Here is a 144,179-nt window from a genome sequence, read left to right as displayed (position 1 = left end):
AAAAATCAATTTCAGCTGTAGACCAGCTGAACAAAAGACAATAGTATAATTATTCAGCTCAATTTTGTTCAGTGTTGATTCAATTCAGTTCAATAACACTGTCAATATTGCAAAATTAACGTAATTATCCTGCTCAGTTCAGTTAAACCGATAATATTACTAAATATTCAGATCATAATGTGTGAAATGTGGTAGGCAGTTATGTATAGTGAAGGAAAATCATTCAAAAAGTGTCAAACAGACATTTGAACTCTTTCAACATCCCAAGATTCATCTCATGAAGTTGGTTTAATGACCAGGTAAGCAGTGGTGGAATCTGCACAAAAATAATCTCAAATATGACAGCTTTGATTTGAAAAAAATGGGGTATTTTGTGAGTCAAGGAAAGATATTAAATATATATATATTTTTAAATGTCAAACAATTCTCTGTCATTATTCTTACTGAACCATCTGTTACTCCGAGAGATTGGCAGATGTGGAAAATACAAGCTCACTTTTATGTTCAGTATGTGTTTATTATAATCCTTCAGTTTTTGTGTTGTTCTATTCTCGAAGTCAGCAAGATATAAGAAAATAAACTGATTTTGCCTTTTTTTGACTGGCTCAGATTGTGAGCAAACCGTTAAAAGCTTGGCATTTGCCACGTCATCACAGATCAGTTAGAAGATGCCAAGCTCTGCCCTCTTTGCCATCTCATACAGTGAACTCACGATGACCTATTCGCCTGGGCGTTAATTTTTCACCAAAGGGACCTGACATTTCTCTGACATTTGATCAGCCTTTCCTGTGTCACTAGCAAACTAGTGCTCATCCAATCACAGCAGCTCTAATAGTGACTGATCCAGCTGAATGACTGTGCATACATAACTGTGTGGTGCAGACCGTCATCCAAACAGTATAAAAATGGAAACAAACTTTCCCACTACTTCTGACCCTCAGCTCACTGAACATTCTGTGCAAATAATGAGGTCTTGTGCATTACTCTGTGAATATCTTACACAAAATCTGTACACTATATTTACAAACTTCACATGCCACATTATTATGAACCCTGAATGCATTAAATATAATACTATATTTGTATATTATAGATGCTGTTCTGTTATTGTTTACAAGTCACGGATTATCTGTCCTGTAATGGCACTTAATACATTTCTTAAAATACTGTCCATAAGAAAATGAGTCCTTAATAGTTTTACTATTAAACTGCCATTTTATAAATGCTTGAACATTTAAAGAGTGAGAGATTAATAGTCTGTTTAATATTTTCATGAGCTGGGCCAAATAAATAAAAAAAAAAGTTCTGAAAGTGATTCCAGAGATTCATGTGAATTTCCTTATTCTCATTCGAATTAGAATGATTACAGTGTATATATTTAGGCTAGTTATTTATATTCCTTGGTGTGAAGGACTATATTAAGACTCACTGAATTATTAAGTGATGTTAGTCTTGGTTGTATTCTTACCCGTCAAACACAAACAAGCTGGGCACGTTGAAACTCTCAGCTCCCTCCAGTGACAAAAATCTTCACCAATGCTTGGTCCCGTCACATTTCCTCTCTTTCCTCGAGACGTTTGACCGTTCAGTTGAACTCGCTTCAAGTTTATCTATCACGCGCGTGCTCAGCTTCCGTTTTTCGATATTTGGACTCCTCGCGTGAATGCGCAAAATAATTCATTTCTCAGGCTCAAAGTGCCTAAAATGCATATTTGGTTAAACAAAGTATATGAACCTCAATGTTACTGTTATTTTATTGTTTAATAAAGGCTGTCACAAAGATGTGATATCTTTCAGGATGTTCGTATTTTTGGGTACCATTAAATAAAATAACCCTTACAATTGTCACGGGTTATTGGAGTCAGGGAAGCGAGGAGACGAGGAATACTTTAAACAACACAGACTTTACTGAAACACAAACGTAGGGCTCACAGGAACACAGGATTGACGTATAACAGCTAACGTGGAGACAGGGAAACACAGGGCTTATAAACAGAAGGAAATCAAACCAGGAGAACAGAAACAGCGGGGAACAATCAAACACGGATCGGGACTAATCAACTAATAATGACAGGAACAGGAAAAAGCCAAATATGGGCACGAGAGGAGGGGAAACACAAGACACAGCCTGTCACACAGGAAGACAGGACTGACAACAATGAAGAAGAAAATGTAATAATGTTCACTAAGAAAGTGCAAGTGCATTTCACAAATAATTATAAAGACACATCAAGTAAATTGTAGAACATACTACAATAATCTAAACAATGAAATTCAAGACTCAAGCTTTGGGTACTTTCTTAACCCATTTGTGCCCAAAAATGGTTTCATGCATATAGTCATGTTAATAGTGTCCTATGTGAACATGTTCTGCATTTATTTTCCCCAGGTTTCAATGTCAAATTTGAACAGGAGGAGAACATTTGGCATAACTCAAAATAACTGCTTTCAACAGATCAATCTTTATTCATGAACAAATTTATTATATATAAAAGTCGAAGAACATTCGATGCAAACCCAAAAAAGCTGCATCTAGCTGATAATCTGTTGAATATGAATACACAACAAACAACACATCCATGTTTTAAAGTGGTGGGAACATAGTGCAGAACAAAGTGCAGCCATAAAGTTGCCCCAACAGGGCATTGTGTATCAAAAAGTTAAATGAAAATAAGTAAATGAAAATAAATAGATATGTACAGTGCCCTCCAATAATATTGGCACCCTTGGTAAATATAAGCAAAGGCGGCTGTGAAAATAAATCTGCATTGTTTACCCTTTTGATCTTTCATTAAAAAAAAATCACAAAATTGTAACCTATCACTGGAGTAAAACAGCTGAAAGTGGGGGGGGGGTGGGGGGGGGGGGTCTCATTGTGAAATAAATGCTTTCTCTAGTTCATGTTGGCCACAATTATTGGCACCCAATTATTGCAACGTCCTTTTCCAAAGATAACAGCTCTGTGTTTTCTCCTATAATGCCTGAAGAGTTTGGAGAACACCTGATAAGAGATCAGACACCATTCAATCATACAGAATCTCTCCAGATCCTTCAGATTCACAGCTCCATGTTGGTGCTTCTTCTCTTCAGTTCACCCCTCTCATTTTCTATAGGGTTAAGGTCAGGGAACTGAGACAGCCATGGAAGAAGCTTCATTTTGTGCCCAGTGACACATTTTTGTGTTGATTTTGATGTTTGTTTCAGATTATTGTCCTGATGGAAGATCCAACCACAGCCCATTATAAGATTTCTAACAGAGGCAGTTAGGTTTAGATTTTTTTATCAGTTGGCATTTATAATCATGTGGAACAGGAAGTCATGGCTGGACAATTTCATGCTCATAGTCACCCTGGTGTGCTAAAAAATTTAAATATGAATGGGAATATACTTCAGAGATATTTTACTCATAAGAATTTCTAGGGGTGCCAATAATTTTGGCCAACATGCATTGGAGAAAAAAAACATTTATTTAATCATTAGATTTTCTCCCCACTTTCAACTGTTTATGTGAATTTTTTTAATCAACGATTAAAAGCATAAACAATGCAGATTTATTTTCACAGCCGCTTTTCCTCATATTTATCAAGGGTACCAATATTAGTGGAGGGCACTGTACATTTTCTGAAGAAAATGTGAGTGGTGCTTGCCGTGGGAAAACTCGGCACTAAACACTAATAGTAACTCTAATCGTGTTAGCATCAACAACATGTTAATTGTGTTAGCATTATGCTAACAATATGTTAACACAAGTAAAATGTTAAAACAAAATTAGCATGTTGCTATAGCACAATGTTAACATTTAAACAAACTGTTAGTGTTATTAGCACGATGCTAGCAACATACTAACATGATTAACATGTTAGCATGAAGTTAGCATGATTAGCATGTTGCTAGCATGATGCTAACAAGCTGTTTTTAACAAGAGGGTAACATGAGTAGCATGATGCTAGCAACAGTATACCCCCATTTCCTCATGACATATGTTATATGTACTTACAAGTCATTTGCCCACTTTTGACTAAGTATACAAAAAACTATAGATCTCTTAGAACTATAGACGTAGGCTGCGTCCGAAATCGCATTCTACTTGTGTAGGTACTACATTTGAATTCGAATGTACTACTCGACCGTTAAAAAAGTACGTTCTATATAGTATGAATGAGGGTAGTATGAATGGAATTCGGAACGTACTACATCCGCCATGTTGATGTTGTCACGTGTCATGCGTCTTCACAACAGAGCCCACTTCACTGCGCGAACATTGTTAATGATTTAAATTCTTAACGCTTAACGAACCGTCTATTTAAAGAAAGCAGCATTAACAAGCTGATGTACTAAATTGAGGTTAACGTAGTTTCATCTGTTTGTTAAACCCTCAACAAGTCAGTCGTTTACTTGGATGATGTTAAACAAGTACAAGTTAACCACAATGAACATCAACAATGTTTTTCCCTGAGGTACTTTACACTTGAAGACAGCCGCATCGCGGCTTTCCGCCATTTTTCGAATATGATGCCGCCTCTCCCGCGGCCTCATGGGATAGTAAAGTGTCCATCGTATGCCTACTACAGAATTCGGAAGGAAGTAGTAGGTCATCCGGGTACTTCTCGCCTACTATTTTTCAAATACTATGAATTCGGACATACTACTCGCCTCGCATACTGTTTTTCGCATACTATATAGTAGAGAAGTATGCGATTTCGGACGCACCAGTAGTATACAAAAAACTATAAGATTTGTTTTGTTTGGATGATTCTAGACACCTTCATGATTATGTAGATATATATATATATATATATATATATATGTCAACAAAAAAATACTTATTAGTAACATGAAAATGACCTTTCTTTGGGAGGGTTTGCCTTTGCCATGCTTTCTGGAAATAGGAGTAGGAAGTTGTCAGCCTCATGTGACAGGAAGGAAGTGAATACCTTTTTTTACCCCTTGAAATCCTTTATTTGGTTGTTAGCTTGCATGTCATTGAGACATAAAACATGGATAGCATCTAGAAAAATACTTAAAAAAGGAAAATAACAGCTATAAACTGCGGCAACTATAGTTGTATTATAGTTGCCGGTGGGCTTAAATGAGTTAATCACTACTTCCAAGTTTGGGTGAGCTGGTGATCTTCACATGTAGTCACAATGTTTGATCAGGGGTGTGTTTAGTTTAACAACCATGGTACAAGGAATAGTTTCACAAAATCGTAGTAACTTTGTCATATGTTTTGTCAATCGAACCGTATTGGTTCAACAATAGGCCAGTTGTTGTTGACATTGTGCACGAGTGGAGTAACAACTTTTGCTAATTAATCAATTGGAGATCACAATTAATGTCAGATTATTATAGTTCATTCACACAAACAATAGAAAGCCATTTATTTATTTATTTTAAATCATGCATCATGTAATTGGTGTACTCTAATAGGCTATACTCCAGAAGGGTTAAAACAGCACCATGCTGCCAGTGCAAAAATGTGATTGTCCAAACTTATTGTAAGAATGTGTGTTAGAGAGTTTGCATAATGAAAAAACCCATAAGTCCCAAAAATATATTGTGATTCATGGGACAAATACATTAAAAACTCAACAGCATGAGGGATATTCACAACCTGAGCTTGTCAAATGTATACTCATACAAATAACCCTCTTTTTCAGACAGCAGAACCATATGGCAATGAAACAGGCTTATGACATGATAAATGAGTCAGAGAATTTACACATGCACCCACTCCACAGCAAACAGCAGCATGATAGTGTCCTGCCAAGACCCTCTCTGCTTGCAGCCACCTTTTAGTAAAGATCATCACTGACAGCCAATCTGCTAAATGGATCCTGCTCCTGCAGATGCAACTCAATAAAATGCCCACTGACCTCTGACTGATGCTGCGAAGCCAACAGAGGCTGAGAAAGCAGAAAGATCGCACAGAGATGGAGAGAGACCTTTATCTGTGTAGATGATCTATTACCTTTTTATGGTGTAAAACACCCAGAAAACATTGTACAGATGCTTCATGTATCACAGGGATGAATTTAGAAAATTAATGAACTTTGTTTCTTAAAGGAATATGTCACCCCAAAATGAAAAGTTTATGAAAATGTACTCACCCTTAGGCCATTCAAGAAGCAGATGAGTTTGTTTCTTCATCAGAACAGATTTGGAGATATTTAGTATTACACCACTTGCTCACCAATGGATCATCTGCAGTGAATGGGTGCCGTCAGAATGAGAGTCCAAACAGCTGATAAAAACATCACAATAATCCACAAATAATCCACACCACTCCAGTTAATCAATTAACGTCTTGTGAGGCAAAAAGCTGCATGTTTGGTAAAAACAAATCCAATTTTAACTGTCACTTCTGGCCAAAATATGAGTCCATGATCTATAATAACCCTTCATTTAGTGAAAAAGTTCTGAACTACTAAATTATGGAACAACCCGTACTTACAGTTTGTAATTATGTAGATGTAATAACCTAATTGTAGGTCCCCTATGCCCTGCCTCTCTCAAACACGTCGTTTTCTACAAAGTCCCTCCTTCCGATGAGCGCAGTCTGGTCTAATTAGTGCACAACTGGCACAGTGCATTGTGATTGGCCGAAATCCGCAAGCACTCGTCGGAAATGTAACGCCCCTTTCCCTAATTGCAAGCTTCACCTTTTAAAATAAATGTAAAGACAGTTAATTGTCACGAATCTGGTCTGTACTTCCATTCACTCACCACCAGAGGTCACTCACTCACCATCATCCATCGCACAGATCACACAGCTGTCACATATTACAATTGCACACACTCTATTTCAACCCTGGACTTTCCTTCTGTCACGGCTGAGTATTGTATGCATTATCGCTGCCCTACAGAGCCCGTTAGTTTTCCTAGTCTTGCCTTGCCTAGCCTAGCCTTGCCTTTGTTGGATTGTGTTTTCCCCTGCCTGGACTATCGCTGACGTTTTGGATTACCTCTCCTGTCTCGCCCCTTTGGATACTGTTCGCCGATCGTCGACCCACGCTTGTCTCTGTTTACTCTTTGTCTCGCCCATGTTATACCTGTTTGCCACTGTTCGACCCTGCCTGTTATGACCACGTCTCTGCTCAATAAAAGTCTGCATATGGATCCGCACGTCTCTCGTCTCGTCAGCCTCTTAACATTAATAATATCCTTAGTTTTACCATCAGTTCAAGCCCGAAAAGGGAACAGAGTCGCGTGACAGACAAAGTGAAGCTCGTATGTGTTTCTACACAAGCAGCAGTTAAGAAAGCTGACTCCACTGTGATGTGACCGTCTCTCTCTCTCACACACACGCACGCGCGTGCGTGCACGACGCCCAAAACTCTGCATTTGAACAGTTAATAGCAAATACTTAAACTAATAACAAAACATACTTACAGTCGCTGATTCAGAAGCGCCAGATTGTCATAGCAAAGCCAGAATTGCCTCCTCTCCTAGGTTCACAAAATGGTCGTCCATAAAATGCGTTGCTGTTGTGTTGTAAATAATCTTAATGATTCCTAAATGCATCTACTTTCGGAAGGCCACATAAAGTGCATTTGCTTTCGCCTTGAAACACACAGTGTCTTCCTGACATGGCTGCATCAATACTACTGCGGTTACTGAAACCACGCCTTCTTTCTTTGCGTGAACATTTGGGCGGCATTACGTAAATATTTCCACATCATGACATAGACATGTGGGGGTGTGTTTAAATGAGCCGTTTTAGGGGGGCGTGGCAGAGTCTTAACTTTGATAAAGAATGTCTCTTTGGGTTTGAGACTTTAGTCTTTGCAACTTCAGGAATCTTATATATGCACAATCAGCTTGTAACACTCCAAAGAGAAAGGAAAACTTGAAATCGCATCATATGACCCTTTTAATTAGCTTGTTTGTGTAATATTATGTAATTGTAATGTAATTAGAAATGTATTACATGTATTTTAGCTGTGTACTGGTGGGTTAAATCAAACTAAGGTGCAGTTGGATAAGGTGTACAGTATAGATACACATGAAGTACACTTAAGTACAATCTTGATACACTTTATTTTAAGTAGCTTATTTCTGTGTACTTACATTTATAATTACAATGTTTAAGTCTGCAACACCATATGTAACAATCTTTCGGTTACATAAGTAGCTGTGTAACACACTCGGTCTGTTACATATGTGTAACAGTAGCTGCCTATTACATCTACATAATTACAAACTGTAAGTACAGGCTGTTCCATAACTTAGTTACATGGTAAGTACATTTTGTTTCATGTAAGTACAACGGCTACTACTAAGTACTTAATTAGATAATTACTCTGTATTGTGGATACCTTAAAATAAAGTATTACCGTGATGTTTTTTTTATCAGCTGTTTGGACTCTCATTCTGACGGCACCCATTCAATGCAGAGGATCCATTGGTTAGCAAGTGATCCTTTTGGGTGGCCTAATAGTGCGTAAATAGTGAGTACATTTTCAGAAATGTGCATTTTTTAGTGAAAAAATGCACCCCATCCAACCACCTATTCATTCCAGTGGTTCTGAAATTAAATGTTTAATCACATAGCACATATTGAGTATCCACATTGGCCATGTTGTGTATATTAGCATATTGGCACTGTATTATGAAAGATGAAGTTTGCCAGAATCAAATATTTGATATAATATTTCTTTGTGTTTTGAACAGAGAGAAAAAGATATCTGAAAATAATGGAGTGCCACAAAATTAGTGGAACAAATTAGACATGTAAAATTAAGTGTTTAAATATTTACTTTGAATAAATGGCCAGTCTGTTGAGTTAATGGAGGCACAGTCAGAATATAGTGTTTTTATAATCACACTAGAATCCCCACTGCAGCATCAAAGCGGATCATTTTTTAGAAGAAAAACAACTAATTGCTCTTGTGCCTTCAACCTGAGATTAATTATATTTTTCTGTTATTAAGAAAGTTATTTATCAATATGAAAAGTCAATGTCAAAAAGTAAACTAAAACTCAGCATAATAAATAACAAAATATTAATGCAGTGGTATGTGATTTGGTGTCATAGTCTAGTTATTTTTCATCTGCCGACGCTGCTGAGGTGTCTGTTTGGAGAACTTATTTTGCATTCTCATTTTTCATTTGTCACAAATGCTCTCACATTCTCCAGAGTCAGGACAGAAACAAGGATAAGTATAAAAGAAAAAGAACTTGAAAATGAAATAGAAATGAAATACTAGGGTACTGCATACTGTACAGTGTACACTGTATATTTCCAACTATTTTTAGAAATAGTACATATGTGATGCATGTTTAAATGAGAGAATCACAGCCATTTATCATCTCAGAAACAGAAACTTTTTATTTATTTTTTTAAGTTGGCAGAAAACTGACAGTCTTATTAAATAATTATTTCTGACTTATATTACTTCCAGTTTGTTCATCACACTGGCATTGAAAGGTCAAAATGAACACATTGCATTGTGGGATACATGTATTTCAGGCAATGTGCTCAGATATTGGTCTTTCACCTATTTTAATGTCTACTAAGTGAAAGCTGTAAATGTCCACACGTCTCAACATCAAGCCACATGATTTGAGGTAGCAAAACATTTGACAGGCTTGTTTTCTGAATTACTTGTACCTTCGTTATATTATTAATGAATTATGGCAAATGGATCATGGTCTTTTTCATATCGTAGTCACCTTCCTAGCTTTACGGGCGATGGTTTATCTAACACATTTAATGGAAAATCTGTCTCTAATGCTTAAAAAACTGTCACCAGGAACACCAAAGTGTACTGGATTTAATATTTGAGGATTTTTTTTTTTTTACATTTATTTCAGGGTCTAAGCACCGAATCTGATCCATCACAGAATTCTGAGAGACTGTCTGCTGTGTCTTATCATTTCATCCTCCTTTCTGCTGTCTCTGCATGCTTGAAAACACCACAGCCTTTCTGTCACCCCGCTGTTCCTGACCACTAGTCCGAAAACTCTCTTTACAGTTCATTTCAGAAATGAATATCCGTGATTGATGAGAGATGACAGTGGAGTTATAATTTCCGAAACAAGTGCTACCAAGAAGACAGATCATTTATGTGACAAACCTTAAAGAATTTTAAAGAATATACTGTATCTGTCCAGGCTTGCATTTGTAATAAAAAGATACAACAAGGATAAAAGCCACCCTGAAGGAAAATCTTTATTATTATTATTATTATTTCTGGTCCTAAAATGTATTTGATCGAACAACATACATATACATTATTTATAAAATGATAAAATAAGTACATACATACATAAATACAGAGTTATTCTTTGGTCATTTTCGGCTTTAAAAAAAAATATAAATACAATTTATAATATAATTTAAAAAATGTACAAATTTTAAAGAATTATTATACAATAGGGGAAGACTTTTTTTATCCTTAAAGATCTTTAGCTCTTTTTTTAATACACCTTACAGACATATGCCAGTTAATATATCATTCACAACAAATCCTAATGAAAAAACAAAAACAAAAAAACAATTCGGTGTTGAGACATTTTGCATTTTTTCCCTCTGCCAACCCAACATTATATAGAAAGGGCTTTTACCCTAGGGCCTTTTGCCTCATTGAATCTCTTTCTCACTGAATGAAAGTGCAGACTTTGTAATGTAGTACTAGAAATGCAATCTGGCCAGTGCCATTGGTGTGATGGGTAGTTGGCGGTTGGGCTGCTTCAGATGTGTGTAATTGCTGATAACAATGCATGTAGTCAAGAATACTTCTCCCCAGCGTGCAGTGCTTATTGACTGGCTGAAGCAGTGTTTGTCTGCCCATGTTCTTTACATGTCCTGTGGTGAAACGCGCAGTATGCTCATGCTCATGTCCTCAACCTCGTCTATGCCCACAGTGGGTTCAATTATAATTGTTAAATAACATTGCCTCTGAGTATTTCAAACAGACGCTTTATCCCTGTACTACTCTGAAAGTCTAATTTTCTTATGCAAATTGGAAAAAGGATTCACATATTCATGATCAAATTATTATCAGAGTAATCTCTGCAAACCACATCCTGTGTTTGTCTGTTTTGGTCAGCATGACTCCCAGATGTAAATAGAGAGGTTTGACTGCAGTGATGGTAATGAACTGGTCATGTGACAACGTTTTATTCTGTATTACTCAGCAAGCAGTTGTCTGCAAGAACTGAGTTCGAAAATTGCATATTGGCTTAACACAGGGCCCAAATTATTGGGGACACTTTTTTTTTTCTTTTTTTGCCACACTTGCCAAAAACAGATGAATTGTGAAATTTTAATGGCCATACATTGATCTTATTGGCCATTAAGCTGCATTTTATAAAAATTTTAAAGACATTTGTTCCTATGACGGTGGTGTTATTCATTGTGTCAGTCTCTTTTTGGAACTGCATCTCGTTTTAAAAAAAATACTTTTACACTGTTGATCAGTAGAGTGCAACAGTTTTGGAAGTATAAATCCCATTTTTTAATCATTAGGGAAATTAATTTTAAACAATAATTTACAAAGCATTAAAAAGACACATCTACTGCAATATGAGTTTGTTAATCAATGGTATATGATTTTGATGAAGCCATCGGCCTGCATTGTTTAATTTTATTCACTAAATTATGTTTAATAATGGGAATTCTGGTGAAAAAGTACATTACCCATGATTCTGCAAAGAAATTCCCACCAATCAGACAACTGAAACTTTTTGGTGCCCACCCACTCCTATGAAGCACTGTGAATGATGTAAGTGAGTTTAATCAAACTGTTTAACTGTTTTATAAAATAAAATAAAAAATAAAAAAAATGATTGCATAATTTATTAACGTTATTTTTCATGCAAAATAACCTTTTGCCACCTAGGCTGGGATTGCTTATTTGTTTAAATAATAATAATAATAATAATAATTTAAAAAAACTAAACAAAAAAAAAATAGAATGATATTTTTCACAATTGTAAAGTCTCTTCCATACCAAAATTTTAATTAATAAGTCTCAGGCTAAAGGAAGTGCCTCTGCAACTCACTACCGATTTCTCTCAACACAGGGACAGGACAGGTGTCAGTTAATAAATGGGATCAAAAAGTATCTTGCATTACTTATTTTAAAAAGTAACTAAGATATTTGGTTGTAAATTTAAAAGTAATGTGGTAATTTTTACTAGTTACTTGAAAAAATTCATCTGATTACATAACTCGCATTACTTGTAATATATTACCCCCAACACTGTTTGCAGTGCTTCACAGGATTGTAGTTCTTACCGTCACTAACTTTAAGCACACAGTCTTACCTTTGTCTGATTTTCAAAGACTTTCTTGCTTTAAATGAAGTTTATAATATTGTGATTCAGCTCATAGCTGTTTAATTCATATGGGAAAAATACTTTTGGAACCAAAGCCGCAAAAAAAAGTGGACAGGCACTGCTGCACTGTATAATATGCATGTCTAAATTAAGTTATTCTGGAGCTGTGAAATGTCAAGCAGCCAAACACGCATTTTGCAGGGAGACATGAAAATACATTAGCATAAATCATCATACAAATGGATCACTATAAAGACATGGACATGTATTATAATGTCATGGTTGTTGTTGTCATGTTAAACGTGTTAACTACTGCTAAAACATGCTAACAACACCACATAGTGCTGACTGACCTTCTAGCCTGCACAGTTGGTTCTTTTTGTAAGCAGGCGGGACAAATGATTGGGCATGTGTCTAAAGCTTGGATCTCTGCGTTAAGCCCTGCAGTGTTAAATCAACTTTTTCCCCCCATTTTGGTGGCTTAATGCGAGAACAACGTGTTACTCCATGAGTTTTGAAGAAAAAAAATCCTAGATAAAAATCTGATGGAAATTCCACCGTGGTACAAATTGTTACATGATGTGCAAAGTCACGGCAAATGTTTTCTTTAGTAATTGCTTTTATATGTATTGCACACAACACTTACATCAGCAAGGGTCAGGCTATCATTCTTAAAAGCTAAATTCAATTTAAACCATGTATTATGTCGCAGCTCCTTATGAAGCTGCCGGCCACCTGGTGAGTAAATCTGATTTATTTACAGGCCAAAGCCAATTTTTGCTCGCATTTGATGCTTGGCGAGTGTTAATATTGGACCCTGATAGACTGCAGGAACCATAACATGTTTTGACATTACAGAAATACATTTTCCATTAGGAGAGGACAGATAGAGAGACCGAGCCCAGCCATGATCATGATTCAATACAATTCTCAAAGTTAAAGTTGTTGTGAGCAATTTTTTTTTTTTTTTTTTTTTGAATAGCACACATAAAATTTCACTATATTGAACAGAAATCATGGAAATTTGTCTTGAGAAGTCTATACTCAAACCCTGTCACAATATGCACACTTATGGCCATTTGAGAAAGTAAGTGTGCAAGACTGGGTCTGAAAAATGTGAACACTCTAAATATATAATACTGCTTCACAGTGGCATTTGAGAATAAGTGTGTCTTAAAATTCATCATGATTAGGAACTTGTGAGATGTTGAGGAAAACTTTACAGTGCAAGGTAAAATTAATTAGATATTACATAATATACAATACTATTGATATCAAAATATTACACAGGTTTAAATAACTGGTGTAGTGTATTGAGAGTCAAGATAAACATTTAAAAATGTCTATTTCAGATCACAACACAATAATTAAAACTGCTAAACATATTTTAAAGGGGTCATATAATGCTACATGCACTTTTACAAGTTGTTTGAACTGAAATGTGTGTTGGCAGTGTGTGTACACAACCACCCTATAAAGATAAAAATCGACCCAGTGTTTTTTTTGTTTTTTTGTAATCTCGTTAAATCTTCTTAAATTCTTAAATCTTAAATTTTCTCAAATCGAGTCGTCTGTCCGTGTGACGTCACACGGACGGAGGCCCCTCCCACGATTGTTGATTGACAGCAGCGTTTCAGCACAGACTGCACTGGTGTCTTACCTCAGACCCGCCCTGAGTGAGCTGTCATCAGTTGTTTCACCGCTGGAGCAGATGTAGACAAGAATGACTCCTAAGGATTGAGGTGTTTTGTTGTTGGATGTAATAATGAACATGGCAGTAGTCATTTACTCCCGTCATCTGAGCGGCTGAAGAGGATTAGGTTTGGTTCTGAAGGGAATGCGCCCTCCATCTACCTAAATGCATCTATGTTCGCACGAATCATTCGTGATCCAGCTTCACCTCCAGAAAAAGTGAGTACAAGGTTTTTTAATTAATCTTTGCAAATGGCCTTTCTATAATGTGCTAATTAACAAGTTTCACGATGAATGTGACTAAAGTAAACAGTCCCTCAGAGAGCGGCTAGGAAGAGAGGGGCGGAGTCAACAGAGCTCATTAACATTTAAAGGAGAATGACACAATACCGCTTGCTCTGAGAAGAGCTGTTTTTTATGGAAGGATTTTCCGGACTATTTTCAAAAGCAATTGCAAATTGTATTTTCAATTGCGTTTTCCACATGTGGGCACATAAACTGGGACATAATCGCGAACGCACAGTGACTGCCACATTTCAAATGAAAAAGCAAAGTCCATTTGCAACTGTATTTCCCATGTCTTACGAGTTATGAGCCTGTCATATTTAAATAGCAATATTAATTACCACATTTGCCTTTTCACTTTCTCTGCGTCGCGCATGTAACCTGCCAAAACTCAAATGAAATCGCAATTCCTTTTGCATTTGAATTTCCAATGTCTACACGGAAGGATGTCAATCATTGTGAGGAGGCGGGACTATAGTAGGGGGCATGTTTTTATTGGGAGGTGACGTCACTCACATACGACCGTGCCGAATGCTTTGATTAATGGAGGTAATCAGTGAAGGCTCTGCTAAAGGCTGCTGCCAATCAGTTTGTGCCTGTGCGAACGAACAGACAACCTTCTTGGCACAATACATAATTCTGTTTTTTTACCCCAAATGCAGCGATTATACCCTGTTAACAGCGGGAGCAACAACTGTACGCACAATAGGTCAATATTCACTATTAACGAAACGCTTTTCACCTGTCTCAACATCTCTCACTGCTTTTCTCACTCCAATTGACACAAATGAGTAAACAGACAGTGCAATTCTAGACTTATCACAGTACATTTTATTCCTTTCATTTGAAATGTGGCAGTCACTGTGCGAAAATGCAAACGGAAATGCAAGATTTGCAATTGCATTTGGATTATGTCCCGATTTATGCGCCCACATGTGGAAAATGCAATTGAAAATACAATTTGCAATTGCTTTTGAAAATAGTCCGGAAAATCCTTCCATAGTTTTTGACAGGGTGAAAAAGGTGTTTTTTACACTACCATTGAGAAATTTTAACCAAACTATGTTACAGACTTTTCATTAAGACCCTAAAGAATAATATCAACTATGTGGAAAATGGACATTATATGACCCCTTTAAAGTGCAAAGTACTAATAAAGTGACTAAATAAAGCTCTTTAAAAATGTTACGTCCATTTTTAAAACAAAATAAGTATGTCCCCTAGGGGTGTGCCCGAAGCCGAATACCTTATTCGGAAAGGTATGGATAATGGCTTCAAAAACGAATAACAGATAACGAATAATTCTGCCTGAATATTCGGCTGAGGCTAGCCCAGTCTGGTGTTTGCTAGATAACAGGTGAGCCAGGGGATCAGCGCGATAGTTTACACAAACCTCTAAAATCACTCAATAATGAGTATGTGAAGTGAATGAATTTAAACTTTATGAATGAAAAGAGTGCAAATCAAACACCGCTTGCTGCCTCTCCGTGCATCTCTCAGAAATCAGAGCTTGGCAAGAGTTAGGGCTGGGTATCGTTTAAAAATTTTCGATTTCGATATCGATACCAATACCAATACCGATACCTTGAGTTCGATACCGGTTCCTGAACGATACTTTTTTCGATACCAATTTTATGAAATAATTTTTAACAAGATCTCAAAAAAACTTTGGTTTTATTTTTTCAGCTTGTTGACATTTATACAGCCTCATCTCCTGAGCCACTGCACAAAGGAACAAAATATATCCAACACAATAAATCAGTACAAATAATTGTAATAAAGTTCAAATAGTTTTCAGTTTACACATCTTTTAGACTACATTTACACTAGTGTGTGTTCGTTTTAAAACACATAGCTCAGACAGACTCATCATTTCTATTCATTTATTCTAGGTTGTTAAAGACTTCAGTGGATGTTTTAGTTTCTTTCACCATATGTTTTATTGTTATTAAATTCTGGTGTAGTATGTCTAATTATTTGAATGCATAAAAACTTAGTTTATTTAAATTTATTCCTAAAATAGCCTTATGAAATGCTTTATTTTCCCTCAGAAATTCTGTGTTCTGGTTTTCAAATGAAGGCGTACATTCATTTCATTTATCTTTAAATTATTGAAAATCAAAGTTTATTTATTTATTTTGGCAAACAAAGGGGGTTTACTATTAAAATTAAAACATTGAAGAAATGTGTGATCATTACTTAAAAAAATAAAGTTTTAATAATTTGAATAGTAGTCTAGTAGTAGCAGCAGTATGTACATTCTGCTGAACAATAGTAATGTATTTCTGCTGCAGTGTCTTCTAAGTTAAACCGAACTTTTATTTTGACGGGTTGCCGTAAATACCTTTACAGTTCTGTGTGTATATGACATGAGGCTAGTTTTACTCAAATCAAACAGTAAAATGCTCATGAAGTGACTCTCAGAGCAGTTCTGGAGATGTTGTTCATAGGTTTATGTCCTCATTTAGTGAGACGGCAGACCGCGAGTGTCACGCGCGCTTCAGTCTGTGTGTAGAAAACCGCGCGATAGAGAGCAGACTGCTCCGTACGCTTTCGAATCACTCTCACGGATATCAAACATTGATCAATCTGCGCTGCATCGCTGGCTTCTAGTCGAACAAACCTAGTGCGGCGGTCTTATTGCTTCACTGACCTTGATGAGATGAACCCCTTAGGTATCAAAATTTGGTACCGAACGACAAGACGTTTTTCGATACTCGATGGTATCGAGGCAATTCGGTCAGTGCCTAAAAAGTATCGAACTCGATACCCAGCCCTAGGCAAGAGTAATATCAACTAAAAATATAGCTGCAAGCAGCAATGACGGGACCAAGCACATCAGCGGCAAAATGAGGAGCTAAGCATAGCATGTAGCGTCAGACCAACTTCAGCAATGATAAATTGAAGGCATTTTAAGATTATTGTAGCCCAAATGCCTGAAAAATAATTTAAAACTACTAGTAATCCGACTGAATGACTTTTCACTTCTGACCAACAGGTGGCACCGTTATCAAATCGATGTGGTGTGTTCTGTGTGAGGTGACTATGGCACACACAACCTTTGGTGTCAAAATGCCAAAGCATTGCAGAGATACAGCCTCAAGTGTCATTTTGGCATCATAACTCAAATTTGTTGTTGTGGTATGTAAAAACGGTTTTATCTATCAACACAAAATCTATAACTTTTTGTCAGCGTGGTCTGAAGATGATATGATTCAATTTTGGTGAAAATCGGAACTACAGTTGAGGAGGAGTTTGAAAAAATAGGTTTTCAACATAAATCAAAATTGTAGACAAAAAGTTTGGCTGACTATGGCACCATTGCTATCACTGTTCTCAGCATGACCCAGGGAATCTATTAATACCAGTCTCATTACAATAGGTAAAATGCAAAGAAAGCTATTAGCATTTATTTGAAATTTCATTATAACTTTTGATCACAAGGTGGCACTGTCTCAAACCTTTTTGAGTACCTTCAGATCATGGTCTCGATGGTACATACAAAGTTTCGTAATGGTGCACCAATGCATTCGTAAAATATAGCATTTTACATCATAATATTGTATTGTAGTCAATGGAAATGTCATGTTTTGTTCAATTATAGCGCCACCAAGAGGCACAATCCCACCAAATTTTTTCATGTCAAGTCAAGTCGTCACCTTTATTTATATAGCGCTTTTAACAATACATATTGTGTCAAAGCACTTAACAGTATCAAATTGGAGGATAGCGTGTCAGTAATGTATAATGATAAGATTAAACACTCAATTTTCAGTTAAAGGCATTTCATTATTGAATTCAGAGATGTCATTGTCTAGCTCAGTTTAGTTTAAATAGTATCTGTGCAATCAAATCGGCGATAATCGCTAGAAATTAAGTGTCCCCAACTGAGCAAGCCAGAGGCGACAGCGGCAAGGAACCAAAACTCCCTCTGTGACAGAATGGAGAAAAAAAAACCTTGGGAGAAACCAGGCTCAGTCGAAACCCGCAGTTCAAAAGTTTATATTTCTATTTTAATTTTGTTGCAGTTTCTAACAATAGTAGTGTTATGTAGTTAGGTATTTCATGTGTCCTTAGAGTGTGCCCATACATATGTGTGTCAAATTTGGTGAAAATATCTCATTTTGTTTTGGAGTTATTGACATTTTTATATACGAGATGAGAAAAAACAACTGACTGTCGACTTTGTTTGCATTTTTGTACCACTTACTATCAAAATTTTGGCCATTGGGTATTAACATTTTGTCAACATGCTATGATTCCGAATTTCCTACGGGGTTTCGAGTCGATCGGAGTAACGGTTTCTAAGATATTGCCAGCTGTTTTTTAAGCGCTAAAGTGCAACTCTGCACAAACCATAAGGCGAAACCTGGCAAGTTTGGTACCGCTGGACTCGGCAAGGATTCAGGAGTTCTATGGGCTGCAGCCTGCCATAGACTCGAGCGGAAGAAACGGAAGAAGAAGAAGAATAAGAACGCTAACGGATATAATAGGTGCCTACGCACCTTCGGTGCTTGGCCCCTAATAATACATCATACACGTTCTGTTATTTGTGTATATTTAAAAGGCAATGATTTAAACCTTATAGGCTACGATATGATACACGAATGAATGGACTAAGCACAGCGTGATCACCAATCAACAGTGTCAAGAGTAGGCTAATAATCAGATTAGATAGAGATACATTTTCTATTAGGCCTACATATTTGCTGCTTTATCTTTTGCTGGTTTGCATGGTACACACACATTTGTTTAGTGAAGCTCAAAAAAAGACTGCTTAAAGAGTTCCGCGTAATGAACAAGTGCTCCTTGAATTAATTAAGTCATGTTCAGATGATTACTAAACGTTTTTCATGAAAGCTCTCTACTTGTATGATCAATATATTTTTAGAAATTCATTTTATATTTTAGAACACTGAATAGGGCAAATAGTCGAAACACAAATATTTTTCCATAGGCTATAGATACTGTTCTCCTAAACAGATACAGGCTGTAAAACATTTTTACATAGACATTTTTTTAATGCTTTATTAATTCAATGTGTAAAACCTACATTTACTTGTGTTTAAATTCAAACAACACAGACTAAACCTGACTGGTTCCAGAGCCATTGAACGTCTCTGATTGGTTCATGTGATAATGAGCTCGCACCAGAGAGCTTCATAAATCAAATATGATGTGCGCAAATGTCCGTTGAATGTGAATATAAGTCTAAATTTAAACAGTAATATATGGAGCGATCGTGTCATTTTAGGGCGCTTGGAGGAAACCAAGCAATTCATATGGCTTACTTTGGCAATGTTTTTTTGCGATTAACTTTTTGAAACGTGAACATCTTTGATGAATCTTTTCATCGGAGGAACATAAATCTCTCAGATTTCATTAAAATATCTCCGCTTTTCTTTCGAAGATGAACGAAAGTCTTAAATGGTTTGGAGCATCTTAAGGGTGAGTGATTTTATTGTTTTGGGGGAACTATGAAATTAATTAGAAAATATAGTGGTATGTTCTTATTTTTACCAGCTTCTGCAAGCGTGTATGGCGTCTGGCTTTGGTACCTCACTGTTACTTCAGGTAAGATTTGTATTTAATTAATGTTATTGTCTGTGCCAGTCGTGTTTTTGACACATGCATTGGCTGAAAAAAAAAATAATAATAATTAATTAAATTAGTCATTATAACATGTACAACATTAACATTCTTTAATTTGCAGCATGAAGTGTATTTCTTGTTACAGATAAGAACAAAGATTAAATTGCAAGAAGGGTTGCTTATAAAAGAGCATACAGTACATCTGAAACTGCTGAGGCTGGGAAGGTTTTTGACTATATTACCGACCAGGTACATTGTACTCAGTGTAATGTCATTCTTAAATAGAAAACAAATCATCAATTGCCTTTTTTTATGTGTGTGAGAAATATTAACATTTGTTGTTTTTCAGATCAGCTGCTATAGAAGGCAAACTGAAATCTGAGTGCAGAGACAAGTATCACCTCTGTTATAGAGATTTTTGAATCAGGCCTAATGGAGGGTGATTCGGTCAATCTTGGAAGAAAAATGTTTAGCAATGTGTCCATTCCAGGTGGCTAATTTGTGTTTCCTTTCAGTCATTCATGTAAAAATCTGTTTTCTAATTTTGTTTCTGTTTTTTTTTTTCTTTTTCTAAAGCTGCAAGGCACTTGTGCAAAATATTGTATGCCAGGACGACTAGGCTGTGCCCAGGTCTCCGGAGCCTGCGACGACGCTCAGCTCCATCGGCCCTCCGTCTGCGCCTTCAGATCCACCAGCTCTGTCTCCATCAGTTGGCCCCCAGATGTCGGCAGCCACACCATCTACATCTTGGCTTCTCCCTCCCTCAACTCTGCCATGTTATCAGCACTGGGATGCTGTAGGTCTGTATCATGTGCCAAATACCATCTAAGCCACCAGGGCATCATCGTCATCCTCCCATCACCATCCCTTCACCACATCCTGCCATCATCCCGCACTTTTGCCACTCACCATCCCTACGCCTTCTCCTCGTCCACCTCCAAAACTCCCTCCATCCCTCCCTATTCTGTTGCTTGAACTTTATCATCTTCATCTTCAGTCTTTGCACACACATCTATTCACTTCTGCACTTTGTTTTTCAGTAAATTTTTATGTATTTTTTTTCTTCAGAAAATTGCATTGTAATTTTTATTTATTCATTGATGTAAAATTCTTTACTTTTCAGTAATACAGGTATAACTGAAATGTTCTACAAATGGATAAGATAGCTCTTCCATAGCATTTCAGTCTTTTTTCATTTATTATAATGTTATTTTGTATAATGTTTAAAAATGTACTTGAGTATGTTTGTAGTAATACAAATGTACTATAAACATACTTGTATTTCAAGTGCATTTTTAATATATTTAATAGTGTTTTTCACCAAAGTATATATGCTGCTGTATTTTTTTTATGCACTTTATGAATATTTGTAATGTACACAACAATATATAATACATTAAAGTTTTCTACATATCAAAGCGTGTACGTGTGTGTATATACTGAAAAATATAATACATATAATATAACATACTAGTAGTGTAATGCTAATGCATTTCTAATGAGCTGAAATACAATTTAAATGTACTTGAAGAACATTGAAACGATGCTTCAAATATACTCTACCTGTAGTTCATGAAGTATTAAAAGTACATTTTAAATGTATTTTAAGAAATACACTTAAATTGTACTAAATATACTTGAAGTGATTCCAATTTAACACAATTTCAATATATTAAATATATTACAAATAGATTAAAATCGAACAAACATTTCTTGAAATACACTTAATATACTTAATGTTGTTTCAAAATAATACATTTAATATGCACTTAGTATAGTATAATATAAATATATTAAGTGTGTCTGAATAAGCACAATTTAAATATATTTCTTTTTCACCTGGGTACCACTTACAAGAATGAAAAAATAGTAATTATTGTTGTACAGTGGGACAAACATTACGCTGTGTTGATGTGTGCATGCCCAGTAGCGCCATACGTATCCCTTCTAGCCTTTACCATACAGTTACAGATACAAATACAGATACAAACACTGGCTTCGCTGCACATCCCTCCCCCAGCTGACACAAATATTTTTAAAAACATTTTGCTAGCATTTCATTAAGTTTTTTTTTGTAATGTTTTAATAATGTTTAATGTTCTCTGTTTTATAAATGTTTTAAAAGCGTTTTTATTTTTGGTTCCAAATAAAATGTTCCATGAACGATGTATAGATATATTTTGTGCAAATGTTCTGAGAACGGTCTATTAACATTACTGGAAGAACTTTATTCATAACTTTGAGAGAACCTTGCCAGAACATTAGCGGAAGATCTGAGAATGGTCCTTGGAAATACATCACATAAGTGGACAAAAGTGGTCAAAGTGTTGGTTGCAGAACAGGCATCTTTTAGCTTTTATCAGAAAACTGGCCAATCAGAAATATTCTTTGCCTGTTAGTCATTTTGTGCATTCAAGATTGGTGACATCAGATTGGCTGGCATGTCTTTGGAGGGCGTGGTTTTTGGAGAGAGGGCGTGTGGTTGAAGTTATCAAAATGGCGGGAGTATTTTATGGCCACCTTGAATGTTTCTGAAATCAATTAAACACTCTTTTCAGAACTTTGCCGCATCTGATGTTACGACTGTTCATTGTTTACCATGTTTAACCACTGTGTGCTCACTTCAAAGCCAAGAGAGGCCAGCAAGCTAATTGATTAGCATATTAGCAAAACATTAGAGGAGGGAAATCAAACCAATTAGATACGTCCTTGCATGAATCACACGTGCTCGGAGCACTTAGGTTTTCATGGCTTCCGAGTCAACGACAAGCCAAATGAGTCCTCAGACCCAGAGCTAAGAGGAGGCTACGCTAATGAGACAGCAGCTTTTCTTTTGATACGGCTCCAGCAGCTCTCCTCATTCTACAGAGTGGGAGGTATGGAGTAAGAATTCATTATTAAACAGATCTAATGTGTGAGTTATTTACTGAGGTGGCTCTCCCTCAGGTGGGTGCTGTGTTTGAAGTCGTTTTACATGCGAGAGGGAAGCGACACACTGAATGCTAATGTCACTCTTCTTGTTTCCTGGAAGCGGCTTACAGTGCTTTGAAGCTTACACAATATCATTTGGGTCTGTCGCAAGGCTGCGGGAACAAAGCCGCCATCGGGCGTCATCTCTGCAGTCAGATATCTATGACAACGCTGGCCGTGTTTAAAGCCTTTGGAACAACATGTGAACATCACTGTGATGCTTCAAAAAGGAAATTACAAGATTACATTTCTGAAGGAAATATGAGCAAAACAAGAGTAGTGTTAAAGTTTTAGGTGAAATGGCAATTTGAGAAGTTGCAGGGAGGGGGTAAACAGAGAGGCTGGGTCTTTTTTCACTAAAAATGGTGTGTTTATTTACAAGTGTGCTCTCGCATAGATTTATTTTCACTTTCAATCTAATGTTGATGAATCCAAAATATTCTAGATGGGGGAGCATGTGCTCACAGTTAGTAATTAGCATAAAACACGTCAAAAATCATCTCCATAAAAGGGTTTTCCATTCAACATCTGTGTGCAAATGTATCTAATGTTTCTCTGTAAAGCCCAAAAGCATGGTGACCATTCTTAAAAGCCGAAACACAATACATATTGTGTAGCCTGCTGAAAAATACGTCTTAAACCAGAAGCTGGCTTACTGGTCTTAGGAGATCTCGCAGGTTGGTCTGTCGACTGGTTTTAGAAGGATTTTTGCCAGTTTTCAGCTTGGCTGGACTGGAAATCCCTCTTAAACCTGCTTAAAAAAAAAAAAGAAACATAAATGCTTCTAAAGCCAATATGAGTGATTATGTTTGTGTACACATTGTTAAGAAAATTTCAATAGGAGATTTTTGTTTGTTTGTTTTGGGCATTTTTAGCCTTTTACTTGGATAGGAAATTTAATTGACAGGAAGCAAAGTGGGAGAGAGAGGGAGGTGGGATCGGGAAAGGTCCAAAAGCCAGGACTCAAACTCGATACACCTGGAAGCGCAACAACGATATATGTTGGCATGCTGCCACGAGGCTATCACCACCGACAATGGGAGATTTTTCAACTTTAATCTCAAATAGTATGGAAGCATGATCAAACTGATATTTGATATTTGAACACAAATTCTTTCAGGGAATAACACATTGATATTCATTTCTGAGCAAAATAGATTTTCTCAAATTCAAGTGGTGATCCAAAACAGCGATTCTAATCATGCTGCAAAAGTTCACTTCAAGAATGACTGTACGGCTGATGTGATCTTATATCACTAGCGCTCTTTCACACATGAGTTATTGCAGTGCATAATCAACACGTCATCTTATCTGCAAGGCATATCGGCATCATATTTCAGATTGCTCTGATGCCGATGATGACTTTGTAAGCCTTTATCGGTCGATTCAGATGATGTTCCGATAATATTGTGCATCCTTGATTTAGTAGTTTAAATTTTGCAAAGAACATCAGCACACATATAGCAGAATTTAAAATAAAATTTGAATGTATGTTATGAGGTTCAGGCCGAATGAATTGCAGAATTGAATACGTTGTGTTAAGAACAAACCCAAACCAGAATGTTTGAGGAATATCAATACAGTGCAGCCTTGTAATTAGACTTGCAAAAAGAAGCGTGTTTTGTAAAATTAATATTCATAGATTTCCAAGCTCAAAAGTTTTTTTCAACATATTTTACATTCTTGCATGAATTTTCAAAGCTAAAATTAGATCTTTGTTAATGCAGCGTTGCATGAACATGGGCATTTTACAGGAGTTGCACAGAGCACATTGGTTTTGCAAAGATGACAAGGCTAACGATGTGAACTTCTGAATTTTAAAAAGTCACTTTAAAAACAAATGCAAGAGAAACATACTGTCTCATTGCTGCTGAGAGCAGCTTTGTAGTAATGAGTGAGACTGTCATTGGGCCAGTGAAGAACTCAAACTTTTTTAATGATTATTCTTGGCACACAGTGCCCAATCCCATCCACCATGTAGAATACTAAGCAGATCATTCCAATTAGAAGAAAACAACTTTAAATCGGAAAACACAGGAACTCACCTCTGAAGTTTAGTCATTTAATATAGTATAGCTGAACAAGCATAACAGACGCTGGTTTCCTGTAATAGAGTCAACAGTGATTGATGGATGGAGTGCCACAGGCACCTGGAGGAATGAAACTGACTGTCAGGGCATTAATAACTTAATCTTTGTCAACGTCTTGTTAGTAAACAATATCCTGATGTGAAGTGGCTCAGGATTCACCCTGATCAGGCAGCTTCAATTGAGTTTGAGGGGTATTAATGTCAGTTGCCAATAAATGTCATTTTTAACACCATAATCAAATGTAAAAATTTACATTTTAAATCTTTCTTTGTTAAGCATTTTTTTTTTTTTTTGGCATGCTTTAAGAAATAGACATTCTAAAGTACTTTATAATTTCAAATGTAGTGTTATTTTACATATTTACACATTTTAAATTACCGGTAATATATTTAAAAAATTAAAATTGCAACCTCAACATTAATAATGCATATATATATATATATATATATATATATACAGTATATAAAGTGAAAAAGTGAAGTGATGTGTAGCGACCCATACTCAGAATTTGTGCTCTGCATTTAACCCATCCAAGTGAAGACACACAGTAGTGAACACACACACACAAACCGTGAACACACACCCGGAGCAGTGGGCAGTCAATGCTGTGGCGCCCGGGGAGCAGTTGGGGGTTCGTTGCCTTGCTCAAGGTTTTCACCTCAGTTGTGGTATTGAAGGTGGAGAGAGCGCTGGTTATTCACTCCCCCCCACCGACAATTCCTGCTGGACTTGAGACTGGAACCCACGACCTTCGAGAGTTCAACTCTCTATCCATTAGGCCACGACTGCCCCTTATTTATTTATTTATTTATATATATTATATATATTATTAATCGCGATTAATCACATCCAAAATAAAATTATATAAATAATACAGTGAATATGTATTATGTATATATAAATACAAACACATGCATGTATATATTTAAGAAAAATATGTTATGTTTATATATTAAATGTATAAATATAAATATATAAATGTATAAACATGTAAATATTTTCAATATATACTGTATATTGAATGTGTGTGTATTAATATATACATAATAAATAAACACAGTACACATACATATTATGTAAACAAAAACTTTTATTCTGGATGCGATTAATCGTGGTTAATCGCTTGACAGCACTAATATATATATATATATATATATATATATTGGTAGTTGACAAATAAAAATTGGTCTATGTCCTATGGTATGACATAGGAAAAATGTTGAAAAAAAAAACTTAACATACAAATAACATGAGAAAAATGTATCTTCATTCTTAGAGTTACAAAGAGCATGAGAGAGGTGTATCTTCAATGTTAAAGGTTATTTTATTTTTTATTTTTCCATCACACCATAGGACACACTGATACATCACCTACCCGTGTGTGTGTGTATATGTATGTATATATATATATATATATATATATATATATACCGTATTGACCCGAATATAAGACGATGTTTTTTCCTTGGAAATACATCTGAAAAAACGCGGTCGTCTTATATTCAGGGTCTAGACTTTGACATGTCAATAATACACCCACAACAATAGGTGGCGCCAAAAACGCATAAAACGAGTGTGCCATGAAATATGTAATGTAATGTGTGTTGCAAAGATCGCAAGTGAAAACAAAAGAAAAAGAAAAGCTTTCAGCGGTAGAGTCCTGACTGTCATGTTAGCCTGATGGGACCAAACTTCCTCTGTAAGTGATTTTAAAACATAAGACAGTACCCAGATTTGAAGACTACAATAAGATTTCACGTCTACTGATAATAACATTTTGGTAGGCTACTATGAGATGGATAGCCTAATTGTTATAGAATTCAGATGGGCTACCTGTTATTTCAATGGTATATCAAAATTTTCCAATGTCATTGTTGGTACATTTTACCAGTATTTACCATACTTTCAAAACAAAAATTAGAATTGGAAAAATATGCAATATGAAAATAATTTAAGAATAAATGTGTTTTACAGAGAGAGAAAGAAAGAAAAAAAAAAAACAAGATTTGGTTTTCAAAAAGCCTTTTTTCCAACAGGTACATCTGGAAAAAGGGGGGTCGTCTTATAATCAGGGTCGTCTTATATTCGGGACAATACGGTATATATATATATATATTTTTTTTTTTTTTTTTGCATGGTGATTATTTTATAAGAATTAAACACTTTAACGCCCTTTCCCCTATTTGTCTGTTTGCTGCAAATTAAATGAATGAATGAATGAATGAATAAATATTATTTTTAAAAATTAATTTTATATTCATACTGTACAGTTTGGTTTAAGTTTTTAAAATGAAATTTAAAATGTTTACTTAAAAAAAAAAGTTATTTATTAGACACTGATTTTCATTATTGTATTACAGAAAATAGAATGAGATTTGTTCAGTAATGAGAATTTAGAGGGACAATATACTTAATTGTCACATCTCATTGCAAAACTGGTCATGAAAAGAAATTCAACCCTCTTTTTGGGGGCATTCCATAAAGAATCACAGATTTTATTGGAGAAGCTTTTATACTACTAAAAGCAGTTATCCGAAACGTTTGGCTTTATTGTGTTCTCAAACCACATGCGTTATGAGGTACAGCTTTTCAGTCATTTTGTGGCATGCATGCCCTGCGAAAGGAATAGAACTGTCTGTTCTTTACAATGATGCACAGGATGATTGGTGAGTCACGCTCCAACTAATTGGGGGTCATTCATGAGCTTCTCCTGCCCCTGCCTTTGATCATGACACGTGTCACAACAGAAGTCACAGCCATAAAGCCAGAGGCCTTCATTAAACATACCTTAACAACCACTGCGGCTGTTATCAGTCAAGATGGTTTGCCTAAGCATTGATCAGCATCCATTTAAAACCCCAAATCTAAAAAGAAATGTGAGACAAGTGGAAATGAAAGTGGGTGTTTTTCTTGTCGCCAGTTCCACAGAGAGACAGTCGGCATCAAAGAACGCTTAGTATTCTTTTTCACTGTGGAGGTCTGACACCGCTTAAGTTTTCTTTTCTCACAGATGTCATTTGATGCAGTGAAATTAAACCCTAATCTTTGCATACAAAAATGCAGCTATCAAGAATATGCGATGATAATTGCCCCCTCTCGTTTTGTAGCTTTAAATTTACATTTTAAGAAAAGAAAGCAATTATGCTTAAATGACAAATTGATTGTTTCTAAAGGTTCATCAGCAAAGCGAAATGATAAATACATTTCAAAAAGACTGATTTACAACAGCGAACATTTTTTACAGTGGAGAGAATTCTAGAAGAGAGATGTCTTTCTGACACTTCGTGACGTGTTCGCACTTAAAAGACAGTTAACGGAGTGGAGAAATACAAATGAGTGCAAAGTGCTGCAAAATGACAAAAGAACTTGGAAAAACAAGAGCGTACATTTTCATTACAAAATATTGAAGTCTAAATTCTCATTACCTTCCTTTTAATAAACTCAGCTTTGTTGCTGAAGCAAGTCGAAGTACAAAAACTCAGAAAAAAGTGAACTTCGTAACATTATTAGGCTATATAAAATTGTTTAGTTGCGCAGAGCAATATTTTTCTGTGCTTTTATGGGACTGTCTATTGAATATATAAGACAAAAGTGAAAAATTCCCTCTCTTCTTAATCTCTTTCCTTCAGATAAAGGGATTCCAAATGATTACAGCCTTAAATTATTTTCTAATCTCGCTCAAACAACACAGAGATGTAACATTTGCCAATTTCACTCAGAATAAAATCCTCAAATCCAGTCATGGAATTGTTTCATCTAATTTCATGTTGTGCTGTACACGGAGAAGACCGTGTCTCATGAACCGTTACACATAAGTGTGATGAAAATGACATGCTTCATAACAGCTTGTGAACATGCAACCCCCTCTTAAAAAAAAAAATGAAGTATGCTTTGTAGTATTTAATGTGCATTTATAGTGTACTTCCAATCTTAAAGCACATGTTAAATACTTGATTATAATTATTTCAACTGAAGTGAAATATAAACTGTAGTATAACTGAAGTATAAAAACTATTGTGTGTTATTCAGTATTATATTTAAAGTAAATATAGTTCACCTACTAACTTGAAACTTCATCATTACAAATGTGAAATTACAAATATTTTAATTAAATTCATGACTTACAAGTTTCAATAGAAATTACATTAAATTTTAGATTAAATCATTGTTTTAATAATATTTTGTCATGACATTCTCATTTAAAGTACTTTAAAATGTTATAGTTTTAACTGTAATGTTATTAGATACGCTTCCTATATATTGAATTACATGACATAAAAGTTTCAATATAAAGTATACTTTAGTTTACCTTGAATAAAAATTACAATACTGTCTATCATGAGGAACAATCATTGAATGACACAGTGGGAAGGTCATTATTTTCTCTATGAGAGGTTTGTAACAGTAATTGTAATACATTAGCTCTAGTTATGGATGGCTATTCAAAGGCGTTAGATAAGGGGCTATGTTATGTATGACGTTCACACACGACAGCCATGCATGTAACACGCAATACACAGCATTAAGTAACAGACATGATTTTGTCAGCGTGCTCCTCTCTAAGACCTCTGAAAGTGTGTTTTGTCCAGATAAGCCCTTTAGCTCTGTTAATACAGTGATGTTTTTTGTCGTTAAGCCTTTGTGCACTTTGAACAGACAGTACGGCTTTCGTCCCTCTAAAGACTGTGACATGGCATGAAACCAACACCCTGGGCAGTGCCATCTGTCAGCATGGCAGCAGCACACAGAGTGCTGGAGAGCGGCACTGGACTCATAGCGTGTAGAGTTACCTCTTCTAAAACTGAAGAATAATATTAGCTTGTATTTAAGGATGTGCATGGATATGCTGCTTTTTTTAAGTGCGTTTTGTGGTATGTGGAATATGAATCACATTTCAGATGAGGGTGATCAGTCACTCATAGATGACATGCTCCTCAGAATGACTTGGACAGTGGGCCGCTCTGTTTGCCAAGTGTTTCCATTAGAAACACCCTCATTTCCTCATACAGATTAGTGGGTCGGGCTTGAAATCCAGGGCAGAGAGTTTAATGAGGAAAGCGAGAGTGGCGCTGTAATGTCACACAATTGGCATACGGAAGCCCAGAAGGGCCGCAGAGGGTTTTAATAAGATCTGGAAGGGAGCCTGCTCTGACACTCAGCTGTATTCCCTTCACGTCCTCATACACTCATAATAAAGGTCTCTCATTGGCATCTATGGTTCCATGGAGAACCTTTAACAACCATGGAAAATTTCCATTACAGAAAAGATTTAGTAATAGCAGAAAAATGTTCTTTAGATTATTCAAATGCTCTTTACACACTGTGTATATATCAGTGGCGTTCCGTCCATATAAGCTGCGAATGCGCCGCATACCCAGGCCGTCTGAGAGAATGAGTTCACGGGCTAATGAATATAAACATGATTATATAAGTTGATCCCTTGTCATTTGAGATGTGACTTAAAGCTTAATAAATTGTTGTTGAATATGTATGTAAAATTATTTATTTGAAAACAATGGTCATTTTCTGTAAATCTACGTGAGTGACGGAAGCTTCCGGGTAAGAGGGTTCTCCGCAGCTTTGGCGCCTCCGCTCTGTGGCTGTGACTCAGGATTGTAGCGCGTTCAGTTTAGCTGCTATGCGGCTGATTTCACGCGCGAGTTAAGCTGTCCGCAAAGCGCTCGCCCAAGTGGAAAAATGCGCTGTTGCTGCCAGATCTCGATTGCCGAAAATTACATTGTGTTTGATGCAAATCTAACTCGACTAAATCATATGAAAAAAAACAAACATCATAACTGTATATTTTCATGCTTTCTCAAGTAAAGCAAATTTTGAAAGTCCACTAAAAACATATCTGGTCACAGACAATGTTGAAGACGTTATTGTCAACATGCCTAAGTAGTAAATGAAATTTAAAAAAAAATTATAAAAATGTATATAAAATTTGAAATAATAACAAACATCAGGAAAAAATAGGAAACAATACCTTTGTTTTCCGTATACTTGTGTCGCTTACAGTTAAAGTCCTTCTGTGATTTTATTGTTGTTTGCAATGTTACTTGGCAATATTTTAAAGATATTATTATTATTATTATTAATTAATTAATTTTTATTTTTTGGTATTTTGCATGGTCTATTATTGTCATCCTGGTGGGAGTTTAAACTCCTATTCACTGGGAATAAAAAATAAATGGGAGAAAAAAAAACATTCATTCAGTTGATGCAAAGAGGTATAGACCGGGGGAATCCCCCATCTCCCCACGCTCTGAATATTACGTGTCATAACATAACTACGTGTAAACGTTATTTGGCGGTTTTTACTTGGTTTTCTAGCATTCGAATAACTATGGATAAACCTGAAACGATAGAAGCAGAATTGGAGATGAATTTCATTTACAAATAGCCTAAGGTAGGAATGTGCATACTTTTAAATCGACACCTGCCACGGTGTTTTCCTCTTTGAGTGTGTCCTAAAAGCGATGAGGAGAGGAGGGGGGTCTTAAATTTTGGAACTCAGCATACCCTTTTAAAAAAGTCACCGCTCGCCACTGGTATATAATATATATATACAGTCATGGCCAAAAATATGCACCCTTGGTAAATATGATCAAAGAAGGCTGTGGAAATTAATCTGCATTGTTAATCCTTTTGATCTTTTATTAAATAAATTCACAAAAATCTAACCTTTTATTGCATAATAAGAATTTAAAATGGGGGGAAATATCATTGTGAAATAAATGTTTTTCTCTAATACACATTGGCCACAATTAACGGCACCCTTTTATTCAATACTTTTTGAAACCTCCATTTGCCAGTTTAACAGCTCTAAATTTTCTCCTATAATGCCTGATGAGGTTAGAGAACACCTGACAAGAGATCAGAGACCATTCCTTCATCCAGAATCACTCCAGACCCTTTAGATTCCTAGCTCCATGTTGGTGCTTCTTCTCTTCAGTTCACCCCACTCATTTTCTATAGGGTTCAGGTCAGAGGACTGGAATGGCCAGCAGAAGCTTGGTTTTGTGCTCAGTGACCCATTTTTGTGTTGTTTTAGAGGTTAGTGTTTGGATTATTGTACGGTTGGAAGATCCAAACATGGCCCATTATAAGATTTCTAACAGAGTCAGTCATTTGTTGATTTTTTATCTGTTGGTATTTGATAGAATCAGTGATGTCATGTGTCTAAACAAGATGTCCAGGACCTCCAGCAGAAATGTAGGCCCACAACATCAAAAATACAGCAGTATATTTCATTGTACACATGGGGTACTTTTTATCCCTGTGTTCACCAAACCCATCTTGAGTGTTTGCTGCTAAAAAGCTAATTTTTTTAGTTTCATCTGACCATAGAAGCCAGTGCCATTTGAAGTTCCAGTCGTGTCTGATAACCGAATATGCTGGAGTTTGTTTTTGGATGAGCTAGGAGAATTTTTCTTGAAACCCTCCCAAACAACATGTGGTGATGTAGGTGCCGTTTGACAATTTTTTTTCAAGGTTTTCTGACCCCAAGACTCAACTATTTTCTGCAATTCTCCAGTTGTGGTCCTTGGAGAGTCTTTAGCCACTCGAACTCTCGTCCTCACTGTGCATTAGGATGATATTGTAATGGATCCAACGAGACGAGAGACATGCGGATCCATGTGCGAGCTTTATTACAGAGGCGTGGTCAGGAAACAAGCAAGGGTCCAACAGTGGCAAACAGGAATATCACAGACTAGGCAAAGAGTCATCAAAAATGGGAATGGGCCAGACGACAGCGAACAATATCCAAAGGGGCTCGACGAGAGAGATAATCAGAAAACGTAAGCAAAAGTCCAGGCAGGGGAAAACACAATCCAAAACAGGCAAGGCAAGACTAGGAAAACTATCAAGGGCTCTGTAGAGTAGCTAAAGCTAGGGGAGTGATAAGTGCATACAATACTCGGCAGTGAGGGAGAGAAAGTCCATGGCTTAAGTACGGTGTGCAAATGGAAATCAGCTGTGTGTGATCAGTGCAATGAGCTGTGTGCGTGTTGTCAGTGCAATGAATGATGGGAACTGTAGTCCGGAGGTGACGTGCAACAGTTAGTGTAGTGCAAAAGTAACTGTGGTGAGTGAGTGACCTCTGGTGGTGAGTGAATGGAATTACACAGACCGGATTCGTGACAGATATAGACACACGTCCTCTTTTCTTAAAGCCACTTCACTAATTTGTGAAGCTCAATTATCTTTTGCTCCTCATCAGAAATATATTCCTTGATTTTTCTCATGGATGATTAAGGGAATTTGGGCTTTGTTTTCCCTCCTGTTTATATTTCTGTGAAACAAGAAGCCATGGCTGGATAATTTTGTGTTCATAATCACCCTGGAGTGCTCAAAATTGTGAACATGAATGGGAATATACTTCAGAGATATTTTACTCATAAGAATTTCTAGGGGTGCCAATAATTGTGTCCAACGTGTATTTGAGAAAAAAACATTTATTTCATAATGATATTTCCCCCATTTTAAATTCTTATTATCCAATGAAAGGTTAGATTTTTGTGATTTTTTTTTAATAAAAGATCAAAAGGATTAACAATGCAGATTAATTTTCACAGCCTTCTTTGATCATATTTACCAAGGGTGCCGATATTTTTGGCCATGACTGTATATATATATAGAACTTATATCTTGTAAGTTATTTAAAAAAGTGAAACTTTCATATATTTTAGATTCATTGCATTCAAAAGTTTTTTTTTGTTTTAATTTTGATGATTAGAACTTACAGCTCATGAAAGTCAAAAATCAGTATCTCAAAATATTAGAATATTTACATTTGAGTTTCAATTAATGACCATCCCTACAGTATAAATTTCGGGTATCTCTTGTTCTTTGAAACCACAATAATGGAGAAGACTGCTGACTTGGCAATGATCCAGATGACGAACATTGACGCCCTCCACAAAGAGGGTAAGTCACAGAGGGTCATTACTGAAAGGTGTGGCTGTTTACAGAGTGCTGTATCAAAGCATATTAAATGCAAAGTTGACTGGAAGGAAGAATTTGGGTAGGAAAAGGTGCACAAGCAACAGGGATGACTGCAAGCTTGAGAATACTGTCAAGCAAAGCTGATTCAAACACTTATGAGAGCTTCACAAGGAGTGGACTGAAGCTGGAGTCAGTGCATCAAGAGTCACCATGCTCAGACGTCTTCAGGAAAAGGGCTACCAAGCCACTTCTGAACCAGTGACTACGTCAGAAGCGTCTTACCTGGGCTGTGGAGAAAAACAACTGGACTGTTGCTCAGTGGTCCAAAGTCCTTTTTTCAGATAAAAGTAAATTTTGCATTTCATTTGGAAATCAAGGTCCCAGAGTCTGGAGAAAGACTGGAGAGGCACAGAATCCATGTTTCTTGAAGTCCAGTGTGAAGTTTCCACAGTCAGTGATGATTTGGGCTGCTATGTCATCTGCTGGTGTTGGTCCACTGTGTTTTCTGAAGTCCACAGTCAATGCTGTCAGACTTTGTCTCAGCGTCCTGTGTTTCCCCTCCTCCTGTGACCGTATTTGGAATTCCTGTTCTTGTCCTAGTTTTTGTTATTAGTTAATTCGTCCCCAGCCCTGTGTCATTAATTATCTCGTTTCCCAGTGTTCTTAAGTCCTGTGTTGAGTCTTACATTGTCATTTTTGTTATGTCCGTCTATGGTAGTTTTGTCAATAAAGTCATTTGTTCCACGTCTCCGCATTTCCCTGGTCCCGACGACCCCGTGACAGAAGACAGAACCGAAACCGAAGATGGAAGTCATCGTCCGCACCAGCCTGCCACCGCTGATTCCGGGACGCCGCCATATGCGGCTGGTCCTGGCCCGTTGGGCAAACCTCAGGCCGGTTCGGCTGCCAAGCCCGCCGCCGTTCGCGGCGAAGTCTCGACAGCCGTGGGCGGCTCTCCCAAGCCCGTCGTTTGCGGGAAAATTCCCGCCGCCGTTCGCAGCTCACCCAAGCCGGCCACCGTCAGAGAGTATGGCAAGCCCGCCGACAGAGAGTATGGCAAGCCCGCCGACAGAGAGTATGGCAAGCCCATCGACAGGGAGTATGGCAAGCCCGCCGACAGTGAATACGACTATCCCACAAGTACCCCTAGGGTTATTGGTAGAGTACGAGGGGATGTCGTGGACTCCAGTGCCTGCCCCTCGCAGTGCCCGCCAGTGCCTGCCCCTCGCAGTGCCCGCCAGTGCCTGCCCATCGCAGTGCCCGCCAGTGCCTGCCCCTCGCAGTGCCCGCCAGTGCCTGACCTCGCAAGTGCCCGCCAGTGCCTGCTCCTTGCAAGTGCCCGCCAGTGCCTGCTCCTCGCAAGAGCCCTCCTGCGTCTCCGCTGGTCCCGTCCAGCCCTCCTGCGTCTCCACTGGTCCCGTCCAGCCCTCCTGCGTCTCCGCTGGTCCCGTCCAGCCCTCCTGCGTCTCCGCTGGTCCCGTCCAGCCCTCCTGCGTCTCCGCTGGTCCCGTCCAGCCCTCCTGCGTCTCCACTGGTCCCGTCCAGCCCTCCTGCGTCTCCACTGGTCCCGTCCAGCCCTCCTGCGTCTCCACTGGTCCCGTCCAGCCCTCCTGCATCTCTGCTGGTCCCGTCCAGCCCTCCTGCATCTCTGCTGGTCCCGTCCAGCCCTCCTGCATCTCTGCTGGTCCCGTCCAGCCCTCCTGCATCTCTGCTGGTCCCGTCCAGCCCTCCTGCGTCTCCACTGGTCCCGTCCAGCCCTCCTGCGTCTCCGCTGGTCCCGTCCAGCCCTCCTGCGTCTCCACTGGTCCCGTCCAGCCCTCCTGCGTCTCCACTGGTCCCGTCCAGCCCTCCTGCGTCTCCGCTGGTCCCGTCCAGCCCTCCTGCGTCTCCACTGGTCCCGTCCAGCCCTCCTGCGTCTCCACTGGTCCCGTCCAGCCCTCCTGCGTCTCCACTGGTCCCGTCCAGCCCTCCTGCGTCTCCGCTGGTCCCGTCCAGCCCTCCTGCGTCTCCGCTGGTCCCGTCCAGCCCTCCTGCGTCTCCACTGGTCCCGTCCAGCCCTCCTGCGTCTCCGCTGGTCCCGTCCAGCCCTCCTGCGTCTCCACTGGTCCCGTCCAGCCCTCCTGCGTCTCCACTGGTCCCGTCCAGCCCTCCTGCGTCTCCACTGGTCCCGTCCAGCCCTCCTGCGTCTCCGCTGGTCCCGTCCAGCCCTCCTGCGTCTCCACTGGTCCCGTCCAGCCCTCCTGCGTCTCCACTGGTCCCGTCCAGCCCTCCTGCGTCTCCACTGGTCCCGTCCAGCCCTCCTGCGTCTCCACTGGTCCCGTCCAGCCCTCCTGCGTCTCCACTGGTCCCGTCCAGCCCTCCTGCGTCTCCACTGGTCCCGTCCAGCCCTCCTGCGTCTCCACTGGTCCCGTCCAGCCCTCCTGCGTCTCCACTGGTCCCGTCCAGCCCTCCTGCGTCTCCACTGGTCCCGTCCAGCCCTCCTGCGTCTCCACTGGTCCCGTCCAGCCCTCCTGCGTCTCCACTGGTCCCGTCCAGCCCTCCTGCGTCTCCACTGGTCCCGTCCAGCCCTCCTGCGTCTCCACTGGTCCCGTCCAGCCCTCCTGCGTCTCCACTGGTCCCGTCCAGCCCTCCTGCGTCTCCGCTGGTCCCGTCCAGCCCTCCTGCGTCTCCACTGGTCCCGTCCAGCCCTCCTGCGTCTCCACTGGTCCCGTCCAGCCCTCCTGCGTCTCCACTGGTCCCGTCCAGCCCTCCTGCGTCTCCACTGGTCCCGTCCAGCCCTCCTGCGTCTCCGCTGGTCCCGTCCAGCCCTCCTGCGTCTCCACTGGTCCCGTCCAGCCCTCCTGCGTCTCCACTGGTCCCGTCCAGCCCTCCTGCGTCTCCACTGGTCCCGTCCAGCCCTCCTGCGTCTCCGCTGGTCCCGTCCAGCCCTCCTGCGTCTCCACTGGTCCCGTCCAGCCCTCCTGCGTCTCCACTGGTCCCGTCCAGCCCTCCTGCGTCTCCGCTGGTCCCGTCCAGCCCTCCTGCGTCTCCGCTGGTCCCGTCCAGCCCTCCTGCGTCTCCACTGGTCCCGTCCAGCCCTCCTGCGTCTCCACTGGTCCCGTCCAGCCCTCCTGCGTCTCCGCTGGTCCCGTCCAGCCCTCCTGCGTCTCCACTGGTCCCGTCCAGCCCTCCTGCGTCTCCGCTGGTCCCGTCCAGCCCTCCTGCGTCTCCACTGGTCCCGTCCAGCCCTCCTGCGTCTCCACTGGTCCCGTCCAGCCCTCCTGCGTCTCCACTGGTCCCGTCCAGCCCTCCTGCGTCTCCACTGGTCCCGTCCAGCCCTCCTGCGTCTCCACTGGTCCCGTCCAGCCCTCCTGCGTCTCCGCTGGTCCCGTCCAGCCCTCCTGCGTCTCCACTGGTCCCGTCCAGCCCTCCTGCGTCTCCACTGGTCCCGTCCAGCCCTCCTGCGTCTCCACTGGTCCCGTCCAGCCCTCCTGCGTCTCCACTGGTCCCGTCCAGCCCTCCTGCGTCTCCACTGGTCCCGTCCAGCCCTCCTGCGTCTCCACTGGTCCCGTCCAGCCCTCCTGCGTCTCCACTGGTCCCGTCCAGCCCTCCTGCGTCTCCACTGGTCCCGTCCAGCCCTCCTGCGTCTCCACTGGTCCCGTCCAGCCCTCCTGCGTCTCCGCTGGTCCCGTCCAGCCCTCCTGCGTCTCCGCTGGTCCCGTCCAGCCCTCCTGCGTCTCCACTGGTCCCGTCCAGCCCTCCTGCGTCTCCACTGGTCCCGTCCAGCCCTCCTGCGTCTCCACTGGTCCCGTCCAGCCCTCCTGCGTCTCCACTGGTCCCGTCCAGCCCTCCTGCGTCTCCACTGGTCCCGTCCAGCCCTCCTGCGTCTCCACTGGTCCCGTCCAGCCCTCCTGCGTCTCCACTGGTCCCGTCCAGCCCTCCTGCGTCTCCACTGGTCCCGTCCAGCCCTCCTGCGTCTCCACTGGTCCCGTCCAGCCCTCCTGCGTCTCCACTGGTCCCGTCCAGCCCTCCTGCGTCTCCACTGGTCCCGTCCAGCCCTCCTGCGTCTCCACTGGTCCCGTCCAGCCCTCCTGCGTCTCCACTGGTCCCGTCCAGCCCTCCTGCGTCTCCGCTGGTCCCGTCCAGCCCTCCTGCGTCTCCACTGGTCCCGTCCAGCCCTCCTGCGTCTCCACTGGTCCCGTCCAGCCCTCCTGCGTCTCCACTGGTCCCGTCCAGCCCTCCTGCGTCTCCACTGGTCCCGTCCAGCCCTCCTGCGTCTCCACTGGTCCCGTCCAGCCCTCCTGCGTCTCCACTGGTCCCGTCCAGCCCTCCTGCGTCTCCACTGGTCCCGTCCAGCCCTCCTGCGTCTCCACTGGTCCCGTCCAGCCCTCCTGCGTCTCCACTGGTCCCGTCCAGCCCTCCTGCGTCTCCACTGGTCCCGTCCAGCCCTCCTGCGTCTCCACTGGTCCCGTCCAGCCCTCCTGAAAGACACCAGACCCAACAATGCAGATGACCAAGGCCGCTATCAAAGCAACCTGGGCTTCCATACCACCTCAGCAGTGCCACAAACTGATCACCTCCATGCCACGCTGAATTGAGGCAGTAATTAAAGCAAAAGGAGCTCCTACCAAGTATTGAGTACATATACAGTAAATGAACTTTCCAGAAGGCCAACAATTCACTAAAAATGTTTTTTTTTTTTTATTGGTCTTATGAAGTATTCTAATTTGTTGAGATAGTGAATTGGTGGGTTTTTGTTAAATGTGAGCCTAAATCATCACAATTAAAAAAAACAAAGACTTAAACTACTTCAGTCTGTGTGCATTGAATTTATTTAATACACAAGTTTCACAATATGAGTTGAATTACTGAAATAAATGAACTTTTCCACGACATTCTAATTTATTGAGATGCACCTGTACTCTCCAAGGACCACAGCTGGAGAATTGCAGAAAATAGTTGAGTCTCGGGGTCAGAAAACCTTGAAATGAGTTTGTTTCTCAATTGGAAACAAGTTTAGAGAAATTTAGCATTTTATTACTTGCTCACAAGTGGATCCATTGCAGTGAATGGGTGCCATCAGGAGTCCAAACATCAAAAAGCTTGTGAAATGAAAAGCTGCGTGTTTATAGGAAACAAATGCATCATTGAGACGTTTTATCTTAAAACGTCAATTTTGGCCAAAATAGGAGTCCATAATCCATAATAATACTTCATCCAGTGAAAATCCACAAATATTTAGAACTGTTTTGGACTGTTATTCCCACATGTAATGTTTGATCTGTGCATATTTCTCTCTTGATTTATATGAGATTACTTTTTCACTGGAGGAAGCAAATTTATGGACAGAGGAATCACATTTTAGCCAGAAGCATCGGTTAGAAGTTAAAAATGTCTTAATGATATTTGTTTCTTACAAATACACATCTTTTCACTTCACAAGATAGTAACTGATGGACTGGACTGTTGTCGATTACTTGTGGATTATTGTGATGTTTTTTATCAGATGTTTTGACTCTCATTCTGACGGCACCCATTAGTGAGTAAGTGATGTAATGCTCAATTTCTCCAAATCTGTTCAGATGAAGAAACAAATTTAGCTACATCTTGAATGACCTGAGTAAATTTTCAGCAATTATTACTATTTTTTTTTTTTTATTATTAACTTTTATTTTATTTTTTTACAAGGTACAGTTTCCCAGTATTTTTAGGGACTTATTTCATAAGTTTAGCAAAACAATGACACTCACACAGGACACACTCAATATCAATATCGAGCAGTCACTGTTGATGTAAAGAGATATATGGAGGCTGCCACCAGCTGATAAATGATTCCTGTCATTAACTTAAGAGATAAGAAATGGTGCAGTGGGCTATTGGCATTGATCCGTGTGGGGCTATCTGAAGGAATAATTTCCTGTTGTTTGACAGAATTTCATCGATTTAGGTGGTGACACCATTAATGAGACTTCCATCTCTGTTCTTTCTATCTGTTTTCCTCTATTACATGAAACACAAACACCTCTCCCTAATGATGATGGAATTGCAAGTGATTACGGTCTGCATTCATTAAGCCAAATTCCCAAAGAAACGTACATTTCATTATGAAGGGGAAAAAGCACAGAAAATAATGTCCTAGCAGTTACTAATGAGAAATTGCACGCTTGGTCTGCCAGTTGTGACTGTGACCTGAGCCGGAGGAACAGGAAGTAAGCAATGATTTCTCATTACTTTCTCTAACAAAATCAGATTCTTCACATGTTGAAGGTGCAAATATTCAAAGAAATGCATGCAAATTAGTGCAGCAAAGCATGGTTTGGTGAAAAACTCTTGTTTCAAGTATAAGCACAGCACAGACACAAAGGGATTGAACACTTACGCTAACATTGTGATTATCCAAAGCCCGTGGGTTTTGTTAACAACAAATTAACACTGAAGAACTTGCCAGACCTCCAAAAACAAGTCCGCTGAAGAAGTCTTCTTATAATCAAGTCCAGGAGGTAGATGCTAATGAGGAAAAGAACAGAAATAAATCCAGTGAAGGGTGTGATGTGTGTTTTTGTGGTTCCATTAGTCAATCAGTAATGTAATGGCATCATTATCTGGTCACATGACATTTTTTGGGTCGGGTGTTTGGCTCAAAGTCCCAATAGATCATAAATAGTTTGTGTTCTTTAGTGTAAATGCAATTTGTCCATTATTTGAAGTCACAGTTTTTATTCCAAATCCATAGACCTATGTGTAAAATATGAAATGCAACAAAATTTACTGAAAAGAGGGGTGTGTTTTCCAAGAGCACAGTTAAGACCAACTATGGTTGCAAGTTCCATTGTTACCAGCATAGATTTGGTGTTTCCAAATATATAGTTCCTATGAATGTTCACATACAGCATCACAAATTTGTGTCGTTGGAACTACAGCTCTCAACCTTGTTAGTATGCCATATGAACTTAAATAGATCATGCACTTGAGCAAAATAAGCAAGCTAACATGTAGTGCAATCTATATACAGATTTCATTCTACATCTGTTAGTTTGTTAAAAGAATTAAGAGAACCTGAAAAATACAGCAAAATAACGGAGAACAAAAATACTGAAACAGTCCTCAGATGCCATGCTCGTTGTTAACAGCAATAATCTGACATTAATTTGATCTCAAACGAATTAATTTGCAGAAGTTATCACTGTATCACGTTCGATGTCATTAACGACAGCTCTAACCAGTGTGGTTCAAATGACGGATGTGCGACAAAGTTCCTTCTTTCAATTAGCACAGGTTTTGTATTTCTTTTTGGAACTGATTTATTGTAGGAATCAGTGATCAGAGCTCATGCACCTGAGCTTTTATTTATTACTTGTGGATAATTTTGCCAATGTTCACTCAAAAACAAAGGTACATAAGATCAGATCAGTGAGGCCTACGATCAATAAGTTCCAAAAAGTCATACAAAACCCATGCAAATCGAAAGAAAACAAGTTAATAAAAGATTGAATCAAAATAGTAAAAATAAAACATAACGAGAGGTTAACAAGCTTTATTTTTTTTTTTGTAGGGCGGTAATTTTTGACAGGGTTTTTCACGATGAAACGATGGGGGAGGGGGGATCCTAAAAACGTACAAAAATGAACCGTTTTTTTGGGGGGAAGTTGTTATACCATGTGTGAGCAAAGTGAAGAAGTTTTGTCAGGGAAATAAAGACTGGACTGCAACATGAGGGTTTACATTCATAGCCATAATGTTTATTAAATAACATGCAAATTTTGCATCTCGTTTGCCACTCCGATTAAAGAATGACCTTATTCTAGATGTCTTTACATCATCTACTGACAAGGTCTATACCGCCAATGCGAACTAGCCAAACCTTGACCCCATAGTTAGGAAAGTGTGGATGTCCATGGAAATATAGGTGTGTGTGTCTCTGCATGCATCATATGAGCATCTTCAAAATGAATTTGATGACTGGTGTGTGAACACACCTCCAGGTGAGCCCATCAACACATTTTTCATTTTCCAAAAAACTGACAACTGACTGATTCCTGTCGCTCAGACAAATTAAATTTGAGAGAAAAGCACTTACCTCCAGCTGGCAGAGAGCGTGCCAGTCTGATCAGTGAAAAAAGCTGCTTTACTAGTCCTCTTATGATGCCTCATCTCACAATGTCAAATCAAATAAGCTGTTTGATAAACGCCACAGAGGGTTTAATTATAGTAATGATCTCATCTCCCACATCAGCCTGCCTCTCATGGTGCAAAGCCACATCCACAGGCAGATTAAAAGCCCTCTCCCTCCCTCCCTCCCTCCCTCCACGTCTCTGCTGCTCTCTCTGCCAGACACCTGCTGCAACAGCCTCTTAACACTGCAAATTCACAAAGACAAATGAATATCGCTGCACTTTAAAGGAAGGAACGTGTAGAGAAGACACTGCAAGAGTTGTTTTGGCCTGTGGCACTACAGGAAAGACTTCCTGAGTAGATACATGGGGATTCTCAGAGGATCTGCGGAAGTATTGGTTTTCCTGCCAAGGAATTACTTCTCATTAGTGACTGTGCATGCTGTTGTCACTTTGAAAACACAACAGGAGATGCTGGTCATGGTGGGACATCGGTGTGAGGTGTAAGCTAGAAACACAATAAGTACCAGAGGCAAAATGTTTCTCAGTGCATCTCAGTTTTTTAGCAACCATGTAGGGGCGGAAATCTTTGGCAAGGTGAGGGTGCTTGATGCCAACAAGATCATATTAAAATATGTATGTGACCTGCCAATAGAATAAGCAAGTATCAAAACCTGTCATCGGAAGCAGCCGAGTAGCTTTCCTTCTGTGTAAGTGAAATATCGCATCAGAGTGACCATAAATTTTGTTGTTGTCAGTCAGTGATTTGTTTTCCCTTGTGAAAAAGCAGTGTGCTTAATTATATTTAATGTGCGCTTGTAGTGTACTTCAAATCTTGAGTGTTTTAAAAAAACAATTACTTGCAGATAATGTAATACTACTACTAATAAAACAATTTAAATGCACTTAAAAATGCACTTTATAATGTCAAACTAAACATTTACTTTAAAGTACATTTTAAAACATCGTATTAATAATCTTTTCACGATTTAAGGAATCGCACTACTTTGATGTGTTGACTAACATACTAAAGCATGCAAAGTACTTGATTATAATTTAACTGTATTGTGTTATTTGATATTACATTTAAAGTTAAGGTAAAACTTTACAATAAGGTTCATTAGTTAACATTAGTTAACAACATTAGTAAACATGAACTAAGAATGAACAATACTTATTAGTTAATGCACTGTGAACTAACATGAATAAACAATGAACAACTGTATTTTCATTAACTAACATTAACAAAGATTAATAAATAGTGTAATACATACATTGTTCATTGTTTGTTCATGTTAGTTAATACATTAACTAATGTTAACAAATGACACCTTATTGTAAAGTGTTACCAAAGTTAATATATGTTAAATGGACTAAATTGCGGCTTCATCATTACAAATGAATAATTATAAATGTATTTAAATGCATGACATACAAATTTCAATAGAAATTACATTAAGTTTAGTTAATAAAATAAAATAAATTTTTTGTTTATCATAAATGCTTGTCAGTACATTCAGCATTACACTTCAATCATATTTCAAAGACAACAGAAGTAACTATGAAATTACATATTAAGATGAACTTAAAGTCCTACTTAAAATAATTTTTTCAATGATAAAACTTTTTCATGTAGTTGTAAATAACATCCAAATAAGTCTCTGAAAGCATTAATAAATAAATAAATTCACTACAAAAGTATGCTAAAAATAAACCTAAATCTGTGTAAACAAAAGTTTCAAGCATCTGATACATACTGTATGTCCCACAATTAAGATTCCTATGTAAATACATTTATTCTCTTCATAAATGTTTATGATGATGATCCAGTGTTGAATAAGTTACTTTGAAACTAAAGCTCAAGTTAAAAGCCACTCATGTCATTCAGAAAAATTTGAATACTGCAAAGAAAAAGCCACTAACAAAAATAGCTAACTATGTTTAAGCTATAGAGCAATATCTTTTTAAATATGCTAGTGAGTTAAATAATCAGACAAAACAACTCTGTTTTGAGTTATATCTAGCTAAATGTGAACAGTTTAACTAGTTGAACTCAACAAGATTCCCTTCCATTGCTCCGTCATGACATTATTTGACTTGAAAGTGAAAACTTACCATGTAACAGACAATTTACACTAATGCCATTATACCGGCCCTTGCGGCAAAGCTGAGAATGCAAGTAGTCGCGTTATGAATTCCATTCTGACACCTTTCAGAACGCAACGATGCGTGAAATTGAGCTTTTGTAGCTGGAAGCGTTTGCATTCATGTACTTGCGTAGAGTATGTTTGGGTTTTATTCGTTGGAGCTGACGTTGTGATTTGAAGAAACCAGTGATTGCTTTTATTCGTCTGTCATCCCGGTGTATATACCTTTGTCCAGATGAGGAAAGCCTGACATCATTCAGGAGAAGACTGGAAATGAGAGTGTCTGACAGGGCGCTTTACTCTGACAGTGACTTCTTGGCCTCGGGAGAGATAGAAGAGCAGAGAGCAGTACGTTACATCAAATATCTTCATTCAGAGTCCACCGGGTGAAGAGCAGGTGAGATTTATAACAGGACTCTGTCCTCATTTCCCTCAGGATACAAGCCACTGAGATGTTTTTGTTTTTATTCCTCTTTTTTTCTTCTTCCTTTCTTCCATTTTTGCGGTTTTCTCGCTTGTAAAAATATTAGAGCTGTCAAAGCTGATGTATTCATTCATGAGATTAGTTAAATATTTAAGTCTGTTAAACCTATTTAATGCATTTAGCTAATTAGCAATGCTTGCTAAGGGAAGCACTACTGCACAACATTTGTGCTACGAATATAAATGTTAACTCAATGTTTGTGCCTTATTGGGAAGCAATCACACTTAAAATGTTCAACATTGGCTGAAGGAGGAACTCCTAGTGAATATCAGCTCACATTTGCTCCAGAAAAACTGATTCATTATGTTCTGTACTTTTTCAGAAGATTGGTTTAAACAGAACTTTAACTTATACGTTAAAATAATATAATTAAGTGCAAATTGAATGTAATGTTTTAGGACACCTAATTGCATGTTATTTACAATTAACAACAAAAAAAGATTATTTGTGACCCTGAACCACAAAACCAGTCTTAAGTGTCAATTTTACGAAATTGAGATTTATACATCTATACAAGCTGAATAAGTAAGCTTTCCATTAATGTATGGTTTGTTAGGATTGGACAATATTTGGCTGAGATACAACTATTTGAAAATCTGGAATCTGAGGGTGCAAAAAAATCTAAATATTGAGAAAATCGCCTTTAAAGTTGTCCAAATGAATTATTAGCAATGCATATTACTAATCACAAATGACGTTTTGATATATTCACAGTAGTACATTTACAAAATATCTTCATGGAATATGATCTTTACTTAATATACTAATGATTTTTGGCATTAAAGAAAAATCTAGAATTTTGACCCATACGGTGTATGTTTGGCTATTGCTACAAATGCACCCCAGCGACTTAAGAACACAAAATATTACAAAGAACACTTTTTAAAAGTGTCTTTTCTGAAGTGAAACTGCAAGACAGTGAGCCAAAACACAGTAAGATGAATATAATAAAAAAATAGACTACTTAATATTACTGTGTGTTATGTATTTCTATGCTTATACGAGTACTATCATTCAACTTGGCAACATGCTAAAGTAAAATTGTACTGCAATGAACTGAGTAAAGTCAGGTGAGGAAATATTAATTTTATGGCGTTGCGGCCTAAGACTATTCTAATCAGTCCCTTACAAGTTTAGGTTTTTCTTTTAGACACATTTATCTCACTAAAGTTTTGTAACCCATCATGTGAGCATAATCTGTCAACTTCAGTAGAATGCATAAAACATGATTTGTGTCTTATATTATTTTAATTTTTATTTAATTTTTTTTTTTTTTTTTCATGCCAGTTTGCAGCTTCTAATGTTTATAAACACCTTGAAGAGGACGATTTTCATTTTCATTTCCGAACATCTGCTAGCTGGCACAGAAGTAGGGCATATGGAAAGCATGTCCTCCTTAACATCACAGTGAGTTATGACAGTTTTCATGTGCGACGTGCAATAAATTAAAGAGCTATTCTCCTGGGGTTTGCTTTATGTAGCACACGTCTTTTATAGCAACAAATGCTTTTCGTTTACAGTGAGAAATTAGATAGAAGTAGTCCTTCTTCAGAAAACTCGTGCACCTATTCGAACTTCTGCACCTGTTTAGACAAAACTCATGACAGCTTCTATGGGAAGGCTGACATTAATTCTAAATGTTCTCTAAACAGTTCTGTCCATCAGAATCATTCTAATATGATGATTTGCTGCCAAGTTATTTTTGGAGCTCAGTTATTTATGGTTCTTATTATATCAGTGTTGAAAACAAATATTTATTCATAATTGTTTTTGTGTGTTGTTAAAATAAAAAATGTTTTTACTGTCACTTTCGATAAATTTCATGCTTTCTTGAGCAGCAAATCAGCATATTTGAATGATTTCTGAAGGAGAATGTGACTGAAGATTTGAATAACGGTGCTGAATAACTAACATTGGTCAGAAATTGTGGGAAGCTATGTTTTGGGTAATACTACAGTTTCAGGGTGCACAACACACGATTTTATTATCAGAACGTCAAGTTGAGAAATCACTTGAACATTAGTGAAAGAAAAACTTTATGACCCTTTTGACCTTAGTAAGCTCTATTAACTCCACAATGAGATCTGGGTAATATTGATCTATAGTTCCTTATTTACTGCCTGTGCTATACAGAGTGTGAAGGAGAGACGACAGCGGAGGAACAAACAGAAGAGCACAAATCATGATCTCCTGTTAAACGTCACTGCAAGTGATATTGAGCAACCATTACTGGAGTTGATATGAGGTTTTCAATATCAATATCGAGCAGTCAGTGTTGAGCTGTGGAGATATTTGGAGGCTGTCACCAGTTGATAAATGGAGTGTTTTGATTCTTGTCATTAACTTAAGAGATAATAAACGGTGCAGTGGGCTATTGGCATTGATCCGTGTGGGACAAGCTGAAGGAATTATTTCCTATTGTTTGACTCACACAACACAAATTCATCGATTTAGGTGCTGACACCATTAATGGGAACTTCCATCTCTGTTCTTTCTCTATCATACACTATCAGTCAAAAGTCTGAAATAATTAAAGGAACACTCCACTTTTTTTGGAAATAGGCTCATTCTCCAACTCCCCCAGAGTTAATAAGTTGAGTTTTACCGTTTTTGAATCCATTCAGCTGATCTCTGGATCTGGCGATAGCACTTTTAGCATAGCTTAGCATAGATCATTGAATCCGATTAGACCAGTAGCATCGCGTTCAAAACTGACCAAAGAGTTTCGATATTTGTCCTATTTAAAACTTGACTCTTCTGTAGTTATATCGTGTACTATGACCGGCGGAATATGCTAAAAGTGCTATCGCCAGATCCAGAGATCAGCTGAATGGATTCCAAAACGGTAAAACTCAACTTATTAACTCTGGGGGAGTTGGAGAACGAGCCTATTTCCAAAAAAAGTGGAGTGTTCCTTTAAGATTTTATATTGTTTAAAAGAAGTCTCTTATGCTCACCAAGACTGCATTTATTTGATGAAAAATACAGCAAAAAATTGTAATATTGTAAAATAGTATTACAAATTAATGTTAAAAACATTTTAAAAATGCTATTTGTTAGTATTTCTGTGGAAATCATAATGGACTACCACTCAAAAGTTTGTAGACCATTGACACTCCTAATTGAGATTGTAGATAGAGTGTCAATGGTCCATTTGAGAGATAGGTGGCAGTAATGCACTATAAGTCTGCGATCCGCCGTAAAGCAAGCAAGAAGAAGACGACGCGCCATGCGCCGGCTGTTGTATGAAAGAGCTCAGGACAGTTGGACCGTGCATCGGATCAGAGGTAAAAAACGATATAAATACTGTTCAGTTTCTTGCACAGACCGATCGTTTCGTGTCTTTAGACCTCAATGTATCGTCACGACCCGCAAGGTTTAAATTGGTTTTGTCTGTGTATGTTTTTTTTCTCTCTCAAAGCCGTGAGTCCCATTGACTGACATTATATGACTGACAGACTGCAACGGTTTGAGTTAAAATCTTCGTTTGTGTTCTACTGAAGAAAACAAAGTCACATCTTGGATGCCCTGTGTGTAGGCAGATAAACATCACATTTTCATTTTTGGGTGAACTATCACTTTAATATAAGAATAAATATTATTAATAATTAAGCCACAAATCAGCATAATTATGATAATGAATTCTGAAGGATCATGTGACACTGAAGACTGGATTAAAGATGCTGAAAATTCACCTTTGCATCACATGAAGAAATTACAGTTTAAAATCTATTAAATAGAATACAGTTGTTTTATATTACCGTTTACTGTATTTTTTTGATCAAATAAATGCAGCCTTTTTGAGTGTAAGAGACTTTCAAAAATATTGTAAAAAATCTGAATTATTCCAGACTTGACCAGTAGTGTATTTTCTCTGTTTTCATCTGTTGTATTGAACACACTTTTTTCGGAAACACTTTACAATAAGGTTCATTAGTTCACGTTAGTTAACTACATTAGTTAACATGAACTAAGAATGAACAATACTTCTACAGCATTTATTCATCTTAAGTTAATGTTAATTTCAGCATTTACTAATACATTATTAAAATCAGGAGTTGTGTTTGTTAACATTAGTTAATACACTGAGAACTAACATTAATTAACAATGAACGACTGTATTTTTATTAACTAACATTAACAAAGATGAATAAATAGTGTAATAAATATATTGTTCATTGTTTGTTCATGTTGGCTAATGCATTCACTAATGTTAACAAACAACACCAGAAAAAGTGGTAACACTTTACAATAAGATGTAAATCCAAGAAATTATGGTCTGGATTCATTAAGCCAAATTCACAAAGAAATGTAGATTCCATTATGAAGGGGAAAAAACAGAGATAATAATGTTTCATCACAAGAAAAAATAAATAAATGATAAATCAAAAAATAGGTTTGGTATGCCCCTGGTTGGAAAACCAAGGACTCATCTGGGACTTTTGGAATCAGCAAGAAAAGCATTTTACTTGCCACTGTCTTGTATCTAATGAATTATTCAAGCTTGAGCATGTTTCCTGATGTGAGTCCATTTTCTAAATTGTTGCTGGGACATCCTGAGCTGCAGCGCTCACACTGTGAGCAAAGTTTCCCTGCACGCCCTTTCCTGTAATGAGCTGCTGGGTAGAGTGAATGAATACTGAAAAAGCGGCTTGAAACTCTTTGACTGTGTGCAATGGTTTCTGATTCATGATGTCATAAAGGGCCACTTCAGGCAATTATACATGCATTAGCCCACACAGTGCAGGAAACAGCCCTCCGCTCGCTCTCAGGGCTCTGCTTACCACAGCCTATCTCCTGCAATTGCTGGAAATTAACTTTGTTTTAACAGGCGTCAAATCCATTTGGAAAACAATTGATCAACTTCACCCTCATGCCACTAACAGCTGGATTGACTGAAGTCATTTTCAGTCAACATTAACAGCAAGTCTACTGTATTATCTAGACCAGCAGGGGCCAGTTGCATAAACTTAGCCACCATGTTAAGACTGTGCCTTAAGAACTAGTTTGACCAACTAGCAGTTGCCAAGGGGTAATCAGTCTTACTTTTCCAATACAAATAAGACCAATCTACCTTTTCATAACTGAATTTCAAAAGTTATGACCAGTCTTGAAAAAAAAAAAAAAGACACATTTTTTAAGACTAGTCTAAACAGTTTATTCAACTGGCCCTAGGGGTCTCAAATTACAGTTCACGGGCCATATCCTGCACCTGAAGTTGATAGTTTAAAAAAAAAAAAAAGTATGTTTTAATGCACTGCAACTTCTCCAGCCAATTTATTTATCCAGCACGAAAGTGCATGTTAATTGCTAATAAATGAAAATGTATTATAGTATAAATTTATAATTAATGTAGTTATCTGGACTTTAGAGTGCGTTTTTGACTTAAGTAGGATTTAAGTCCATCTTTATATGTAGTTACTTATATTGTCTTTGAAATATGGTTAAAGCCACTATTTTAACAGCTCAAATAGTGTCCATCAGTTATGTCTTGTAAAGCATGTTTGTAATAAACAAATCCATCAAGATATTTAACTTTAAACTGTTGGAAAATACAAGTTCTCTATGCTTATTTTTATTTTCTCCAATGAAAAAGGCATCTTGTCTGAATCAGGAGAGAAATATGTGCAGATTAAGCACCAAGCGAAAAAAGTTTAAAATAGTTGTTAAAAAAAAAAAAAAAAGGACTTTTGAGGAGATGGAGTTTTTCACTAGAGGAAGCAGCATTATGGATTATGGACTGATATTTTGGCCCAAAGTGATGATTTAAATTTGTTTCTTACAAACACGCAGCTTATCGCTTCACAAAACATTAATTGATGGACTGGAGTCTGGAGTCGTGTGGATTACTTGTATATTATTATGATGTTTTTATCAGCTATTTGGACTCTCATTCTGACGGCACCCATTCACCGCAGATGGATCCATTGGTGAGCAATGTAACATCAAATAATAAAATAGTTACATTTATAATCAAGCACGTCATGTGATTTAGTATGTTAGTCATACTTTTTTAAAGTTTATAAAAACGTAATGATTTAAAATATACTTTTTAAGTGTACTTAATTGTGTTAACAGTCATGACAATGTACTTTAAGTACACTTACAGTGTTGGCCAAAATTATTAGGCATATTTAAGAGGTTTCAGTAGTTTTTGTTGAATTGGCCATTACAATACCCATAAAACGAACTATTTCCAGTACTACCTACGATGGAAGGAATCTGCTGGATCATTGAAAATGATGGACTGGCCCCCTCAAAGTCCAGACCTCAACCCCATCGAGCAGTTTTGGGGAGACATGGAAAATAAACTGGACAGATCTATTGTACATTCAAAGGAAAGCCTTTGGCTTGAGTTGCAGAAGTCATGGGATAACATTAGTGTTGAAGTTCTCTGCAAATATGTTGACACTATGCCAGATATATGTGCTGCTGTAATTGCTGCAAAAGGTGGACATGCCAAATATTAAAGTGAAAAGTGAATAAAAACAGTATGACTCCTTCATCTGATATTTGTTGTGCTCAGAGCCACCACTGTAAATGTCCTTATATAAGATTTGAAGTACACTACAAGTGCACATTCAATACAATATATTCTTTTTTTTTTTTTTGACTATGTATGACTAAAGAAACTGACTAATATTCTTTTTATGTTTAACCTGTCAGATATGGTGTATGAACTGTTGTTATAAAGAGAAATCCCCTTTTTGGGATAAAATTCTCTTTTAGCACACTTCTTTGTGAGATTAGTGTGGAGGAGGAGAAAAAAATGTGACAAGGTAATGCTTTTTCTTATCAGCACTGCCCTGCATTGTAGACCTCCTAACTATGAGTCACCAGTGAATCCTACAACAAACTCAAAGATAGGACATTCAGTGAAAAGCACAAAGCAACGTGTGACTCATCTCCTCTTGTAAAATAAAAAGCACAAGAACTTTGACAAACTATAGAAACAGGGAGAATTTATTTAAAGCACTTTGTCCCCTACATAGAAAAATATGATTGATTTAAGTCAACAATAATAAATAGAGTACCTGTATTCTTGCAGGCCCCGCTGATGCGTACAGTAGTACAATCAATATCCAGTTTTCGCAACACAGCAAAGGCACGGGTATTTACCGTAAATCTGCAGTCTGATGGAGCGGAAGGGCATGGGTGGCGTGTGAGGGGTCAACTCAATATGACCTGGAGGAGCGTTTCTTTATAAAGACGGGACACATTGGGAATTACATTGTGACAGCAGCGACTGGTACAATGGATCGTACAACCTTTCACGTATTTTTTTTTTTTTTTTTTTTTTTAACAAATACATCTTTGAGTGACTGATGCTGAATTGAACATTGGATTCTTATTTCAGGGCTGACCAGAATGTGACATTTTACAAGATAAATATTGTTTTCAATAACATGAAGTGTCAACAAATATTCAGTCCATGAGAATCTTCTGCAACGGATAACTCCATTTTTTTTTAATGGTCCCTTGGGTGGATCTCAATGCAAATGTACATATAGTCATGTTTTTTGTAACAGTATGTAGTGCAATTTTTTTCTTTTTTGAAAAGTGAGAAAAGTGATTTGAGTTCAGGGCAGGAAAGCGTCCTGGTATACACTATGTTTAAGCACGTCATAATATGTGCCATTTGTTATGTGACAATTATAAATGCAGCAGTTAAACACACTGATCATTTCTCACTGAAACCACACAAAATACTCCCTCACACCTCTATCGAGCATTCAGCCTCGCTACAAGCAAATCAGTGTTTCTAAATTAAAAAATAATGCAATTTTCGATTTTATACTGTAAAACATACGTAGGTTCATAAACTTTTTTGTCTTCATTAAAAACAAAGAAAAATATTTTTTAAATATTTTAAATATCCGTGAAATTATAAGGCTTAAAAGTTCCTCGTCTTGATGGCCTCCCCACACTTCAGTCCAGCAGAAGAGTCTTTGGAAAGCTCATTCAGTTCTTGTCCTTTCAAAACTCCATCGAATGGTTTCAGAAGGTTCAAAGTCGCGTAGCGTAATGGACCGCTAGCCGTAGATCTTTAGTGAAGAAAAAGCCCTGATTGTCAAAAAAAGGTCTTTATCATGACCGTTCGTTTTAGGCTATAAAGCAAGTGTGTCATCGCAAATGTCTACCAATGTATTTTGTTACGCTTTTAAGCAGTTCAAACATGTTTGGTCGAGTTTTCGCCACCAGTCTGATGGGTGTGTTGCTGATGTCATTGGTTTTCACAGTTCTCTGCTGTATGACTTATCAAAAAGAAGAATTAAAGCTTTGATTTCATAGTCTTCAGCAGAGACGTGGGCTTCAGCTTCGTTCCTCTGGACACACATGTAGCAGAGCAGCATTTTGGCTGTTGAGCCTCAAATGACTAGACAGAGCCATTCTCCTGTGTGCTAAAATACATTGAAACAGTTTTCAGATGTTCCTCTGTGCTGTGAGGTACTTGAGAGCAGCAGAACCGTACTTTCGAGAAAGGTCTTGGTGGAACTCGTCCTTCAGAGTCGTCAAGCAGTAGCGGTAACTCGGACTGGAGCGAAACTTTGAGATGTCAAAACTGGGCGCGTGGGGCATGTGGATCATGAAGGCATTTGGTAACACAATAAGATCGTACTCCTTTGGAACAAGGAAATGTGACAAGTTAGGGACACATTTACATTTATGCATTTAGCAGACGCTTTTATCCGACTTACATTATCAGCTCTTGCTTTCCCTGGGAATCGAACCCATGATTTTGGCGTTGCTAGCACCATGCTCTACTATTTGAGCTACAGGAAAGACACTTGAACTGGTACTAGAAACATGCCAAATGCCTTTAAAAACGTACCTGAGCATCAAGCTCCATGATATGGGATACTTTGTTCCAGCCAAAGCCAACAAATCTCTGGTCATACTCAGGACAGTCTCGTCGCACCACAACGTACGGCTCAAAATCTGCCTCCCACTCCACCTTGTATGGCGTTGTGGCTGTTCTCCACTTGGCATAATTGGTTGGCGCGTGACCCTTTGTCCAGACGTGATACCTATCATTTAGTAAATGAATAAATTTGAACATTTTGAATGGACCTTTAATAATGGGCTAAAGACTTCATGCTCAGGTTTTTAGTGAATATATTTATCATTCAAAAATGCATCATATTTAAACATCATCTTACATAAAAGGGATTCCAAAACTTTGATTTTGTTAGATGAACCCCTGGAAGTACCAACTTTTAAGTAAATATTGAAATAATTTAACAACATATTTAATAATTTTTCATGGTTCCCTAATGCTGGCTAATTGGGACAGGACATGAAAAAATAAAATTAAAATAATAATATTAATAAATGTGCCAATTAAATAAATAAATTAAATAACAAAAATGTTAAAATAACAATGAATGTAAAATGTTAAAATAAAATATATAAAATATAAAAATGTTTATTTTATTGTAACATTTTTCATTCATTTTAATTTTACAGTTTAGTTAATTAATACGTTTTTTATTAACTCATGAAACCTTACTCTACAATGAGCATGTTTTTAATTTCTAAATTCAAAGATGACCCCTGTTGAAGTCAACACGTCTCTTAAAATATTAGATAATTTGACATTTGTATGACAAAAAAGGAAAGACCACTTTTTAAAATGTAATGTGGTGTGGCTCCCCAAAAACTCAATTATATTTATGAATCTTTTTTTAAATGTTTTAGATGTGTACACTCACATATTTTCAATGTGTAAAAAAAAGTGTACATTTTTTTTTTTTTTTTTGCTTTGCCTTTAGTTTAAATGGGAAAATAAATAAATTGAAACATTTCTTGAAAAAAAAAAAAGGTTTTTCAAAACACATGAAGACAACATAAATACAAAGAGTACAATTTGTAAAAATGTGGCATGTGAATTTCTACAAAAAATTCCCTTTTCTTTATTGGGGATGCCCTTATTTGTTTTTCACCCTAATATCAATTCTAAACACCCTGGAGATTGAATATGAGATGATTATTTTGAATGTCTACTGTACCTGAAGGTGTAGAGAGTCCCCATGTCCAGCATAGACAGCAGCTCGGCCTTGGATTTGGGGAAAGAGAGGCGATATCTCAGCGTCTCAAAGGCAGGCACAACCAGAGCCTTCTTGGTATTGGCCATGTCCAGTTGGACTATACTTTTTCTAAGTAAAAAAACACAGAGATATAATACAGAATTGGAACCAGTACATTAACAGACAATTCATAAGAAATTCACAGCTTACCTGAGATAATCATAGAGGCCGTACATGGGCAGAAAATCCACATCAGTCAGAAAAACGTAGGGTGTGTTGACGTTGCGGAGCGCCACATTGCGTACCAGATTGACAGGGTAGAACTGACCCTCCTTATAAACGATGTGATAGCCCACATTCTTGCGGTTCTTGAGGACTTCAGAGGCCTGAGCGTAACGCAGGAACTGCTGGGCCTCAGCATCAGACATGTACAGGGCCAAACTAATGGGGCCCTCCCAGTGTTTACAGATGGCCTCCAGCATCTGCAGTCTGTGGACAAATACAAAGCGTCTCTGGTTAAATTTTATTTATATATAAGATTATGGGCTCTTTTTGATACATTTTTTAAACCTGCAGGGCATGTTTTCAGTAGCTGGTATGGGATGTTCTGATCTTCATTACGTCAAGCGCTTCTAGTTGATACTTGTTTCAAACACAAACAAAGCTGCTATCCTGCATAACAATCACCCTTCTGAAAATGCCAAGACTACTTCATGGTAAAACAGAGGCCTCAGTGATATCAAAAAGCTTGTTTTAAATAGCTCAGTGGAAAGACTTAAAAGACTCCAAATGGAAGATATTAGATTATTATTTTCTTGCTGAAAAGATTATTTTCCTACTCTTATCAAACTTACAGACAAAAAGAAAGGCCTTCAGTTAAATACATTAAGTGAATTAAATAAATGACATGGAAATTAATTAATTGAATTAATCACAAAAGCAAAATGTGATATAATTAATTATTTAAATAATTTATTTCATAACAAATCCTTGTCAATCAATCTGTTTGCAAAATATTAGATTATTATTATTATTTTTTTTATTAACTAATCACATTAAATCAGCAACCCTAAAATAAAGTTTGTCTGAAAATAACATAAGGGTTCAACATGTTTTAAAGCAGTGTTATTTTAGTATTATTTAAATACTATTATAGTTTTATTCATATTTTAAATGTAATAAAATAGAAAAATTATTAATCATTTACAATTGTAAGAATTTATTTGATTAATTATTTCAATTTTATTTTTATGCTTTCATTTTTATTTAAATGTTTCTTATTTATTAGTATTTTTCTTATGTACATTTTCTTATTAGTATTTGTTAAATAATACTATTGTTTTAATTTAAAAAATATTTTAGTTTTATTTTAATATTTTTATATACTAAGTTTTATAATATAATACGTTTTATTCATATTTTTAAATTAGCTTTAATTTGTATACCTTTATTTTTATTTATTTTAGTTGATGTGCTTTTTATTAGTTTTTGTGTAAATATTAGTATTCAGGTTTATTATTTATTTATTTACTTACTTAATTATTTATTTGTTTATTCATTATTTAAGTTCAGTTTTTATTTTTTATTTTTTTTTTAATTTTTTTTTTTCCAGTTAGTCATTTCAGTGCTTTCAATTAAACAATTGAGACTGAGATGTTCAATTGAGACGTTGCACTGGCTACTCAATGAAATATATTTTTCATCTAATATTTTTATTTTATTTTATTTTATTTCAGCTTCGTTTCAGTTAACAAAAACATTTAACTTTTCGTTTTAGTTAACAATAATAACCCTGTTTTGAAAATTAACTGGCAATGCTTGTAGTAATCTTTTTTCATTTTAATCAGAGTGCTGCATAGGGTTCATTAAACACAACATCATATTTGACAGTTCTGTAATTAAATTGGCTTGGCATGAGTGGCCTACACGTGACAGCAGACTCATTTGCAACGTTTGTCATCCTCACCTGTCCATGGAGAGCTGCGCGACCAGCGTGACGTCCGTGCCGTCATCTGTAGGTGTGTATTCATACTGCAGGAAGTACAGATGCACCCTGTGCACCATGATTCGCTCCCTCCGGAAATCATAGCACTGGTCATCCTCATCTAACTCCTCTAGTGCTTGCTGAAGCTGGAAACAAAGAAGAATATATTTTATCAGCTGTGCTGAGCAGGACACATCAAGCATGCTCTGGTCGAGTTGCCCTTCGAGATTTTATGAAACTGTTTTTCCTTGTATAAATCCAAGGCCACGCTGCTTTTAGACCCAGGGATTCATTACTTATTTAGAATTATCCAGTTTAGGAATAAAGTCTTCTGTATAAAGTAAAGGTATTGAGGTCTGCAGTTTCAAATACAGAAGCCCACCATATACAGAAGAGCAGAGGCACAGGTAGGAAAATAAAAAGAAGTGCTATCTGATTATCAGTAAACCTGAACAATAAGTTAGTTGTTAAAAATAGCTTTCTCGCATGAGTGTGCAGCTGTGCAAAATGATTGACAGGAAAAAACTACATAAAAGTGTTTGGATTGGATAAACAAGGAATCTGACATGTGACATCAATCAACCAATCAACCATAAATCAATCAATCAATCAATAATTCTTTCTTTTTTTCTTTGCTGTTGCTGTTTACTATGGAAGCCCATTTACTATTGAAACTTTTTATCTCACAATTCTGAGTTGCTCGAGATACAAGAAATTGTTTTCTTAGAATTGTAAGATATAGACTCAAAACTGCAAGATATTAAACAAGAAGAATTATGCTTTTTCTTGCAATTCCGAGTCACATTTTGCAATTTTGACTTTTAAATCAGAATTCAGATTTTTTTTTCTCGAAATACAGAATTCAAATATTTTAAATTTAACTTAATTAACTAATTAATTAATTTTTATTTTTATTTGTATTTTTTTTTAATTGGGACTCTTTTATATATCACAATTCTGACTTTTCTTCTCAGAATAGTGAGTTAACATTCGACAATTCTGTGTTTATGTCTCGGAATTAGTATATATGTGGCAGTCTTAGTATTTTTATTACTTATAAATTGCTAATTGTGACCCTGGACCACAAAACCAGTCTTAAGTGTCAATTTTTCGAAGTTGAGATTTATACATAATCTGAAAGCTGAATAAATCATCTTTCCATTGATGTATGGTTTGTTAGGATCGGACAATATTTGGCCGAGATACAACTATTTGAAAATCTGCAAAAAAATCTAAATATTGAGAAAATCGCCTTTAAAGTTGTCCAAATGAATTCTTAGCAATGCATATTACTAATCAAAAATGACGTTTTGATATATTTACAGTAGTAAATTTACAGAATATCTTCATGAAACATGATCTTTACTTAATAACCTAATGATTTTTGGCATAAAAGTAATTATTTTTAGCATACACTGTATTTTTGGCTATTGCTACAAATATACCCCAGCGACTTAAGACTGGTTTTGTGGTCCAGGGTCACAATTAGAAATGTATTATTTTTTAATGAAACAGGCTTCCGTTGCCCAGGACTGTCTGATAGACAGTCCATTTATAAGATGCATATGTATTTTATTGTGTACTTTAAGTATTTCCGTGATATTTGTCAAGTAATGGAGTCATTATCTGCATGCTACTCCAAGAAAAAGATATTTGCAAAATACTGCATAATCTACCACTAAACTAACTCACCACTGTGCTCTCAGAGCTGGCCTGACTGGGACAGCCGAAGAGTTCCCGTCGCAGAAGATTCCCATCGTACTCCAGGAACGTCAAGTAAAGATTACGGAAAAACTCCACATGCTTGTTTTTTACCCTCAGCTTTTTAGGAGAGTTCCAGTGAATGACCTGCAGGAGGAAATAATCAAACTGAGCAATAAACAATTTCAAAGGCATCATTTCCATACTAAAATGGAAATTTGACAGGAAATGAATGTGACGGTTGGGCGAACATTTGCATTAGAGACAATTTGTAAAACAAACACAATGAATAAAGCAAAGCCTGAACCAATTAAGGGCCCCTTTGAGCAAATCGTTAGTCTTAATTCCTCTGGGTCAATTTGGTCGTTTATACCCAGCATACCTAAAAACAATTCTTCAACTATATTGTTACCTTTAGATCTGACACCTCAGTGTAGCACTGTTCAGAGCGAGTGTGATCCGATAACTGTACGTTCCAGAAGCACGGCAGCTGATGCACCAGAACTGGGTTCTGTTTTATGAATGCATTGAATATGTCCTGTTAACATAAAACAATAATATGAAACACTAGTTGCATTACACAAAATTATTCAGGCATGTTAGCTCAGATTTCATCATTATTTAGACTACTGTTGCACAAAGCACAATCTCCTAAGGCCTTTGAAATAAATTCTCCTTCTTAAGTGTTTTGGTATTGTTCATAAGGACATGGACCTGGTCTGCCAGGGATGTTGAAAGCATGCTCATTAGCTCTCTCTCGGCCGTCAGTCTCCACATCTGTTCCCAGCCGATCCTCCGCAGTCTCTCAAGGTAGAGCAAAATCACACCTGCAGTTGCAAAAAGAAACACCTGTTGTCAAATAGAGCCCAGTGCAAACTATTCCCTTTTTGAAACTGAAATGAAATTCTCAGTGTGACATAAGCATTGAGCTCCATTCAGAAGTGATCATGCCTGTGTGCTCTTTCCTGCAAAAGCTGCACAGGCTCATTTTAGTTAAAAGAAAATCCATTGAACCTCAATTTGATATCTTTATTTTTGATTTTACCCCATGAATAACTGAAGTAAAATCAAATCAACAACCAAACCAACAAAAATGCTTTTGAACTTTTTGACTCTATGAACAAATTTTAAATGCTTTTTAAAACTAGTTATTATTTAATTTACCTTTTTTTTTTTTTTTTTTAATTATTACTATTTAATGAGTAATTAATTAGTTTAATATAATATATACACACTACCGGTCAAAATTTGGATAATTCACAGTTTTTCATGTTTTTGAAAGAAGTCTCTTTAGCTCACAAATGCTGCATTTATTTGATTAGAAATACACTAAAAACAGTCATACTGTGAAATATTAGTACAATTTTGAAAACAGGTTGAAAACAGTTGTGTTGCTTCATATTTTTGAGGAAACTGTGATACTCTATCATTCAAAACTTTGGGTAAGTATGAACTGAAATGAATATTGTTATTCAGTAAGGATGCATTAAATTCATCAGAAGTTACAGTAAAAACATTTATGATATAGATTTCTATTTCTTTTAAACTTTCTCTTCATCAAAGAATTTTGAAAATGTATCCACAAAAATATTAACCATCAAAAACCGTTCTCAAAATTGACGATAATAAGAAGAACCAGTATTTATAAATGAGCATCAGTAATAACTGATGCTGTAATAACTGCATAATAGAATGTTTTCTGAAAGATCATGTGACACTGAAAATTATAGAAATGATGCTGAAAAATCAGCTTTGATATTTGACCACATCAGGGCTGGCCTGGTAATCTGGCATACCGGGCATTTTCCCGGTGGGCCGACGCACTGAAGGGGCCGACAGAATTATTATTATTTATTTTTTATAAAATTTTTGCCAAGAACCATCACGCACCATCACTTGAAACCCATTGGTGGCCCATTGGTTTGTCTCCTGTATTGACAGCGTAAACCACCCGATCACAATGCGCTATAGACGGAGCCATGAAGTGTTTTGCGCTTCACCCCAACTTCTTCCTCGTCGGCTTTCCCCACGTTTTCACAGCAGCTTTATCAAGAACAAACTTGCTCTGCGGTGAGTGATGCGGCGTAAAGAGCCAGGAGGAGGAGGAGAGGAGAGCAGTTGAATCGGTAAAGTGCTTGATCTGGACTCGCAACAGAGGTAGGCATCTATCCTGTGCTCGCGCGACATTAGTGCAGAATACGCAAACACTTCTTAATAAAGCGTAAATTCGTCCACCGCGATTTTTTGGCCAAGTCATGTCAAGTGTGTTCATAGAGGTTTCCATGGGCCAATGCGAATAAATCTAGATTTACATTCGAAAAGACACGATATTGTCAGACCTGATGTTTTTTTTATTATCCAAAACGACTCGATGCAATGATACATATCTACACTACCAGCCAAAAGTTATTGAACAGTAAGATTTTTAATGTTTTTTTAAGAATTCTCTTCTGCTCACCAAGCCTGCATTTATTTGATCCAAAATACAGCAAAAGCAGTAATATTGTGAAATATTTTTACTATTTAAAATAACTGCTTTCTATTTGAATATATTTTAAAATGGAATTTATTCCTGTGATCAAAGATGTATTTTCAGCATCATTACTCCAGGCTTCAGTGTCACATGATCCTTCAGAAATCATTCTAATATGCTGATTTGCTGCTCAAGAAATATTTATTATTATTAATGGATTCTTTGATGAATAGAAAGATTCAAAGATCAGCATTTATCTGAAATAAAAAAGCTTTTGTAACATTATACAATACACCATTCAAAAGATTGGAGTCAGTATAATTTGTTTTGTTTTTTTTGGGAAATAAATAATGCAAATTAATACTTTTATTTAGCAAGGATGCTTTAAATTGATAAAAAATGATGATAAAGACATTTATAATGTTACAAAAGATTTCTATTTCAGATAAATGCTGTTCTTCTGAACTTTCTATTCATCAAAGAAACCTGAAAAAAAAAAAAAAAAACTATACTCTAATATTTAATATTTGAATGATTTCTGAACGATCATGTGACTGGAGTAATGATGCTGAAAATTCAGCTTTGATCAAAGGAATAAATTACATTTTAAAATATATTCAAATAGATAGCAGTTATTTTAAATAGTAAAAATATTTCACAATATTACTGTTTTTGCTGTATTTTGGATCAAATAAATGCAGGCTTGGTTAGCAGAAGAGACTTCTTTCCAAAAAAAATAATGAAAAATCTTACTGTTCAAAAACTTTTGAATGGTAGTGTACTTTGAATGGTAGTGTAACTTCTGAATGGCCCACCACCATATATATATGGTGGTGGGCCACCAGGACCAAAAAATGCCAGGGCCGATTTTTTGTCCCAGTCCAGCCCTGGACAATATTACTGGATTTTTACATCAAACAAATGCAGCCTCTGTGAGCATAAGATACTTTTTGCAAAAACATTAAAAATTCATAATTATTCCAAACTTTCGACAGTGTATTTAGGGTATGTTCAATTATTAAAACTGTATGCTTTTCCTCCTTTCATCCCTTTCTTTATTAGAATCACATATCACCAGGAACACCATCACACTAATTTGCTGTGTAATGCCAGCGGCTCTAAAACAGCAACGCTTTCTGCTGTTTGGAACACAGTGAAGTGGGAATGGAAGCTACATGTCCTCACCTGTGTTAAAGCCTCGTCCGAGGGCTGGCCAGGGTTTGTGATTTTTCCACAGATTACCGAGGTACCAATCGCTCTGATTCTCCACCAGACCAATCACCTGTTTCTCTGCAATCACAACGCCGGTGTTAAATCACACTGTCCAGATGCTTTATACGACTCCTGAAGGAAAGCGGCTGATTACCTGTGAACTTCCGGAAGATGGCCCACAGCTCGGCGATGTCAGTGGCGAAGGTGATGTCTGTGTCGAGGACGATGACCTTTGAAAGGTTGGACGGCAGAGCTTTGGTGAGCGTGAGCTTCATCAGGCCATAAATTCCTGAATAGTGTTTGTTTGGTATCCATGACACCTCCGACTAGGAGAATGAGAGAGACAAACACAGAAATATGTGAGAAACCAGCAAAAGAGCACAACAGTGACTTTATCAGCCTTGCTTTTAGAAGTATATTTCTCATTCTTTTTCTACCCAGAGAATTCTTTTGTTTTTTTTTATACCTAGAGATCTCATTCTTTATTCTTTAATATAGACTTCAATAAAACTCAACCAGCTCTATAAATTACAACATTACAATCTTTGAAAAATGTTTGATATATTACCCACTGGAAAATCAACATGGCAAAACAGAATCAAATCAGCAACAATGATTATTTCTCTATCTATCCATCTATCTATCTATCTATCTATCTATCTATACACTTTTAAACTGTATTTACATTTGTGTATTTTTAAATACAAATGCATTGTTTTTTTTTTGTTTTTGTTTTTACTTATAATCAGTTTTAGAGAGAGAGAGAGGGAGAGAGAGAGGGAGATTACAAGTAAAATAAACTTTAAATTCCCCAAATTAAATGTCAAAATTCAAATTAAACATTTTAAAACTGTTTAAATTTGGATTATTTTATTTCAGGCCAAAGTGAATATATCTTAAAAAATAAATCTATTTTATAATATAATAAAATTTTATTATTTTATTTTATAATATATCTATTTTCTAAATGTAAAACACAATCAATTTGTGCTCAAAGGTTTAGTAATTACATATATGCAAATGATCATAATCGATGGACAGCTATGCCCGTGAAAAGACATCAGCAATCCGGCACAAAGAAGATAAAATTAAAAAAAAAGATGAAAACGAAGCCCGTGCGTCACTTTCAGTTAAAGTTAGGCTACATTCATAATCCTGTGAAACTATTTTGGGCGTTGAGGTAAATAACGTAGTGTAGTGTGTTTTGGGACATGTTCCATTAGGATTTACTGGTTTTAACAAGCCACCGATAGAAGGTGACCAATTACCAGTAGAGACCCACAGTCCAATACTGTTTCCTTTAAAACCAATACAAGTCCCATTATAACCAGTAAAACCATTACAAATTTTGTGATGGCGTCTATTGTTTTTTTCAACATTACATGTTATTACAAATGCCTGCAAAGGGAGCCAAAGGCCTGGTCATTGCTGCTGTTACACTTACAGGACGATCGTATCCTTGTTTAATAGGCTATTGACCAAACATTTAATTCAAATATCCACTTAATCTTTCATTTTTGGCCACCTTTTTGCTATAGATGACACAACCTCTATAATTTCTTCAACAAAACACATGTGGGCATCACAACCCTTACAAAAATGAACCATGCTTTTCGTAGTAAAACTGCTTAATTTTCTTTTGCGTGATTTCTCAATGCTTGAGACCATAAAATTAATCAGACAACTGTATTACTGCCATAGGTAACTGTCTAGAGCTACAATCTATTTATTTATTTACTTTTATATTTTATTAAAGTTCTATTTTTAATTTTTTTAACTTCCATAATATTTGAGGGAGGGGGCACAACAATACAATCCTGCTTAGGGCACCCATTTGGCCAGCAGCAGCCCTATATATATATATATATATATATATATATATATATACACAGTTATAGATAAAGTATATATTTAATTATTGTCCTTGCTAAGATTAATGGAATTTTTATGTCTGGAAACCTACTGTTGTGCTCTCTGCTTAATAGCTGAGAAAAAATAAATCTATATATTTTTATCAAGTATTACGGTATTTTACCACACACAACTGTATTGATATTCTCAAGTGATGAATGTAAGAGAAAATCAGTAAAAGACTGCAGTCACATTATTATTGTACTGGCACCCATATATCGATAATAATAATAATAATAATAATAATAATAATGAAAATACACAGAATGAAAATATGTATTCCTGGCTGTAGCGACTATTATAACTAATTATATATTATACCTGATTAGAATATAGTTTTCAGATTGTTCTTACAACCCTACATGTGTTCCCTATCACCCAGAGGTGCTTATTGTGCTCTTTGTGTTTGCTTCTGAACTGTATTCTGCAGTTATAGCATCATCTGCACCCATGGAAATAACCCTCTACAGTTCTTATTGTACGCTTCATCTTTTCAGCATACATCCTTAATGACCTGAGCTCAGGTTTAATAATAATCTGCCGGAGAGGGGTTGATTGAAAAAGACTGGATTTCCTGCAGCTTAGCTTTCATATACTCAGGAGAGCAAAGAGGTCTCTATGCACAGCGGAGACACAGGATGTAAAATCCGCGTGATTAGAGACGGCTCCGAGCCAAACAGCTGACAATCAGAGGTGAATGCAGTGCGGAAGGGGGACAGGAGCACAAAACGGGACAAGAACGAATGTATTTGTGTTATTGTGCATGTGAGAGCGTGCATGCATTCATGTGAGTGTCCTTGAGAGTGCAGTGTAATGTAAACTAGAATGCACTCTCCTAGAAAATGCGTGCATGTGTGTGTATAGAGGAGGAGGCATGCTCTTTGATTGTCACTTCGCTCTTTCAGCGTACCGTGCACTGCATAAAAAAAATAAATAAATAAATTCACAACAGACAGTGAATAATTCAGCACCACAGCAAAGGCTGCTCTCACATGCCAAGTTGTAAAAAAAGAGGCGCACTGTCACTTTAAATATATGAACAGAAATGAATAATTCTGTGTTTTCTCTCTCCCTCTGGAGCGTGAAAGAGTTCTCCGAGAGCGAAACCTCTTGAGATCGCTGGAGTGTAAACAACCTCAATGTTTCCACTATCACAGACAAGCCATACTGTCCCAAGGGGACCTTTGCCCCCTCATTACAATCCATAAGCGCGTGTGACACGTCTTTCATTCCAGTTGTTTGTGCCTGAATGAGCTCAGAGACGATTGTGATTGGCATCATTCTTCAGACTTGCCACCTGCATTGTTTCAAAACTATCACTGCTTATGACCTCCCATTAAACCTCTATTATGGTGCTCTGTGACATGGTCATTATCTCTGGGTCAAAGGGCAAGTATGGAGTCATGGGAGCATGAAGAGGCAAGTGCTTACTTTGAGTTCATCAGCGTCATAGAAGCTGACTTGCACGGACGGTACCATCCACGACTGGAACAGTGTGCTGAGGATCTGATTGGCCACTGTATCTGTGATGAAATGAAAGTGAAGGGGGTTTCTCCTGAAAAGAGAGATATGGACATGTTGACATGTTAGGTTTTATATGAATGCATCAAACAAAGTGATTTATATGAATGCATCAAGCAAAGATGCTAGGGTAACAATGTGCTGATTTTAAATATTTTAAATGTAAAATGTTGAATTTGAAAATTTGAATTTTGGAATATGAAACCTGGCATTTGAATTTTGGAATTTTGGAATGTTCAAAATCCAAAAATTAAATGTCAAATTTAAAATTATTTAAAATGTTGAATTTGAAAATTGACATTTATTTTTTTGAATTTGAAAATTGAATTTTGGAATTTGAAGTCACAATTAAAAAATTAATGTAAAATTTCAAATTCAAATTCCCAAAAATGAAATGTCAATTTTCAAATTCAACATTTTTTATTTTATTTTTAATTGTTGAATTTAATTTCAGGTCAAATGTAATACATATTTAAAAAATATCAAATCTACTGGATAATAGCTAAATAACAATATTTTTTTTTCTTATACACTTTGCATACATAAGATTCCATACACAATGCAGCTCTATATATTGGGGGTCACTATACTATTATATTGCCATTTATTTACTTTCATTTTCCTGTGCTTGATTCTTACCTGTGGAACAGGATGGATTTGACCAGAGTGACCACGTCCCGACTGGCGTTGTGACCCGCACACACACATGCCACGTGAATCAACTGTGTGTGGAGAGAAAGGCCAACGTTTCAGATCGGGCTGGAGAACTTGAGCTTGTTAAAGTATTCTTAAAATGTATTGTCTAGGCTTTAAACATAATCTAACATGCAGCGGCCATCCAGAAAATAATTGTATACCACATTACAATTGATATGAATATTGATTCAATAAATACAAAATATCAAACTACAGTGGCATGATGATGATTCCACAGAACTAAGTTTACTTTTTAGAGCCAATATTTAGTATTAAAGGGTTACTCCACCCCAAAATTAATTGTTGAATAAAGTCGTTATTTTTATTTTCTTTGTGTACAAAAAGTATTCTTGTTGCTTCAAAACAGTCAGATTCAACCACTGATGGCAGATGGACTATTTTGACAATGTTTTTCATACTTTTCTGGGCCTTGACAATGTCATTTACCTGGCAGCCAATGGGACAGTCATAAGCCTCCCGGTTTTCATCCAAAATATAAATTGTGTTCCGAAGATGAACGAAGCTTTTACGGGCTTGGAACAACATGGGGGTAAGTGATTAATGACAAAATTTTCATTCTGGGGTGGAGTAACCCTTTAACCAACTAGTGTTGAGGTGATTTTTAGTTGACAAATATCTTTTGTTTTCATTTCAGACTGTATATTGTTTTATCATTTCAACCTATCGAACTTGTCTTTGTGAAATGCTATGCTTGAAAAGTTTCACAAACCTTTCACAAACACTTTCCCACTTTCCACAAGTGTGATTTAAATGCTTTTTGGGGCCGCTGTATGTTCTAAAGATTTGTTCTCACATCTGGCAGGACCTAATATGTCATCTAACCTCACACTTCTCGGCAGTGGGCGAGCGAGAACACTCGCTGTGATTGGCCCGTTCCTCGGCTGTGTTCTCCACGTCTTCTGGACCGGTGTCTGCCGATGCCACCCACTGCTGGTTGCCATAGTTACCCTCGGCAGGCTGGGCAGCCAGGCCCTGCGATTGGCTCAGCTGGAGTCGGATCTGCCGGTTCTCTTCCTCCACCTCTCGAACCCGCGATGCCAGGACGTCCCGTTCCAGCAGCCGTGCTTCTGTGGATTCCACCAAGCATGCGGAGAGGAGCAGGGAACGCCCGTCTGATACGGCACAACAGATTTAATTTAATTCGAGTGATCTTGACAGATTACACTCCAGAGATGGATGGATGAGAGGTAAGGAAATAGGAAGCTTGAGGTGAATTTGCACAGAGACAATATACGTGAATGTCATTCAGATTTAAGACAGACTCCACGAGTATCTCAATCTACACACCGCTCTCTGCTGGAATGATTAAAGTAGCAGAAAATTGGGTGTGATCAGGGAGAACAAAGTAACAGGCATTGAATTTATCGGAACAATTTGATGGATTTTCTTGCATTGCATTCATGTATAAGCGAGTGCAGATCACTCATCCCTGTTAACCAGAGTTGGGAACCATCTTACTGAGTGTAACCATGTCGTTTCTCATCCAGTGGCCATTAGCATTCACATTCATCTCAGGCAGTTGGGCACAGGGCCTCTGGAAGTATGTGATGTGTAATCTACATCTTTGCTTATGGGCCCTCAGTTCTGAGTTTCGAGCCACTCACCTGAGCCATAAATGCCATGTGACTCTAGAGCCACAGGAAACTGACATGCCCTGATTGGCTGACGACACCACAAGAACGCTCACAGTTCCTTTACTAGTGTCTATCGTGAGTTATGAAGGCAGCAGATGGACAAAAGTTCATTTCATGCTTTTATGAGCCCTCCAGAAACTATATAATCTATAATTATGAGGTTATTCTACAAAACCACTCATTAAAATAATGTTCTATTAAAAAAACAAAAAAAAAACAACAGGATAGGGCAGGACGTGAACTGTGTAAAGAGAAATAAATACCTCCTTTATAAAATGCCAGCCCTGTTACTAGGATGTGTTATAGTAGACATTTAACAGAAAATTATTCTTTTTTTATCAGTATAAATTTCAGCTTCCCAAAAGCAGCATGTGGTGCAGCCATTCTCAACCTTCTTGACTCGAAGACCGACCCACTGTCCAACACAATATTTCACAATAGAGGTCCAGAAGAGAAAATAATAGTTGAATTTAGAAAAATGACCTCCGATGATCCACTGCTGTTTTGTTTTGTGATACTTGTTCATGAGTCATTTGTTTGTCCTGAACAGTTAAACTGCCTGCTGTTCTACAGAAAAAATTGTCATGTTCTACAAATTTGGTTTTCCAGCATTTTTTGCGTATTTGAACCCTTTTCAACAATGACTGTATGATTTTGAGATCCATCTTTTCACACCTCTGATTAAGAACTACTGAAGAAGTATCAAGTCTTGAGCAAGAATACCAATGTCCAACTAAACTGTAAAAGGGCCAATACTTTTGCCTTAGTATTAACCAAGTATGCATTACTATTTATCAAATCGATAGTTAATTCCGATTCTGAATTCTTATTGGTCAATTTTACATTCAGTCTAGGATCCACAATATATTCAGTGATTATATCTTATACACCACAAGTTTTTTAAACTGGGATCATTATTAATAATAATTACTTAGATTAATAATTCATTAATAATTAATAAATCATAAATATATACAATTGTAATAATTTTACTATAATAACAAAAACAAACAAAAAATTAAAAATAAATATTTGATTTGTCTGCATGTCATGTGACCATTAAACAACATCAGAGAACTGTGAACATGCTAATGCGTGGTTAAATTACTGAAATACTAACTTAAATCACATAAACACTTCAAGTAAATATTTTAGGTCAAAGATCTCGGTTATAGCAGAAGGACGCCACTTTTAAATGAACTGGCTTAAAAAAATAAACCATGAAAATTAGTGTCCTACATTTTATTAGTAACACTTTATAAAAGCAACCACTTTTATACAGGCTATGCTGCATTGTGAAGTCACAGCTGAAGCGGTTGCAGGCACTCGTACCTTACTGCTTAAATATTAATTTAACTTATTATGGCACAATTCAGCGCAATGTATTAACACTTCAAGGCATTCTTCGAAAGAACCTTGCTTGAAAAACCACCTCTCCAATGCACCCGTTTCAAACAATGGCCCACAATATGCTTTTGAAGTTCAGAAATATACCTCCGATATTTTTTTCTAAAGGGAACAAGGAGTCTTCTCTTAAACTCTTTCAGTCTTACGAATACTGATGATCATGCTCTGATAATCTTCCTTTCTGTGTGCTGCACAGGCCTATTTGTGCATTTCTCATGATAGGGGATGGATATGTTCACATGCCAGATAGAGAGTGAGAGAATGCGCTTCTATAATGATTAGCTTTCTAAGATCTGGCAGCAGATCAGTTGCGTTATCAGCACTCCACAGCGTTATTGTGCGTCTCTGAGGATGACAAACCCATCAGATGAGGATTTTAGCACGCAGACCAAGATAAGACTATGACTGACAGTCTCAACACCCAAGTCACCCCAGCTTAAAAGGAAAACTCTTTGTCGGTCCAGATTTTACGTCAGAACACAGAAAAATAGGCCAGTGTCTGACTCACAGAGATTGTTTCTTTCCAGAAATCTGAAGATCTGACGATAAGCGTCTTGATACTCACTTTCCGAGTTCCCCACGAGCAGGTAAAGCCAGGTGAACAGGATGACGAAACTCAGAGACACCACCAGCAACTTCAGCTTCCCTCGGCAGGGGCAGAGCATCCTGGGATTGTGGAGGACTGGGCGGGGGAGGGAGGGATGGAGCGATCAGGTTGGACTTGCTCTAACGCTGGTCTCCTGCAGCATCCTCTCTTCTAGAGGAGAAACAGAGGAAGAGATCATTTGTTAGTAATGCACAGGCCCATTGAGAATCTAAAGGGCCATACAGTTGATACAGCTGTCATTCACAGAGTTCTGTGCTTCCACGGTTCCGTGCAGGTTTATCTGTTCATTTTTTTTTTTTGGGATCCTATGCATAAAATGTCTCCACTACCTGACAGATATCACTGTCATGAGTGTCATGTGTGTGTGACAGGGTGACAGCGCTAGACTCTGTAAATAAAAAACCAAGAAAATTAATAAACACCCTCAGCCTGTCAGTCATTTTGTGGTTGATATTAGGAAACTGGTCTTAACGGTCACAAATCCAAGGAGGTTTACATGTAACATACAATAATATTTTCACCCAACTGCAATATATAAAAATTAAATATATACAATTTATCTTATATATATATATAATATTATTTAAAATAATTGTTTTCTACTTGAATATATTTTATATTTTAACATGTAATTTATTTTTAGTGATAACAAAGGTGAATTTTCAGCATCATTACTCGCCTTCAGTGTCAAATGATCCTTGAAAATCATTCTATTATGCTGAATTGCTGCTCGATTATTAATAATAGTGTTTTTAAGTTTTTAAAATTAAGTTTTCTTTGATGAATAGAAAGCTCAATGAACAGCAATCATGGTTTCCACAAAAAATATTAAGCAGCAAAAAGCATTGTTAATAATAAGAAATGTTTCTTGAGCAACAAATCAGCGTATTAGAATGAATAAATATTTACAACAAAAAAAAAAGCATTAAAAATACTAAATTATTCCAAACCTTTGACCATTAGTGTATATTTCATATAATATTTATGGCGCAAAGGTGGTATAAATGTCTTTATTACAAATAAATAAGAATAACAAATCCTGTAAAACAAAAACAACAACAACAAAACATGTATTTTATAGTGATTCTACAAAAATTTAATTTTTTTTTTTTTTCAGGTAACAAATTATGTGTTTCTTGTTGTAACAACAATTAATAACTTATTTAAAAATATAATTAAATGTGACTACTGTATATCCATCTTAACAAATTAGACTACATCGAAGGAAGTATTTTTTTGGGTTAGATAAAGCAAAAACTGATTTTTGAAACCACCAAGCTGCAGTGTGTGATTTCTTCACTACTGTTATTAAACTACCATTGTCATTAGTTGAGTCTGTGTTGCTATGTTGGGCTGGTCAGTGTTCTTAAATATATACTTAAATATCAAAGATTTGGGTTAATTATATTATATCTTCAGCTGCCAACAAAACAGTTACAAAAAAAAAAAAAAAATTCCCAAAATCAGTACAGATAATCTGATGATACATCACTGAAAATTTACAGGTATGGCTTTCATCAAAGCTTCTAAACAGATGCATTTCAGCCAGCCTATAAAAGCTTCAGTACAGCATTATACCAGCATATTGGTATAATAATAAATATTGATTTGGTGTTGTTTTTCCATCTTTGTGCAGCATTGTGTCTGCATTAAAAGCATTTCAGGGCTCCGGCCCTCAGTAAACTCCTGGCTTGCGGCTGTCCAGAGTAACTCTCTAAGCCTCTCTGCACGCCACTTTACAGCACGCATTCATGTCTGTGTTCACGCCACGTGGGCAACACGACAGCCATTGTTGTTTACACCACTCTTAATTAAAGAGCGAGCCGTGGGAGGCTCTCCATCACCCCAGCAGACGCAGATTAACGACAGAAAAAAGAGAAAGAGGGAGAGGGAGTGGGAGAAAGGAGACAGTAGAGAGACAAAATTGTCTTTGTTTTATTATGAGCTTAATTAATCATGCTTCAGTATAATTAGACATTTGCCTGCAGGAAGCAAGATTGGATGCTGACAATATATATATATATATATATATATATACACACATATATACAGTATATATACTGTATATATACACCTTGATAGAGAGTGTGCTGTTTTGAGATTATTACATTTTGCCTCATGGGAATTCAGAGGTGGTATTTCAGGTGCTGACTGCGTTGACTTTCATATGTTTATTAATGACTGCTTCACTCACACAGCTGCAGTTCAAGGCTTTTTTCTGGGCTTTTCAATATTTATTTGCTTTTTCGGTTTTATTTTGCATGCCATACTGAGCAAGGCATGCTATTCTAACATTTTAAAACACCATGAAATAAAATGGAAAAAAAATATGCTAAATTTAATATATAATGTATATAAGCTTTGTGATTATAAGTGTACAGCTAAATGATACCCTAAAATAGTAACATCTAAATGAATTGGGTTTATTATAGTCAAAAATATTATTTAACATCTCTTAACAAATCTAGATACATTAATTTATAGCAATAAAAAAATTTTTATGGGTTACATAAGGTGAAAATAGCTCTTTAAGGTAAGAATTGCAGGTTAACACTTTGTAGTATACATTATATCAACTTAAATAATAACGGATTAAAGTTCCAATAGTTATAATGTATTGTGGGTTTATATCTATACATATATCTGTATAATGCCAGCAGGCACAGAATGTCAATATAACGTCAGGTTGACATTGGACGTGACGTCGGACAGACATTGCACTTTAACTGAGAATGAAAATTGGGTTGATGTCAGTATTTGACATCAATTTGACGTTGACTTTACATAGGACTTTGGTTACACAACCTAAAAACAACAAATATCAACATCACCCGACATCGCAAATGAAATTTAACCAATTGATTAAGTAATCAATAAATTGTTATTAGTTAAATGTGTCATAAAGTATTAATTCCCTAATGACTTATTATATTAACTAATAGTGTAAATTAATATGTTAATTACCACAATGGGTTCAAGCATGCATTTCAACTTAAAGTTTTAATTAATCATTAGCTAATGATTTGCATGGGTATCATTATGGTGTGCCTTTACTTGTTGAGGCACAAGACTAACTAATAATTCAAAATCTATAACCACAATGACATATTACTTAACAATTAGTTAATAGTCATGTGCCTCAACAAGTCAAGTCATAACATAATGATCCCTTAGCAAATCATTAGCTAATGATTAATTAAAGCAGACAACTGGAAGTTTAAAGGCATGGCTTCGACCCAATGTGGTAATTAACATTATGAATTTACTTCATTAGTTAATAAAATAAGTTATTATGTAGTTAATACATTATGATAACAATTTATTGATTACTTAATCTTTGAATCATATTGATTGTTCATTAGTTGCTGATGCAGTAATCATTAATAAATCGTTTAGTTCATCATAGGTTACACGTTAACTCATGATTATCTGTGCATTAGTTAAGCATTATTTAATGCATATTTGTGCACCCGTATTGTAAAGTGCTACCAAAAGTATTTAAAACAGAGTCTATTCCTCTGTGAAAACGAATCAAAATATTGATGACTCACCCTGCACTCACTTATTTCATCTAATCAAATTCTCTCTACAATAATGCCCGCCCTCTAATACCTCCGGCCTTCAGTGAATACTTTAGCCGAAGATTCTAATTAATTCGTCAAAATACACAAACATAGTCAAAATGTTGTTTTAGGCTTCATAAAATGCTAGCCTTAAAAACCTTACTCAGATAAGTCAGTATTTCAAAATTTCATGAACTAACCCTTTAATCAGTGAGCTCTACCATCAAACAGCTGCTTTTCTGTACTGCGTGAAGCTCTTTAATGCTAGTGGAAAGTGAGTGTAGACAGTGTGTTTTGTTTGTCTCTGAGCTTGTGTTGAGCTGTTCTGTGTGGTCACCACTGTAACTGTTTGATAAATGTTGGCCTTCATCACCTGACTCATTGTTTGTTTGTTAGTCGTCTTTTATGTGTGGCTCTCTTGAACATTCAAGGCCATCCTGAGCTCTCCACCGCTCGTTACCAGATCACATCCGCCCACACACACACACACACTTGCCTCGGCTGCAAAACACTCTCTCAAACTTTAGGGATGAATGCCAAGTATGTGTGGCTGGTGGGAAAACAGATAAAAGAAGAAAAGGTTTGGAATGATTTCATGTGAACTACAAAAGTGAGTCCAGCATGTAAGTCTACTCTTCTTGAGTCTGAAAGATGCTACATGAGTTAGAATAAAGCATTAACGAACATGGTGGGTCTTTATAAACAGACTGCAGTCCTGTAGACATACAGTCGACCTTCATTAATGGACCTTGTGAAACGTAACCTCAGGCAATTAACCTACAGAAGAGGCAGCCGTTTCTGGAGTGCATTCTGCAGCCTTTTTAAAACCAACAACACCGCTAAAAACTTCTCTTCATTACACAGACAAAATTCACACTGACAGGGATACAAAGAGGTTAACTGGAAAAAAAATTACTGACTGTCTCCTTCAGTCGTACATAATGTTTAACTCAGTCACCCACAATTGACCAGTAGCGCAACACGGCTCTTTTGATCTTTTGTAAACTGCGTCATCATCCATCAAATATCTCCATGGGTCAATTACGTGACCCATTTTTTGTTTCCAGATCTTCTAATACTTTTTTTTTGTATATGTTATTCATGCAAACAGTAAATGACACATATTTCAGAATCAACATCAATTTCTGAATAAAAAGCCTGGTAGGATTTTCATAAAACAGCACTCTTAAAACATAAAAATAAAGGTCCTTCATTGGCATCAAAGGTTACATGAAGAAACTTTAAGATCAATGAAACCTTTTGATTGCACAAAAAAGGGTTATTATGTGGCTTCACTGTGATTCCCCTTTTGGAACTTTAATTTTTAAGAGTGTGTAAGAAAATAAGTCTAATTAATAGTACTTAACATTAATATTTTATTATTTCTTAAAAAAAAAAAAAAACTTTTTGAATGAACACTTTTGTTCATGGTTAGATGTAATTCCTGAATGAATGAATGAATGAATAATTAATTTCACCTTGAAAAAGATTAAGTTGCAATTTATTTGATGGTTATATATACAGTATATTTATTAGACGGTTGATATATATATATATTTTAATAAACATTGACATTAAATCTCTCTCTCACATTTTTTTTTTTTTTTTTTTGTTTGTTTTTGAAATGCTTGGAAATGTTTGAAATGATTTTTTTTAAACATATGCAACTGACATGAACACCAATATTACAATTGAAGAACTTTGGCACATGCACATGGCCTTGAGCTGCAACAGCGATATAATAAAAGACACAAAAGCTCAATAATGACATGTATTAATGGCAAAAATCAGAATAAACCATTTGTATAGATAATTAGCCTGCCGGCTGTTGACGGTTGCCAAGCAACATGGCATATTAGCACGTTAATATAAAACACACACCCACAGGTGGGCATAAATCATCTGTTTTACCCCATTTGGAATCCTGCTCATCAATTTACAATTACCAGCTTTATAAACTTACTTTATATTTCTTCTTATTACATCGGACATCTGTGTTTTGTTCCATTCCCACAACACCCTGATAAATGGTAAAATCTGGATTATTATGGGCACATACACAGGCTAAACTCTGATACATAATCCAATTCATTCTAAACTCTAATACAAAAAGACAACTTTTGGCTGTTTCCCTCTTAATGGTGTGATTGGACACATCTACCTGACTGCACACCTAATTACATTTAAATGTTTTTTTTTTTTCTCCCACCGGACTCCCTTCTCCTCCTCTCCTGTAATTTCAGACTTCACAGGCCTCCTGGTGGTGGACGTCCAGCATTAAAGGTCAGCTGGTCGTAAATTCAAACAGCCAGGTTCCCACTATGTGCCCCCTTGCAGTTAGAGAACGTCTTTCAACTGCTGCCAGCACCGGAGTCATCAGAACACAGTTAATTGCCCCTCTCACCCTCATTACACCTGGTTGGTTCTAAAACTGGAAATAATACATAAGGTAAATCAAAGGAATTGCACTGGATTGTATTAAAAATCAAGGCTCCAAAAGGAAGTTTTCACAGCAATGCCAGAGAAAAGCTCTGTTTTGGTTCCTCAAAGAACCCTTTTCCACTTTAAAAAACCTCCTGTGGAATGGAGAAGTTCCATGGATGTTGAAGGTTTATCGTGGAACCATTGATTTGTACCTATATTATTAAGAGTGTATTATTATTATTATTATTATTATTATTATTATTATTATACTATAATGCATGATGTACATTAAATATAATGTTTATATAATGTATATTAAATATGCTCAATGTAAATAAAAATTAAAATTATTACTCAAAAAGTGTGAGATTTAACACCAAAGCCAGTAATGTTCATTCAACTCATCTCTCCCAAGAATTTTGATTATATTTCCAGTTCACCATGATTACTAGATAGATAATCATCCCATTAAAAAAATTATAGAGATTGCACTCACAAGGAGAAATAAAAAATATTAGAGCTGAGCATAACATTAAAAATGCAGGACTTTTCCATAATTTTGAAGGTGTGTATTTTATGTTAAAATATTCACTTCACTTCATATTTAGGGTTCTTCCAAGAATCCCAATCTAAAACCTCATAAATCTTGAAGTGCAGTAGATGAAAATATCCAGACTTGTTTGCTGAAGTATAATAGATGTGGCATCTGCTTTGAGGACCCAGGAGGGGGAAAGTCTCCTCTGTTTGCATTGGCATGGGTAAGCTGAAACTTGTCTTTTCCATAGCTGGCGGTCTGATCAGCGGCACATAAATCTCTCTGTTCATATCTCTCATCTGCTGCTTGTTAATATTCTCCGAACAGAGAGAATAAGGAGAAACCACGGATGACACAACATCACCTCAGGGCTCGTCTCTAATGCTTCTGGGAGTAGAATGGCACAAATGCTTTAGAGTTGAGGTCATACTGGGGTTTAACTCTCAATTGTGTGTCTTATATTACAAAACCTGCCTAATCTTGCTCAGACTGAACACTAAAACGCCACCTCAGCCGAATCTGTACTGCCCGGTCAATCTTTCCAAACAGGAAATGCACGCAGTTTATGGCTTCGGTTTAAGATGCTTTTTAATAGGTCACTTTGCAGAGGATCTTTATGACACAGGGCTTTTAAGAGGTGAAAGGCCTCCACCCAAATCCATTAAAAGACAGAGAAAGAGTGATCGTGAAAGTAAAAAAAGGAAACAAGGAAAGCAAGAGAGAAGGAGCGAGCCGGGTCAAGGTGGGCTAGCTGGCAGCTTTCAGCAGGATCTTTAGCTGAACAAGCAACGAGCCTCGCAAGCCTGCTCTACAGGGACAGGTGCCCTAGTAAAACAGGAATTACCGAGGTTGTGTAGTGGAGGGAGGTGAAATACTATACATAACACTCAGCCCCCGCTGGCTTTTATAGCCTACATACTCATCTCATCTGCAGTAGGGCAGCACACATTAAACCACTGAGCCCCTTTTAGTGCACTCCGGTATTGATCAGGGTGAACAAACTGTCCATACACCCTCTTCTCTGAACATTACCCTTATCAACCTATAGAAGTTCAATAAATGTGTAAAAGGACACGTCGGCAGTCCTGGAACAGCTTACATACCTCTATATGTCCATGTAGATGCTTATTTTGTAGAAAATGCAAAAACATGTGTAAAATTATGTTTTGTGGTGATTACAGAGCAGGATAGGATTGTACCAGCTGTTCATAAGATCATACTTAAAGCTGAAGTGTGTAGTTTTTAGTTTAAAGCTGAGATAGATTAATAATTTCTTTCAAACTTCGGTTCTCGAATCTGATTGGCTTGAGCAGAGTTCCAAGAGTGACTCTTTAACTGACTTATTCGGTAAGTCACAATATTATGCCAGTAGGTGGCGACAAGCAACCATCTTTATCAGTGAGTCATTCGAATCATTCACAATTTATTCAAAAAACATTGATTCATTCTGGAACTGAAGAAGCGACTGGCTGCATCCAAAATCACACACTTCCCTTCTACTCTATATAGTATGCGCAATAGTATGTGAAAAGACTAGTATGTAGTATTGATAAAGCAGTAAGCAAAAACTATCAAAAAAAAAAAAAAACTATTCAATGGACACTTTACTACACCATGAAGCCACAAGAGCGGTTTTGTGAATGGCAGTGAAGCAACACAACTAACACCATAGGTCACATGACAATGAGAATGACCAATTTAGTATATCCAGATTACATTCATACTGTATAGAATATAGAAAGTAATTACTAATTCAAAAGAAGCACCTATACCTAGAGTATGAGATTTCAGGCTCAGCCATCGTCTTGAGGGAGTCATTGAATCATTCATTTGACTCGTTAAAAAAATGCTGATTCATTCAATAATGAGCTGATCTTTGTAGAGTGATTCACTGAATCATTCGCTCAACTGATTCATTAAAAGTGCAGATTCTTTCAGTAACAAAACATCAGTGTTTTATGGCTTCATTTTGAATTATTCTTGTTGGCAATAGTAAGTATAGTAAATAGTAAATTACTCAGCATTACCTTTGACGTGTGCAATATCACACTCACAATGGAGGTTGTGAACTGTCACCATTGTGACTTGAGCAAAGCACTTAAAGTAACCTCATGTTACAGTGATTGTTCTTGTGACAACTGTATACAACATCTGCTACATAATTTACATAATTTAGATGAATATTTCACCTATTCAGCTCTGTCTTTGTCATGTTCTATTGGTGGACAGCACAGGTGGGACCAGAGCTCCACTGCTGTGGTCTGTCACAGTATGATAATGCCATTAAAATGGAAGGGAATCTCTGTGGAGAAGGCCTGGAATTACAGCCACTTTACCCTTTTAAATGAGGGACATTGTAATCGTGAATATAATCAGGGACAAGATCTCTTTGATTAAAGCTGAATCACTTCAGCGCTGCCTGCACACAAAGTGTTTCACGGGCAGTTCTGAATTTCCAGTGTCTAACTAGGAAGCTTTTTTCACATTTTAATCAGGCAATACAACACTGCCTTCTAAGATACCTTGTTCATCGGGTTTCCCAATACATTTTTACCATATTAGCTACTGGCTGATATTAGAGATTTTTTTAATTTACAGGTATCAATATCAGATTTTAGATCACCTTTTCCATCATCTAACAGTCACTTAAAGTTAATGGTAGAAAACATGAATAATAATATAATAATTATTAATAATAATTTAATACTCTTAAATCGAATCTTTAGTAAATCAATCAATCAATCAAAAAAAAAAAAAAAGTTTCATACTGTACATGACAATGTCGTGATGCCTAAATTCACTTTAGTAGCAGAGCACTTGTAGCATATATATATACACGTGTACATATATATATATATATATATATATATATATATATATATGTGTGTATAATTGTATTGAAATGCCTCTAGCTACTATGAAATATTTCACAAGATGTGTTCTTATTTGATATTGCAGTGTTTACAGTATGGCTGTCAAAGTAATACCCAAACCCCCCAAAAAATATATACATAAAATGACAAAAACAATAAATTACTAAAACTTCAACTAAAATGAAAGTGAAAATGTAAAATATAAAAATAAAAACAGAAAATTATACTAAAATATAATGACAACGTCAAGTATGTTATGGTTATACAGGGTGCAAAAATATTTATTACAACTGTTTGTAGATTTAAATATGCTAGTATTTGACTGTTAAAAAGAGGCTGTGTTAAAAGTAGTGAAAAGGAGTTTAACCACTGCATTCTATTCCATTTTGTTTCATGCCGTCTAGCTGTTTTTGAACACAAAGGCCCCTAAGTGAGTTGCTGCCAAAGCATTTCAGTCTGTCAATTTTGAAGTTTTTTTTTTGGTTAGAAGACAGCTGACAGCAGACAGCGAGTATGTGCTGGACTGATTATTTGTATTTGTAAAATTTGCCGTATTGCCTCTTCTCTCTGAGCACAGATTTGTTGGATGCTGGCTTAATACAATACCACAAAACAGGGACATGCCAAGTGTCTGATCATTAGCACACCGAACTAACAACAGAAAATCTCTAGGCGTGTGTGAACTTCAAAAGGTTTGAAGACTGAACTGCACAGACCCAGGTTTGAAATGTCTCTTTCCATCTTTAAGCCACCAGAGGAGAACTGACAGCCATTAAGAACTTCTCTCCAGTGGCTTTGCAGCAAGGGATCTTGGGATATCACTCATAAAGTCTCAGTGTGTGAGTCCGTCCCCCCGGTCTGATACTCAGTGCATTAGGGGGCTAATCTTCAAAAACACTGCTCTCTCCCTCCCTCGCTCAATCCCTCTCTTTCCACTTAATATCTCCTCACATGCTGCAGTTGTCCCTTTGAGGCCTGAAATCCGGCTAATCTTTCTCTCTTCCAAGCCAGGAAACCAAATCAGCTTCAATCTCTTAGTGTCTTATAGTCAAAAGAACCCACAAACCCTCAATCATACGTCTGTGTGTGTGAGCGTGAGAGAGAAGTACAGATACAGACAGAGTGATAGATGATAATGAGAAAGAAAGAGCTGCCATCCATGAGACAACCAGTACTTTAAAAAGACTTGTGCTTTAGTTGTGCATCACCAGGTCACATGGTGCAGAGCAGAGCTTCCCAAATTTATCAATCCTGTGAAGATGATTTTTAAATCACTGACAGAAACTTTAAAGATAGATAGAGGCAGCAACTCGATGCATTTAGGCATGTAGATATCATCAAGACAATCTGCTGAAGTTCAAACCGAGCATCAGAATGGGGAAAAAAGGTGATTTAAGCGACTTTGTACGTGGCATGGTTCCTGGTGCCAGACGGGCCGGTCTGAGTATTTCAGAAACTGCTGATCTGCTGGGATTTTCATGCACAAACATCTCTAGGATTTACAGAGAATGGTCTGAAAAAAAAGAGAAAATATCCAGCGAGTGGCAGTTCTGTGGGCAAAAAAATGTCCAGAGGTCAGAGGAGAACAGCCAGACTGGTTCAAACTGATCGAAAGGCAACACTAACTCAAATAAGCACTCGTTGATAACCGAGGTATGCAGAAGAGCATCTCTGAATGCACAATGCATGGGCAATAGCAGCAGAAAAAATAAAGGGGGGCACTCCTGTCATCTAAGAACAGAAAACTGAGGCTGCAGTTTGCAAAGGCTCATCGAAATTGCACAATAGAAAATTGAAAAAAGGTTTCCTGGTCTGATGAGTCTTGAGTTGGGTCAGAATTGGGCGTAAACAACACGAAAGCATGGATTTATCATGCCTTGCATCAACAGTTCAGACTGCTGGCAGTGTAATGGTGTGAGGGATATTTTCTTGGCACACTTTGGGCATCATTTAAACGCTACAGAGTATTGTTTCTGACCATGTCCATCCCTTTGTGACCACAGTGTACCCATATTGTGATGGCTAGTTCCAGCAGGACAACACGCCATGTCACAAAGCTTTTTAATTGATTCCATCTTCATCTTCAACTTTAAATGGACAATCTAAAGTTGATTATAATCAGCCCATCTGTCAACAAACCCATGACCTTTGCATTACTAGCGCCATGATTTACCATTTGAACTATAGCATTAAAATGGGAGGAATTTAGTTTATGATGTCATTTAGTTTATGATAATCAATGCATATTCAGCATCATCTGATAAATGACAGTCACCAGTAGAGTGCACTGTAAAAAATGTAAAAATGCTACAGTAAAAACCTGTTAATTGGTTAACAGTAAGTTTCCGTACTATATATGCTGAATAACTAATTCCATTGCATTTTTACAGTAAAACACTGTTAAAATTACGTTTTTGGAAGTGAAAAAGAACAAGTCATTGTATAATTTACAGTGAAAAACCTTAAACTGACATTCCCAGAGTTCCCTGCATCACATTTGACATTTGATGTTTTTTCGTTGAAATAACAATTTTATCTTCTTATTTTTTCTCGTCAGTTGTGTACATTAGGGTTTTATCTTACATCTAATCAGGGGCAGTGTTTGCGTATACCCTAGCCCAGTCAGGTGCTGTGAAAAATTATCCAAACTTGAGTCGATTATAATTCATTTTTATTATTTTAATTCAGAGAGTTTTAAAAATAGTAAACCAATGACAAGCACTAAAATAACTTGTCAGTAAAACTTCGTAACGCCATTGGATCATCAAGCTCTCAGCGAGACCTCGTAACTTCACCCCGCCTCCATTCAGATTGACGCGCCGTGCACAGCCTGGAGGAGACAGATCTCTGCTTTTTCGCAATGCAAGGCTAAATAAATAATTGATGTTTGAATAGTACAGGTTTTTTTTTTACTCAAACACTATGTCTGTAAAGGATAATGTGTTTGTGTGTTTGAAGAGTGGAGCCGTCTATATACTTGTGTAGGCTACGTTTTAAATATCCTGTGCATAAGCGCTTAATTTGAGATTTTGGCCAAGTGTATTAAACAACAAGAAAAAACTAAGCACCCATATAGCTACAATCAAAGTTATATAACCTGTAAAAGTTGATGAAAGCATATAATGTAATGCACTTGCTGCTTCAGATAACAGTTACAGCCGTTCTAATGACAGACCCGTAAATTGTACAGTACCGTGATGGTGTTTAGTATTTGTGTGAACTATGTGTGACTATACATAACTGTGAATTTAATTTAAATCTGTAAAACCTAAAATGTTACTACCATATTTTTTACTGTAAAGTTCTAGCAACCGCAGCTGCTGGTATTTTACTGTAAATGTCAGGGTTTTTTTACAGTGTGAAGTTAGCTATTTATAACAAAGACAATGACTGAAAATAGGAATTTCGTTGTGAAATCAGGTTATCAGTGGTATGAGAGTATGGCAATTGTGAAATCTAACTTGAGGTGAGGTGATAAGACATAACTATCAATACTGAAAACAGTTGTGCTGCTTAGTATTTTATGGAATATATCATTTTTTAAAGGATTTTTTGATGAATAGAAAGTTCAAAATAGTTTAATGTAATATTATAAATGTCTTATACATGACTTACCTAGCCTATATCAATCCTAGTATTCATTAAAAAAAAAATACTGACCTCAAACTTTTAATACCTTTTTATAGCAAACTTTTTATAGCAAATATTTAGTATATCTACTGTTTCAGGTTTTGACTACTACTTCTAAGTTATATAGAGGTCATGAATTACTGTTGTTTTTCTTCATATTACTCAAGGACTTTGTTTGGTCAAGATGTGTTATGTTTTTGTTATGACTTATCTTCCTCATGGTCTCAAGAAAACAAGCCAAAAAATAAAAATAAAAATCAACCTCTGTGGGCTTCAGTATGTTTGGAAACGCTCATTATTTTCGGATTGCATTAGGAGCCACTATGAACTTGAATCTCTGTACTGTTCAAGGATGCGCCCTTGTCTGGAAAACTAATCAGTGCTGCATATTCCTCCCAGATTCAATCCCATACTGAAAATCAATGACTCCAGTTAGAGATGTCCATTCATTTAGCCCATTCATTCATTTTTTTCGCCTGCATGGAAGTAACATCAGAAGTGCCTGAAAGGAACATTGATCAACTCTGAAGGGTTCATCAGCAAACAGCTCTTTCCACAAAAAAAGCTCCTTTTCATTTAAAAAAAGTATCTAAAATACAAAACAATAGATGAGCACGGGCATTTCAGATCAACTTCAGATGAACTAAGCTGAGTGAGTACAGAAGAAGTGTAACTTTATCTTAAGTGATAAAGATGAGCTTCCTGTGAAATGTTTTCTATTTCAATCTCTGTTTCTCACAATGAGGAAATCTAGGCTGACCTCAAAGCTCTTTTTAAGTGAAACAAGCCAGTGTGAAGTCACATGACAAAGGTCCACACAGGTAATGACAATTAAAATGTAAATCATTAAGCCATTTTCTGAACCTTTGCCATTCAAATGGTTACACAGGCTGACTGGGTTAAAGACTAACCTGCTTTCTTCAAGTAATCACACACACACACACACGCACACACTTACACATCTATTTAAATGAGGATATACCATAGATTTCTAAATGTTTTTATTTACATATTTATCACATTATTATAATACAATAAAATAAAGCCATTTACTAATTACTACAGACTAACCTGAATATATTTGCCAGTCAAAAAGATTGGAATAATTCAGATTTAATTTGAATATTTTTCATGTTTTTAAAGCAAGTCTCTTATGTTCACCAAGGCTGCATTTATTTGACCAAAAATACAGTCAAACAGTAATATTATTACAAAATATTCTAACAGTCTTTTATTTAAATATATTTTTCAAGGTATTCCCACGGTGCAAAGCTGAATTTTCAGCAGCCATTACTACAGTCTCATAATCAGTCTCACATAATCACTGCAATAATATTTTACAATATTATTGTATTTTTGATAAAATAAATGCAGCCCTGGTGAGCATAACGTACTTTCAAAAGCATATATATGTATATATAATTGCCATTTTTATTATTTGTATGATTTATCTAATAATGCTGTCCCTGGCCTAAAGTAACCCAACCCCCCCAGAGACACAAAGAACCTCACCTCAACAAACACCACACACCCATTAGACAGCAAACTCAAACACACACACAGCTGTACTGCTGTAAAATCCTGTAAAGCTCAAGTATCTCTGCACCACAAAAACACAGCAACTTTTACACAGTGGAGAGAAAGAAGAAAAAGTGGGACAATACCTCACACTACAATAGAAGACAGACTCATATCACCAGGGAGAAAAACAGAGCAAGAAAAAGGAGCCACATACACAAAGCCTGCATTCAGAGAGCTGAAAGGGGGAGAAAGAACACACTTATCTTCACCTCTGCTCAGCGCCAAGGCCGGCTCTCCTTCTCCCTCGCTCTCTCTCTCTCTCTCTCTTTCTCTTCTTCTGTCCGGCAGCTTGAGCATGCTTTGACGACGGTCTGACAGCTGAATGAAGTTACAGCGCCCGACATGCATGAGATTTTGGGCTGATATGAATCGCTAGAGGCAAATTTTGAACTGCTCTACCTGTGTCAGTTCATGTGTGTCTGAGAAGGAAGGAGAGAAAAAACTCCTCCCTTTTTCCCTCCACCTCTCTGCAAGCGTGCCACGGCAGGTTTACGTCTCGCGTTCGGATCAAAGCCACCTCTCAGCCTCTCTCTTTTGCTCTGTCTTTCTCCAAATCACTCTTTACGCTCTAAAGTATATTGTAATTACTTTTAAACTCACTCCGCAGCCGCTGACTTTGCCATGAAGGAAAAACCTTCAACCCGTCTTTGAGCCTCTGCTATACCTGATTTACTAAATGCCCTGACCTCCGCTGGCTCATTCACTCTCACTCCTCCTCCGTTCCTCCCTCTCTTCCTTTATTGAAAGATGACTGGCACGGACTTTAGGAGAAAGAGGGGGGGAGGGTGTCACCTTCCAAATAACTGTTGCTACATGACAAAAGATGGGTTGTGCAGGAATGCAGGAGTCTGGGAAGCTCTCCACTGGCCGGCAACATGAGCCTGCAGCACAGATTGTCACACGCATGCGCTCGCAGACAGCAGCTCCAGACGAGTGTAATCAAGCATTCTTATCAGACAATGAAACGGCTTGTTTTGTCATTCAGATTTCTACAGGCTCTCATTAGAAGCCCTTATCGCAGCGGACGAGCTGGAGAGTCCCTTAATGAATCACATCATCTCTACGCTCTGCTCAGTATCTTCTAAGAGAATTACTGTTTCCATGATTTACACACATCCTGTGAACTTACATTGTAAGGTTCAAAGATATTTAGTATCCCAAAAGAACAAATTGGACAAAGATAATATGGAATCAAAATGTTCCTGGTTTTATTTTGCAGTCCATTAGTGTATGTTGATCTAAAGGCCCCTTCACATGACTTTTGCCATGGTTTTAACACACTGCTCAACATATTATTTGACCTGCAAAAATTTGGAAAGTGCTGCAAATAGCGTCACGGAGGGGCAATTTCAAGGTTGAACATTCACCGTTTCACAGTGAAAACGTCATGGTGAAAAAAATATTGAGGGGAAAGCAAAACTATGGAGCCCCTAAGGGGATATGGTGAAGAAAAAACATGTGGTGGGACTGACAAAAATGTATTTCAGTGCTTTTGCATTTGCCCCAAGAAATTTTGTGTTTGATTGCAAAACTTGCGATTCACTGAGATTTTTTTCTGTGCTCTCTTGCAAAAGCATTGAAATACACTGGAGGGAAAAAGTGGCATAGGATTACTTGGAAACAATTTTCACTCAGAGACTGCTAGTAAATTTCACAAATAATTGCAAATAAATGAAATGGCATGTAACATTTTTAAAAGTGAAAATACTACAATAATATTGTATAATAGTTTTTCATTTCCTCTCATCTCATATTATTTTCATAACCGCAAACAAAATTATTGGGTGAACACAACGCATTACGTAGCAAATGCAATGCATCAATTTTTTTTTTCTTTCCTCTTAGAGGTTCTGCACATGCTAAAGAAACAATGAATAACATTTTAATTTAAAATCAATTAAATTACTTAAAACTCTGTTAATAATGAATGTAACAAATTAAAATAAATTAGAGATAGTAAGTGCATGTAATGTGTATAACTGTCACCTTAAAATAAAGTGTTACCATTTTGATAGTTTTTAACATCTTGTTTTATACTCTAAAAGACATTGTTAGAAAGACAAAACAATGTGTAAAAATCACTTATGTGTGAAGCTGGAGCTGTTAATGTAAAGCAAACACTGCACATGTCACGTAACATGTCTGCCAATCACTGCTTGCATTTTGAATGGCTAGTGTTAAACTTGCACCAGTTTGCAACATTGTAGTTGACACCTCCTTATTATTCATCATAATGTAATATAGTCAAAAATATTAGCCAATACTATTAATCCAATCAACTAAACCACTCAGTTTAATTGCAAATGAGCTATTACGGTGCACCAACACTATTATTTAGTCTTTCACCAATATTGGGTATTGTGAGATAGTGTGGCTATCAGAGATGGTCATTCCTTCTTGACAATAAACCTGCACCAGCTTTGCCCTGCCTCACTTGTACTGTGGATTAGATGACAGTTAAATGAATGTTTGATAAGTTAACACCTCATGTTTTTTCCTCGTTAAGGAAGTAAAGGTCACTGGAGAAGCCTGGGGGTGGAACTGGAAGGTGTGACAGTAAACCAAGACACCGTGGAGGGAGATGAGACTAATCTATCACTCCAAGGGGAGTCCTGTGCTTGAGGAGGAGGGGTCTGGTAGAAAGAGGAGCACTGGGTTTCTCTAACAACTGTTTAAGCCACACACAAACACACACACACACACACACACACACACAAACAAACAAATAAACGCACACTATAGCAACTGGCTGCAACTGATGAATCACATCACCATACACAGTAGCTATATAGGTATATTGAGTGAACCTAATGAAAACATGGCCAGTTCATATTTTATCCAAGAAATCCAAAAAGAAAAACAATTAAGTGATTTTGAATTAAGAAAATTAAACCCACTTTTAGGAAAATTGACATTTTCTTGCATTGTGACGTTTTTTTTTTTTTTTTTTCAACGTTTTGTTTTTCAACGTTTTTTTGCACTTCACAATATATATATATATATATATATATATATATATATATATATATATATATAAATTTTCAATGATAATTAGATATTATTTTTCAATTTGTATAGTGTTTTATAAAATAGAGTTATTTAAATCAGAATATATTAAAGACATTAAAATACATTAAAAAGATTTATACATTTAAATTATTCCACAATTATTCTACAACCTGATAAAGTTCAGTAATTATCACAGAAATATATTACTATTGTACTTCTCAAAGTATTATTATTATTATTAATAATTTATTATTAAAACATTATTTTAAAAGGAATATCAGACAATATCATACAATTTTTTTTTGTCCATGTTTTAATTAAAACAGTACACCTCTATTGTAGCATAAAAGTGTTTAAGTAGTTAAAAATTTTTAATTTATTACATTTGAAAGCTTAATTAAATCATATTCATTAATTTGATTTACCACTGTTTTTGATCAAATATTTGTATGAAATCATAAAACACAGAATCTTGAAAAAATACACAGGTTTTAACTTAAATAAATTGTTTGTTTTATGAATTCTGAACCCAGTAAATGTTAAATGGAAAACATGGAATTGAGGTAAATAAATAAAATGGATTTCATTGAGCCTAGGGCTTAGTTGTCATGAAAATGATGTAGCAATGCAAAAATATTAGATTTCCTCATTGTCATTCCATTACTTTCATTGCAGTTTAGCATATTTACACCTCCAGTTCTCATTACATGATTATACTGATTATTTTCAGTAATCAAAATATGATTTCTTTTAATTTTGGGATTCGCAGATAGTAAGGAATAAACAGAGCATGATGGAGGGAATCAAGCATTATAACTCATAAATCATGAAATGACATGAGCTGAACTTGCATCGCTCGCATGAGTGGCACCACCCAACGCGTTGGTGCATATGTGTTTATGGCTGCGACAGCTGCATATTTATAATCCTCGTGAACACAATATCACAATCTCTGTGACGAATTCACTGAAAAATAATAGCTGTAGAAACCCAGAGCTTAGCATTTAAAGACTAATCTCCGGTTTAGTCATTGTGCGAGGGATAAACACTGAATCATCTGGAGAGTTTCCTCTGTTGTCCATTACTATATCCACTAAACACTCTGCCTGACACTTGTCGTATGAATTTTCTCACTATTTCACTTATATTCTGTTCATCAGTCTTCCTCTCTCGCCGGAATACAGACACCAGCACATTTTATGACTCATGGACTCGTGTAGGAAATGATGTTAACAATGCCAACCTGCAGTAAAAACACTCTCTAATCCTCCTGCGAACAAACTCGTGAGGGCCGTCAGGACAGAGGGCTTTGACATGACAAAACAACAAGAAATATAACACCTAGGCCACCGCAGAGGATTTACAAGGGTCAAGAGGTCAAAAAGTCTCTGCATTGTGCTTCGCTTGGACTCTCAGTGGCTGATGGGAACAGAATATTGCTTGAGGACCGTGAGGTGTTGAGCGAAAATAATCAATACTGACACACGCAAACGCACACACATAAAGCTGATGGAAAAGTGACAATTTATTTAGTCCTGACAAGTGCAGGATGAGAAGCAAGAGAGCTTGGCTTTCGGGTTAGCAAACTCTACTAAGTGCTGTCTCTCTTCGGTCTGCGGTCACTCCAATCTCCGGCTCCAGACAGCTTTTCTAAATGGAGTTCCACCCATTCGCAGCGTCAGCTGCTTGCATCCTTAAAAGCGACTGTATCTGAGACCTCAGACATGACTAAAATAACACAGACAGCATCTTACCTCCGCTGAGTGAATTTAATCAGCTCCTCATACACCCACATGTCCATACCAGAGTCTTATTAAACTCTTAATCGAGACAAACCGTCGCATTAAGCAAACGGCTTCATTATAAAGAAAAGAATGTCCTCTTTATGCCCGTGTCTCTTACTAATTGTGCTAATCACACTAATTAAGAAGGCCGCTTTTTGAAAGGTTGACCATAGTTACCAAACTTGTTGCCATGGTGAGGGGGGAGGTATTATGTGAGCTTAGCATCTGATTGGCCAGTGCAGGGTTCCCACACACTGACTAATGAACTTCCAAGAATTTTCCATGAATTATTCAGTCGTGATTAATGGATATGGATATTTAAAAAGTATTTTATAGAGACTGCAAATAAATAAATAAATAATATGACTATTATTGTTATCTTAACATTGACATAACATTGAACTAAATTGAATCCACACCGAACTAAATTGAGCTGAATAATAACACTATTGCCTTTTTAGAGCTAAAATTGTGTTTGTTTCATAATTTAAGAACATTGATACTATTGTTATTAATACTATTACCGTGAAGCTGCTTTATAATCTGTATTGTGTAAATTGCCATATGACTATTTTCCATAACTGTTCTTTTTTTAAAGATATGATTCACTTCCATACACTTTCTAAGCCATTTCAAAATTCCCTGTTGTTTCCCATTTTTCCATGACCGTGGGAACCCTGCTAGGGATAGAGATGAAAATGCTGAGCGTGCGCTCAGTATGACAGATGGAGAGAGTTGTTATCAGTGTCTGTTATTAGTTATTGGCACCGTGATTCTTCTGAGCTTCTCACACCTCGCAAATAAAGGGTTAAAGGTCATATGAAGCTGAGGGGTGTTGAGCGTGTGAGAAATTTCTGTGGTGAAGCCATCCATTAGCTCAACATCCCTTTCATTAGCTACACGTGACCTTTAACCCTTATTGCTGGAGGACAAAGAGGTCAGAAGCATCGTAGTATCAATAACTGTAATCCATGCACATTAGAAAAATGTGCCTGTGGGACATTTCTGCAAAATGATATTGCATTGCTTCTTTCATGTTTTCAGTGAGTGGCATTAAAAGCATGTTCATTTTTATCCAAAAAAATAAAAAATGTGAATCTGGCAATGATTTATTAGGTTAGCTGTCGTATGTATGGTGACAGGTGAAATCAAATGAAATTTGTTCAAAAATCCAACCCAGGCCCCATGGATAAATGTGACTGTGTCGATAGTTCTGCAAATTGTATTACGTTTTGTTTTGTTAAATGTTTTGTAACACTTTCATTGCGAAATGTCCAGTCAGTGGTACAAAATGACAGATAAACATTAATCTGCCAATGTTTTATTATGGTGGTTGTTGTATGTATCATGGCAGTTTGTAAATTACATGTCCGGTGCATGACACTAAAAGGTTATTGCTCTTTCGTGTTCAAAAATAACATACCACCTATGGAAAAGCCGAGCCTAAACCTAACCGATAAGGCTAACGAAAGTAAACATGAGATAAAACACATTTGCTGATGCAACCACGTCATTTTAGCACCCTTCTTCTAGGTCTTTTATTGTGATTTACGTTTCATTGGACTCATACCTGAAAGCTTCATATCACAAGTACAGTGCTGTACCAGGTGTGCTTCTGAGCAAGCTTACTGCTTCAGAAAAACCACACATATGGAAACTGTTATGCAATGCAAGCATAAAATGTGTTAGTTTATGAATCAAAAAGTGTTTTGAGCTCATAATATATTATTGTTCAAGGAACTGTTTAAAAATAAATCTTTATTAAAGGGATACTCCATCCCAAAATGAAAATTTTGTCATTAATCACTTACCCCTATGTCGTTCCAAACCCTTTAAAGCTTTGTTCGTATTTGGAACACAATTTAAGATATTTTAGATGAAAACCGTGAGGCTTGTGAAGTAAATGACACGGTCAAGGTCCAGAAAAGTATGAAAAACATCGTCATAATACTCCATCTGCCATCAGTGGTTCAACCGTAACGTTATGAAGCGATGAGAATACTTTTTGTATGGAAATAAAACAAAAAACTACTTTATTCAACAATTTGGCACTTTGGAGAGTATAGTTGTGTCACAAGGATAAGTTTTCTACGTGGATTTACTTTGATTTGAACGCAAACAGCGCATCCCTATGTCACAGCTGACCCGGAAGAGTGTACACATTTTGCGTGCAGCGATACTCTCCAAAATGGCGCTACGGTGACGTTGCGGTGCTATTTAACTATTTCTGTATTTAACTGTTTCTGTATCAGCATTTTTTTTTTTTTTTATTGCTGGCCAGCACCAGAATTTTTGACAAAATTTAATTTTTACAAAAAAATCATGGCACACAATATTTTGTTGTAAGAATATTTGAGCATACAGTATAATATATCAAAAGAAAGAAGTCTCTGCTTTTAAACAAAACAGTTCTTGTTTTAACAACACTTGAATATGTGTAAGTTTAATTAAAAACAACATTTTGAACAAAAAGCTGAGTAAATCACATTTTTCTCAAAGATACGTCTAGATCGAATTCAAAACATAGATAAAGTAAGTCATGCCCATCAACACCCTCAAAGCTTGCACAGTCCATCTTCGTGGAGTTGACATTTGATTCAGTAATATTATGCAGATTTGATTTATATGCTGCTGAATGTTGGATGATCCTGTTAGCTTACATGTGTGTACATATTTGGATCCAGAGATTCTGTACCGTTTCAGAAGAAGCGTAATAGCGCCCCCTACCATATAACACTGAAAACATGGATTGCCATCAATGGCAGTGAAGTGTTGTCATAAATGGCAGAGAGTTCCATCTATCCTGGGGAAATAGTTAACTAATAATCTGCCCTGTAATCATAACGTTTATGAATAGGATTAAATGTTGTTGGTGTTTTAAATATTTAGGTAGAGGTGTGTTTTTTCCAGTGAATCAGGATAGGATAACTAATGACAAATGCACACTCACCATCTCCATCTATCATATTGAGCAAGGTACATCTACTGACTTCATGTCTGCTGGTCCTTGGCCAGGCTCCCATGGTCATGCAATTTCCAAAACGAAAAATTAAATCTGAGGCAGATTTCTGATGTGTTCTCAACAGCAGCCTGAGAGAGCGATTCAAACCACCAGCACCTGAACACATAATATGACTGTGGCTGTGAAGGCCTTTGAAAGGTCTACAGCGCTAACACCTCACGTCCAGGGCTGTAGCTCTGCTGGACATCTGCTGTGACCTTCTGAGAATTAATCACGACCACTTACGCAGAATATCTTTTGTTCTGGTCCCAGATGGTGCTATGCAAGATCCAATCAGGCTACGTGGGCTTCACAGCGAAAGTCGATAGACACATTCGCAAGCTGTTTAAAAAGTCTATTGTATAAGAATGAGTCGGCAGTCCAGAAGGTCAGAGGACTTTCCATCTCGCCCTGAGTAGACCTTAATCTATATTCTTACGCATACATTTTCCACAAAGAAAAGCTAAAGCTATCCTACATAACAACAGTGTTTTGAACCTGGGAGTTTGTGCAGGCAGCCCGGCCTTCAACTTGGTAAATAGACAGCAGATTGTGAGCAGGGGAACGGAAGCTGCCAATATTGTTTTTGCTCAGATCTTGGGTTCACTAACCATCTATCTACTGAGACGCCACTTCTCTGGCTGCTGAGACTAACTAACTCTCTTTAAATCTTCTCACTATCCAACTGAGGCGTGCATGTCTCCCAGTTTCATAGCCCACAAAATAGCAGGAGGCTTCATGCACTCACTTCCCCTCACAGTAAACACACCCACGTTCACGGAAGCAGCACATGCATATCAATAACAAACACTGAGCTTGTTCTGCATCTGTGACATCATTTAACCTGCCTTTGCATTATTCATGAGCCTGTTTGCACATAAAAAATACGAATCGGATAAAACTGAGAGGGAGCTGTCATGTCTCACACTGTCATCTCTCATTTACAAACGGCATCTCTAACTCTCTTTCACCATCAATGACACACACACACACACAAGCACACTCCCGCTCAGACGTGAAGGATTTTACTGGATCTCACAGGAGCCAGTTAGCATTATCAGGAACACCAGATATGAAAGCTTTTTTGGATGCCATCTTGTGTTTGAGGATACATTACTGGGCGTGATATGTTTTGTAATTAAAAAAAATAGGACACAAGGAAAAAAAAAATAACGCTACTAAAACAGACACTATACAGTCTTCTTTAAAATAATCTAATTCACTGGACCAAAACATGAACCCACATTTCTTTGCACTTTTAATGTCCCTGACCTAATTTTCATCCGTTGTAGTTGCGACTATGTCTCAGTCAACTTTCCATAACTCTTACTTTTTGTTGGAATCCAGCCTTTTTTTACTACTACTACTACTACTACTACTAATAATAATAATCATCATCATCATCAATACAAATAAATATTTCTGTTGATTTATTGTTATTGGCATATAAATATTTAGAATTTATATAAGCGATACTGAATTTATAAATATTATTACATTTTTTTTCTGTCATTATTATTATTATTATTATTATTATTGATTTATTGTTATTTAAATTACTTACAATTATATTTATATTATAATATAATTATATTTATATTTATATTATATTTATACAATTTATTAGCCCTTCTGAATGCAGTGACATATAATTAAGAATAACCCATTCATATTAATAATAATATTTTGTGTTGTTGTTTTTATTATTATAACTATAAAATGTGTATAATCCAATAAAATAATACTAATGATTATTTTTCTTCTTAATAATAATAATAATTTTAATACGACAACAGTATGTATTTCTGTGGCTAAGCTGGCACAGGGCAAGACATCAGCAACACCAAGGATGAAAGTGTCTGCCAAATGCATAAAAATCCTTTATATGATATAGCTGTTGTAATTTCTTCAATCTCATTAAATATTTATTCGCATAAAACTGAAAGAAGGGTACAATGTTTTTAAAATGCTCTTGTAGAACCATGATTTTTCACTGCATAATTAGTCATGGCATCTACCGGACTTGCAAAGCTAACTAGCCAAACCTTCACTCAGACTATCACCCGAGATGGTGGAGTTTAGTTCACTTTAAAGGGGTCTGAGTTCATCTGAGGCATTCACTTAGCCACAATTCTTGCAAACGCCTCTCAGACCCCTGCAAAGAACTGAGTTCGAGAGATCATGTGTCAGTCAAATGCTTAAAAGAGTTTGTTCTTCAATTATGTGAGTGAAAGAGGAGGGAACGTTCATTCCACTGAGACACGGCTGAAAGCCTCATAAATTGACCTGGTACGGCTAAAAAGGCATCTGCTTCTGTTTCTTTTTTCATCAAACCGAAGTCATTTGCATAAGACACTCCATTTGAACTCCTATAATTTGATCAGAGATGCATTTTAGGCCAACGGTGATAAATTTAATCAAATTATGATAAAGGATGACAGCAGAAGCCCTGCAGGCCACTATCTGTTTTCAGTAGGTAGGGTTAACAGGGTGTCAAAAGATCGTGCGGCGTTTATGAGGCCTGCATGTGAGGAAAGCATTTTATCCCTGTTCCTCTACCTTCTAAAGGGGGCAAGAAGAGTTTTTCCTGTGGATGGAAAGTGGGAGTGTGTTGTACTGAAGTGTGTACTCCAGGGCACTGAGAGCTTTCCATTAGGGGAGCATGAATCACAGTGCGTTTCCCTCCTCTTCACCACCCTTCAAAACAAAGTGATCTCCAGTAGGCTCATCTGAACTAGCTCCTGCAATCTCTCATTCTGTCAGAGACAGCTCTGCTCCACACCAGCACGGCCCTGGGACAGTCTTTACAGCTTGCATCTGCCACGCTTATCCGAGTTTCGTCGCCGAAGGCCTAAGCAATCCAATTCGGCGTTGAAAGAGAACACCACCAGGTATTAACACAGGGTGTACCGGCGGGAGGCTGGGATAAAAGTTCCTTTAACAACAAGAAATGGCTATAAAACACCTGAAAAGAGCATATCCTGTTTTGAACCCTAAGGGCTCGGAGATTGAACATGATTTATTTGGTCTATTTTATGGAGGGCCTTTTCTTATATGTGTTGTGCACCTTGTGGGAGAGCAAGAGGGTCTGCTGGCTCACACATGATGAAAGGTGAAAGGTCAGAGCAGGATGAAGTCAGGCTACAATAGGAACTTGTGAGGTAATGTTTTCACTGAGCTTCTTAACTATCTTCATAGTTTCTCACAGACAGAATTGAAAATAAATGGAGAGAAAATGAAAACCCCCAGATAATCTCATATGTTTCTCCTCAGAGATTGAACTCCACAATATTTCTCATCAAATTCTTCCAAGCAAGTCTTTGCCAAATGATCTGAGCTATGCTAACTTTATAGCTTTATACTCCTACTCTAAGTAAAAGCTGTTTAAGTTGTGTCTATATTTATTTCTTCTAAGGAATTTTAGGGTTGAACCTGAAATAAAGTTGATACTTGAATGAAAAAGAGCTCCAAGTCTCCTGAGCAATTGTAACATTTTCTTTAAGACAGCATAGAGTTGCATCACCTACAATCTCAAGTTGCACAAATGCAGATATGTTCTGACCTGCTCGCATATCCATGTTCTAAAAAGTATTTTTTAAAAGCAACAGCCCAAATTTCATTGGTGCCTAAAAATGTAATCTTTTCATTTTTTTTTTTTTAATTTGTTAAGTTGTATAACATGTTATGATTTCAGTCAATTAGACATGGTTTTTGATTACTACAATTTAATTTAACCATAAAAATGGAATAGATAAAAAAAAAATGTGGGGGAGAAAAAAAAAATGTTGGGTTATGGGGTAGTGCTATCAACAAAAATCTGATAGTTTACAGGATGTAAATATTGTCTCAGATGTGGCTATTTTAATTTTTGAGATATAAACCTTAGACAAAGTTGGTACTTGCATGAAAAATAACTGCAAGTCTCCTCAGCTATGGAAGAGCAAGCTCTATGCACTTTCCTCTGGGAACCAGCAAGACTTCTAGTTGCCTCAGAAAAACCAGCTTCACCAACTAAGTTTTACAGTACAGGTAAACAACATTGCCTTTCCGGTGAAATATGTCATTTCTGGAGGTCTTTCTGGTTCCCAGAGAAAATCGGTATTGCTCAGAGGTTGATCTCACATTACCAGCTCTAACCCACACAGACCAAACTGGACCAGCATGGAAATCCATGCCGGTCTAAGCTGCATTCATCAGCAGGGTTCTCTGCCCCCTCTCAGGAGCCTTTATTGTTTCTCAGCCTCCTCGAAGCCAAGGGCAGCCTGTGGGTTGTGGTCTGCACAACCTCCACACACGCTAATTCTCTAGCAACCTGCCTACACACTGTAGAAACCATCAGCATCAGTCGTGTTCCAGCACAAAAAGAATCACTGTGTTCTTTTTGATGAAACAAACACTACATTTGCGACAGATGAACCATCAGCTGCTTCTAATACATCAGCGCTAAACATTTAGATATCCACTTCTTCCTGAAAGCGGATGTAACTTGAACTCCAATACAGAAGATGCAACGGCTTGACCGGAGACCTAACAGATGCTCTACAGAGTCTGATAGCAAAGCACCCAAAAGCCATTATCAGAGATAAAACTGAATAATGCGTAACGATCAATATTTCATGAGCTTGGCTAATGCACCCTCTTAAATGTTCTAGTTGCACGGATTGTTTGTTTGTGGATATAAAAGTATATAAGTGTGCATCTCTGCCCTTTAGATGCGAAAACATAACATTTAAGTGAGTTGTTTAGGGCTTTAGCATTGCAATGATTTGTTTCCCTGACAACCACTTAAGGACGGATGATGATGAGCTTTATTCTGAACAAATAAACAGCTTTATTTAACATTTGCTGATCTGACATGGTGACTTTTTTTCCCATCATTTGTATGTATTTCGCATGACTCATATCAGAGCTTCAATACATCTCTCGACAAAAACATCATGTGCCACTTTGACCTCCACATGAAAAGCTTTGCAGTTCACATCAGGGCAGTGCTGCTAAGTAAGATGTCTGAATATTAAACCTTGAGCATAGACTTCAAAAATGGTAAACATGTTTGAGTTTAGAAAGGAAAGGGTCTTGCCAATTGCTCTGAAGGATTGCAGAAAGTGAAAAAGATATGCCTTGACATTGTGTCATACAAAATTAGCAACTGCCAATTATATCACTTAAAAATAACTAGTAGGAACTACAAAATCAAAACAAACTGTGTACCGAAGAAAAGATCTGATGTGACTTGCATATCTTCTGAAAAAGTTTAACAATCAGAAGAAATGTCCAGCTGAAATGAACACCCGTGGTAGTTAAACACCAACTTTTATCGCTTTTCTCACAAATTTTGGGGCAGATTATTGATTAATAAAGAGGTATTTCCTTGCGGATCCTTACACAATACTATGGTATCACCTCAAAGCACTTTTATCATATTGCGTGATTTGTAAACTAATACATTTTAATGTGCATCACATAACCAGCTCCATATGTGTGTCTTTTCCAATGTAGTAAAATTGCTCAGTAGTGCACCTGGTATAGCACTGCACTTGTGATGCGGTGCGCTCGGATACAAGTCCCGTGAAACACAGTTCAACAGAAAAGCCAAACCATGTAAAATCAAGGCAAAACGGCATGGTTGCTTGAGCAAATGTGCTTTTATATCACATTTTTTTTCTTTAACACTATCAGTTGGGTTCAGTGTAGAGTTGATTCATTCCAAATGTGGGAGACATTAGAGCATAATATAATAAAATGTTGGCACGATCATGTTTTAAAGACAATTTGTACAGCCACTCACTGGACTGTTCACTTTTAAACTGCCACTAAATATGCAAGAAGCAACAAAATATAATTTCTGCAAAAATATTGCCACTGGAATTTATTTTTCATGAGCCTGGGTTGGAAAGATTCCTCACAGTAAGCCACCCAAACAAAATGTTGGTAAGAAGCACAATGTTTCCGTCCTTCTTACTCACATGTGCCATTTTCCAGATAGAAAGAGACTGGCTGATCTTGCATATCTGTGATTGACACAATGACAGTGTTACACTGATTGCCTCAATTATACAAGGTAAACAGCTAAATAATCCCATTGTCTTGAGGACAAAAATATATATTTAATCATAAAAATTTTAAAAATTTAAAAAAATGCAAAATACTACAAAAAAATTCCCGGCTTGAGCATTTTTTCCAATTGGCAGTTTGCACCTTATTGTATCTAGATGCACAGGATCAATCACCATCCATCTTGTTCATTTTTCATGCCAACACCGCCCACGTAATTATGTAAATTGTCCAGTAATCTTTGGCTGTGCTTCAAAAGGTCAGCAGCCAATAGGGTCAAAGTTTAAGTGATTGAACCTCACAATGCTTGACCTGCGTACAACATGATTCTTCACTATATCATCGAAACAAACTATGGGAAAAGGCCTTCAGAATAATATTTCAGATAATAAGAAAAATAAACCTCCAATGATGACTCACCAGAATGCGTTCTGGAAGCTCTATGATGCAGAAGGGACGTGTTTGCTGACCCAGACTGAGTAATCACTGGAAAACCTTTACTTTCAACCTCTCTGAAACCTGCAACAGAAGGTAATAAACACAGATTTTCAACCTTATATGCCACATTAAATATGGAGCTTCTGCTGTACTTGAAATATTACATAAAACGAGGCTACAATGTAACTCGGGTGCAAAGGTGAACTCAGTGTATCCACTCCCGCACACACCTACGGTACATCTGAAAAGCTAAAAAATGGGTCACAAATCAAGAGATACATTTCAAGCACTTAAAGATGTTCTTTTAACGCACCTCAGTTTGTTTGGTTGCAACTTAACAAGTAAGATTATTGATATTGATTGAGGTCGACTTAAAGAAAGGTCAAACCAAGGACCGTGCAGTGAACAAATCATGAGTTAATACAGCATCTGTGCTCTGCGGGAGTCGTCCTTTCATCACGCCGCTCTGACTCACAGGTTTGTTTGGCTGTAAATTAAACCTGCTTTATCTCTCACTGTTTCTCTCTATGCAGAGACATATTGTGTCCTCCTACCTACAACAAGAGCCTGTTGAACTGAGGATAGCACATCTCAGAGCTCCAGCTGAGAAAGCGTGATCAGCGTGCAGGCTAGAGAGACTGTATAAGGAGATGGACCACTTGTCGAAAAACCAAAGGGGGGATTCACAGTGATCAGTACAGAAACTGTTGGAATGCTGGTCTAGGCTGGTTAGAGCTGGTTTAGCTTAAAGCAAAGCTATTTACCAGCAAAGCTTAGTCAGCTGACCTGCTTGTTATTGATGAAACAGGCTGACCAAGGAAGTCTTACTGGTTAAGCTAAGATAATTAATACCAAAGTCTATAGTCTTTGTTAATACACAGAAGATATTTTGAAGAATGTTTTTTACATACAATGAAAGCCAATGACATTTAGTGTTGTTTGGTGCTTTTAAATATATATATATATATTTTTTGGAACTGATTAGTTGTAGGCCTTGTTTTCTCTCAATTAGCACAGGTTTTGTGTCTTTCTTTCTTTCTTTCTTTCTTTCTTTCCTTCCTTTCTCTTTCTTTCTTTTTTTGCAACTGATTTCGCAACTCAGTTTTTGAATTAACCTTTTTAAAAACTAATTTACAGATAATCTTTTTTCAAAACTTGTGAAGGTGCATGAGTTCAGATAATTGAGCCTTTTAATGGTCAATCTGTTGTCAAAAAAAGACACAAAACCTGTGATAATCGAAAAAGCAAGTTGACAAAATATTGAATCCAATATTTGGTAATAACATAATATTAAGGGTAAATTTAAATTTAAACTATAATACATTTTCACTTGAACATATCATGCAGTCTAGTGTGAAAACAACACAATAATTTCACACCTAAGTATATTCTTTTAAAGAATATTATTTATTTAATATTCCAAGTACTCTTTTTAAATCATGTACATTTTTTTTTTTTTTTCTTTTTTTTTCAGAAGGGTTATAGCACTGACCAATGTGGCATTGTAAAAAACCAAATGCTACAGCATAAAAACATATAAAGCATTGGGCTAAACATAATGTCTATATCAACTAGACTCGCGTAGCCAGACTTTCAGACTGACAGCTGAAGGGCTGGAATCCATGGCAGCTTTCATTGGCCAAGGCCCGCCCATGAGACCATTTGACCGACATGTCAAACAACCAATCACAGTTCGTTTCTTTCGTCATCTCGTTTCGTGGCGTGGAAATGTCGCCACAATAACAGACCGGTGTATAAAACATATTTTAAAGATTCTAAAACTTTAAGTATTTCACATACTTTTGAAAATCCAGCGTTTAGTTGACCATGATAAGCGCTCGTCGTCACAGTTGTAAACATAACGGCTTTCTTCTTTCGTGAGGGGCTTTGGCTTCATGGCCTCTTTGTTTCCAGGCAGAACATTAAAGAACGCGACACACACATCTTCCTGTATAATTCAACCAATCCGACGACAAAGTGTTTCCACTTTTGTGTGCTATATGCATCAGACGTTTAGCCAATGGTCTGTGGGCATGACGTCTGAGGCTGAGACTAATATCAACAGACCACTGGCCTTCAGTCCAGGAATGCTATATAAACTGAACACCTGACATTCTGAATCTGGGTCAGTGAAACACACATTACAAGAGCCTTAAAATTCCAGCTAAAATTCCAAGATTCTGATCACAGGACAAGGTTCTGGGGGAGGGACGTGATAGTGGCCTGTGGTGCTTGCACAGCAAGTTGAGGTGGTCTGTGGGGTTATTCTAAGTCCTCTGTGACTCTTAATTGCAGTGCTGTCACTCCAGTTTGTGTCCAAATAGCATAATAAGGGGTCATTACGAGACCAGAGTGGAAAATAATGGAAGAGTCATTAAAGCCTGGGGGAAGCGATATCTCTCCACAGTGTGGGGGACAGGTAGTCTGTCGCCCTGAGGAGATTACCAAAATGAGGTAGAGTGTCTCTGCCAAAGGCTACATTCACAGACACAGTGTTTGGTACTGACTGACCGTCATCACACACAGACCAAACCTGAGCATATTCAAATTTGAGATATGATGTCATAGTTTACTTTTGTAAATACATTTGATATAAATTACAATGCTTTCATTTATATACAGGTCTATATAATACGTCCATGGGTATATAAAATATAATCTGTCATATTTGAAAGCCCTAAACTGAGTGAGAAATCTCTAGGTGTCTTACTGTGTCTTATGTTCCTCAAGGCTTATTATTATTTTTAATCAAAAATAATGTAAAAACATTAATATTATGAAATAGTATTGCAATTTAAAAGAATTCCTCTGATGCAAAGCTGAATTTTCAGCATCATTACTCGTCTTCAGTGTCACATGATCCTTCAGAAATCATTCTGTTGTTAAAGAACATTTCTTATTATTATCAGTGTTAAAATCAGTTGTGCTGCTTCATATTTTTGTGTAAACCATAAAACTTTTTTTTAGGATTCTTTGGTCAATAGAAAGTTCAGAAGAACAGCATTTATCTGAAATAGATTTCGGTCACACTTTATATTAGGTGGCCTTAACTACTATGTACTTACATTTAAATTAATCATTTGGTACAATGCACTTATTGTGTACATACATGTTTTTACATTCTACTTATATTTTTAAAAATACCTATATGTAATTACATCTATAATTACGCTGTTGACCCATCCCTTACACCTTAACCCACCCTTAAACCTACCCATACCACCAAACCTGTCCCTAACCTTACCCGTACCCCACCTCAATAGCAGCAGTAGTGTTTTCCAATACAGTAGGAACACAATAAGTACACTGTACTTATTTTATTATTTTACTTTTTAATGTAAGTACATAGTAGTTAAGGCCACCTAATATAAAGTGTGACCTAGATTTCTTTTATATTATAAATGTGTTTACTGCCACTTTTGATCCATTTAATGCATCAATAATATCAATAATAAAGTACAATAATAAAGTATACATTTCTTTCTGAAATGCAGTGTGTGAACAAGGCAAGTTCAGGCAATTTCATGCATTTCATGCATACAGTGGAATGCCAGAGTCTAATATCCAGTAAAACAACTCATCATTCATCGGCATGAACAAAGCAGTCAATCATCCAATCAAAAGGCCTGATTCTGTTAGTGACCTGCCATAACTGATCCTATCCATCAAATCAATCTTCAGTCAATCAAAGAGTTGCCATGGCAAATGAAACTCCAGCAGCTGGGGAGAGGGTCTTCATCTCATGATCAAACACACATCAGTTTGTGAGTGTGTGTGTGTGTGTGTGTGTGTGTGTGTGTGGCACACAGCTCTGCTCCATATTATGCCAACACACGCTATCAATCCAAGACGCCTCAGCGTGGAATACATTAGAGAGGCAGAGGTCAGGCAAACACACTCTAATCAGATAAGCTGCCCTGCCACTAAGCTAACTAACTACAACAACTCCTTGGTTCCTCAGGACTTTTCCTCAGTGGAGAACTTAAGCTTTGTTCCCAAATCTAATAAGCTACCTAACCTAGCATTATAAGACATCCTAGGCATGCATCTGATGCTAGAGCTGTTATAGGCTCCATAATAATGATGACAAAGATACATTCACAAAGATACCAATCCCACCATTAATTTTGATGAGCTCAATGATGTCAAAATCATCAAAGATGGTAAACAAAAAAGTTATAAAACTTTTATTCAGTACTTACCCTTACAAAAAAAAAAAGTTTATTCAAGTGTACTATTAGTATACTTTTTTAAACTAAAATATAGGAAAGTATACTTTTAGTCTACTTTTTATGTACTTCTCAGAAATGGGCTTTATGTACTTCTCAGAAATATACTTAAAATTACATTTAAGTATACTTGACTTATACTTAGAAAAAGTCTAAATATATTTGAGCTATACTGTGGTCCTAGAATCCGTGTTTTCATTGTTATACGGTAGGGGCACTAGTACACATCTTCTGTACAGAATTTCCAAAAAAAAAACACAAGTGAAGAAGAAACTGAAACAACAGATGCTTCCACATATAATCTAACACGATCATCAGACATAAAACAGCCTCAAAACTGTGTAACGTTATGGAATAATATGTCGACCAATGAAGAGGTAATAATGACTGGCAAGCTGAATTCTGAATCCAATTCATAGTCTTTTTTTCAGCTTTTTGTTCAAAATGTTGTTTATTTCTTTATTTTTTATTTATGAAACTTACCCACATTCAAGTGTTTAAAAAAGAATGCATGAAGCTAGAATAAAATGTTTTTGTTTACAAGCAGATACCCTGTTATTTCTTTTGATGTTTCGTATATTCAGATATTCATATAACAAAATATATACAAATTAATACCTAAATAGGGACATAGTAGTATACTTAAAGTATGATGTAAAGTTCACTTAAAGAAAACTTACGAGTACACTTGCAGTATAAAACTACTAAACTAGTAGTTTATTGAGATTATACTTCAAAGTGTACTAAAAATGCTACCACAAGTATTTAATTAGTAAACTATAAGTATACCTATAAGTTCACTTTTAGTATAGTTGCAGTACAAGCTAAAAACATTGATGTAAACTAGTTGTGTACTCAAAGTTTATTACTGTCATACTTAAAGTATACTTAAAAGTATATTTTATATACTTGAAAGTGGGCCAATTTAGTTCCAAGGAGTATTGCAATAGTACACTTACAAGTATACCACTAGTACACTGAGATTTGTATAATTAATACATAAAGTATACTTAAAAATATACTTGAACTTTACTTTAGTATACTTAATAAAATAAAAACTTGAAGCATACTACTTTTTGGTAAGGGTAAAGCATGTATCTTTAACTTTTAAAAAGTACATTTTGTAATAATGTCAAGTCAGTGCATGTGAATTGCAATTAAATGAAAACGCATTGTAGCTTACATTTATATGAAATGCAGATATTTAAGAGTGATTTTTTTTTACTCACTTAAGTCGGACTCATATAGTATAATTACTTCTATTGTCTTTGAAATAAGAGTAAAGTGTACTGTCAAATGTACTGAAAAGCATTTATGGTAAACTAAAATATACTTAAATTTAATTTAAGTTTAATTTATGGTGTAATTAAAACATAATGATTTAAAATGTACTTTAAAGTAAGGATTTAATTTGCCATCACAAAGTGCAAAAGTCTACTTAAGTGGGTTAAGAAACATTGTCATGAAGTATACCTTTTATTTCATTAACATTATATAATCTGGAAGTACAGCATTTTAAAAATATACTTTTAAGATTTGAAGCACACTACAAGTGCACATTCAAAACAGCTAAGAACAATTCTTTTTCACAAAGGTTAATGCGTCCAAATTAAAGGTTAATTAAGTCCAAAGCCTTCTTTTCAATAACACTGTGCTCTGTCTCGCTGTTTTTAAAGAACAAATCCAGTTTAAACAGACCCTCAAAAGGCAGTTGCCTACTGTTCTGTAGATAGACAGCAAGTATTCTTTATAACAGAACTATAATATTCAAAATATAAACGTGTAATAATGAATGTGAGGTAATTACAACATATCACGGCTTTAACACCCCTCACGTTTCTCTGAATTAGCCCCTGCTATTTGCAGCTGCGATGGAAGGAAATTGCCTGACAAAAACAAAATACACAGAAAATAAAAAAAAGATGTACGCTCCGGTGAATAATGCTAAACAACAAACGACAGCCCAGCCTTCAAGTAGAACAATACCATCATTAGATAACGGGCTGTTCTCTTTTCAGGACCGACCCTCGGGTTAATGAACGTATCTGCATCGCTTTATGCACCATTACATGGCTTTATCTTCCCACGGCGCTAATGCAATTCACGACGAAACTCAATGAAGATATGTGCCAAAATAGCAGTCTACACCAGCCCTGAAATACCTGTCATGATTTTATCCTGCAAGGCATGAAAAATACTGAAGATCAGTAGTGCAAAAGGTACAACTGAGCTTGGGTGTAAGGAGCAGTTTTCTGCCATTTTTTCAAGACCTTTGTGCGCTTATTATGGAATAATGTCACCACTGAAAGTATCTGAACATGTTTGAAGTGGAATGAACATGAGCCATCCCCCATATTTCCCTTTTGAAATAACATCACAAGCTGGTGAAGGTGACATTGCCCTGTGTGAAACTGCAGTTCTCAGGAACAGTACAGAGAATATCAATTTTCTGTAATTAAAAACGATTTTTAATCCTGATTTCGCCTGAAATCTGGCCTACAACACCTCACTGTGCTTTGATGATGAAAAAAGATATCTGCGCTGTAAAATCTGATTGCATGAGGCACATTATAAAATAGCCGATATACACACATATGTGACCACACATCAATTGAATTTTATATCAATGTGCTCAGTTGCCTGGCAACCACTGACAGCCTACAGCTGAGCTAATGAAACTGATCATTAAAGATCTCTGATCAATGGTATATATTGATTTACTTGGACAAATAAGTGTTTCTGTTGTGAATATTCTTATTAATTAATGTAATTATTCATTGCATGTTGGTGCATTTGAAAAATTCTGTCTACTTGGGAAAAAATTTAATTGTATTAGCACTGTAGAATATTAAAACTGGGAAATACAAATGTGATTTTAATTGCATTTTATTTTTTACAGATATTTTGTATTGAAGGACTTATATTCTGGTGGAGTAAAAGGAGGTGCAATGACAATCTACATTCACATGCACTCAAATAAATTGTTTATAATTGTATTAATGAATGAAATTTTGATCAAATTGAAATTGTTGGTGCAAACCTGAAATTCGATCAACAGAGAAAAAAAAAACGATGCAGATAAATGCTTGAATCTATTTTTTCAATCAGATTAAAAAAATGCACACTTGCACAGTGCCATGACATGCATGTTTACAAATGTTTCGCATCATACAGACGTGTGTGTGTTTTGTTTTGTTTTTTTGTCTCACGTCTTATAAACTGGTTAGAAGAGGAGATTTAATATTTGCACATACCTAATGACACAATGTTAGGTTACACTTAAATCTGATAGTACACTTTAGACATTTTACCAACTATAAGTAACTTTGCAACTACAAGTCACCTAACTCTTATTAGAGTAGTGTAGACTGCTAGGGTTAGGGTTATAATAATAATTTGTTACATTTATATAGCGCTTTACAACCACCACCAGTGTGCAGCATCCACCTGGATGATGCAACGGCAGCCATAATGCGCCAGAACGCCCACCACACACCAGCTTACTGGTGGAGAGGAGACATAGTGATGAAGCCAATCAGCGTATGGAGATGATTAGGAGGCCATGATGGTCAGAGGCCAATGGGCGAATTTGGCCAGGATGCTGGGGTAACACCCCTACTCTTTTTCGAAGGACATCCTTGGATTTTTAATGACCACAGAGAGTCAGGACCTCGGTTTAACGTCTTATCTGAAGGACGGTGCTTTTTACAGTATAGTGTCCCTGTCACTATACTGGGGCGTTAGGACCCACACAGACCACAGGGTGAGCACCCCCTGCAGGCCTCACTAACACCTCTTCCAGCAACAACCTAGTTTTTCCCCAAGAGGTCTCCCATCCAGGTACTGACCAGGCTCAGCCCCGCTTAGCTTCAGTGGGCAATCAGTCTTGGGCTACAGGGTGATATGGCTGCTGATTAGGGTTAGGGTTAGGGTTAGTAGAATAAGTTGACATACTTGTAAAGTTACTTCAGTAGAATGTCTGTTGGATGGCCATCAAAATAAAGACAGTCTACTAACAATCTAATAACTGCTAGTTGACATGTAGTTCAATTGTAGTGTTCTATAAAAGAATGTCTAAAGAGGATTATCAAAATGAAGTCTTATCAAGAATTAAATAGTAAACAATATCCAATAGAACATATTGCTCAGAAGCTGCTCTTTCTCAGATTGGAGATTATTGTATTTTTGGCAGTGTTGCTTATGTTTCCTAAACTTTGTTTTAGATGTCTCTATAGACACAATTAAGATATAGGCTATAGTATACGTAAGTATGTGTATAGTTCACTGTAAAAATAATTTTACTTTTTAGTGTTTTACAAGAAAATTCTTTTTCAGTCTTTTTAATTAATAATGTGACTTTTTAGTTCAATGTGCTACAAAAAAAAAAAAAAAATTCTAATGGTTTCAACTACAAATATCATCATTACAAACATTACAAACCATCAACTATTAACCATTACAACCATTAATAAGTGGTTTCCAGTAGTGTGTTTTGGAACATATTCCATTAAGATTTAGTGGTTTTAACAAGCCACCAATAAAATGTTACCAGATACAAATTACCAGTACAGACCCACAGAGACCATTACAGTTTCCATTAAAACCAATACAATTTCTATTATAACCAGTAAACCATTACAAGTTCTGTATTTTTTCAGCAGGGTAATCATTTATTTGTGAAAATTTCTAGTAAGTTCAAAGTAAAACAAACACCAGTGTGGTATAAAAGTAACATGTATAGCACGTTAATTAGCCAAAATAATTTGACATTGTAAGAATTAAATATAATAACAAATTTTCACATTTCTCTTCTTAAACTCTAGAGAAGATATATACACGATTACCAGTGTCTTTTCTCAGGACAAACATCTGAGAGCCAGAGACTCCATTTGGCATCTGATTATCTCATGCTGTCTAGGAGAGATATTACAAAGCTCTTTTTAGTGATTCCCCTGCTCATAAAACCTACTTAAACTGGTAGCCATGTTTTGGAAAACAAACTAAAGACCAAGTAATGACCATCTCTGACCAGATAATAACAAGCTTTGAGAAGCTATAAACAATATTCCATGCTTCAATACAAATCTTTCAGCAAAATGTTCTTTTCTTCGGGCATGAAAGAACTTTGCGCAGAGAGGTAAAATGAACCAAAATAATTACATCAAAACATTCTGCACAAACGGCTGTAATAAAACCTAATTGGCACCTCTCAGCTTCCACACTCCGTCTATCACGCCTCTCGCTCCACGTCACTGCGAGTTACAGTGATGAATGTTTGTTTCTCTCACAATTCGAAGCCAAATGCAAGTTTGCTCAGTTCATTGTCAGCATTTTAGTCCCAGTCCCGCAGAAATCATAATTGCCTCTCTTCCACTTTCTCTGCCTCCCCACAGCTTTCAAATTCTCCTATACCCCCAGAGCGCAATTCCATCAGGTCCCAATGGCAAAATCAGATCAGCACCCAATAGCCATTAGCTCCTCTATTTAAAGAGATCTATGCAGTTGTGAAGGCTGCTTAGAGTTAATTACGCCGCCTGTCTGTGTTTAGCCTGTGGCCATACTGCACTCCGATGTGAAGATTATTGAGTTTTATCGCTCTTTTAATGGAAAACTTCCCCCAGCTCTCACCTCAAGTTCATTCAGACCATATGCCAGGCAGTTAACCCCCTCCAAAACCTTAACACTGCACAACTGACTTCTGCCCCGAACCGATAAGGAGCAGTAACAAAAGACATTGATTTGGCCCATAAGGATTAAAAAATCAAAAGGCGCCATCGTTCATCCAGAGTCGATGCAGTTTTATGACACAGTACTAAAACTCAAATGGCTGCATAGTGCTGGGAGGTTGAGTAAAGTTCATTGTGCCGTTAAGGCATAAAACGGTGACAGCTGAGGTGTGTCTGTGCATGTAAAGGTCAGTATCTGCTGTGTTATTCTGAATTCTAATAGTCATACAACAGATAACTCGGGTAACTGTCGCTCAGCTTACCTTATTGACTGTTTCTCTGCTTTAAATGAAAGGAAATCTGTAGGAGAAGGGACTTTGTGAATGAATCCGATTTAGACAATGAAAATCCCAGTGGACTAAAGCTCACTGAAGTCCAAAGCACACCTCCAGCACTGTTCGCAAAGGGATAGGCAAAATGGAAACGGAATAATTTAGAACAAGAACTGAATAGTGTTACAAACACATACACAATATCATATAATGCATTAAGAGTTTATATACTGTGCACAGAATGCATTACACATCATAAAATTTTCAGCATTTTGGTCAAAGTCTAAATCCTTCTATAGACTTTGCAATCCTATAAGATTATCGCAAATCACACTGTGCGACATGGATCTAATAATCTTGGGTACGACATGCATGTAGGTAGACTATACGATGATGACACCTATTAACTCCTGTTTAGGGATAAGGGATAAGAGCTTGAGGTAAGTAGTTTTATATTTTAGCGCCATGTCGTGATGATTTTATGTCGCAGTTTTATTGGCTGGTCAGTAAACGTGGGTCATAGCAGCAAACCCGCTGTGCAATGATCATGTTGAATTTCTGACACTGTCAGAAAATTATACGGTCGCCTTTGAACCTCTCTCACTGTACGACATAGGACCACCAATTAGGAGCCACGATCACAGAAATCACCACGATTGTTTCATGATGCCAATCTTTCATCTGTGACAGTTGAAAATTGTGCAGTGTGTCTTGGGCTTTAGGCAATGAGCATCAATAAATCTGATTCAAGTGAACTATTTGCTACCTGGTCTCATGGCATAAATGTACCTGGGGACACTTTTTAGCGAGATGCGAAATACGTACCAATAAGTACATATCACTGCAGTTTCTCTATGAAAATGACTTGACTTGAAGAAGATGATAATTAAAAAAAAAAAGCATATTTAAACGACACCATTCACTGAATTAAACATGCAAAAAGGTAATGTGATGACAAGCATACTATTGTAAAATGTTGAAAAATGCATAAGCTTCCAGGGTATCTGCAGAATTTAAGTCAAATATAAGTCAAGCTTTTTGAAGACCTGCACAAATTTAATTGATAATGTATGTCCATAAAGAACAAACTGGTACAATCTCAAAATAAATAATGTATATCTTTCTTAATTAAACAGGATGAGGGAATTCATTCAACTCTAAAATGGGGTCACTTGCAAGTTTAAAATACTCAAGCAGTGTTTATGCAGTGTTTTTTTTTTTTGTTAAGGTAAAGTTATAAGACTTTTTGGTAACACTTTACAATAAGGTGTCATTTGTTAACATTTGTTAATGTATTAACTAACATGAACGAACAATGAACAATACATTTATTACACTATTTATTAAGCTTTGTTAATGTTAGTTAATAAAAATACAGTTCATTGTTTGTTCATGTTAGTTAATGTTAGTTCACAGTGCATTATCTAATGTTAACAATCAAAACTTGATATTAATAATGCATTAGTAAATGCTGAAATTAACACTAGCTGTGATTAATAAATGCTGTAGAATTATTGTTCATTCTTACTTCATGTTAGCTAATGTAGTTAATTAATTAACCTTATTGTAAAGTGTTACCGACTTTTTAATGCAAGTAAAGAAAATTTAAGGACCAACCTGAAGGGAACACAATAAGTCAATATGTTCTCAAAACATAAATGTCTAGGGAGCACAAAATGAAACACTTCAAAGTTTGAAAATACAACTTTCAACAGACTGCGATTAATTTTTAATCCATTTTACAAGAGAGAGAGAGAGACTAAAATATGGAAAAAACCTTCTGAACAAACAAACTTCAAACAGTGTTGTCTTCCAGTGCAAATGTCTAAAGATTATTAAATCAAGATAAACTGAGAAGCAAAATGACATTAAATGATTGGTCTTGTTTATGAGAAATTGATAAATTGAAGTTGATCAAAAAGAAGTGAGTTTATGATTTAAAACAAACAAAAAACTAAAAGAACAAATATCTGCCATGGGCTCAGAAAAATCAAAGTGTTCATACACCACTGACAGATATTTGATCTTGTTTTAAGCATAAACTCCCTTCATTGTGTTCAATTCAAAAAGACTTAGAATATCTTCATTTTGCATCTCAAGTAAATGTATTTAAGGAAGTTTAGATATTTGTATTGGAAAACAAGACAAAAATCCTGAGGAAGATATGAGTTTTACAGTGCGTGGATAATGGCGTCAAAAACAAATAACGGATAACGAATAATTCTCCCCGAATATTCGGCTGAGGCCAGCACAGTTTCGTGTTTGCTGGATAAAATGTGAGCCAGGGGATCAGCGCGATAGTTTACACAAACCTCTAAAGTCACGCAATAATGAGTGTGTGAAGTGAATGAATGCAAACTTTATAAATGATAAAAGTGCAAATCAAACAACCGTGTTGCTGCTTTACTACTTCCAGCTACTCACTGAAAAGATGACATAGATAAAATGTGCACTCTTATTACCATCTATAACATATTACAATATAAACACCATAAAGTGTTGTTGTTACTCATCAACAGCAGATCATGAGCAATCGCCTGGCATAAATGTGAGGTATTTACTGATTGCAAACTACTCTGAAATGGTAAGCCTGTAGAACGCGCAACAGCGCAGCATTTTGACTTTGAACTCACATTTATTCAATTAAATGCATTGCCTTTTTTAGTTTCACAATCCTATTAGGCCGTAACACAATTCCTGCGGCCTGTGTAGACTCTGGTTTCACAGACATTTAAAAAATAGTAGACAGTATGCAGTATACTTGCTAGTATACACTACTAGTATTCCATTTCTAAATTTAGCCACACTCTTCCACTGCATTTGACACAGAGATGGAGGGTCTGTTTTATAAAGTAGATCTTGCTTATATTTGTACACAATGTATGAACGCAGCTGATAGAGACAGCAGTCTCTTTTACTAACAGCCCATTTTTGAACACACATCACACCTCTCAGGGGAAAAGACAACAGGATGAATTATCAGGTAATGTTCCATTAACAGGCAAGTGCTGCTAATGCATCCATAAACACAATTACAATGAAAAACAAGCACAGCGCGAGCGCGGCAACTGATTTATTTTTTTATTTTTTTGCTGATATTATGTTTGCATGACCATCATAACTGACCAAGCGGACACATGATGCTGGTTGACAGCAAGTCTCAGATCCTAACATGTTTGTGCCACCCTGTATCTCTCTATCTCTCACAGCAAAGCAACTGACCTTACTGAACATTTGACAATATCTTCCCTTTTTCCCCCTCATTTTCTTTCCTCCACCCACTCAGCTCGCCAAACGAGTCCTTAGTCAGCAGTAAATCCCACAGTTCCAAGGATCTGGCCCAGCGTGATCCGTCGCACAGTCTCCAGGCAGGAGAAGTAGCGGAGGAAGAGAGTCGGAGTTCAGCTGGCAAGCAAAAGACCATGGGGGATTGTGGGTAACAGACCAGCCATTCCAAACAGCCCATCAGACAGACACATCACCACACAATCATTATACAACTACTATAAGAATATCCAACCTTACTTGGACAAATACAGCACACTGACATTAAGTGATATGTAATGTATGGCTAATCTCTCAACTGCTTGATTGTTATATCGTCAAAAAATGTAACTATATTATCTTCAAGCAATATATTTAAAGTTGGATATAAAGTGCATCCTACTTTATCTGTATGCATACAGTACACTCACATAAAACTAAAATAGTCTACTACAGTATATAGCAAATCTCAGTGATTATTTATATTACTGCACAGCTTTCATATGAACTTGGATATAGCAAATCTCAACTGCTTGATTGCTTGCACTGTCACAAAAATGTCAACTGTATTATCGCACAGCTCTGCATATACATTTGAATATTCTGTATATTATACAGTACACTCATGTAAAGTGATATATACTGTATACATCTCAACTGTCTGATTTCAGTGCAAAATGTAACTATATAATAGTGCAGCTCTTTATTATAAAGTTGGATATAAGCATTTTCCACTTTGATATAGTACACTCGTTTAGTTATAGTACATAATTTTATGTAAAATGGTAGTGACATTATTGCCCAGCGATATATTAAAAGTTAAACACAGAGCACATCTTACTTTGCCTTTATCGTAGCAAAAATGTAAATATAAAGTTTTGTCATAAAACTCTATATGGCGCAGGCTGATAGGTTCTAACTCAATCTGATATAATCACATCATTATCACATGGCACAGCTGATTTGATTCTTTTCACATCAGCAGCCAATGAGCTTGCTGCTCAACTTTCAAATACTTGACTAGGGCTTGCTATAGCAGTGTGCTTCAGAAACCCTCCACCTTCCCCAGCTCCACCTGTATAGATCTGCTATGGGGTGATTTCATGTATGTTATATATGGGGTTCCTTTCATACAACCCCAATTCCAGAGAAGTTGGGACATTTTGTAAAATGCAATAAAATCAAGAATCTGAGATTTGTTCATTTTCTTGTAACTTTTATTTAATTGACAAAAGTACAAAGAAATGTTTTCACTCACCAACGTAAATGTATTTTGTAAATATGAACAAATTTTGATTTTGATGGCTGCAACACACTCCAAAAAAGTTGGGAAAGAGGCATGTTTAACACTGTGTCACATCAACCTTCCTTTTGATTACAATGTTTCATTGTTTGGGAATTGAGGAGACTAATTGTTGCAAGCAAAATTTTTGCCCAGTCTCCCTTGATACAAGACTTCAGAAGCTCAGCAGTCTGTGATCGTCATTGACTGATTCTCCTTTTCATGACTGGTCATACATTGGAGATAGATCTGGACTGCAGGTAGACCAGTCTAACACATTCACTCCGTCTCTACAAACCCGTTTTGTGAAGTACTCCTGAGCCCATGTGGCTATATTTAACACCGTAGCATAACGGTTTCTTATGCAATGCCATCTGAGGGCTCAAAGGTCAAGCACATTCAACTGAGGTTTCCTGCCTTGCCCTACATGTACTGGGATTTCTATGGATTCTCTGAATCTTTTCACAATATTATGTATGATACTTGGTGAAAGACCTAAATTCTTTGCAATTTTGCATTGTGAAATGTGATTTTTGATTTGCTTGATACTTCTCTTGTGAAATTTGGCACAAAGTGATGAGCCATGATCCAGCTTTGCTTGCAAAGACTGAGATGCTCCTTTCATACCTAAACAAGATACCTTAACCTATTACCAAATCACCTGCTTACCGTGAACTGTTTCAAAACAGTTTAACATGGATATTCTATAACCTTTTCACTTTTATTTTGCCTCTGTCCCAACTTTTTTGGAATGTGTTGCAGCCGTCAAAAGAAAAGAAAAAAAAGTTCATATTTACAAAATACATTTATGTTGGTCAGTGAAAACTTTGGAAATCTTTTCTTTGTACTTTTGTCAATTAAATAAAAGCCCATCAACTACTATAAGAATATCCAACCTTATAAATATAGCACACTGACGTTAACTGATATGTGATGTATAGCTAATCTCAACTGCTTGATTGTTATATCGTCAAAATTGTTTACTATATTATTATCTTCAAGTGATATATTTAAAGTTGGATATAAAGTACATAAAAGTTAAAGAGAATTAACAAATCACAGATTCTTGATTGTATTGCATTTTACAAAACGTCCCAACTTCTCTGGAATTGGGGTTGCATACCCCAACTGCCTGATTTGTATTTTATTTAATTTTTTTGGAGCAAATACAACTATATATTAAAATTGGATACACAGCACAACATGAAAAGCAGTAGATTATATTTAGCAAATCTTGGCTGTGTGACTTTATTTCATTGCAAAAAATAAAATATAGCAAATCTCAAATGCTTGATTGCTTGTAAAGCTGCTGTGAAAAAGTTTATTGTTAAAAGCACTATACAAATAGTTTTGACATGACATGACAGTAAGGACAGTATGCGAGCAGTTCGTGACACATTTATTTGTGTATTTCACAATGATGATAAAAGAAAAGCAATAGTGCACAAATATCAGATCACACTGCAGGAACAGCCTTGACAATAGGCACACTGCATGCTTTTTCCCAAGACTCCTGGGAGCTCTCTCTCTGTGTGGAGAGATTTGGGCATTGAGGCTTGTAGATAACCCTCCGCCGCGTCCTTTGAGAGCACACTGCAGGGGCCGGGCCCTGCTCCTCATCCCCCAGGACAGCCATATTCTCTATTCTCATTCATCTGCCTTCACATGTGGAGAAAGCCAATGAATGTGGCTTATTATAGCTGCAATTTGGTGCATTGTGGGGGATGAGACATTTTGACTGCGGACCTGTGATTGTACCCAAATGGAAAAAGGGCCCGGGGGGCTTCATCACACACTTTTTGTCTTGCTAAACATTTAATGAAGTGGATGTGCTTCAGAAACAAGCTAATATGAAGTAGGCTGCAGAGAACGAAGCTCTCTCTAATGAAAATAAGTGTGCTTAATTGTATTAAATGTGCATTTGTAGTGTACCTCAAATCTTGAAAGTATATTTTTAAGAATCTGTACTCGCAGATAATATAATATTAATGAAATAAATTGCCACTTAAGTGTACTTAAAGACAATACACTTTTATGACTTATATTATTGCCATAACTTATACTCTTTTATGCTAGTGTACTTCTTAAGATTCACATAAAAACAGAGCTAGCCTGCTACAAACGTCATAAACCGTTCACACCTACGGCAGCTGATCAGGCACATTCCCCAGCACCTCCTACTTGAAATCAAACAACACAAGATTGTGATCGGCCTCACTTACACACACACAATGAGCCTTTATATGTGCAAACGAGCTAGAGGGGGGTTACGAATGTGAATGCAGAACCTAAACAGCAGTGTGTCGTGCATTTAACTAAAGGGTCATCCAACTGGTTGTAACCACACAGGCACATGCTGGTGGCTCCTAAAAAGTGACTCCAGGGTCTTGAAGGCCACCTGACTTTAATAAAAACAAACAATGACCTTTGCCATTGGCCCTTTCATTTTCACACTATCTTCTCTGACCCTGGGTCCTGGAAGAAAAGAAGGAATGATGGGATGATAAGCAGGGTCATGGAGGGCTTTTGTTAAATGTAATGTTTGTCTACTTATCCTGGGCAAACGTTTGCCTGCAAATGTCTTCAGTGAAGAATTGTAGACAGTGTTGTATCAGTGTTAGATGAAAGCGAGTCAGGCATGTTCTGACAGGGGCTTGATGTTGTGCTCTTGTACAGCGAGGAAACAAAGGTAGTTTGTTGTTAAATATTTAATGTTTAGGCGAATATCAATTTTTAATCCCGAACATCACTTCCTCTCTTTCTCCCAGATTGATCACGGTCTCAGTACATTCAACTCTCCAACATACAAAAACTCAAATGTCTGATAAAAGTTACAGAGTTATGGCACTGTCAATGCAAGGACATTTCTTCAATCTGTCGTATTAACACCCTTGAGAAAACGAAGTGTGCTTAAAGGGATAGTTCGCCCAAAAAATTAAAAATCTGTCAGCATTTACTCACCCTCAAATTGTTCCAAACCTATATGTGTCAGACAGAAAAGAAGATATTTTAAAAATATTGTAAACAAACAGTTGATGGTACCCATTGACTTCTATTGTATTATTTTTTTTTTTCATATCAATGGCTACCGTCAAATGTTTGCTTACCAACTTTCTTCAAAATATCTTGTGTGCTCAACAGAAGAAAAACTCAGGTTTGGTAACATTTTTTGGGGGGCAAACTGTCCCTTTAATTGTATTAAATCTGCACTTGTAGTGTACTTCAAATCTTAAAAATATATTTCTAGAAAACGGTACTTGCAGATAATATAATATTAACAAAATAAAAGGCCACTTATGTGTAAATACAGTGCACTTTCATGTCAAATATTGTCAAATAGTGTCAAGTTTTACTTTAAAGTGCATTTTAATCAATTTGTTTTAGTAACATTTTGCCATGCTTAAAGAAGCAAACTTATTTTGTTGTGTTGACTAACATACTAAATCACACGTAAAGCACTTGATTATAATTTTAACTGTAGTGTGTTATTTGATATCACATTTAAATGTAATACATTTTAAATGTATAAAATTGCAACTTCATCATTACAAATGTGTAATTACAAATATATTTAAATACATGACATATAAGTTTCAATAGAAATTACATTAATGTATATTTTAGTTTACCATAAATGCTTATCAGTGCTGTCACGAATCCGGTTCATGGCCTTCCATCCGACTGCCACAAGAGGTCGCCTCTCCATCATATTGACTCTCACGCTACACAGACTGTTACATGTTACTCCGGACTACAGTTCCCATCATCCATTGCACTGATTACACACACACACAGCTGAATGCACTGATTACACATACACAGCTGAATCCAATCAGACATGCTTTATAAGCCTTGGACTTCCTCTTTCAGATCACCAAGTATTGTTTAGTGTATATCGCTCTCCTAGCGATAGCTATTTTAAGGAGCCAGTTTTCTACCCTAGTTTCTTGTTCATAGTTCTAGTTTAAGTCTAGTCTAGTCTTGCCTTGTGTTGTCTGTTACCTGATTCTTGCTTGTGTATTTTGGATTTACCCTTTGCCCTGCTGTTTCGGACTGTGTTTGCAGCTCGACTGGACTATTGCTTATGTTATTGAACTACCCCTCTTCTCAAGCCCTCTGGATATCCACGCTTGCCTTTGTCTTGCCTGTTATACCTGTTTGCCATAGTTTGACTCTTGCCTTTTTGTGATCGCGTCTTGGCAGGGGTGTAAAGTAACGAATTACAAATACTCTCGTTACAGTAATTTAAGTAGTTTTTATCAGTAATTGTACTTTTTTGAGTAGTTTAAAAATTGTTTACTTTTACTTGAGTACATTTTAAGTGATGTATGGGTACTTTTAATCCGCTATTTTCCTCTGTTTGTGGTCATTACATGCTCATTTTATTTTTATCCATCAAAGTGATTGGATGGAGAGATAGTAATTGGTCTCGTGACTTTCCTCAAATCAAATTGTGCATAGAAAACATTAACTGTCAACTGCTGTTTATCATGGCTGCTGGAAGTGCATTCTTCAAGCATCAATTCAGTCGCATCTTCCTCTAATATTTTAGGGTAAATTTCAGATTTCTTCTTATTAAATGATTTATGCTTGGCTATCTACAGCCTGAAATGTGGTGTGAGGTTGTGGGTATTGCGTACAGTGTTAACTCCCGCAAGTGCCACGTTCGATAAATTCCCGCGCGATCTGCGCTGCCTCGTCTCGCTCTCGCGTGCGTTCTGCAGCTGCCACTTGGAGAAGTCGTTGTTTCTTGTTGAACTTGTTGATTTTTGATGAGTTTGAGCGTGTGATGCGCGCTGTGAAAAGGTGTGTTGGAAACACTGTAAAACGATTTGAAATAATGTACTCATATTGAAGACCAGTCTGCACCTTACTGATGACCCGTGGCGTTAATAGGCTACTGCATGGGCGCTCAGAGGGGGTCTCGCCCGGGGAGTAATTCAATGTAGAACCGCCACTGCTGCTGATTCACCGAGACCGCCGCAGCTCAGCAAAGAGACGTGCGTTTGCGCGTGTATGTTTTCTTTTGAAAAAATATCCCCAGAAATACTTAGCTATTTAATGCATTTTTCCTTACAAATTGTATTATCAGCATAACAATTCGAGTAAATGTGTAAAAGGTATGGCGTGATGCCATCCTTCTAGAACAATGTGCATTTATGTTCAAATTGTAACAAATTATCAAGTTTAGTTATTCTTATTTCTTTATTGCAAAACGCTAAAACTGGCACAGTTTTGGAGAGAAATGGGCTCTCATTTTAACCCATATCATGGTGTGTGATTCTGAAACTATGAGTTTCTAATGGTGTTTGTATTTGCACTGTTCTAAACATTAATATCTTAAGTGCAACAACAGCATACTCAGTGGCATATAATTTTAAATCTATTTTTTTTCAAACTTTGATTTAAATGGAGATGATTGTACTGAGAATAACTTTCATCTTTTCTTCAACTGAATGCTGTTTCTGTGCTGTTTTGATTTATTTTAAAGAGTTGGCTTTCAAAATTAAGGTAACATTATTTCGATAGTCCACTTTAGACATACTAACAGTAAGTAACTTTGCAACTACATGTCAACTAGCAGTCATTAGAATATTAGTAGACTGTCTGTTTAATATCTTCTAACACTTTATTTTGATGGGTCCACAACATTCAATATACTATGAGAAACTTTGCAAGTATGTCAACTTATTTTACCTTAAAATAAGCCTAAATCTATCCTACTCAGAGTTATTAGACATGTAGTTGCAAATTAATGAGAATTAGTTGACACGTAGTTGAAAAAGTTACTTCTAGTTAGAATGTCTAAAGTGGACTATTGAAATAAAGTGTAACCAAAATTAAAACTGCTGGATGATAGATATTCTTCATTTTTTATGACAAACAAGATAATGTGAATTACAGAATGTACAGCCTTTTTTTTTTTTTTTTACTTTTACTTGAGAATATTTTTTCAGTGCTCTTTCCACCACTGCGTCTTGGAATAAAGCTTGCAAATGGATCTGCATGTTTTGCGTCTCGTTCGCCCCGTAACAAGTGCATTTGACAGAACAATTTAACCATATTTCAAAAACAAAAGTAAATCGCATAGAAAGATGTACTTAAGTGGTTCGCATTTAATATAGATTCCATTTAGCATAAATTTAAACCATAATACATTTCCATGTAATTGTTAATAACATGCAATTAAGTGTCCTAAAACATTACATGCAGTCTGCACTTAAGTATAAGTATATAAGTTCTGTATTAAAAGTACGCTAAAGTGCACTTCTTTTCCACGAGGGCATCCAATAACATAGTGGCAAGGACAATTAGCAGTAAACTCAAAACAAATGCTTTTAAAACTTTAAAAGCATTAGGCATCTGGGTTCACTAGAGGTTGATTCTTTTTCAGAATGTTCAGTTTTGGCTACACAACACATTAGATGAGAACATGACACATGACGAGTGCAACTGTAGCGTATGTGCTTTTGACACGCACGAGCTGCAGTGCATGCATAAAATCTGTAGATTTCACTATGCCTGACCCCATTCCTACCCTATAACTCACTATCCCTAGCCTTGACTATCCCAAGGAAAAAAGGCCAAAAAAAAAAAAAAAGTGAGGACAGTACAGTTGAGAATTTGTCACAAGACCATTAATTTTCTTGCTACTTCTATGTGAAGGCAGAAAATCAATTAAAAACAGCTTTTCTGGAGTGTGGCAATGCCAGCGGTGTGTCGTGGGTGCTGACCCACTAGTCATTAATGCTTTCGGTGCGTTTCTGTGTGTACTTCGAAGCAGGACGTGGGTGGTAAAGCCAATCCTCCTTCAGGGTCACTTGAGTTCTTTTCTCATTCTTGTATAACATTATTCACGATACTCGCCTTCAGTCTTTATTGGTATGTTTCAGCTGACGTGAGTGTGGGATTATACGTTACTGCACCTAAATCTCGGCCCTTTTAAACACCATCAAAAGCTCCTTTGCTGTAACTGACCTCGATGCTAAAAACAACATTGTGGAGTCTTGCATTGCATAACTCATCTCAAACAAAGCGAGGCCTCTAGTGTTAGTGACGAGACCTGTGGCAAGGTTTTCCATTAAGATTGAGAGGTCACAGATATCTGCATGTACCTGTGAGGATGAGCTTATGATATATTAATCACTGCGTGTGACCCCAGGCTGTAAAATTAGCACATAGACACCCTTGGTTCTGTCAGATGAACTTTAAACGAGTCATGCGTGACATGTCAAAGGGGCACATCTCAGGAAATGAAGCCTGTTTTAGGATCCTATTGATGGAATCATTTTAGAACCTTGTGATTTGTTTTCTAGACTGTTTACTAACACATTCTCGTTATTATATTGCTAAATAAGTCAATAAAATGTTAAAACATTTTCATTACTGTAAAACAGTAATGCAAATCATGTCCAGACATTTTATTACACTTTATTGATTTTTTTTATTACAGAAATTTAATTAAACAAATACTACCATGATGTATGTTTGTAATTATATTTTACTTATAAATACAGAGATATAATAAGATCTATCTATCTATCTATCTATCTATCTATCTATCTATCTAATGTATATCCATCCATCTTTCTACCTGTCCATCCATCCGTCCATCCGTCCATTTGTCTGTCTGTCTGTCTCTTACTGCCCATCTTCGTCTATCTCTCCAACTTTCTACCCATTTATCCATCCATCTCTCTACCTATCCATCTGTCTACCTGTAATTTGTCTATCCATCCATCTATCTAATTTTAGTGTAAAGTATTTTTCAGTTTCAATAAAGTAAACAAATATTTCTTACATGTTTTATACATAAAAAAAATATATATATATATATATATATATATATATATATATATATATTTTATACACAATATTTCTTTTTTTTTTTTTTATTCCATTTTTTGGACTTTTTTCCACCCCTGGTCACTTTCCCATTCACCAATCAATTTGCCCATATTAATGTGAAGCACACTGAATTCATGACATTTACTGAGAGTGAAAAAGAGCGAAAGATGAAGGAAAAACAGATGAATAACCACAGAAGGATGAAAAGGAGCTATTTGAATGTGAAAATGTGATTTGAATCAGAAACATGCTGTTTCGGCGTCACTCTGGGGGTCACTATCCTTGCAATTCTGTCAGCAAACTGCCCTTTTGGTGCAATCAGGGAGCCTGTTTCATTTCTTCAAACGACACTGTTGATACTACAAAGGACAAGGTGATAAAGGATCACTGTCTTTCTCTCAAGGAAGGCCATCTGTCAGACCTTGTGCGTGCGTGTGTGTGTGGTTCAGAAGGATAAAGAGTGGGAATCTAATCATCCTAAGCCAAGCTTCAGCCATGTGTGTATACACAGTTGGTGACCACCATCACGATCACAAACAGAGCCTGTTCACAACCCGAGGTGACAACAACTTTAGAGACATAAGAATGAGCGACGAGACTGCGCTCTGTGCTGTCAGTATACTGCTCACCGTCATTCCAACAGGCTATAAAATGAGTGTAAATGTCCTGCAAAACCAACAAAAATGTGTCAGCACTATTACAGGAAGAGTAAAGCTTTGGCTCGGCTCAGAGGAAGCCTTTAAAACTACTTTACATTCTCCTACTCATATATCATAAAGCGTTGCTCAGAAGTTACCTCAGAAAATGAGTTAAGTAGCAATGGCGCTGAAGACATGGATATGGAAATTGACTTTATGAGATGTGAAATGAGGACAAGACAATATGATTGCATTATCATATCATCACATTAATATTTTGCATCGATGCAAAATTTGCTTTAGTATATTCTACTTCAAGCAGATGATGATCTCTTTGCAAGGATCCCCTCCCTAATATATAATGACAGCTACATATTTTCATGTATAAGACCCATTTATATATACAGTATATAAAAAAAAAAGCATGATATTACAAAGACATGCTGTTTATAACTTTTATATTGCCACTGTACTAAAGTCAAAGCTAATTAATAAAGTATTATCTGGAAAATAATTTATTACAATTAAATGTTCTACCCATTATTTAAATAATGTTGGATATAAATATATATTTTAAGTAAATAAGTTAACTTTGACAGCCTTAAAATATATATTTTGAAAAAAAAAAATGACTACTACATTTTAAATCAAAATAAATCAGGGTTTTTACAGTTAACTAAAAAACTAAAACTGAAAAAGATTTAATAAAAATAAAATAAAACTAATAAAAAAATCTATATGCGTATGCATAAAAATACTAATAACAAAAATATTAATAAAGAACAAAAATATCTGGTAACACTTTATTTTGATGGTCCCTTTTGAACATTCTGTTGACACTAAGTAATGTTGCAACTACATGTCAACAAACTCTCATAAGAGTGTTAGTAGACTGTCTGCTTCATATCTACTAACTCCTTATTGTGTTGGTCTCCCAACAGATATTCTACTGACTATAAGTAACTTTGCAAGAACGTGTCAACTTAATCTAACCCTAACCCTACCAGTCAACTAATACACTACTAACACTCTAATGAGAGTTAGTACTTATATTACATATAGTCAATAGAATGTGTTAAAGGGACCATCAAAATAAAGTGAAACCAAATATCTAAATCTTATTAAAAGCTATAATAATATCTCAGTGTTACTAAAATAACACTGAAGAATCACACTAGACCAAATCTGAATTTACTAAAACGATGACTAAATATGCAGTTGAATGCAGTTAAATATGCAGTTGGCTACTGGTTAACATTATGGTCCAAATGATGTCAGCAGAAAGGCTAAATAATTTATTTTTGAAGAAAAATTACAAAGTCAAACCACATTTTTCTTTGGAATAATGCGCACAGATGAATCATTCACACTAAGAGTGTTATTACATGTAATAAGAAAGTAGATTGGGTCTGTTTTGATTTCATATTCACTGTAATTGCAGCGATTTCGTGGAGCACTAAAAATTCTAATCTCTTTGTACCTGCGCAATGACAATAGAGAGCTTGAAGTTCAAACAAAAAGACATGCAAAAGACCGGAAAGGTTGAACTAATTGACTGACTGACTCCCACAAGCTTATTGTCACCGACAGAAAGAAGAGAAACACACCCGTTTCACACACGAACACACACAATTTCTCACAATCTCTCCCCTGAGCGCACACACACACACACACACACACACACACGAACCCCTCCCTGAGTGTATAAACACTCACACACACTGATTGAAGATCGCTCTGCTTGTGTGAAGTGAAACAGGGACGGCGCTCTGTAGAGAGCCGAGAGTGTGAGATTGCTAAACGCTGATATACAGATGTGTGAGTGGAGAGAGAGAAACTGAAGTGTGTTAAGAGAATAACAGCTGCTGGGAGGAACACAGGGAGTCCTACATTTTGTGCTTCAGTGGAGAGAAATGTGGTGTAATTAGCAGTAACCTTTTCAGTATCCAGAGACCAGCCCGTCACATGGCCATACACACACAAACACACACCTCACACACACGGTCGGTAGTTAAAAAGCGGTCATCCTCGGCCACAAGCGCAGAAAGTTTTAATGTGACAACCAGCGGCTGCTGCCATCAAAGTGAGTCAGTGTTTATGGGCAATTAAATCATGTCATTTTAATAAATCTGTAACAATGCGCTCACTACTGAGGGAATACACAGATTAGTGGCCACACGATAAATGCCTAATTGTGAGAACATGAAGGTTCATTTAAAATATATTATCTGCATAACAATTTGAGTGAGACCTTTAAGTAGAAATCATAAGATCTTTTTTACAACGTAAATTTTGATCATATTCTGCAGCATGATTTGAGATTATCTAAAAAGCATCTTGAGTCTGTGCAAAGGAGTTCACATGATGTCACAAATTTACTTAATTTAATAGTGACCTAGAAATAGTGAAGAATCGTGAGTTTTCTTTGTATTAAATGTTTTAAACCCTAAAACTTTGCATATTTCTATGTATAAACTACATACATACATATATCATTTTATTTAACTCTCAACACTGAATATATAAATTCAGTGCTGAAATATATAAAAATGTATTTCGATATATATGACGTTATAATATATTTAATATAAAAAACATCACATACAAAAGTTCTTACCCTTTTTCACCTTGTCTTGTGCGGCAGGTTCAGCGTTAAATGAAGTAGACGGCAATCCCAAAATCCATCGCAATATCCATCCCAAAATTCCAGCTGCAGAGTTCTGGTTAGATCCACACAAGTGAGTGAATTTGAGAGACAGGTGTGCCCTCAATGTACGAAATGATGATTTCAGTGCATGATCACAAAGACACAGAGAGAAAAAGAGAGAAAGGCAGAGAAGACTGAAGGAACTCTCGAATGAAACCCTTCAAGTCTGATAGAATCAGTGTGCGACACAGATATCTCTCTCTTTTAGAAATGGGGTGAAAAAAGCTGCTCCGAAATCTTAGAGGAAGAGTCCCAGGAAGGTTGAAATGATATGTAGTCCATGCCTCAAAGGATCAGAGAGACTCCTAAAAGAGACAGACAAGGGACAGTGAGTCCTTACCCTGAGGCACTCCGAGAAGAAGAAACCAGTGCAGAGAAACCCTAAATCAGCTTTCTGTCTCTCGCATGGACACATTCAAGGTCCTCTTCCATCTTCCTTAGGTCTCGGAGCTTGTGAAGAGTGTTAATCTCTCGCCGTTGTGCTCTGATCTGCAGCTGAAAGATACAGAGCAAGCGAAGCACCTCCCCCACCTCCGCTAATCCGGCCCTCTCTGTGACAGCCCCTTTTTGCTGCAGCCAATCAGAATGAAGGCTCCACCTCCAGGCCTGCCTCTGTTCTCTGCCCCCTCTCTCTTGCACTAACACTGACACATTATACACTGGATACTCTATTACACTCGACAGACTAATGCACAGAAAAACCCAAAGTCTGGATCCGAAAACGTACAGATGTGGATTTAACGAAGACTCCCATGTTCAGTTATAATTTGTGTTGAAGTGAGTCATTTGTTTTTAATGAGCGTTGTTAATTTGAGTCTGAAATGACATGATTGACACTGACAGTTGGCTATGCTGTAAAACTGGAAGGAAGAAATACAAAATATCGAATATGTTTAGCTGATTTTCCAAGACGACATTTAGGTAGTAGATTTTTGTTTTGCTTTTCTGGAGCAGCGACTGTTCGAAACGTACAAATATGTACCATTTAGGTACTAATTTGTACAATTTAAGGTACTAATGTGTACCTTTAAGTTACTTACATGCACCCTTTAGGGGTAAATAAGGTACAAAGGTGTACCTTTTGAAAAACTACCACCCCAGTGAGAGCGTACCTTTTTTTCTGAGAGTGTAATAATCTCTCTTGTCTCTCTTCTTGAGTATCACTAACCTCAACAAACTGCTTAGATTTCCCAAGATACCAGAGTCTGCAATCAAAAGTCACAAATCATTAATTTAAACCAAATAATCTGAGCTGCTATCCACGTTAATTTTATAGCTCTATACTCTCTCACTGTATGTCAACAATTGACTCATTTGTTTCTATTTTTAGTTTTCTAAGGGGGAAAAAATTTGATGACTTCAATAAACATATCTGAGAACATCATTAGGTCTCCTGAGCTATGAACTAGCAACCTCTGAGCAACAAAATTAGCTTCTAGGTAGTTCATCTTCATGCAAATGTGAAGAAACACAATGGTAAAGTGGAACTCGCATTAGATTCCTCATGATGCAGTTGGGTACTGAATTCCAACTTTATATCGTACAGTTAGGAACTATCCTTATCCACAACTCTAATCCATGGTAAGGAAAATGAGTCCCCTAGTGAAAAATAAATATACTAAAATGTATTTATTTCATGCTAAGCATTCTACAAATACATTTACATGTTTATGTACTTAATAAAAAAATACCCTGCAATTGCACTTTTAGTAGGCTATACTAAACTAGTATACTTAAAGTCTGCTAAATTAGAACAACTAATTTTGTACTTAATGCATCTTAATTGTGTGGATGTAGTGCTAAAGTCCAACTAAAGGTATACTGAAGAATATTTGATTGTGCTAAAGTGGAACTATTGCAAGTAAACTTCAGGTACACTTTAAATATCTTGCATTTAAAGACCGATATTATTCAAAGATAATGATTCATATCATACAATCCTCATCAATGGGACATTAAAACACATTTTAGGCTTAATATTAAGAAAGTAGTACTAAATAAAGTTTAATTATACTTTTCATATCAGTAAGTCTTGAGTCATTATGTCAGTAAATATGTTAATACATTTATTTCATACTAAGTATAGTTCAAATCTATTTTAAATTTAAACAATGTATGGGTGTTTCTTCAACTTCAAGGACTTTTTATGTTGAGAGGTCTATTTATTAAAAATAATAAACATTCATTTCCAATTCAGCTCTATTTTCCCCAAATTCAGCAAAAATGTGTGCAAATATAATTTAATTTAATTCAGGATACATTCAATTCTATCAATGAAATTTTCCTGAAGACAAAATGATTTTGTAATTTTATTCCAAAAATACTTTAATTAAGTTTAATTTGCATCACTGTAATTTAAATTGCAGAATGCTGTTAAACACAGTACATTATTTGAGATGGGGTGGATAATACACTGTGGTGGAAACATTTTCATGACTTTCAGATAAAAAAGGACAAAGACAATAACTCATTGTTGAACATTGTTAGTAGATTAATTAAATAAACTATTGTGAGTGTGAAGTGTTTTTAAAGAGAGTTTTGAAAAGTACACAATGCCCATAGTTGGAAAAAAAATTATAAGTGGCACAAAATGTTTTCGTAAAGGGCATTTATACTGACACTGATTTGCAACAAAGCAACCAAAAGTAATTCAATTTGAATTAGCGTTGTCAATACAACAAAGCAGTTCAGCTTTATGTAAATACAGAGTGACAAGATATGGCAACTACCAGTGGAGCAGCTGTATCCACCCAAAAATAAAATGGACAGTGAAGTCAAGGAAGAGCTCCTGCTATCAACCAACAGTAGGATACTTGGCGACCTCCAGCTGTCAGTGTGAACACGCCTTTAAGTTCACACTTTTTACATGCATCTCACTCAGTACAGTTAGGAAGCACAAGGTGTTGGTAGACATCAGAGGGAGACAGTGATTTATTTGAGTGACAATTTGTTTTCACAATGGGTTTTCACACTGTCAACGATTTGCAGTGACAAAGTAAACAAAAGTCATGTAAGTTCAACGAGAGTTGGCATCTTAAGACAACACGACTGACAGCAACAGTTGTCAATGCAACAAAGTCGAATGAAGTTCAACTTTATGCAAATACCCAGCAATGTGACGCAGTGATTTACCAATGCAGAAAGCTGAGCGGCTCTAGTGCCTCATGATGCAAATCAATACAAAAGTTGAGCAAGAACTCCTACTAGTTATAATCAGTGACCTCCAGCGGTTCAGTCGTTGTCAGTGTGAACGCATGGTCACACTTTTAGTTGCATATGTCTCAGTACTGTTAGGACGCTTCCTTATGCATAGCACTAATCGTGTCCTCCGCTTGAGAGGAGTCCAGAGAACGCAGTCCTGTAAACTTTGGTTCCGTCTACATTAGTTCCTAAGCATTTTCATGCTAGAAAGCTTGTTTTTCAGCGGGAATGCAATTAATTTGCTCAAAACAACACCAATTTGCATTTGCAAATTGCATTTAGACTAGCACTTAACCACGAACACAAAAAACAAACCACACAAATGGCTTTTATTGGTTTATTTCTTTAGCAAACATGTAACTATAATTAAGTTCTTTCCATCGATCAATTTCTTACTTTCACAATTAAAATATTTCATGAGGTTAACTTATACCCTACTTTTGGTCAGTCTGCACAAGATCAACATGCTTGTTTCCTTTTAGGCTCCTTTAAATACAAGACCAAACGTTCGATCGTCAGAGCGTCAACGGATCTTTCTACAGCGTCGTTGGCAGGGCGGCCAAAGCGAATTTTGACGCTCTCGCCGGCGGCGGTGTGAACGCACAGTAAGTTGTGATGAAGTAACTACCAATGCAGAAAGTCGAGCAGAACTATTGCCTCATGATTCAAACGGATACAACAGTGGAGGAAGAAAGCCTACTCATGACCAACAGTCAGCAACCTCCAGTGATTCAGTCGCTGTGATTGTGAACATAGCACAGTTAGGAAGTTTCTTTATCCACAGTACTATTCCAAGGTGAGTGGTAGACATGGGAAGGTGACAGTGATGTATATGTGTGACACAAATTGTTTTTTTTCCATAGGCGTTCACACTGACAGAGATATGCCATGGCAAAGTAACAAGAAGTTATTTACGTTCAAGTTTGCAAGAGTTGGCAATTTACGATGACATGACTGACAGCAACAGTTGGCGATGGAACCAAGTTGAACAAAGTTCAACTTTATGCAAATGTGCAATGATGTGATGTGGCAACAGCCAATGCAGAAAGCTGAGCAGAACGAGTGTGTCGAGATACAAATGGATACAGCAGTTGAGCAAGAACACCTACGACCTTCAGCAAGTCAGTCACTGTCATTTGAGAACGTATGGTCACACTTTTAGTTGCATATGTCTCGGTGCATTTAGGAAGTTTCCTTATCCACAGTACTAATCCAAGGTGAGCAGTAGACATGGGAGGGTGATGGTGATTTCTTGCCCATATGGGCCTGTCAGCACTGCATCTGGAGGATGGGAACTTGGCAGTGCCTTTGAGCGTGCATGTGTATGCACGCATGCTTGGAGCATCAGGAAATTAAAAACAGTTCTTCCCAGAGTCCAGGCGGTGGTCAGAGGTCATCCCCTCTCTGCAGTCTGTTGCCCAAGTCCTCTCCGCAGTTCTACGTGCTCTTTTTCACCCAGCAGACAGAAGGCATTATTTTCAGTCGGGTGACCACAGACGTGCACCATCACACCAAAGCACTTCATGCTCCAGAAATCGCAGAGTTGCACAAGAGCACCAGGAGGTCTGGTAAAACGCAGAGTGCACAGCCCCCCATGAAGCACCTGCCTCACACATGCAGGGAGCTCTCGCAGAGTCGTGAAAGTGGTCAGTTTGTTGACAGCTGTTTGCCGAGACGGGAGGTATTGATTATCTCTTGGGGGTGGTGTGAGGTTGTCTCGGTCTCTCTCAGGACTGTCCACCTCCATCCCCCTTAATTCCATCTCTCTCTTTGTGCCTTACAGGATAAAGCGAACGCCTCTGGGGAGGATGCCTGCCAATGTCCAGACAAGTGCTGAATATTTGATGCGTCCCCAGTGGCATCGGGAGTCTGTTAATGGCTATCTTTAACATACGACCCCCTAGATCAAAGGCTTGACACTCTCTGTGGACATATCCTATCAATAATGTACCACCACAGACCGAAATTAACACTCACACAGGCACAAATTAGAATTGAAAACTGAATGACAGACTAGATCTTTGGGGTTAAATATTCAGTGTCATATCCTTGTCAGCTTTTTACATTTACTTTGGACTGCCAGCAAAAACGTCTTGCAGCTTATTCTACCAGTTATCAATATTTCATACCCATCCATTTTCCAAATCTCAGGGTCAGGGGGATGTTGAAGCCTATCCCAACATCAGTCACTCACACCTACAGGCAATTTAGTGTCTCTAATTGCTGCACATCTTTGGATTGTGGGGGAAACTGGAGCACCCAGAGGAATCCTGACCAGGGACTTTCTTACTGTGAGGTGCTAGAACACACTGAGCCACCGTGGCACCCAATATTTATTGTCCTATTTTGTAAATACCTACTTATTAAGCTGTATAATTAACACTCAGATGGTCTTTCTCAAAAAAAAAAAAATCCCCTACAAGCTAAGACCCCTCTGATAATGACCGTCCAACTGTACGTTATCACTTAAGGCCTTGATATACCCACAGCGCAGTACTTTTTCTTACTTCACTTAGGTGTAAAAATAATTTTGAAGTAGCCGAGCAGTGTTATACCATTAGCGAACATCCTGACATTGGTTACACTGCTGAGAACATAATTTATGTGAATATATAAATATGTGCTGTGCACTTTCCACACTTTCCTATTACGTAAATGTTTCAAACTCCCAAAATGAACTTCAAACAAACTTTGTTTTGGCCTGATATTCTTAGAAATGACGGGTTGTTCCTTGATTTCACTTAAAGTATATAGAGGTGTTTAGAAAAACCCTGACACAATGATCAGTGCACAGTGGAGAGGTCTTATACATCATCCTGCTGACTGTACATTATTACTTTATATTTAGGGGCTAATAAAACTTGCATATATGACAATATCTAGTAGTAACCTCAATCCAATATTAAATTAGAAATATGCCATATAAGGCATAGCTCTTCTTGGAATAAATGAAAAAAAAAAAGTATTTGCTCTCAGCAAGGTACGAGTTACTAGTGCATGCAGCCGTGAAGGGCTGTGCTGCAGTTGTTCATAGCATTTTTTTTTTTTCGAGTGCATACTGTCAAATAAATGACCTGTGTGCAAACAGGGACTGGATGGCAGCCCAGTTTAACTCAACACAGACATGCTTAAAGCACAAACAGGAATGAAAGTTTGAACAACTGAAGTAAAAGAGATGCTAATGCCACTTCCCTCGAGTACTTCCTTAATGCGAGAGAGAAAAGTTTCACTGACAGAGAGAGAGAGAGGGAGAGAGAGAGAGAGAGGAATCTAATGCACATGAGATGCACGCAGTCGCATGTCGCATGGCTACACTTTGACATAAATGCAACTTGAATCATCTAAACACATGAGCAGCCAGCAGACCCCAGCAAACAGCAATGACTCATGCCCACATGTCTGATTTCAGGCAAAACTTCCATCTCCGTTTCTCTCTCCAGCAAGTCCGTGTGTGTGTGTGTGTGTGTGTGTGTGTGTGTGTGCACGCATTTGCAGTTTCATGCTCCCATTACCACCAACTGTGTTTTACTTTCACAGACCCGCAATACTTTTCATAAGAGTCAAAATATGGGATACATCGAATGGTACATCACACCGCCAGCTCAGCGGGATTCAGCCGCATGACATGGTTGTCTAACCCTGAACTCCGTCAAACTCCATTTAATGAGGTCAGCAGGACTGGGGCATGAGCCGGGCCAGGAGGGGTCTTAAAAAGCCCTGCAATGCAATGGAGAAAAGACTGGATAGACAAGGACATCACTACCCAAGTGTTCAATTAGCATAGTGTAAGCGGTCCACACCCGAAGCGCAGCGTGGGGTCCAACAAGGACACTTAAAGTGTACAACTTACTTTGCAAACAAGTTTGCAAGCTTGTCGTGGGACCGCCATGGGAGCATGCGCCGCCCCGAGCTGCCATCTTACTACGCATTTTATATTAGTGAGAATTTTGACACATCATTTGAGTGATAAAATTTTAAACCTCTTAAAAACCTCAACGCATCATCCAGCGTCTACTGTCCTCTAGAACATTGGCACACGCATGTCCGCCACTTTAATTAAGCATTTAATTTCAGCATAATGCCATCTCAGTAGTTTTAACATTGACAGCCCCAAGGATTTGGCAGAGGAATAGAAGTTTGGTGAAGTGAGTTGGAGACGTTGGGGAAGCTTCTTGGCACGTTTAGATGGCGAGAGGTGCATGTAGTTTTCTCGGTGTAGGCGGACGGGTAGAGGAGTATCTGAGTTGTAGAATGTCATGGCAGATGGAGGCAGATGGCCATTCATATTCCTGTATCTCATTACAGCTTCTTTGAGTTTCATATGATCAGTAAAAAACTCCTTAACAGATGCATTAGACCTTCAATGTGGGGCCCGTTCAGTCGGGGGACAGCTTTTACTGGCCAAGAGGGCCACTTTATACAGACTCTGATGTAATAAATGTATCTGACTTGCAAATCTGAGACAGTAAACTGCAGGGTGGCACAAATTTGACTGCTAATATGTCTTTGCTTCAAACTAAAATGCACATCTTAGGGTTCCCATGGTCATGGAATCCCAAAAAACATTTCTTTCAACTCTTGAAATTTAAAGAAAATACTATTGTTTTTCTAGTTTTTAGATTAAATACATTTAGTCAGCTAGATGTTTTTTTTTTTGTCTGCCATTTTAATGTCTGGATTGTGAGTCAATGATACTTTGAGTCTTTTCATTGAAACTGATTCATAAATTGGTTTTAATAAACTTAAAGTTGATCTAAAAGGTGAAAATGAATAAAATCTTAAATCATAGAAAAAATCTATAGTTTTAGTTATGCTTGTCTTGTAAAATATTCAAATGGCTAGATATTGCTGTATTGTGCAGTGCAGGATAAAGCATCTTTGAAAGCCATTCTGATTTCAATAAAATCAGTCAAACTGATCCTATAGGTCCTAGAATTTCATTGGTCAAAAAGTATTGGAAGAAATTGCATGAATGCATGAGTGGAAGTATGGAGGAATTGATTTCAGCAGCTCAAAGAGATGTTCAGATGCAATGTGATGAAATCCGACAGTCATGATGACCATGGACCATATTTCCAGAGTCCAGTTGTGGTTTTATAATCGCTCAACCATGGAAAACTTGGAATCACCTTTTCAACTCAAAGGTCACCTCCTCTGTCATTACTGCAGATACCACAATACAACTACACACTAACTTTCCTTTCAACAAAATGAGAGTTTACTATAAATGGATGACACATCCACACTGACCACGGACGTTTAGCCGATATTTCTGCTTGCAAAAAATGCTTTAGCAAATAGAATAAGAGTTTATATTGGCAAGCTGTCATCACAACATGAAAGACGTTCCCAAGAAAAGTCATTTTTTGGCCTGTCACGACCCTTCTACTCCATCATCCCGAACTCTCACAATAAAGCCTTTTGTCCAGTGCTATGCGCAAAACAATCTGTTGTCCTGGCATCTTTGACAAATAGAGGGTTCAGAGAGCTGCAGGAGAAATATTGAGAAACTAAGAGAGCAATCACCTTGATATTCATCTAAGTGCTTTATGAAAGCTGCCGTTAGAAATTTTGTAGAGCAATTGTGCATTGTCGATGGAAAATGTTAGGGAATGTATATTGAATAGTTCACTGTTGAGTTCCTAGCTGGCTGGTCTTAACTGGTTTAAGGTGGTCTCCCAGCCTGGCTCTAGCTGGGTGGCCAGGTGAACTCCAGCTGAAAAGTGCCTAATATCACTCTAAATCCAATGTAGACTGATGGAAGGTGATTTATTGAGCAGGGTTGATGCAATTCCAATGACAAACAATATATTGAACTCCTAATTTCTAGTCAACATCTATCTTTTAAGTCAGATTTAATCTACACTGCTGAAAACAAAAACAGGTCTTTTCTGGTTTAAGTTTGTGTTTAGCTGGTTTTCCTGTTTGGCCAGCTGATTTCCTATGCTCACCAGTGGCCAAAATCCCTTTAAAGCCAGTAAACAGACCAGGCTGGGAAACCATCTAAGACCAGTTTAAACTGGTTTTGGCTGGTTTAAGCTTTTTGTAGTTGAGCAATGAGGATTTTTCGCCCAATTAAAGCTGATCAGCAGTGGCTGTAACAGTGAGGTGTCTGACTGCTAATACTCAGAGTGGACTTTAGCAAAGGTTCTAAATTCTGTTGTTGGAGGCAGAAAGTAATTGGACTCTAAGCTGGCCTCTCAAATAAATCAAGTCTTTATGGCTGATTTCAAGCCCAGAATTCAGTACATGCATCTTCCGTAAACACACACTTAAAGGAATCTGCAGCAAGATACGCTCACAATAGGATTCTGGAAAAGCGCAGCGGGGGGTGTTTGTTCTCGCAGAAGTGTATGTTTTACTTGGTAGAGAGCTGTTTACAGATTTAAAGCAGAAAGTTGAAAGCGGTCCTGCTGAGCAGATTGACAAAAAGCACAGATTTACACACATGCACATTCAGAGGCACACACACACTGAGGTAAGGTGAATGATGCTCGCTTTAAGTGTTAATTGTCCACAAAATCAGTTCAAGCACTGTGCACGCCACCTGACATGGCCCATGTTGCAGGTTAATCTGATGCTGTGACATATAATTTATTTCTGAAAAAAACACAAAAAAAGGCCACTTAAATGTGCAATAGGAGATCTTGGAAAATGCTAACTTTAGCCTCATAGCACCGAAAGCGAACGTCCCACCCTCCCTGCAATCGCTATCTAAAGCCACACCCCCTGCACGCATATACGCTCACAGACCAGAATACCAGAGACAACATTACTGCAATAGGCTACATCAGCGGTTCCCAATTCTAGTCCTCGGGCCCCCACTCTGCACATTTCATATGTAACTCTTATCACATGCAACGTCTGTTCTATTCAACCGTAACTGCCCCACGAAGTAGACATCACAGGATATTCCGCCATGATTCAAGTTTGAAGCAAGCGTATATGTTCCATACAAAGGGCATTAAAGTGTGCGAGACATAAATTTAAATAGTATTTATTTACAGACTTATATTACGTCACACTTGACACATCTCTAGTAAGTTTCGTCTGTGTGTGAAGACACTGTGCAGCGCAAATCCATGATTGAATGTTCTGAGGTGAAGTAAACTTCAACGGATTTTCCCTGCTCAGGGAGTAGGGAGCAAAGAACACTGTGTAGGGAGCATGTCAATTGGTACACAGTTCATGCGCGTAGCTCACTTCTAACGAGATGGTTATCTGAATCAGGTGTGTTAACTAAAGGCCCCGATATACATCAAAAAAAGTTTATTTTTGTTCTTCGTTCGGGGGCAAAAAGAAGTTCGAAAAGGCTGAGTGACGGTATACTGTTTTTGAACATTCCAACACCCCCGCGCTGCTATGTAATGTAATGTAAACATGTGTTGCGACGCTCGCGCATATGCACTAAACACAATAAAGATGCAACGATGGTGTATCTAGGTCTTTTATTAAACTAGATAAATTATTACACGTTTTTATTACACTTGTCATGATTTAATAAAAACAAAGGTTTATTATTGTATGTTCTTTTGGCATTTCATTTATTGTATACCATTTAAATTTGCTTATTGAAAGAAAAACAACAGCAGTAATATGGTGTAACATTTATTTGAAAAACAAGTATTTGGTACTTGCTACCTTATATCTTTACTCTTTCGTTTCATTCTTTTCATGGCTTTGGAAAACTTCTCTACGTCGCTTTTTGCATAACTCCGGGTCGTCGACACCAAGCTTTGTTGCAATTTCTTTCTAGGAATTAAATGCTTTCTCTGAATCTTTAAAGTCTCCCGGCGAGCGATTGTACAGATGCGGATATATTTGTGGCAGCTCAGCTATTCGACACAGTGTATTTATGTTGCTAGTGACTTAGAGATGTTGTTATCCTGCCTGACCTTTGTTGAATGAGAAATTAACCGAAAAAAAATAAATAAATAAATAAAATTGCACGTCAAAGAAGGTGGAGTTCCAGAACACGCCCACCGATTGCGTAATCGCCACGAACCAATGGTAGCTCAAAGGTGTTTAGGGGCCAAAACGAACTTCCCAAGAAAGTTCGCTTTGGTGAGATGTTTCGAACTGCCGAAACGAACTCAAAACGAACTTCGTTTCGGCCTGATTTAGTTCTAAATTACCTCATATCAGTTGATGTTTGTCTGCCATTCTCGCTCTGTCTGCACAGCGTGCGTGATCGCACTGATGACGCATCCTGTCTGCGCGAACCGGGTGCGCAAGCGTTTTGATTGGACAAACATTTATTGGTCCTATAGAATATATAGAATATATAAATACAGATAAATACATTTAGACCACTTAAGAGAAGAGACTTTCAACCAGCATAAAAAAAAATGTTTCTGAATACAATCACCTATTGCATCTTTAAGTAATTATTATGTTCTTAACAGTCAAGTGTTCTTTTAAAAAGGGCACTTTGTAATAATGTCCAATTTTTAAAGTTTCACTTTACAGTACAATTTAAATCATGTTTTAATCGTATTTTGTGTCACGGGCCAGGGTGCCTCCCTGGCTCCCTCTGCTGTCTGTGTTGTCATGTCCTTTTCGGCAGCTCGTGACAGGTTCAATCAGCGCTGATCTGGCGGTGGGGCTGTGCATGTCACGAGCTGCTTATATTCCACCTGTTGCTCATTACCCTTTCCTTTATATTTCTCTTCTGACTAGTTCCTGTTGTTAGTAGATTGTTTTGTGTTCTGTGTTTTGGTGTACACTCACGTCTGTCTGTTTGCACCTCAGGACGCATAGAGAGAAGGACTGCCACTCTCTGCCTCACTCCACTCTTTAGTGGTTGGTCCTGTGCGAGCGCTGGGTCTTGGGCAGTGATCCGCTCGTTGGGTCCGCATCTCACTGCCGACCGTAGCTGGATTACCCCAGAGACTTGCTCACTGAGTTTTGTTACAGTTTTATTTGTTTTGTTCACCTTTGGTAAATAAACCTTGTGCTTGAATCTATCCTCTGCCTTTGAGTCCTCTGTTCTCCTCGTGCCGTCACAGAATCTACTAACCACATTAAGGACACAGCAGAGGAGGATGAGATGCGCCGAGCCCTTATGCAGCAGGGCGTTCTTCTGGGTCGTCATCATGAGGAGATCGCGGCTTCCCGCCGCGCTTACTCTGAGATCTCTCTCCAGCTCAACCAGCTGGTTGAACGGTTTGATCAACTGCACACCAACCCTCCCGCGGTTTCTATGGCAACCCCTCCTCCTGATCCCGATGGAACGAGTAACCGTCGCGCTGAACCACGGCTCAATCCTCCTGCCCCTTACTCGGGTGTGCCTAACACATGTCGCTCCTTTTTGTCCCAATGCTCTCTGATTTTCTTGCTGCAGCCGCCCTGTTTTCCTATGGAGCGGTCTAAGGTAGCTTTCACCATCACACTCTTGGTGGGGCAAGCGAGAGAATGGGGAACGACCATGTGGGATAACGAGCGGAGCTGCTGTTCCTCCTTTGAGAGTTTCTCGGAGGAGCTGCGCAAGGTGTTTGATCGCTCGGTTCAAGGAACTGAGGCGGCACGAGCCCTGGCGCTGCTACGGCAGAGAGAGGTTCTGTTTCCAGTTACCGATCGAGTTTCAGACGCCGCTCGCGGCGTCCTGTGGCTGGAACGACAAGGCTCTTTGGGATCACTTTCTCCACGGTCTGGCCGAGCATGTCAAGGATGAAATCTATTCCCTTGAATCACCCTCGAGCCTGGATGGGCTCATCGACCTCGCCATCCGAGTGGAGAACCGGATTTCCCTCCATTCTCGTCATCGGAGGAGCGTGTTTTACCCTGAGCTCGTCACTAGAGCCGCGTCAGGAGCGGTGAGTGACGCGCCTCCCCAGCATCTCGTTGTTTCCGAGGAGGAGCCAATGCAGGTCGGGAGAGCACGGTTGACCCTAAGAGAGCGGCGTTATCGACTGGACAACCAACTGTGTCTCTACTGCGGGGAGGGAGGTCACATGGCAGCGTCGTGCCCGGCAGTGAGGCGGCGCTCACCGCTCAAGGGAGCACGAACAGTGAGTGTCACTAGTACTCAACTGCCCTCTGGTGGTCGTTGTGAGTTCCAAGCCTCATTACTGTTCAATGGAGTTGTTCATCAGGTTTTGACTTTGATTGACTCTGGAGCGGAGGGCGATTTCATGGATTCTGGGCTGGCCACATGCTTGGGACTTCCATCTGTTGCCCTGGCCGAGCCTATATCAGCTAGAACACTTTGTGGTACCCTTCTCACCAGGATTACTCATGCCACTAAGTTTGTCACACTCACACTTTCCGGCAATCATGTTGAGGAGATTCGTTTCCTCCTCATCCATTCACCCACCGCTCCTGTGGTTTTGGGACACACCTGGCTGGTTAAGCACAACCCCCATATTGACTGGGCTCTTAACTCCGTGTTGGCTTGGAGCCCTTTTTGTTTAGCTCAATGTTTGGGTGCTGCATTTTCTCCTATAATGTCTTGTTCTGGGTTGCAGGAGGAGCCGGTGAACCTGGCGGATGTACCGGAGGCTTACCATGACTTGAGATCGGTTTTCAGTAAGTCCCGAGCTTCATCTCTGCCTCTGCACCGCCCGTACGACTGTCTGATAGACCTGTTGCCTGGTGCTTCTCTGCCCAAGGGGCGCCTTTACTCTCTGTCCAGGCCTGAGAGGGAGGCCATGGAGAAATATATTCACGATTCTCAGGTAGCAGGCATTATTCGACCCTCTTCCTCTCCGGCTGGGGCGGGGTTCTTCTTCGTGGGGAAGAAGGTTCGCTGCGCCCCTGCATAGACTATCGGGGGTTGAATGACATCACGGTGAAGAATCGTTATCCTTTGCCATTGATGTCATCCGCCTTCGAGCTCTTGCTGGGGGCAACCATCTTTACGAAGTTGGACCTCGGATTAGAGAGGGGGACGAATGGAAGACCGCCTTTAACACCCCTACGGGGCACTTTGAGTATTTGGTCATGCCGTTTGGGCTTTCCAACTCCCCGGCGGTCTTCCAGGCACTCGTCAATGACGTGCTCAGAGACATGGTCGATCGGTTTGTTTTTGTTTACCTCGACGATATCCTGATCTTCTCCGAGAACGAGCGCGATCATGTCCAGCATGTCAGGCAAGTGCTCCAGCGGCTGCTTGAGAATCGTTTATTTGCCAAGGTGGAGAAGTGCGAGTTTCACGCACAGTCGGTTCTGTTCCTGGGATTTATCCTCTCTCCCGAGGGTATCCATATGGATCCTGCCAAAGTGAAAGCAGTTGCTGATTGGCCCACCCCAGATAGTCGCAGGGCGGTCCAGCGATTTCTGGGGTTTGCCAATTTTTACAGGCGGTTCATTCGGAATTATAGTCAGGTCGCTCTTCCTCTGACGAATCTCACCTCCACTAGGACACGTTACAGTTGGTCATCGCAGGCTCAGACTGCATTCGAAAGTCTTAAGAGTCGCTTTCTTTTGGCTCCAATTTTAACCACACCAGACCCGTCTCGTCAGTTCATTGTGGCGGTGGATGCCTCAGAGGTGGGGGTTGGGGCTATTTTATCCCAAAGATCACCCTCGGACGAGAAAATACATCCCTGCGCCTTATTTTCTCATCGTTTAACCCCCCCGGAACGGAATTACGACATTGGGAATAGGGAGTTACTTGCTGTCAAGCTGGCCCTGGAGGAGTGGCGTCACTGGTTAGAGGGCACGGGGGTTCCTTTTATCGTTTGGACTGACCACAAGAACCTCGAATACATCCGCACCGCCAAGAGACTAAATTCTCGGCAGGCTCGCTGGGCATTGTTTTTCGGGCGGTTTAGGTTTACCATCTCTTACCGCCCGGGGTCCAAGAATGGTAAACCCGATGCGTTGTCGCGGATCTTTGAGACTGAGGCTACTCCCACCCTCCCTGTGCCCATTCTGCCTCCCGAACGGGTGGTGGCAGCGGTCGCCTGGGGGGTGGAGTCCAAGGTCCGCATGGCGTTACGCGGCACTGCTATTCCCGCGGGATGCCCAGAGGGTCTGTTGTTTGTGCCTGAGTCAGTCCGAACTAGCGTCCTACAGTGGGGCCACTCGTCCGAACTAGCTTGCCACACAGGAGCGACTCGTACCTGCATGTTGATCAAGCAGCGGTTTTGGTGGCCGTCCGTGGCGCGGGATGCCCGTTTGTTCGTGTCGGCCTGTCCGGTTTGTGCTGCGGGGAAGGGCTCCAATCGACCCCCAGCAGGGCTACTCCAGCCACTGTCGGTCCCTTCGCGGCCCTGGTCACACATAGCGATTGACTTCGTCACTGGCCTACCCCCGTCTAGTGGCATGATGGTAGTCCTCACTGTGGTGGACAGGTTCTCTAAGGCGGCTCATTTCATTTCCCTCCCCAAATTACCTTCAGCGAGGGAGACAGCGACTGTTGTCTTGGATCATGTTTTCCGTATTCATGGCCTCCCGGTGAACGTGGTTTCTGACAGGGGTCCCCAGTTTGTGTCTAGGTTTTGGACAGAGTTCTGTCGACAGCTGGGGGCGACTGCGAGCTTATCCTAAGGTTATCACCCGCAGACTAACGGGCAGGCCGAGCGTCCTAATCAGGACTTGGAGAGGGTTCTGCGCTGTGTGGCGTCTGCCGAACCGTCGTCTTGGAGTTCCAGATTAACCATGGTAGAGTACGCACATAACTCCCTTCCGGTCTCGTCTACGGGTTTGTCTCCCTTCCAGTGCTGTTTAGGCTACCAGCCACCATTATTCCCCTCCCAAGAGTCCGATGCTGTTGTTCCGTCCGCGCATGCGTTTATTCTGAGATGCCTCCGTATTTGGAGGATCGCCAGAGAAGCCCTCACCCGGACTGGCAAGAGGAACAAGGCGTCAGCGGAATTCGTTGGACCGTTCATCATTTCTAAGGTGCTCAGTCCGGTGTCGGTGCGACTCAAATTAACCCCCCCTTTTAAGAATTTTCACCCGGTTTTTCACGTATCTAAGATTAAGCCCGTTATTCGCTCCCCCCTTCAGCCCCAGACCTCTGCCCCCCCGCCTCCTAGACTCATCGAGGGATCGCCAGCTTATACGGTATGGCGGCTAATCGATGTGAGGCGTAGGGGTAGAGGTCACCAATACTTGATAGACTGGGAGGGTTATGGTCCGGAGGAGAGATGCTGGGTTCCGGCTCGCGACATTCTGGATCGCGCTCTCATCGACCAGTTCCATCAGCGTCATGGTGAGTCCTCCGGGAACGCCAGGAGGCGTACCTGAGGGGAGGGGTACTGTCACGGGCCAGGGTGCCTCCCTGACTCCCTCTGCTGTCTGTGTTGTCATGTCCTTTTCGGCAGCTCGTGACAGGTTCAATCAGCGCTGATCTGGCGGTGGGGCTGCGCATGTCACGAGCTGCTTCTATTCCACCTGTTGCTCATTACCCTTTCCTTTATATTTCTCTTCTTACTAGTTCCTGTTGTTAGTAGATTGTTTTGTGTTCTGTGTTTTGGTGTACACTCACGTCTGTCTGTTTGCACCTCAGGACGCATAGAGAGAAGGACTGCCACTCTCTGCCTCACTCCACTCTTTAGTGGTTGGTCCTGTGCGAGCGCTGGGTTTTGGGCAGTGATCCGCTCGTTGGGTCCGCATCTCACTGCCGACCGTAGCTGAATTACCCCAAAGACTTGCTTGCTGAGTTTTGTTACAGTTTTATTTGTTTTGTTCACCTTTGGTAAATAAACCTTGTGCTTGAATCTATCCTCTGCCTTTGAGTCCTCTGTTCTCCTCGTGCCGTCACATTTTGTCATGCTTTAAAAAGCACACTTGTTTTGATGTGTTGACTAACATACTAAAGCACATGCAATGTACTTTATTATAATTTAACTAGTGTGTTATTCAATATTACATTTAAAGTTTATGTATTTTAAATTAACTAAATTGCAACATCTCAACTTATTAAAGTGTAATATTTCTGTATTATACTTTAAAAAAATAAATAAAATAAAAAAAAACAGAAAATTGATAAAAAGATAAAAGTGTAACATTTCACAAGGGGAATTCAGTTCACCATGAGGTTTTCAGTGGTCTACCACCACAATCTGGCCTCTCTTATTGCACATTTAGTTGTTACTTTTGTGTCTGTGCTGCAAGTAAATGATACAATAAATCAGCAGGCTCCTGTTATAATAAATAAAACTGTCTACATTGCAAAAGAGATCATGTTGATTCTAGCACATGTCTGCACTAAGAGCACACAACAACAAAACTAAATTGCTATCATTTCAATGAATAAAGCTACCTATACTTTGCTTATAATAAAACGCGTATTTCTAATTTTATCATGCTGTGTGAAATTATTAGCTTGCACTGCAGAGAGGTTTAAATTTCATATTTAAATATTGTCTAATAGGTAAAGTAATTTACTTCACATTGGGTTTTGAAATTCTTTATATATTTATTTTTTTAATAATCATAAAGTACAGCATCAGCATATGCAAATACTGCATAGTGTCAGACTGTGCACTTTATATTTATAAAAAAAAAAAAATGATAGTATCCCCCAAATATCAAAAGATTGACAGTAAAGTGCATAATTTAACACTGTGGACTGATTCCTAAACCACTGCATTCAATCAGTGTCAACTATCAGGAATTTGTTTTCTGAATATTAAATAGAGAAGTATTAGCTAAATATAATTAAAGGGATAATTTATCCAAAAATTAAAATTCTGTAATTATTCACTCACCCACAAGTTGTTCCAAACCTGTATGAGTTTGTTCTTCTGTTGAAGAAAGAAACAAAATATATTTTGAAGAATGTTGGTACCCAAACAGTTGATGGTAGCCATTGACTTGCATGCAAGTATCAGCATGTTTGGTTGCCAACATTCTTTTTGGGGAAATCAGCTTACTAATTGCTCACTAATAATCGACTCCTCAAATTAAACTAAGATTAGAGAATATATTTTCACAGGAAAATCCACAGTTACAACTTAAAATTTTTCAAAGATTGCCTCATAAAACATATTCCCCAATCATTAAACTGTACCCTGGGAGTTTTGTAGGTAAAGTTGGAGATTTACATTTGTGTTCACCGTTGGTTCCTGTTCGCCCCTCTGCAGAAGTCTGACTCATTCCGGTATCACTCAAAACGTCTCTCGCTCTTCCTTTCTGTTCCATCTTTGCCTTCCCCTCAGTTCCTGTTTATCTTTCTCCTTGCTTTAATAGCTGTCTCTGCTCTCTTCATTTGTCTCTCTCTAATGGCTTTCTTGTTCCTGCTCTTGCAGCGTCTCCGTAGTTCCTCCAGAACCGGAATAGCTCTGCTGATTTTGGACCAAAGGCTGAGTCCTTTCCTGAAACTCAAGAGGGATTATGAGCCCAGTTAATCAGAAACCTTTCCACTCTTAAAGCACAGTGTGTGTGCCTGACAAAGCGTGCGCTAATCTGCCGCTTTCCTTTTGTGTTTTCTTCCTCTGATCAAGAAACCAATTACAGCTTTAAGGAAATGCAAACAAACAATCAGAGCGCCTCAGAACACACCGTGCTGCCGTTTCTCACCCTCTTAACTAAATCAATCACAGGCTTCATGAGATTCCTGATTAGCAATTAGCATGAGCTGGAGGGGAGCTGTCGATACCCAAGTGAAGTGAAACGGTATTGATAGCATTAGAGACTGCGATCCTTTAGAATACAACAAAAGCACTATTGTTCTTTCATTATTTCAAAGATTTGTATCTGCACCATGAAACAAGAGTTTTTTTATTTTATTTTATTTTATTTTATTATTATTATAATTTATGACTTTTTGGTATGCAAGCTTTGAATGTTTGAATGTTTTCGGTCAAATATCTTTTGCGATTACGGCTGCAGACATATTCCAGCATATGGCATCTATGTCTGTTAATGCTATGGCTCTGTCGCAAGGCTAGTGAACATGCTAGCCCTCTACTTCATAATATATAAATACTGGGTAAAACTTTAACCAGGTTAAACTATTCTTACCAAAAACATTTTGATGCGGAATAAATCATGTTTATAAACAACATTTCTCTCACTTGTCCACCATATTGAGTGGATTTTGTCACTGAGCTCATTGCTATGCATGCTGGGATTGTTTTATCAAAGATAGACAATGTACAACAGTTTTACAGTTGATGTCAGTTTCTAAAGATGTGTGCTTAATTGTACTGACTGTGTATTCGTAGTGTGTTTCAAATCTTAAAAACTAAATAAAATTTAAAAAAAACTGTATTTATTAGTGTATTATTTTAGAACAGTATTAGTTTGAAAAATTGATGTTTGTAAATGTGTCTGAAAACATAACATTTAGGTCCCATTTGAAGATATATTTATAAGTACTTTTTAAGTACTCTTTCTAAAAGTATTCTACTTTTACTGCACTTTATTTTTACAAGGGCACAAGTTCTA

The 144,179-nt window shown here is 37.6% G+C and overlaps 1 protein-coding gene across 6 annotated transcripts; it reads right to left on the bottom strand.

Annotated features, from left to right (window-relative positions):
• Window positions 1-51,430: 51,430 nt before the first annotated feature.
• large2 (LARGE xylosyl- and glucuronyltransferase 2) lies at window positions 51,431-125,155 on the bottom strand. Of its 6 annotated transcripts, XM_058751979.1 has the most exons (17): window positions 124,978-125,155; window positions 124,548-124,650; window positions 98,654-98,752; window positions 69,738-69,929; window positions 66,954-67,243; window positions 66,054-66,136; window positions 65,325-65,448; window positions 62,137-62,308; window positions 61,956-62,060; window positions 59,012-59,124; window positions 58,710-58,835; window positions 58,289-58,444; window positions 56,579-56,742; window positions 54,823-55,101; window positions 54,595-54,741; window positions 53,418-53,613; window positions 51,431-53,206 (listed from the first exon to the last, which is right to left on the bottom strand). In XM_058751979.1, the coding sequence occupies exons 4-17, from the start codon at window positions 69,835-69,837 to the stop codon at window positions 53,009-53,011; spliced, it is 2,253 nt and encodes a 750-aa protein (XP_058607962.1). In that variant the 5' UTR covers window positions 69,838-69,929; window positions 98,654-98,752; window positions 124,548-124,650; window positions 124,978-125,155; the 3' UTR covers window positions 51,431-53,008. The 6 variants fall into 6 exon arrangements, with proteins under 6 accessions (XP_058607962.1, XP_058607961.1, XP_058607964.1 ...); XM_058751978.1 differs by having other exon boundaries at window positions 124,548-125,155; XM_058751981.1 differs by lacking the exon at window positions 124,548-124,650 and having other exon boundaries at window positions 124,978-124,996.
• Between the last annotated feature and the right edge of the window lie 19,024 nt (window positions 125,156-144,179).

This window comes from Onychostoma macrolepis, chromosome 18 (assembly GCF_012432095.1).
Source record: "Onychostoma macrolepis isolate SWU-2019 chromosome 18, ASM1243209v1, whole genome shotgun sequence".
Classification (NCBI taxonomy): Eukaryota; Metazoa; Chordata; class Actinopteri; order Cypriniformes; family Cyprinidae; genus Onychostoma; species Onychostoma macrolepis.
This window is presented reverse-complemented; position numbering and strand designations above follow the sequence as displayed.

Coding starts and splice junctions, on each gene's coding strand:
- large2 (XM_058751978.1), bottom strand. CDS start 69,837: ATGCTCTGCCCCTGCCGAGGGAAGCTGAAGTTGCTGGTGGTGTCTCTG. Junction 66,137..66,953: donor CCACTGCCGAGAAGTGTGAG/GTTAGATGACAT, acceptor CTCCACACACAG/TTGATTCACGTGGCATGTGT. Junction 58,445..58,709: donor CTGAGGTGTCAGATCTAAAG/GTAACAATATAG, acceptor TTCCTCCTGCAG/GTCATTCACTGGAACTCTCC.